General features: G+C 43.1%; 1 protein-coding gene across 1 annotated transcript; it reads left to right on the forward strand.

Annotated features, from left to right (window-relative positions):
* The first annotated feature begins 6067 nt into the window (after positions 1-6067).
* Positions 6068-101078, forward strand: SAXO1 (stabilizer of axonemal microtubules 1). The gene is made up of 4 exons (XM_036856320.1): positions 6068-6361; positions 70087-70266; positions 88981-89183; positions 99984-101078. The coding sequence occupies exons 1-4, from the start codon at positions 6315-6317 to the stop codon at positions 100985-100987; spliced, it is 1434 nt and encodes a 477-aa protein (XP_036712215.1). The 5' UTR covers positions 6068-6314; the 3' UTR covers positions 100988-101078.
* Positions 101079-118535: the final 17457 nt, after the last annotated feature.

Here is a 118535-nt window from a genome sequence, read left to right on the forward strand (position 1 = left end):
TAGGTCTCATTTGTTTATTTATTTTTTTTTACTTTCATTACTCTAGGAGGTGGATCAAAAAAGATATTGCTGTGATTTATGTCAAAGAGTGTTCTGCTTAAGTTTTCCTCTAAGAGTTTTATAGTATCCAGCCTTACATTTAAGTTTTTGATCCATTTTGAGTTTATTTTTGTGTATGGTGTTAGAGAGTGTTCTGATTTCATTCTTTTACATATAGCTGTCCAGTTTTCCCAGCACCACTTATTGAAGACACTGTCTTCTCTCCATTGTTTATTTGTGTCTCCTTTGTCATAGATTAATTGACCATAGGTGCGTGAGTTTCTTTCTGGGCTTTCTATCCTGTTCCATTGATCTATATTTCTGTTTTTGTGCCAATACCATTATGTTTTGATTTCTGTAGCTTTGTAGTATAGTCTGAAGTCAGGGCGTCTGACTCCGCCAGCTCCATTTTTCTTTCTCAGGATTGCTTGTACTTGTCTTTTCATTCTCTTAATCGTCTTTTTAAAAATTAATTAATTAATCAATTAATTTTTGGCTGCGTTGGGTCTTGCTGTGTGCAGGCTTTCTCTAGTTGCAGTGAGTGGGGGCTACTCTTCATTGCAGTGCACGGACTTCTCATTGCGGTGGCTTCTCTTGTTGTGGAGCACAAGCTCTAGGTGCACAAGCTTCAGTAGTTGTGGCATGCGGGCTCAGTAGTTTTGGCACACAGGCTTAGTTGCTCCACGGCATGTGGGATCTTCCAGGACGAGAGATCAAACTCATGTCCCCTGCAATGGCAGGCAGATTCTTTTTTTTTTTTTTAAAGGGAACGCTATTTATTTATTTATTTAATTTGGCTGTGTTGGGTCTTCGTTTCTGTGCGAGGGCTTTCTCTAGTTGCAGGAAGCGGGGGCCACTCTTCATCGTGGTGCGTGGGCCTCTCACTGTCACGGCCTCTCTTGTTGTGGAGCACAAGCTCCAGACGTGCAGGACTCAGTAGCTGTGGTGCATGGGCTTAGTTGCTCCACGGAACGTGGGATCTTCCCAGACCAGGGACTGAACCCATGTCCCCTGCATTGGCAGGCAGATTCTTAACCACTGCGCCACCAGGGAAGTCCCTTAATAGTGTCTTTTGAAGAGCAAATTATTTTTATAAAGTCCAATACGTCAGTTTTTTATTTTTATGGATCATGATTTTGGTGTATGTCTAAGATATCTTTGTCTAACAAAGGTTGCAAAGATTTACTTATATGCTTTCTTCTAGAAGTTTTACAGTTTTAGGTTTTCCATTTAAGTTTATGGTGTATTTTGAGTTAATTTTTGTATGAGGTGGTGTGAGTGTTTAAGTTCTTTTTTTAATTTCCTGTATATGGATGTCCAATTATCCCAGTGTCATTTGTTGAAAAGACCATCCTTTCCTCATTGAATTGCCATGACACATTTTTGGCATCAATCGACCACAAATGTAAGAGTTTATTTATGGATTCTCCATTCTTTTCCTTGATCTGTATGTCTATCTTTATCTAATATCATACTGTCTTGATTACTTTAGCTATAGTTTTGATACTAAGTTTTGAAATTGGGGGTTTAAGTCTTTTTTGTTGTTCTTTTTCAGAATTGTCTGGCTAGTTTAGGTCCTTTGCCTTTTGTATACATGTTTAGGATCAGCACACCAATTTCTGTAAGAAAAAGTTTGCTGGGATTTTGACAGGGATTGCACTGAATCTATAAATCAGTTAGGGGAGAATTGCCTTCTTAACAATATTGAAAATTCTGATGCATGCATATGGTATATCTCTCCATTCATTTATATCTTAATTTCTCTCAGCAATGCTTTGTAGTTTTCACTGTAAAAGTCTTGTACTTAAGGGGTAAATTTATTCCTAGGTGTTGTATTCATTTTTATGCTATTGTGAATTGCGTTGTTTTATTAATTTAACTTTTGGATTGTTTGTTGCTAGTATGTAGAAATTCAATTGACTTTGTAACTGATCTTGTCTCCTGCGACTTTGTTTAACTTTCTTGTTTTTGCTAGTTCTCTGTGTGTGTGTGTGTGTGTGTGTGTGTGTGTGTGTGTGTGTAGAGTTCTTAGGATTTTCTACATATAGGACCATGTCATCTGTAGATACAGTTTTATTTTTTCCTTCCCAATCTGGATGCCTTTAACTTTATTTATTTATTTATTTATTTATTTATTTATATTTTATGGCTGTGTTGGGTCTTCGTTTCTGTGTGAGGGCTTTCTCTAGTTGCGGCAAGTGGGGGCCACTCTTCATCGCGGTGCGCGGGCCTCTCACTATCGTGGCCTCTCTTGTTGCGGAGCACAGGCTCCAGACGCGCAGGCTCAGTAGTTGTGATGCACGGGCTTAGATTCTCCGTGGCATGTGGGATCCTCCCAGATCAGGGCTCGAACTCGTGTCCCCTGCATTGGCAGGTGGATTCCCAACCACTGCTCCACCAGGGAAGCCCAATGCCTTTAACTTTTATTTCTTTTTTTATTCCACTGGCAAGAACCTCCAGTAGGGTGTTGAATAGAAGTGGTGAGAACAGACATCTTGTTTTGTTTCTCACAGTGGCAGGGAATATTCAGTCTTACTGCTAAGCCTGATGGTAGTTGTAGCTTTTTTGTAAATGCCTTTTATCAGGTTGAGGAAGTTCCATTCTTTTCCTAATTTCCTGAGAATTTTGTAAAAAAAAAAAAAACCAAGAATGGTTACTGGATTTTGTCAAATGCCTTTTTGAGTCATTGAGAAGATCAGGTAGTTTTGTCCTTTATTCTATTGATGTGGTATATTACATTAATTGATTTTCCAGTGTTAAAACAACCTTGTATTTCTGGGATAAACTCCTCTTGGTCATGGCATATAATCCTTTATATATATTGCTGGTTCAGTTTGCTAATATTTGAAAAGGATTTTTACATTTATATTTACAAGAGATAGTGGTCTGTAGTTTTCGTGTGACAATTTTGTCTGGCTTTGGAATCAGGGTAATACTGGCCTTGTAGAATTAACTGGGAAGTGTTCCTAAATTTTCTAAAAGATCATGTGTAGGATTGGTGTTACTTGTTTCTCAAATATTTGATAGAATTCACCAGGTCCCCCTATTTATCCTTCTTGATACTTAACATAGTTCATAATGATACACTTGGGCAATATTTTGGTCACCTGCTTCTCCTCCTATATTAAGTTCCATGAGGTTCCTGTTCCTTGTCTCTGTCATTCAGCACAGTGTCTGATTCATCATAGGAGATCAATAAGTGTTTGTGGAGTGAATGGTAGATGCCCGATTTATGTGTCATGATGGGCTAGTCTTCTATTGGTGCCAATGAAGTTTAGCAATTGCAAATAATTAAAGATGGTAAAAAAGGCAGTGTTTGGTAAAGTGCTTTGTACTCAGAGGAGTAACTAGAGATATTTAACAGTGCTCTACAAAGAGTAGATTTTCTGATGGTATACAGCTGTGAGTTTGGGGTTGGATGGGTGTTAAGGCCACAGGAAATTGTATAGCTTCACTGAGTGTCAGTTTTACAAAAAGATTTTGGGGAAATATTAAAGATAGCCATATTAAGAAGTAAATATAAAATTAAGATAAAATACCATTTGCCGTGGTCCGTAAGATCTCTAGCTTTCCCATTCATTCTTTTTCCTGGGAGGAAAAGTTTGAAAAGAAAGATCAAAGTGGGCCTGAATCTCAGCTCTAGGACTCATTAGCTGTGTGATCTTGAATGAGTTTACCTCCTAGCTTCAGTATTTTTGTTTGCAATATGGGTAAGATAGATTTATGTCAGTTTTAAGAGATAGACAAGAGAACTTAAGGGAAAGTATGCAAAGGTGTTTAATGCATAGCAAGTGACAGTAAATTCTTCATAGGCAAGGATGTTTTGGAACAGGGTTAGAGAGTTGTTTATATGAGTTAGGGTAGAGTTGTCTGGAACTAACAAAACATGGGCAGTAATTGTAACAAGGAGGGGGAGGAAAGGTTGTCTTGTCCAGCACCAGCTCTACAGAAGTACCAGTGTTGATGCCATTTTATCCATACCATCTTCATCTTTCAAGATCTCCACCCTCTGTTGAGAGCAGGGACGGGGGAAGTTGGGAGTGCCATGAGTTGTTGACAAAGCTGCTATCCACAAGGGCAATTTGAATGGGGGGGGTGGTTCTCATCCAAGTCTGGGGGCATGAGTGTGACATTTTTCTTCTGGAAGATTCATAGATAATGTTTAGACAGCTGTCAAGAGAAGGCTGGTGTTCATCACTGTAGTTCCTGTGTAAGGCCCATGTGATGTTCTCTGTCAATGGCAAGGGATGGCATGCAGGCTTTTCCTCGGCTTCCAATAGCTCCCCTGTCTCCATCCTGTCCCCTCAGGTTTCCATCCTCCCCTTTAGGGCCCTGACCTCCTACTGAGAAGGCAAGGAGCAGCTTCACCCTCCCCTGTTCTTAAGAATGATCAGTAAGCTTTGCTCCCCTCTGGATCTCCCTCGTTGACTTTTCAGAGCTGAGGTCAGCAAACTTTCTCTGTAAAAAGTCATACAGTAAATATTTTAGCTTTTGTGGGCCAAGAGGCAAAATCAGGAATATTTCTACAAATTTTGTAGACACTGAAACTTGAATTTTATATGTTTCATGGGTCATGTATTATTCTTTTAATGTTTTTCAACCATTTAAAAATGTAAAAAAACATTCTTAGCTTGCTGGCCGTACAAAGACAGGTGGCCGGCTGAATTTGGCCTGTTGGCAATACTTTGCTGATTTCTATTCTAGAGCCTAACATGGAAGAAAAAAATCCAAAAAACTGAATATTCAGTGTTCTGCAGTCTAAAATGCCTCTGACTTACTGACTGACTCCTTCACAAAAACTAATGGGGGGGCTTCCCTGGTGGCGCAGTGGTTGAGAATCTGCCTGCCAATGCAGGGGACACGGGTTCGAGCCCTGGTCTGGGAAGATCCCATGTGCCGCGGAGCAGCTGGGCCCGTGAGCCACAATTACTGAGCCTGCGCGTCTGGAGCCTGTGCTCCGCTACAAGAGAGGCCGCGATAGTGAGAGGCCCGCGCACCACGGTGAAGAGTGGCCCCCGCTTGCCAAAAAAACTAGAGAAAGCCCTCACACAGAAACGAAGACCCAACACAGCCATAAATAAATAAATAAACAAATACTTAAAAGAAAACAACTAATGGGAAGACTGAGGAAGTGTGGGAAAGAAAAACAAGCATAGGACTGTCAATACTTGAAGCTCCCATGTCCCACAATGGGGAAGTCATCCTGTTTAATTCCAAACCACCCATCAGAGCAGTGTCTCCTGAGCTTGCTCTGTGATTCAAATCACCTGGCTTCTTGTTGAAACTAGGGTCCCAGATTAGAGATGTTGATGCCCGTGGTTTCTAGGTAGGATCTGTAGTGGTTCTCAGGGTCAGGTGAGCTGAAGAAACACTATAATAGGGGAAGGCTGCTTATAGAGAGGGCAAAATAATCTCCCAAACTGCGCTTCTTAAAGTGTGGCCCCTGGCCTAGCAGCATCGGAGTGGCTCAGAACTTGCTAGGCCCACTGAATCAGAAACTCGGGGGTGGGGTGTGGCAATCTGGCTTTTATCAAGCCAGGTGATTCTGACGCACACGGAAACTTGAGGACCACGGCCCCGGCACCATTACTATCACCTGGGGCAGTGATTGAGCACCCACCTGAGCAGTCAAGGCCGAGGCGCCCTGAAACTGCTTTGTTCTCAGAGTGCGAGGTCTATGTGAAGAGCTGAAGGCATCGGTTTCCACGAGGAAGATCTGGAAATGGACGCCTTTCTGTACCAAGGGGCACCCTGGATCCTAGAGATAGAAAATGCCACCCAGTGTGATGGGGGTGGGGCTTTCGGCCTTTTTGCCCAAGTGAGCAGGGCGTTTGCCGACTTGCGCACCCACGAGCTTTCCAAAGTCGTCATATTCTTCGCTTTTTCTGAGGTTTCAACAAGGCCCCATGGGGGACCTTTGTCCTGGGCCTGCCAGGCAAGCCGCTGCAAGCGTCCTGACCTCACAGGTGCACCGGTGCTCCCGGTGACGTCACAGAGGCCCAGCGGGCCTAGGGCGGGCGGAGGCGGGGGGCGGTGCGTGCAGGGGGAGGTGGCCCCGGCCCGCGTGGTCCACGCTGTGTTCTGCTCCCGTGCAAGGCCTGCTCAGGGAAGGAAACGGAAGAGCGGACTTTGCGAAAGGGTCACTTAAGTTTTCTCTGGAGTCAGTATTCAGGATATTTGGCAAGGCCCAGGAGACTCGGCGCGCCCCCTGCGAGGCGCTCGGGGTCTAGGAGGCAGCGGCGGGGGATGCTCTGCGCCGGCCTGCAGGCCTCTGCATGGGCCCGGTGAAGAGGAGGTGCATCTGCGACCTGTGCTCCTGCGGGTAAGGCGGCCGCGCCCGCGCCTAGGGCCCAGGAACCTGGCATTTCAGACTCTGAAAGCTAGGCTGAGCCCTGACCCTGGGCTTCGAGACCAGGCAGCAGCACGGTGGATGCGTCCGCTTGTCGGCCTCTTTTAGGCTGCTGCTGACTGTGTGTTAGCAGTTAACGCGCCGCGTTGAATCAGCCCCGACGAACGTGGCTGTTCTCAGGCCTTCTCCGTTTTCCTTCCCCCCAGAGCTGCACGGACGTTGACAGTGGGCACAGACCCGCAGAGTTTGTGCTCCCCTCCCTGCAGCCTGGAGAGTGTCAGACAAGGATAGAAACCCCCCTGGCCCGGTTGGGCCAAGTCTTGCATCTTTTGTTGGTCTCGTTTTGGGGAAGAGGAATCCTTTCATGTAACTGAGTTTCTCATTCAGAGAAATTCTTACTACTTAGGGGTGTAAGGTATTTCTAAAATTCATGTCCACACTGGTATAGAGTTGAACAAGAATAAGGAAAAGAATTTATTTTTGCACTGTGTTGTCCTGGACCTGCCAGGTGTCTCTCCTGGCCATTGCCTTTATGAACCATGCTTGGGTGAAGCAGGTGGTTCCAGGGAGAAATCATGGGTTGTAGTCAAAGTTCTGCCGCTGACTCCTTTCCTGTATCTCCCAATGCCTGAGGTGCTTCTTTCACCTCCTTCTTAGGACATCTAAGAATTGCTGGGCTTGAGGACAGCACAGGAGCAACAGAAAAGAGGGGCGGCTCTGGGGTCAGCGCTCGTGGGCTGTTGCTAATTGTGGGGTCTTGGGCAGGTAACTGAACTTCTCCAGCATTCTCTAAGTAGTCAATGAGATAAGGTGTGTGAGACTCCTGCTAATGGGTTGTGCTTAAAATACGTTAGCATCTTGAAAGCTGCAAAAAACGCTTGCTAACTTTGTTACATCAATATTGCAAATGTCATCAGTAGTGGGGAGAATAAAAGGGGACTCTAACAACTGGGTGAGAAATCTTACACATCTCTGGCATCAGTGGGTGGTTCTCAACCTTGGCTGCTGCCTAGAGTCACCTGGGGAGCTTTAAAGTGATGCTGGTTTCCCAGGCTGTTAAATCATCCTCTCCGAGGGTGGGCCCCACCAGCAGTCTTTTGGTGATTTCCCCATTTGCCAGGATTGGGAACCACTGAACTAGATCACATGGAAGCACGGGTCCTGCTTTTTAAGGTTTGTTAGGGGGTCCCGAGCAGTGTTTTAATCTAGGGCTAATTTTCCACACTGCTGAGGCAAAAGCTGTACAGCTCACCCTCTGCTGGGGCCCTTTCCATACCCTCCCGTCTCCTCTTGAGGTATTGAGTCATTCAGGTAGGACTGGGGCTTAATTTGCTCTCTTGTGGACATTGGGATTGAAATATCTGATCCAGTCTCCATCTTTGCCCAGTATGCATTCCAGTTAGGAAGCCAGGAATGCTCATTGAAGAGGTACAGAGGGTGTGCAGTGAGAAGTCTCCGTCCTGTCCGTGTAGTAGGGGACGTTCCTTCCGTGTTTCTCCTTCACCCCTGAACAGGGGCTATTTCCCATTGGATGCAGAGTCTGTCCATGGGTCTCTTCTTTCCTTCCTCCTCCTCCTGTACCTACCCCTCTACTCCGATTTCCGTCAGGGGTCTCTGGTTTGACTCTCACATCCCTCAGCCTCTCTTCTCTTCTTTCAGTCTCATTTCACTTCTCAAAGTGCTTGTTGGTCCATCTGGTTATCTTGTCAACCTCAAGTTCAACAACCTTCAGATAGTCACCACGTTCCCTTTCTCCAGTATCTGCCCCATTAATGGTGCCGTCTGTTGTCCATTTACCCTGGGTTTATTTATTTATTCATTTTAAAATTAACTTTGATTGGAGTATAGTTGATTTACAATGTGTGTTAGTTTCAGGTATACAGCAAAGTGAATCAGTTATACATGTATCCAGTCTTTTGAGATCCTATTCCCATATACGTCATTACAGAGTATTGAGTAGAGTTCCCTATTCTATACAGTAGGTTCTTATTAGTTATCTGTTTTATGTAGCCTGTATATGTCAATCCCAATCTCCTAATTTATCCCTCCCGTCCCCTTTCCCCCTGGTAACCATAAGTTTGTTTTCTACATCTGTGACTCTATTTCTGTTTTGTAAACAAGTTCGTTTGTACCATTTTTTTTTGTTTAGATTCCACATATAAGTGATATCATATGATATTTGTCTTTCTCTGTCTGACCTACTTCACTCAGTATGACAATCTCTAGGTCCATCCATGTTGCTGCAAACGGCATTGTTTCATTCTTTTGTATGGCTGAGTAATATTCCATTGTATGTATGTACCACATCTTCTTTATCCATTCATCTGTCTATGGTTGCTTACATTTAGGTTGCTTCCATGTCCTGGTTTTTGTAAATAGTTCTGCAGTGAACACTGGGGTGCATGTATCTTTTTGAATTATGGTTTTCTCTGGATATATGCCCAGGAGTGGGATTGCTGGATCATATGGTAGCTCTATTTTTAGTTTTTTAAGGAACCTCCATACTGTTCTCTATAGTGGTTGTACCAATTTACATTCCCACCAACAGTGTAAGAGAGTTCCCTTTTTTCCACACCTTCTGTAGCATTTACTGTTTGTAGACTTTTTGATGATGGCCATTGAGACTGGTGTGAGCTGATACCTCATTGTAGTTTTAACAATTTTGTTTTTTTTTTTGGCTGCATTGGGTCCTCTTTGCTGCGTGCAGGCTTTCTCTAGTTGTGGCGAGTGGAGGCTACTCTTTGTTGCGGTGCACAGGCTTCTCATTGCGGTGGCTTCTTTTGTTGCGGAGCACGGGCTCTAGGCACGTGGGCTTCAGTAGTTGCAGCACGTGGGCTCAGTAGTTGTGGCACGTGGGCCCTAGAGCATGAAGGCTTCAGCAGTTGTGGCTTGCGGGCTCTAGAGCACAGACACAGTAGTTGTGGTGCATGGGCTTAGTTGCTCCGCGGCACATGGGGTCTTTCCGAACCAGGGATTGAACCCTTGTCCCTTGCATTGGTAGGTGGATTCTTAACCACTGTGCCACCAGGGAAGTCCCCCGTATTGTAGTTTTGATTTGCATTTCTCTAATAATTACTAATGTTGAGCATCTTTTCATGTGCTTTATGGCCATCTGTATGTTTTCTTTGGAGAAATGCCTGTCTAGATCTTTTGCCAGTTGTTTTCAGCAGGTTGTTTTTTTGATGTTGAACTGCATGAGGTGTTTGTAAATTTTGGAGATTAATCCCTTGTCAGGATTAGTTTGCAAATATTTTTTCTCATTCTGTGGGTTGTGTTTTTGTTTTGTTTATGGTTTCCTTTGCTGTGCAAACCTTTTGAGTTTAATTAGGTCCCATTTGTTTATTTTTGTTTTTATTTTCATTACTCTAGGAGGTGGATCCAAAAAGATGTTGCCACGATTTATGTCACAGTGTGTTCTGCCTATGTTTTCCTCTAAGAGTTTTATGGTTTCTGGTCTTACATTTAGGTCTTTAATTCATTTTGAGTTTATTTTTGTATATCATGTTAGAGACTGTTCTAATTTCATTCTTTTACATGTAGCTGTCCAGTTTTCCCAGCACCACTTACTGAAGAGACTCTTTCTCCATTGTATATTCTTACCTCCTTTGTCATAGAGTTGGTTACCATAGGTACGTGAGTTTATCTATGGGCTTTCTATCCTGTTCCATTGATCTATATTTCTGTTTTTGTGCCAGTACCATACTCTCTTGATTACTGTAGCTTTGTAGTATAGTCTGAAGTCAGGAAGCCTGATTCTTCCAGGTCCATTTTTCTTTCTCAAGTTTGCTTTGGCTATTTGGAGCCTTTTGTGTTTCCATATAAATTGCAAACTTTTTAATTCTAATTCTGTGAAAAATGCTATTGGTAATTTGATAGGGATTGCATTGAATCTGTCAATTACTTTCTGTAGTATAGTCATTTTGACAGTATTGATTCTTCCAATCCAAGAACATGGTCTGTCTCTCTGTTTGTCATCTTCAATTTCTTTCATCAGTATCTTATAGTTTTCTGAGTACAGGTCTTTGCCTCCTTAGGTAGGTTTATTCCTAGCTATTTTATTCTTTTTGATGTGATGATAAATGGGGTTATTTGTGTAATTTCTCTTTCTGATCTTTCATTGTTAGTGTATAGGAATGCAAGAGAGTTCTGTGTATTAATTTTGTATCCTGCAGTTTTACCAGATTCATTGATGAGCTCTAGTAGTTTTCTGGTAGCATCTTCAGTATTTTCTATGTATAGTATCATGTCATCTGCAAACAGTGACAGTTTTACTTCTTATTTTCCAATTTGAATTCCTTTTATTTCCTTTTCTTCTCTGTTTGTTATGGCTAGGACTTCCAAAACTATGTTGAATAAAAGTGGCTAGGGTGGACATCCTTGTCTTTTTACCCTGGGTTTAAAAATTTGAATCATCTCTTATCCTCCACCATCCCCAGTATTCATATCATCTCCAAAGTCTCAAACCATCCTCCTTTGCAATCTATATGGGTTCCTTCCTTTTCATTCTCATTTTTCTCCCCTTGGGTCTCTAATTTTTATGTTTGGAAACTGGTCCTAGTGTATCTTTCTAGTTCTCTCCATGACCCCCTTACATAAGACCACTCATACTGGATTGGGCTTCCTGGCATCCCCTAAGCATACCTTGTGACCCCCCCCCGTCTCTATTCCCCTACCCTTACTTCCCCTTTTCTAAAATGCTTGTGTCCCCTCCTCCTGTTGCATGATCTTTTAAGGCCCTGCATCTGTTGCATGTCTCATTAATCGAGCCCCGTAGCTCCCCATTGGAGAGGGACCCCATTTTCTGTTAATGGTTCTAGTTATCTGTCTGCATGCTTTCTCCCCTCCTTGTGTACTCTTGGAAAGCAGAGCCCATGTTTTCTGTTTGTGTGTGTGCCATATAATACTAACAAACTGTTCTCCATAGAGCAGTCAAAACATACCCTTTTGAATAAATAGATGGGTTTTGTTTGTCAAGGTGTTATACCGGAATGGATTAGGGAGGCAGGGTTTACAGCTGTGCTGTCCCATAGGTTAGCCACTAGCAACATGTGGCAACTTCATCTGAATTGTTTGAAATTCAATAAAATGTACTCAGTCATGTGTGTAGCCACATTCCAAACGCTCAATAGCTATGCATGTGCAGTGACTACTCTATTACTCAGTGCAAATAGGGAGCATTTCCATCACTGCAGAGTTACACTGGACAAACCTGACCTAGAGTCTCATTATTTGGAAGGCTTCCTCCTCACCCCCAATTAAATCTGCTCAGAAGTGGGTTGGGAAGGAATGAGAGGAATTATATAGGTGTTCTCTAAGCTTTAGAAGTCGAAGATTTTTTACTTTGCCAGCCTGAGATTATGGGAAAAAGTGATGAGAAATCTGGAGGAAAAGCATGTGTGAAGATGAACACTGCTGGTCAGAGGAGAGAGTCTTTCAGTGGGAGAGGGGAGCCTGGGGTTCTGAGTGAGTCATTTGATCTCCCAGGGCTTCAGTTCCTCCAAGTTTTTAAAATCAGGAGACTTGTGGAGGCTCTTGGGACTGCCAGGGAGGGAAGGAAGCCCACATCTCTTTCTTCCTCTTCCACTGCATTTTCCTCCTAAGGCTTTGTTTGAGCAAATAGTTCTTTAATGTCCTTTCAACTTTAATTTTTTTTTTAAATTTATTTATTTATTTATTTATTTTTGGCCGCATTGGGTCTTTGTTGCTGCGCACAGGCTTTCTTTAGTTGCGGCGAGCGGGGGCTACTCTTCGTTGTGGTGCGCGGGCTTCTTGTTGCGGTGGCTTCTCTTGTTACTGAGCACGGGCTCGAGGCACGCAGGCTCAGTAGTTGGGGCTCGCGGGCTCTAGAGCGCAGGCTCAGTAGTTGTGGTGCACAGGCTTAGTTGCTCCGTGGCATGTGGGATCTTCCCAGACCAGGCTTGAACCCGTGTCCCCTGCATTAGCAGGCGGATTATTAACCACTGCGCCACCAGGGAAGTCCTCAACTTTAATTTTTGAAGACTCCGTTCTTGTTACTGAGGAGGCTCAGGATGCACACGGAGAGCTGGATAGGCAGGCTTCCTTTGTGGGAGCAGCTGTCAGAGGCTCGAGGAATGGGCAGTGCTCTTGGAGCCAGTTCTTTCTTTTGGCCACAAGATGGCAGCCTTCTCCCAACCAACTCTCACTGCCAGATCAGCCTAAAGGGAAAGCAACACCTCGTTCTGGGTTTTTCTTCAGCTTAATTTTTTATAGATTTACCTTAAGTTTTATAGAATGAGCAATTAGAGTTTAGGGCCCAGCAGAGCTCAGGAAGTGGTATACCTTGAGAGTAGATCACAGATGACAAAGTGAAGGTGTTGCAAATATCTAAATCTGGAGATTCCAACCCCTCATAAAACTTTTTAATGAGCTTTGCAGGTTTTAAAAAACCAGACGCATTTTCCTGAATTAAGCTCAAGGCTTTCCATCCACAGCAGCACTCCACTTGACAATCAAGATCTGGCGATCGGTATTATTACCATAAAGTGTTATAATCTCTTTTCAGTGCAATCAATGCCAAGTAAGCAAAAATATTCATGAGTTGTAGAGATACAGTAATGGAACAGTTTAAAAATTGTTTCTAACCATCCTACCACTTAATCATCTTGACACAACAGAGCTACATTGGGGGATTTGAGTGTTTGATTGTAGTCACCCTACTTTTGTATATGAGAAAATAAGATCATCTGAATGTCCCCAGTACTTCCTGTTACTGAAAAAAAATGCCACCTTTCACAGTTTTCATTATTATACTACCTTACATTTCTGAAGTGTTTTGAAAATTTTAAAAGCACTTTCTTATACATTATTATCTTTCGGGATTGGCAGGGGGTGGTCCCTCAACATGGGGAGTATTGCTTAGCTTGGAAATTTGATTCCTTGATCTTAGCCTTCATTTTCCCTGGGGATGGTTTCTGTTTACTGAGCTGTTCTTGTCCCAGATTACTAAATTTGCAACTGGGGGTGGGGAGGAGGAGGGTTCTGGGGAGGGCTGTAGATAAAATAAATTGCTAATTAGCTTTTTTTAAAAATACATTTATTTATTTATTTATTTATTTATTTATTTATTTATTTGTCTGTGTCGGGTCTTTGTTGCTGTGCACAGGCTTTCTCTAGTTGCGGCGAGTGTTGCGGTGCGCAGGCTTCTCATTGCGGCGGCCCCTCCCGTTGCGGAGCACGGGCTCCAGGCATGCAGGCCTCAGTAGCTGAGGCGCGCGGGCTTCAGTAGTTGTGGTGCACGGGCTCAGTTGCTCCGGGGCATGGGGGATCCTCCCGGACCAGGGCTCAAACCCGTGTCCCCTGCATTGGCAGGCGGATTCTCAACCACCAAGCCACCAGGGAAGTCCCGCTAATTAGCTTTTTAAATCTGAAAGGAATCTTAGCAGTCTCTAGCTCTTATTTTACAGATAAGGAATTTGAAGCATTGAGGTTAATTTTAATATACAAGAACACATTTTGTTAAGCTTTAGGCACAATTAGGTCAACAATTAAATTTTTTTCATCTTTTACTGTGTATCAGACTCTGCTAGATGTTACAGTTCAGTCTATGATCTGTTTTCAAGTCACAATGGGTAATTTTTGAACGTAGATGATAACGGAAAGGCTCCTGTCCATTTGAGAAATATTACCTGATGTAAAAAAAGAGGTGTAATTCTAAAAGCCTTTTAGTAAAGTAATATAAATAGCAAATCTCTCTCCTGAGATTAAGATGTAGTAACAGTACTTTTTCTGAAATTCTTGTAAAAAAAAATTGTGGTTAATCAAGGGATTGATACAGCTTACTTTTATATCTGATTATTTTATGGCTTGCAGTGCACTGTTTTAAAGACTTTGTGCAATCTTGCAGGAAATTCCAGGACTGGGTAATGTATCATGAAATATTTATGTAGCATTGGTAGTATGTGCAGCATTTCATAAAAAAGGTAGTCCCATAGAGGACTTGCAAATTGTTGAAAAGGATGTGGATTTGGCCTTTTCACAGACCTTGGGGAGGAAGGTGATCTCAGGGGCAGCCATGTATCTGCAACTTAAATCAGTTATGTTAACCAGGGAGGAACTTGTTATTTTAATTTTGGAAAATATTTTCTTCACATCGATGGAAATTTCCTTAACCTTAGATTTTATTTTCTTAGAGTCTCTGTTATAAATTAAGAGGAAGGAAAAAAAATCGAGGAGTTGGTTTGATATTACATGTTTCAAGAAGAATTCTTGTTTTTAATTTAAATAAAATTGACTTCATAAATTCTGATTAAGAAAAAAAGACAAAGAACAGCTTTTAATAGATGCTTGCTGGTGACTTTTTATCTTTAACAGAATCCAGATAGAGAAGCCAAGACAAAAAAAACAATCTTTCACTTTAACACTGAATTATTTTTATTGTAGAACTTATGCACTTGAATGTTATATGCTCATCAAAAATGATGGTATTTTTGTGATATCAGAATTAATATTTGTTTGTATATACCCTTAATCTTATAAAATGAATATAAGTCAGTATATATAATTAGTCAAATTTCAGATATTAGGAAATTGCAGAGTACAACTTAGTAGTAATTCAAATTACAGTCGTTAAAATGACCTACTCAGTCTTAGAGTTTCTAAGTGGATGAGTTTAGAGAACCCCACTCCAATTCCGTCCTGCCCTGGGTAGTTTTAAACACCCTTCCCTCCGTCGATATTAAAATATCTTAGACTGGCCTTCAGGTGATAAAGTTCATTTGAGGAGATGACATGTCCCATGGGGGGAAATCATAGCTAAGCTGCAAATGAACGAGATGAATAAAATAAGTGACGTAGGATTTCAGGGGTGGGACAGATCACTCTGGGAGGGGGTACCGTGCAAGCTATAGGAAGGGGAAATGATATGCTTGGGGTGGTCAGGAAAGTAAGCTCCAGAGTCAGGCTGCCCGGTTTCGAATCCTGGCTCTGCCGCTTTGTAACTGTGCAAGCTTGTGCAAGTTGAAAACAGGGGTAATAACCATACCTTAACAGGCGGGGCAAGCTCTGAAGGAAAATGTTATGTTGCTGAGGGCTTGTCTGCACCAGCTGCAGGGGCCTGGTGGACAGAGACATGGAGACATCACACCCACGTTGAGGGCTCGGGCCTGAAGCGGGGGATCATACCAGAAGCTCCACGGAGGCAGGTTGCACGGGGGCCCGTCCGTGCCTCAGAATGTGAGCTCACACAGCAAAGAGAGCCACTGACGGGTTGGAGCAGGCGAATCACAGATAAAACACTCCTCCCCAAAAGAAGTACTTAAGAAGCAGCATTTCTTTCTCTCTCTCTCTCTCTCTCTCTCTCTCTCTACCCCCCCCTTCTCTTTTTTTCTGTTAAAATAGATGTCCAGTGTCTGAATCAGACTGACGTTAAGCCTGTTATTCAGTTAGATCTCCTGAATGGATTTGTAGTTCGTTAATATTTTTTTTAAAAATGTATAATCTCCACTCTCTTCTTGGCATTTAAAAAAATTCAACAGATAATTTATTGATGAATTTACTATGAGAGCCAGCTGAGTATAGGAGTTAGCACAGATCGTGAAGCCAGACCACCTGGGTTCAAATCCCAGCCTTTCCACTCGCCAGCTGTGTCTCGTTGACCCACCTTACAGCACAGTCTCCTGTGTGCCGCAGGGTCCTCATCTGTAAAATGCAGATGACAGCAGAGCCTACTTCATAGGGTTGTTGTGAGGCTTATGTCCTTATTAAGCCAACAGAACAATGCCTGGCGTCCATCGGAAGGCATAGATAAGTGTTACTATTTAAATATAAATAAGATGCCGGTCTGTGTTCTAGGTCATGAGGTTCTGGGAGGTGTGAACAAGATCTCTGCTCTCGTGAAGAGCTTGCACTCTAGGGGAGAGTGTTAATTTTGTTTATTCACTGGTAGGTAGTGAAAAATGCTCTGCAGAGAATGAAAGCAGAGCGATGTGCTGAAGTGCTTGGGGGCCTCGATTAAATGTGGAGGATAGGGATGGTCTGCAAAGATTGAATCTGCTCTTGACACAGCTGGGAGGCCCTCTGCCCTTGTAGGGCCGTCTGCCCTTGAGTCCAGCAATGATTATACTTCTCAAGTTCCGACTGACATTAACAAACATTAAGGTTGAGTTTCTGTTCAGTTTAGAGCTTTCCAAGTCTTAGATACAATGACCCAGGGATTAAAGGCATCCTCACTGCATAGCATACTCTACCATTCTGTTCTGGAGTTTTCTTTACGGGCTCGTTCAGAATAACTTTGAAGTATCTGTGATTGTTTCTGTAAAAGGAAACGGCAGTGTTTCTAAACAGCTGTCAAGTTAACCACTTAGCCAAATATATCCATGTATCTTAGATATCCAGGATATCCAAAAGCCCCTCGTTCTTATGTTAACAAATTGAGTTGTAAGGTAAGGAACAAGTTAAATTTCTGCCCGTGCTGGTCGGTTACTTAGTTTGGAAACGTTACCATTTACATGATTATTTTAAAAAATCAAAACTTTTCCTCTTAAACGACCCATTTTCTCTTTCAAGTATATCTCAACTCTGTTCTCCAAATAAAGTCTACATAAATCTGTGAACAAGAGCTCAAGATGAAAAGCAAAGAATTGACTGAATCCCTTGTTTTGTATCCTGCTTCAAATGGGAGGGCAGTGGGTAGTGTTAAGGAAAGAATTTGGGACAGTGAGTCAGAATGTCTGCATTCTAGTCCTGGTTTTAATTAATGATAAGGTTTGTGAACTTGTTCAGGTCCTTTAACATCTCTGGGCTTCTAAAAATCAGTGATCATCAGTTTTGTTTTTTGATAATAGTATTGTTAAAAAACAAATAGTATTTTTAAAAAAAATAAATTTATTTATTTAATTTTATTTTTGACTGTTTTGGGTCTTCGTTGCTGTGCACAGGCTTCCTCTAGTTGTGGTGAGCGGGGGCTACTCTTCGTTGTGGTGCATGGGCTTATCATTGCGGTGGCTTCTCTTGTTGCGGAGCACGGGCTCTAGCTGCACAGGCTTCAGTAGTTGTGGATCGTGGGCTCTAGAGTGCAGCCTCAGTAGTTGTGGCGCACGGGCTTAGTTGCTCCGCGGCATGTGGGATCTTCCCGGACCAGGGCTCGAACCCATGTCCTCTGCATTGGCAGGTGGATTCTTAACCACTGCGCCACCAGGGAAGCCTAGTGTTTGTTTTTTAATAATAGGGGTATCTCATTGTGGCTTTGATTTGCATTTGCTTGATGATTTGTGATGCTGAACATTTTTTTCCATATATCTATGTCTATTCAAGTCCTAGGCCCATTTTGAAATCAAGTTATTCTTTTTGCTATTGAGTTATATGAGTTCCTTAGGTATTTTGGAAGTTACCCCTTATTGGATATATATTTTCTCCCATTCTGTAGGTTGCCTTTTCACCCTGTTGGTGGGAACGCAAAGTGCAGCCATTATGGAAACCAGTATGGTGGGTTCCTCAAAAAAGCAAGAATAGAGCTACCATCTGATCCAGCAATCCCAGTTCTGGGTAAAGAATTGGTACCAGGATGTTAAAGAGATCTTAGCACTCTCATGTTTGTTGCAGCACTATTCACAATAGCCAAGATGTGGAAGCAACCTAAATGTCCACTGATGCATGAATGGATAAAGAAGATATTGTATATATATACACAATATAATATTCTTTAGTTTAAAAAAACCAAGGAAATGCTGTAATATGTGATAGCATGGATGAACCTCAAGGATGTTATGCTAAGTAAAATAAGCTAGTTACAGAAAGACAAATGTGATTCTACTCATCCTGTTGTCTAAAAGAGTCAAATTCATAGAATTAAAGAGTGGAATGGTGGTTGCCAGGGATGAGGGGAGGGGGAAATGGGGAGTTTCTAGTCAACACATATAGTTTCAGTTGTATAAGATGAATAAGTTTTAGAGATCTGTACAGCATTGTACCTGTAGTCACCAGTACTGTACTGTGCACTGAAAATTTAGAGGATAGATCTCATGTTAAGTGCTCTTATCACAATAAAACTAAAATAAAAAATTAATGATCTTCAGACAGTGAGGTAGCCCCTATTTTTTAAAAATATGTATTTATTTGGTTGCACTGGGTCTTAGTTGCGGCAGGCGGGCTCCTTAGTTGCAGCAGACAGGTTCCTTAGTTGCAGCATGGGAACTCTTAGTTGCGGCATGCATGTGGGATCTAGTTCCCTGACCAGGGATCGAACCTGGGCCCCCTGCATTGGGAGAGCGGAGTCTTACCCACTGTGCCACCAGGGAAGTACCAATGCAGTAACCCCTATTGTCCATAACAGCTTTTTTTTTTTCTAGGCCCAGAGAATTTCTATCTCAGGGTTCTGAAGGTGTCTGCAGAGGTCTCCTGGGGCTTCTGTTGGTGATCTTGGAGAAGTGAGGGAAAAGTGGAGATGTGTCACAGAGCTGAAGATGGACAGATGTTCTCTTGAGTTTGCCAAAAATTACTCAGTAGCTGCTGAGAATGAATGTCTTTCTCAGGCCTCATTGTGGCCTAGTGTGATCTTGGGGGCATGTCTTATCTGGCTTCCTCTCAGCACTCTGCACCTCGGCCATGTGTGGCTGCCCAGCCCTCGCTTTACACTGCTTACCATTTCAGGTAACCAAAGAGACTGACTAGAATTCAGTGTACCGTTTCCACATTTCAAGGGGAAGAGGGCCTGGTTGGATCAGCCTGTGCCCTGGTTCCTCTGGCATCCGGGGTCCTTCCTCTTGGTCCAGTCAGCTGAGCTGTGGGAGTTACATGATAAAAACTGGGCAGTTGGGGGAGGGGGCTGTTTTGTATAAGAGGGAATGGGTAGGAAGAAGAATGATGAGGAGAAATGAATGGCGTCTTGAAGACTCTTGCCGAGATATCCTTGAAGATGAAATTGGTGAAAGATGGATTGGATGATAGTATAATGAGGTGGATTCCTAGCTCATTGAACAAGCAGACCCATTAGAGTGTTGACTGATGGCTTTTTGCCTACTTGGAACAATTTCACTAGTACCATGCCATAGGACTCCATCGTTAGCTCTGTCAGTTCAACATTTTTATCAAAACTTGGACGAAGACATAGAAGTCATCCTTATCAAATGTAATGAAAACACAAAATGAGAAGAAGATAGCAAGTGATAGACGACAGAGTCAAGATTCAAACTTATCTTGACAGGCTGGAATGCAGGGCCTGAAACCAAGCTGAGACTTAACAAGAGTAAACATGAAGTTCTGCATTTGGGATGAAAAATCAGTTCTACATATTCATAATGGGAGAGGTTTGTCTTGGCCATAGTTTGTGAAAAGGTCTTGGGGGTTTTACTTAACCACAAGTTTCATATGATCTTGATGGTATGATGTGACTGATAAGAAACATTAACTTCGTTTCATGCTAAATGACAATAGGGTTTCCAAGTCAGCAGATGTAATTACTTCGTTGGACTTGGGCTTGATCAGATCACAACTGAAGGATGCTTTTCCATTTGGGCACTGTATTTTTTAAAGAATACCAGCAAGTGATCACAAAGGCCAGGTTATGGGGAGTGCATTCTGGAAGTGAGAGAACTTGAACTTGACAAGGTCAGTAGACGGATAGACAGTTAACTAGGCTATATTCTGCAGAGGAGGGCCTGTACTTGTTCTGGGTTGTTCAGAGGGTAGAACTAAGACCACTGAGTGGTCACTTCAGGAAAGCTTATCCGAGGTGAATACGAAGAAAGAAGAATTTTGTAGCAGTTAGAACCGCAGGGACTTGAAGGGGACTGCCTTTCGCCCTTGAGCTGGGCAGGTGCCTGTTGGGATGCTGTGGAAAGGATTCCTGCTTGGACAGGAGCTTTGACGAAAGGATCTCTAGGGTCCCTTTCAGCACTGAAAACCCAGATTTCTGGAAGGGGAGCATAGCATTTATTTTAATATGATGATTGAACTTGAAAGACTACTGTAGAGGAAAGAACTATGGGTACATGTGATACGAAGAATAAGCTGAGATCCATATGTGCCTGAAAAACCAAGGAAGTTAAGAGGGTTATTAAGACGTTCATATTTAATGCATAAAGCACATGTGCAGACTTGAGCCTCCTGTCTCCATCCACTGCTCCTGTTGAACCTGCCTCATTACTTGGTGCCCTTTCTTTTCTGAGAGCCCTTTGATAACCTTTGGTTAATGTATAAAGGAGCTTCATTTTTTTGCTTCCATAACTTTCCCTGATTATGTCTACATGTAGAAGTTCATATTTAGGAGGCTTTTGTGGGCTAGCCTGGGACTCTAGCCATCACATGAAGCAATACTTTAGTGGGAAATGTATTTCAAGTCCAACAAGCAGTGTAGGGACTTTTGAAACGTGTTCCGTTGCAATGCTGGAGTGACCCATGCTTCTTTCGCCTTGTGACGATTCACTGCACACCACCTTGGGGCCTTTTCTAAGCTGGGCTGTGGGCTTGAAAGCCCCTCCTTGCTGCCAATGATGGCGGTTCCTGAAATTCTAACACTTCCATGAATCAAGCCTTCCTGTTTCTCTTCTACTGCTCTATTTAGAAATGGATTTTATCAAGGTGCTTTCTTCCCCAAAAGGAGTTTGGGGAATCTTAAATAACGTCACATAATACAGTACCATAGGAAAGAAAAACATGGTGACTAGGTCCAGATCTTCCATCCCCATAGCGCACTTGGGTGCCTTCTCTGAGTCATTATCGTGTGTGGATTTAGGGTCTCTGTTTTGCTGTCCTTAGCTTCTCAAGCTTCTAAGTCCCTGCATAAGGTGTAGGAACTTGGTGTGGCTATCTTTTAACGATGGTGCTGGTACTAACGAGAGCTTTTAGGATGGTTATAGTATTCAGAATTCTTGGTTGAAGCAACACTGGCTGGTTTAAGCAGATTTAAACAAATGAAAAGCTGTAGTGCAATGCACAGAATGATTGAGAAGGGTGGAGAGCCGAGGATGGCAGATGGGAAGATATAGAAGAGACCAGGAGACCAGAGCCACAGCCCAAGTCATTCTCCAGAGACCATCTGGTGAGGATCCTGCTGATGTAGCTACTGCCCCTGGACGTAGCCCTGGCCCTGCCGATGTCACTCCCCTGGAGCAAATTCTTCACTCTCACCCCACTTTTTATTTATTTATTTTTGCATCACTTGTCCTATATTCAAATTTCCAGGTGGGAGTTTCTGATTTGCTGTGCTTCGGTCATGTGCTCAGGCCTCACTGTGGACTTGGGTGTTGGGAGGGGTGTTTTACGTTTTGGTTTCTGGAGGTGGGCACCGCCTCTCACAAGATGAACATGGTTGGGAGTTCCTTAAAGGAAGGGTTTCGGATGTTAGGCAGTTAAAAAAAGAAATTGCTGAAAATTAATTTGTTTACACTTCTGTACCAACTTAGGAAAATAAAATTAGATCAGGGTTTCTCAGCTGTGGCACATTTTGGTATTTTTGATGTGGAGGTCTGTCCCGTGCATGGTAGGATGTTTAGCAGGATTCCTGGCCTCTGGCCACTAGATGTCGGTGGCAGCCACCCAGGTGTGACAATAAAAAATGCTTTCAGATATTTCCACATGTTCCCTGGGGGGTAAAATCGGCCTGGTTGAGAATCACTGGGCTAGAGGCACTCTCAAACCACGGATTATGATTTGATAGCCTTGCAATGATGGCTGTATCACAGGAATGGATCTTATACTATTGTCCTTGGAGAGAGACAAAGCTTTCCCCACCTGGTGCCCTTCCCCTGCATGCAAATGTCTGAAATTTCAGTGTTCTTCAACTTAAGTGTACTTAAGAATCCGCTGGAGAGCTCTTTGAAAGACGTGAATTCCTGGGCCCTGCCTCCATATAGTTTGATTCTGTGGCCCTGAGGGTCCAGGAATCTGCAAGTTTTGACAATGAACCCTCGTGATTCTGATGCAGGTGGGCTACAGACCACACGTTAAGAAACACATAGCTCCTTCATGGAGTATTGGCCTCAAAAACAAAAGGCATGTGTTTCTTTAAGGAGAAGAGACACGGTTTTGAGGCTTTCAGATCTTTTCAGTTGTTGATTAAAAAGAAACAAGGTAAAGATGTAGTCTGTTCTTACAGGAGTTTTTGGCAAGGGTTGTTTGGAAGCAGCTTTGACATGTGATGCGGGCACTCATCGCCCTCCATCACCATCAGTGAGAAGTGTCTTCTGTTTGGAGCTCTGACTTGCCTCTCAATCCCCCTTGGGAAAGGACCTTTCACTTCAACCGCCACCGCCCCCCGTAAGTATTAGTCAAACCTCGCAGGGAGGTTTTTAATGCTTTCCAGTTCTCCCTGGCCTGTCTAGTGGTCTCGTTCACGGACGCCGTAACCTCCGCAGGAGCAGAGTCAGCACCGCTGGCTTCATTCTGCCTGTGGAGCCTCCACGGTGGGAGGTCCCGCATTCTAACTGTGGGTGGAGGAGACATCTGGTAATACCTGCGACAGAGCTGTGGCCCTCCTGAGCCTCTGCGCTCTTCTCTCAGGAAGCCTTAAATCTCAGCAAGAAGATTCCACCCACAGACACAGCATCTTGCAGTTTTCTACCATGTTTGGGGGGACAGGGTGCTTACTTGAGCTCCTTGGTTCTCTTTTCACTTCTGCTCTGGCTGGGACTAGACACAATGCTATTTCCGACAACAGTTTTTCTAAAACTCAGATCACGTGGCTTTGGTTCAAAGCCTTTGGTAGTTGCCCGTTGATCAAAGAACCAACTCTCCATCATTCAAGACCCTACCCTGCTTTTCCAGCTATTCCCTACCATGCACCCTGTGTCCCAGGCTCCCCAAGCTGTGCTGACACCCTGTATACTAACTATACTCGGAATGCTAACTATTCTAACACCCTGTTTTCCAGGCTCATCAGACTGTTCTACAGGCTAGTGTGCAATACCCAGTTCACAAATGGGGAGCTTGCCAAATATTTTTCCTCCAAAAAAGAATTGGTTGCTAAAATGTGATATTTCCCAATTTTTAAGAAGTCTGGACTTTGTTTCTTTTGAAAAAGTAAAAGATGTGACAGTTACCATTGCCCACATTCCTAAGTGGTGACCGTCTTGCTCTTGCCCCAAGCAGGGGCTTGTTCTCTCCATAGTGTCCTTGGATACAGGGAAGGGGAAGAGCCCTGAAACTTTACCTTCCCATATCCCACAAGAGGGCAATATAATCTCTCAAAAAGTAAAAGTTGCAGAAGCTGCTAGCCTGGCCCTATCACCGTAGTGAAGTTATTTGGGCGCCCACCTGCGTTTTGCATGCTGAATGGGCTTGCAGCAGGCTGTGTGCTCTTCACACTTTCACGAACTCCTTTCCCCTCCTGATCTTAATCAGTTAATCTGAAAGCCAGTTTGAGCTAAGCGTGTGCAAGCAGGGCCTCCAGTTAGCTTCGGGAGCTGCCTCTCAGCCTAGGTGGAGGTCGTGGAGGTCTGATGGAGGCTGATGAGGCAGGATTGTTTCTGGGAAAATGCCTGATGCGTGGAGACAGCCTAACATTTTTCAGCAATGCTTCTCACTGGCACAGAATCTTGCTTGTCAGCACCCCAAGAGCTGAGCCGTCACCCCTGGGCGTGCCTTAACACTAACCAGGCCAATAGAGACTGGTGTGTTAACCAAAATGTCTATTTCTCAATTTAGAATGAGACGTATCTGCCGAGGGGGCCTAGAAACTCACTTTTGCTGGCCAGAGTGTACTTTGCTTTTAGAAAAATTAACAGTAGAAGCCAAAATATAGTTGCCAGGTTGCTTGTCTGAGTTCTGAGCAAGGGGAGTGCTCTGATTTGCTCATTTGGAGGCCCCATTGTGGTGTTCTGACGCCCCCGCCTGTAGTGAGGGGCTGGCTGCGTGGAGCATCTCTGCCAGGCTTCCCTGTGGGAGCAGTGCTATGGGGGCCTTCCCACGTTTGCCTCTGACTCAGTCTGCGCCCTGCCCCTATGGTCTGTGCCAGATGTACAAGTCAATAGATAACGCCATAAATTATTAAATTACATTCGCATGTGCCATTTTTTACTTTAGGTCCTGTTTACATCTTAGCTATTACAGATGATTTTTTTCTTTTCTTTGGCCGTGCCCTGCACCATGTGGGATCTTAGTTCCCCGACCAGGGATTGAACCTGCGACCCCGGCAGTGGAAGCACGGAGTCTTAACCACTGGACCACCAGGGACGTCCCGTATTACAAATGATTTTATGAATTTAGGCCTAAGTATTTTGGGCGGTGTTAGGGTTGAGGCCCCTTAACACCTTTGAGTGTACCTGAAGGTATCGCAAAGGTTTAAGAAAATAAAACTAGCTCTTAACCGCATATGGTGACTTAAGTACAGCTAAGTGAAAACAAAGGTTCCAAATCTTACTTTCTCTTCTCTTTGCTTGCCTTTGGTTAAAGCAACAAAGTGGCTCATCTTTGCCTCATTGTTTCCTCTCATTTCTTTTTTTATCCATCCTAAATGCTGGTAATATTTGCAATGGTTTAATAAGAATGTGGAAGTTTGGAAAAGTGGGGGAAGAGAAAGAGCATATATGGAATATTTGGGTCTTGGGTTTTTAAAAAACTGGCTGTTAAACTTGTAAATTTTTTTCTGTGTCAGTTTGGGTTGAATAAATAGCCACATGACATTAGGTAAAGTTAATACTGATTAAAGATACATAACATACTAGCCTATGAATCCTATTTTTGCCTTCATTTTCCACTGATTTGCCTTCAGTCAGAAAGGCTGTTGACCCAGCCTCGGGTCTTAACAGTCTAAGACTTAGTTCTGGACAGGTGAGGGGTGTGAGTGCTGACTGGGAAACATTTCTGGTTATTTTCACTCCTGTGCTCAGTTTAGTTGAGGGGGAATCTCCATAGGCTCCAGGGTATGTCTCCTTGGGTCCGTTTGTTGCTAAAATCACCCATGGTCCTTGGGTTCTCAATGCAAACGGAGGAAGAGACACGTGTGTGTTGATGCTGTGACTGTGCCCATCCCTGCCTCCCTTATCAGAGAGGGGGCCATGGCTTGGATGCCTCCTTGGGTAGTTCTAGAGGATTTGCAGAAATAAGACTGTTAAAAAATGAGTTATTTGCTACTGAAGTCCAGTCGGCATGTATTTAAATGCCTTTTTTTTAAAATATTTTATTTATTTATTTATGTATTTATGGCTGTGTTGGGTCTTCGTTTCTGTGCGAGGGCTTTCTCCAGTTGCGGCAAGTGGGGGCCATTCTTCATCGCAGTGCGCGGGCCTCTCACTATCGCGGCCTCTCTTGTTGCGGAGCACAGGCTCCAGACGCGCAGGCTCAGTAATTGTGGCTCGCGGGCCCAGTCGCTCCGTGGCATGTGGGATCTTCCCAGACCAGGGCTCGAACCCGTGTCCCCTGCATTGGCAGGCAGACTCTCAACCACTGCGCCACCAGGGAAGCCCTTAAATGCCTTTTGATGCGCTGACCTTTGCTTGAGTTTCATGGCACTATGTAGATAAGTAGAAGACTTAATTCCTATTTCTGTAGAGTTTAAAATTTATGCAATTTCGTCATGTACATAAAGCAATGAGAGAGCAATGCAGGACGGCATAGTGTAGTGACTAGGGTAGGGATTCTGGAGTTAGACAGACTTGCATTTATTTATTTATTTATTATAAATAAATAAATAAATAAATTTATGTTTGGTTGTGTTCGGTCTTCGTTGCTGCACGCGGGCTTTCTCTAGTTGCGGCGAGCAGGGGCTACTCTTTGTTGCAGTGGGTCCTCTTGTTGCGCAGCATGGGCTCTAGGTGCGAGGCTTCAGTAGTTGCAGCACTTGGGCTCGATAGTTGTGGCTCAGGGGCTTAGTTGCTCTGCAGCATGTGGGATCTTCCGGGACCAGGGCTCGAACCCGTGTTCCCTGCCTTGGCAGGCGGATTCTTAACCACTGCGCCACCAGGGAAGCCCCCTGCATTTATTTTTAACCTTTCTGTGTCTTAGTTCCTTGATACGGTAAAAATTATATGAGATAATGTATGTAGAGCATTTAGCCTAGAGCCTGGCATGTGGTTAAAAGTTCAATATTTGGTAGATAATCATAGTAATTGGGTCGAATAAAATGTTTCTTTATGCCCTTTTATTGAGAAGGGCAGGGTTTGCCATGTTTACTGCTCAGGTAAATCACTTTGAAAGAAAATTTCCTAAAATACTATCATATACCATTTCTATTTCTTTAATAAACTTTTTTTCTGATGACAGAAATATGGACCCATTGATCCTCTCTTAAAAAGTGCCTTGTTTGAAGTCAGTGTGCCTGCCTGTAATTGTTTTTTTTTTTTTTAATCCCTGTTTTTTAATAAGCTGCTTCTGTTCTGGAGAATCAGCTAACCAAACAGTGTATACAACGGAGTCAAGTAAAGGGCCTGCAGGAGGCCTCATAAGATCTCCCTGCTCTGGGAGATCTTCAGTGTTGGGGGGTACTCCAATCGCTTCCACCTTCTTGGCCGTGCTCTGAAAGATTGGGGTTTCTAGAAGTGTGGAATGTGGCTACATGGAGTGTTTGTATAGTAGGACCAGAAGTGTAAAGAAACAGTGAGTAGCCCCTGCATCATCTTTATTTCGCATCCGAGGTGAGCATGATGGAAAGCCTGGTTCATAAGCAGGCAGGAGATGGGGGTTCCGGCCCTCACACTGTCAGGGTTGCCTCTGCACGGAATGCGGCTTTCAACGCCCAACGAGGTCTTCAGAGCTGCTGAGGCACTTTAGACCCTCCTGGGGAGAGTAAGGTGCAGAATGAGTGGAAATGAACTTACTACGTCTCAACTTCATATAAGATTGTTTTTTTTAGGTTAATAATGTTTATTCGTAAACCAACACCCCCCCAACCCCCAAAAACTTTAATGGACTTTGCTTCTTGAAAGAGTGAACATTCTCTTTTGAAGGTGATGGAAATTGCATGAGTAAAGGAAAATCTGACTGGCTTTGGTAATGAAAGAGTGTAAGAAAGTCAGGATTTCTCACAGCTGTTTTAGTAGGCAGAGTGCTTGCACTTGGGGAATAACACCACAAGAAATCTTGATTTTCCCTGATACTTGTTCCATTTTGTTCTGTGTACTCCTCTCCTCACAGATTTAAATACCAAATTGCTTCTCTTACTTCACAGTTTCCACCTGGGGTCTCAGGAGTTTGCAGAGAGCCAAAAAAGCATCTGCTGTTTCCCCCACGTCTTAGAACTGGGGGCTTCTTTGTGAACTGTTTATGTCATCATCGCTATATCTCTGGGTATTCCTAGTTGAGTTTTCAGTTTCAGCTGAAGCTGGAATCTCAGAAGTGGTGGGTCTCCTCTCCCCCTGCTTAAAAACCAACATCTTCTTGGGGAGTTTTCTGCTGTGATGGTTTGGGGTGACTTAATTTTTGAAAATCCCTTTTGACCTTTCTCATCTCTGCTGGGATTTTTATTTCTTTTCTTTTTTTTTAAATTTGGAAGATTTTTAAAAATAAAGATTATTTTTTCCTCTGCAGATACAGAAAATAGCTTTAGTGTAATCTTGTCAGCATCAGTCTTTTATTCTCTGAACACAGAGAGGAAAAGGACGGGCCATAAAGATAAGATTCAGTTCTGTCTGCCGGAGCTGTGTGGCACTGATTAAAATGAAGCATCTTTGTTTATTTGAAGGTAAAATATGGAGTTTTGTTTGGAAATAAGTTTGCATGTATGAAATTTGGCCATTTTGACCAAACTGATCCATCAATTAGCTGGATGATGAATTGCTTTTGATTTGGGGATTAATGAATTTTGGGTCTTGTCATCATCGTTCACCTAGCTGAGGGGCTAAGTTGCATGCGTGCTCAAAAGTGCTTCCAGAGAGCTGGCCTGCCCTTGAAAAGGTCCCCGCAGTGGCTAGGGCACAATTCCCTCTCCGCAACTCCCCTTTTTAAACCATTATTGGAAAGATTTTTTTATTTTTACAGTTTTTTCCCTAGCTTTATTGAAGTATAATTGACAAATAAAACTGAGATATTTAAAATATACATCGTGATGGTTTGATATACATTGTGAAAGGATTCCTCCCATCTAGTTAATTAACGTATCCATCACCTCACATATTTATCTTTTCTTTTTTGTAAGAACATTAAGTTCCACTCTTAGCAAATTTCAATTATACAATATAGTGTTATCAACTATAGTCATAATGTTATACATGAGCTCCTCAGACCTTATTCATCTTACAGCTGGAAGTTTGTAAGTTTGTACCTTTTACCAACCTCTCCCTATTTTTTCTACCTCCCGTCCCCGGCAACCACTTTTCTACTCTGTTTCTATGAGTTTGACGTTTGACTTCGTTGTTCTACATATAAATGTTATCACGTACTATTTATCTTTCTCTGCCTGGCTTACTTCCCTGAATATAGTGCCTTCAGGGTCCATCCACGTTGTCACAAATGGCAGGGTTTCCTTCTTTCTCATGGCTGAGTAATATTCTACTGTGTATAGATACCACATTTTCTCTGTCCACTCATCGTTTGATGGACACTTAGGTTGTTTCGATGCCTTGGATATTGTGAATGGTGCTGCGGTGAATGTGGGCGTGCAGATATCTCTGGTATCCTGTTTTCATTTCCTTTGGATGTATAACCAGAAGTGAAATTGCTGGATCATATGGTAGGTCTATTTTGAACTTTTTGAGGAACTTCCATGCAGTATTCCATAGCGACTGCACCAATTTACATTCCGTGCCCCCCAACTCCATTTGTCCCATTCTTCACCCTGTGACACCACAGGTGGGCTGAGTGCCATCACAGTAGCAGCAGCTTGCCAGGGGGTTAGAGGTCGGACGTGAGACCTGGGAAAATGTCTTACAGGTCCCTGTGGTCCTTCTATCACATCCCCTTCCTAGCTGTCTGCTGCCCCATCCTTCAGGAGTTCAGTGTCCTGTGGCTGTGCAAAGACCCCCAGTGAGACCCAGGGCTGCCTGCACCCACTGTGTCCCAGGCTCTACCATTATTTCTCCTTTCTTTCCTGACTTTGAAATGCCCTTTTGTTATTTGCAACTTGCATTTTACTTGTTTGGTGACTGACTTATGGTTATATTTCCATAAGGACAGTGGCACATAGTAGCCTCTCAATGAGTATTTGCATGAATAAATGAATAATTAGTCTATTGATGGAAAGCAATCTGACTAAACTAATCCGTCTTAAAATACAAATGATTGCCCCAAATCTTTCATCATTATTATTTCAAGCATTCTAGGGAATTTAGGCTTGAGTTTGCAGCATTTGTACTATTAATTTATTTTTCAGAAATTTAAGATTTAAGAAAAAAAATTTTAAAGGAAATGAAGGTTCATGACTAAAAAATTTAAATAGTCCCCCAGTTCCCTTTACCTAAGGCACCACTGTTTTTGGTTTCTTATGTATCTTTTCTGAGAGTTTCTATAAATATACAAGCATAAGTACAAATTGCAGCCTACTTTTTAAATAATATGAGACGTAATATGCCCATTTGTTATGCTCTGTTAATGTAAGGCCCTGACCAAATGGGTCACCTGACTCCTTCCTCTCAGCCATTCCCAAATAGGCCATATATTTGTCCTTAAAATTCATCTCATTCAGAATTGTGTTTTAGGGTTAACTTTACCTTTATTTCTTTTTTTTTTAAATGTATTTTTTATTCATTTCATTGTTTTTCACCTTACTGTTAATTGACTTAAAAACATTTTTTAATTAATTAATTATTTTATTTATGTTTGGCTGTGTTGGGTCTTTGTTGCTGCACACGGGCTTTCTCTAGTTGCGGCAAGCCGGGGCTACTCTTTGCTGTGGTGCACGGGTTTCTCATTGCAGTGGCTTCTCTTGTTGCGGAGCACGGGCTCTAGGCGTACGGGCTTCAGTAGTTGTGGCGTGTAGGCTCAGTAGTTGTGGCACACGGGCTTAGTTGCTCTGCAGCATGTGGGATCTTCCTGGACCAGAGCTTGAACCCATGTGCCCTGCATTGGCAGGCAGATTCTTAACCACTGCGTCACCAGGGAAGTCCGTACCTTTATTTCTTTATACCACTGTAGTATTTAGGACAAGGTTTGACCACATGTGTTAGAAAATGTGAAATGACAGTGGCTTACACAAGATAAAAGCTTGTTTTTCTTTCCCCTAAGAGAAGTCCAGGGCTAATAGGGCAGCTCACAAGGTCAGGGACCCGGGATCTTTCTGTCTTCATGACTTGCCCTCTCTAGTGCTTTGCCTCATAATCTAATATGGCTGTTTAACCTCCAGCCATTACATCCATATTCTAGGCAGCAGGAAAGGGTAGTCTCCCTTAACCCCCAAATCGTGTACACTTCACAGAAGTGTCATATAAGCCTTTCTAGCTGGCGCAGCTAAAAATTGGGGATTCTGTTACCACAGAAGAAGGGGAATATAGATAATGGGGTAGGTAGCTACTAGCATTTTCTGCCACAATCACTCAACTCTTCAAATATAGTGGTGACCATCCCACCCGACCCCCCCGGATTTCTTATTCACCATGGTCTTTAAAATAACTTTGTGCTTCTTTCAGAAATTTTGATTTGATCTGTGAAAGTAAAGGTCAGTTCAATCTGAAATGGCCATGTCAGATCTATTAAAAAAAAAAATGACCAAGTGCTGCATTAGCTCAGTGGAAAATTCAGTGTGGTTTTACATTGCAGTTTGGCCTTTTTCGAGTTGATTGTTTACATCAGGTATTGGCGAAGTTTTCCTGTAAAGGACCAGATAGTAAATATTTGGGGCCTTGCAGGCCATGTCCTCTGTGTTGCAGCTACTCAATTCTGCCTTTGTAGTATGAAAGCAGCTGTGCACAGTACATAGACGAATGAGCATGGCTGTGTTCCAGTGAAACTTTATTATCACACTGAAATTTAAATCACATATATTTTTCATGTGTCATGAAATATTTGTCTTAATTTTTTCAGCTATTTTAAAATGTAAAAATCATTCTTAGCTTACATGCTGTACAAGAACAGGTGGTAAGCCAAATTTGGCCCCAGAGCTATAGTTTGCTGATTCCTAATTTAGATGATGATTGTTAGAAATAAGCTCTAAGAAAAGAAAGTAATGTTTTGCTGTTCTAAATAGAAGTTGGTCAACTAGGGTGAGATTTAGGAATGGGGCAGAGGAAAGGAGAATCTAAAAATATTTAGAAGAATTGATGTAGTTTTGAGGCCACATATTCTAAAATGCTTAAAAATAGATCACCAGATTAGGAAAATAACCATATTTTAAAGAAATGCGTTGTCTTCATTTGTTAGTATGATAAAATATAACAGAATTTACCATTTTAACCAATTTCTAAATGTGCAATTCAATGACATTAAGTACATTCAAACATTACCACTATCTATTTCTAGAAATTTTTCATCATCCCAAACAGAAACTCTGTACCTGTTAAATAATAACTCCCCATTATCCCATCTCCTTAGCCCTTCATAACTTCTATTGTATTTTCTGTCTCTGAGAATTTGCCTATTCTAGGTTCCATATAAGTGGAATCATACACTATTTGTCCTTTTTTATCTGGCTTATTTCACTTAGCATAATGTCCTCAAGGTTCATCCATGTTGTAGCATGTATCACAATTTCATTCCTTTTTAAGGCTGAATAATATTCTATTTTATGTATATGCCACGTTTTGTTTATCCATCTGTTGATGGATAAAGTGGTTGTTTCCACTTCTTGGCTATTGTGAATAATGCTGCTATGAACATTACTGTGCAAGTATTGTTTTGAGTTCCTGCTTTCAATTCTTTAGTGTATATGCCTGGAAGTGGAATTGCTAGATCAAATGGTAATTCTATGTTTACCTTTTTAAGGAACCTCCATAATATTTTCCACAGAGGCTGCATTCTTTTTACATTCCCATTAGTAATGCACAAAGGTTCCAATTTGTCCACATCCTCACCAATATTTGTTATTAAAATTTTTTTTATAATAACCATCTTAATGCATGTGAAGCAGTATCTCATTGTGGTTTAGATTTGCATTTCCTAATGACTGATGATACTGAGCATCTTTTCATGTGCTTATTGACCATTTGTATAAATCCTTTGCAAGACACCTGTTCAAGTCCTTTGCTGATTTTTTAATTGTGTTTTTCTTTGTTGTTGTTGCAGTTGAGTTGTAGGAGTTCTTTTATATATTTTGGATTTTAATACCTTATCCGATTTTTGATTTGCAAATATTTTCTCTCATTCTGTGGGTTGTCTCTTCACTCTCTTGATAGTATATTTTGATGACAAAAGTTTCTAATTTTGATAAAGTCTAATTTATCTGTTTTTGTTGCTTGTGTTTTTGTGTCATAGCCAAGAAAGCATTACTGAATCCAGTGTCACAAATCTTTCCCTTTGTGTTTTCTTCTGAGAGTTTTATAGTTTTTATTTTTACAGTTAGGCCTTTATTCCCTTTTGAGTTAAGTTTTATATATGATGTAAGGTAAGTGTCCAACTCCATTCTTTTGCATGTGGATGTCCAGTTTTCTCAGCGCCATTTGTTGAAGATTCTATCAATAGTCCTGACACCCTCTGAAAATCATTTGGCTATATATGCGATGGTCTACTTTTGAGTGCTCTGTTCTATTCTGTTGGTCTATATATGTGTTCTTATTGCCAGTACCACACTCTTTTGATTACTGTTGTAGTTTTGTAGAAAGTTTAAAAATCAGGAAGTATGAGTCTTCCCATTTTATTCTTCTTTTTCAAGATTATTTTGGCTGTTTGGAGTCCCTTGAGATTACATATGATTTTCAGCATGAGTTTTTCTATTTCGGCAAAAAATGCCAGGGATTTTGATAGGGATTGCATTGAATCTGCAGATTACTTTTGGTAGTATTTCCATCTTAATAATATTAAAATCTTCCAGTCAATGAACATGGAAATGGAAATGTCTTTCCATTTATTTGTGTTGTCTTTGATTTCTTTCAGACAGTTTAGTTTTTAGTGTACAAGTCTTTCACCACCTTTGTTAATTAAATTTATTCCTAAGTATTTTACTCATTTTGGTGCTATTATAAATGGGAATGGTTTCTTAATTTCCTCTTTGGATTGTCCATTGTTAGTGTACAGAAATTCAACTGATTTTTGTGTTTTTATTTTATCTTTTTACCCTGCAACTGTGCTGAATTTACTAGATCTAACAGTAAAAACAATTTTTTTTAGTGTTTTTACATATGAGATTATATCATCTGTGAACAGAAATAATTTTACTTCTTTTCAAATTTGGGTACCTTTTATTTCTTTTTCTTGACTAATTCTCTGGCTAGGACTTCTAATACTATATTGAATAGAAGTGGTGAAAGTAGACATCCTTGTCTTTTTCCTGATCTTAGGGCAAAAGCTTTCAGTCTTTCACCATTGAGTATCATGTTAGCTCTGTGTTTTTAATATATGGCCTTTATCATGTTGTGGAAGTTTCCTTCTGTTCCTAGTTTTTGTTTTTGTTTTTAAATCAAGAAAGGATGTTGAATTTTGTGAAAAGCCTTTTCTGTAGACATGCATATTAAAGTATACAAGGGTAATTTCTGAGCTTTACTTTAAAATACTTCAGCAAAGAAAAAAGGGGGTTTGAAGTGTGGCAAAATCTGGATAATTGTGGAGAATGGATGATGCTTTGGAAATTTATTAAATGATTATTTCTACTTTTGAGTATGTTTGGAAATTAAACTTTTATTAGGGTACTTATTTTATTGTTTTACATTATTGAATGCCTTTATTTATTAAAATTTCTATTTTAAATTCATTATTGTTTTGACTACTTTTACTTTCTCCTCGTTTTAGGGTTTACTGTGTTCTTTTGCAACATCCAGCTATATTATGCTTTTGCCTTTTCCCAAGATAGAATAAGTATCTGTTTATATTTTTTCTGTTTGTTAAGAGTCTCACTCTTGCTTAAAGTGCTCTTCCTGCCTTTAGAAGTTGGTAAAGTTGATTCTTGTGATCTCTTGGGTATTATGAGTGTGCAGTTTCTAAACCTGAATGACTTGAGGGAGCTTTGAAAAAAGTGTAGATTCTGTAGGACAGATTCATCAGGCCTGGAGTGGGACTTAGTCCCCAGAAATGGTTGCGATGCAGCCAGGTTTGGGAATCATTAAATATGAACAAGACTTCAGAAAGGGCATGGGGGCAACATCCCTTTGTGTTCCCTCCTTCCAGCCTAGAGACTATCTTGCTTTAATGGGAAGAGAGCAGGACTTGGAATCAGAAGTTCCAGTCCAGGCCATAGACCTAGATGACTTTGGCTGAACAGGTAACTTCACTCTCAGAAAAATTAGGAGTCTGAACCATACCAGTGGTGAGCTCCCTGAATGAGTTATTTCATGATGAAACTTTGGCTGATGCCAGCTTCAGCCTGAGAGAGAGATGTTGACCACTAAAAATGAGGGGATTAATGTGGAATAATTCCATGTACCGAAGAAGATGTTTGTGTATTAGGTTGATGAAAGTTTAGACAAATAGCTCAAAAGAAAAACTACAGATTATCAAAGGATTTTTTTTTTGGGTGGGGGGTTGGGGAGAGAAGCTTACTTTATTCATTTATTTTTATACTTACTTATTCATTTAAATCAGTGTAAGTGGTAGAAACATGGCATTCTATAGTTACTTTCTACATTTCAAAAAGAAAAACTCGATCTCTTCTTGGATGGTCTAGTGGAACCACAACCTTGACATATTTAATACATCATAATTAAGCATTATACAAAGAGCTTTTCTTTTGAAGCCTTTAAGAATGTTCAGATATGCCTTGTTAGCTTATTCAAGCCAAATTGGGAGGTCAAAAAGATGCTGGCAGCCTGTCAGATCCTGAGGCCCCCAGGCACTGAGATTAGCCCCAGATCACATCTGAGGGTTAGTGTGCAACTGCTAACAGATTCGTCTTCTAAAGATCCAGGATTCAGCGGGGAAGGGATCTGAGAGGCTTTTGGTGCAGCCCTTCCTTTTACAGATGACAGAACTGAGACCTCCAAAGAGACAGCTTTGCCAGAGCCCCCTCATGCTGAGCCCAGCGTTATCCATTTACTTGGTCTCTGTTAGGATGGCAGCACCTTCAGAACATAGAACATACTTCCCTGCCGGAAGCCACATCTTTCAGTGGTGACACCCAGAGGTGGCCCCTGTAGTCTTTTGCTTGTTTTGGAGAGATGCAGCGTGACTGCTTTTGTTGTTACAGCACTGGGTGGTCTGCTGGTGAGCACGTAGTATAAATAACAACTAATAAATAATTTTACAGCAGAGGTCCTAAATCTTTCCAGATAGTGCACTGGTGTGTGGCTGTCAAACGCCAGACAGATCCTAAGAAAACAGTAAGTTTAACCCATCTGTCTTTTATGTACATGGCACATTATTGTCATAAAATTTTCCTAAGGTTCTAATGGCTTAAAGGAAAAAATGTACACGTAAAAACACACGTACACAAACACACCCACATATGCATAGCTACCCTAGCTCGCTACATGATCACTTCTGTTTCTAGAAATCACCAATTTTATACCTTTCTGAATTTTTTTCTACTTTGGCTACAGGAAATGATTTTATTTCATACTGCAGTGGATTTGAGCAGACTTGGTATTTTTGAAATAAAATCCTTCTGATTTTGCATGCTGAACCATACTTTTGCTTTTGTTTTTAGTGTCAGAAATGATACGAAGATGAATTGGCTTTACTCATTTTGTAGTTTTGTAGCTCTTGAGAGCCAGCTCTGAGTCCTGTGCTGTGTAAGACCTTTGGGTTTCCAGATGAGTTGGAGGTTAGGATTCTCACCTTATTCCCCTCCCTGAAATCTCCAGGCTTCAGCTTCTTCACCTGTAAATTGCGGAGAATACCCATTGCCTAGAGTTATTGTAAGGATTGAGGGTGGTAGCTTCCACGAGAGCCCCGCATCATAGGCCCTCCATCTAAAGCTCTCAACAGGTATTGGCTTTCTTTGCCTTCTAGTTGTGTGTCTTACACCTTCTCATGTTGACACCTGCCCATAGCAAAGCTTGCCCTCTCCTGAAGCTATCCCCAGTTGGAATGAAGTTGTGCTGCTCTGTATTTCCATAGTGCGCTGTACCTTCCGCCCCTCGCATGTGGTCTTGGGCGTGATGTCTTTCACTGTGGTGATTATGGAGGAGCTCTCTGTGTATCCTCCCCCCACCCCCCAGCTGAGCCACTGAATGAAGGCTGTCTGAGGACAGACGCTGAGACTGAACAAGCCCTGCATTTCCTACAGGACGTTAATGCATACTGCCCACACAGCAGGTGTGATCTCGGATAAGCTCTCAGTGGATTTGTGGGGTGGTTTTTGAAACAAATCAGTAGAATAGTACACGCTCAAGAGGTGGTCCCTGTCTTCCTCACCCTTGCTGCCTCCTGCTCCCCTTATCTCTCTCCAGCCCTCTCGCTTGGAAGGCTCTACTCTGTCCCCTGAGTGGGCTTGGCCTCCTCAAGGAGCTCAGACTTATAGATGAGTGGTTAATCAGAGCCAGCCTGACTACTTAATAGCTGTGTGTTATTGGTAGAATTGCGTCCCCCCCCCAAAGATGTCAGAGTCCTAACCCCCAGTACCTCAGAATGTGACCTTCTTTGGAAATCAGGTCTTTGCAGAGGTAATCAAGGTCACGTGAGGTCATTAGGGTGGGCCCTAATCCAATATGACTGGTGTCCTTATTAAAAGGGGAAATTTGGACAGAGGCAGACACATACAGAGGGAAGATGATGTGAAGGCACAGAGAGAACATCTAGAAGCCAAGGAATGCTTGAGGCTGCCTGAAACTAGGAGAGAGGTGTGGAACAAACAGATTCTGCCTCGAAGCCCTCAGAAGGAACCTACCCTGCCACCACCTTGATTTTGGATTTCTAACCTCTAGAACTGTGGGACAATGCATTTCTGCTGTTTAAGCCACCCAGTGTGTGGTACTTTGTTTTGGAGGAAACGAATATATTATGTGAAGCAGTCAAATTTATTAAAATTTTCAGCCTTATTTCCTTATCTGTAGAATGGGATGGTGTGACAAATCACACCTATCTCATAGGGTTCTTCTGAGGATTAAATAGTGCCTCGCATTTTGAAAAGACCTTTATTGATGGTGTCCCTTTATTGTTATTGCATAGATTCCCAGACTTCCTCAGCCCTGGGCCACTTTTGCATTTTTCAGTCCCTTGTTTGCATTTCTTCAGAAGCTGTTGAGCCAGGTCTGGTTTCTGTGGCCATAGATCTAGAAACCTTAATGTAAAGCAAATCATATTTTCCTATGGAAATCTAGTTGAATTAGGGGTTTTATTTCCAGACAATGTGCTCAGTGACAAACAGGTAATCTGCAAAACCATCCCATCCTAATAGGTTAGTATGTGTTAATGGGCTGAGGACCCTCTCTGGTAACCATTTTAAGAGGGAGTCTTTGTTAGGTTATACAATAACCTTTAAGTACCTATTGATTTCCTTACTTTTGAATGCCTGTCATTGTAGGTTATAGGAAGTAGATTATTTGGTGATAGAAGAAAAATTAAAATCTATGAATTAAAATCCTTCTCAGAGTTTGGGAGGTGGTTGGCATCTGGAATCAGATGTGAGCTTCAGTCTGACACTTGTACATGTGTGGCCTTGGGCCAGTTACTTTCTGAGCATCTGCTTTCTCTATAAAACAAAGGTGATGCTCCCAGCCCAAGTGGCTGTTTTAAGGTTTAAGGAAGATAACATAGGTAAAGAAACACCTCTTCTATGTGGTACATCCTACTCACAAACAAAAAAGTTCCTCTCCTCCCCTCTTCCCCATTCCTCAACTGTCAGTGGCTCAGGTGCTGGTCGCTTCAGGCTTGATGTGGAGGTTGCTTTGGGATAGGTTAAGAGTTTATTGTGCCCCTTAAATTATACTCCGGAGAAAGCTACCCACCACCTACATGCTGAGAACCTTTGAGTGACATAACTCAGATTCAAAACTTTATTTCAGCATAGTACGAAGTGAATTTGATATTCTTCTTATGGTTCTTTTGGTGATATAACTTTTGAGTTGTTTATTTAAAAAAAAAGACTGAAAGGACTAAACATTTGAAGAATGAGGTATCATGAGACAGGGGTGTGTGTGTGCATGATGGCTAAAAAAGTAAATTTTCCTATAGCTAGTATTCTTTAATTATGAATTGGTCATCTCTAGAAATTAAATGTATATTTTTGAAGTTCTCTAAGATAAATCTGCACTAATAACTATGGCTATTTGAGCACTTGGGGTTCAGATAACATCAATAACCTAAAAATCTCTAAGTTCTTTATAAACATCAGTGCAGACTGTACTAATATCCATATAAAACAGGACTTCTGTTTAAGCTTAATTGAATTAGTCTTTTGGTATTGGATGAAGAGTCTCCTCTCTAGTTTCACCTAAGAAGCAGTGGGGTAGGGAAAGAAAGAGGCATAGAATGTTAGGTTCTGGCATCGTTTTGTTTTATTAATTTTCTAGTCTCAAAGCCATTCTCAGATGATTCCGTTAAAAGGAGGTGGGATATTTGCCATTTTCCAGGAAAGTAATGATAGATGATGGGAGAGAGAGATTATTCATGCCTTATTATAATCAATATAACTTCCTTGTATAACTGCTTTTTGTGCACTTAAAGTCAAATGATCTCACTTCCTTTTAAAAATAAAAAACTTATAAATTCCATAGGGGAAAATTAAAAACAGAGGAAATTTCCAAAGGTTTTAATATCCTCTTTTTCTAATTATTTTCACAAACTGTGTTCAGGTAGAACCCTGATTTATGTAGCTATATAATCTGGAAACCAGTATAAAATGAATCATCATAAAGCAAATCATATTTTCCCACAGGAGTCTAGATTGATTGATAGATTGATTTTTGGCACGTGCTTCAGTAGTTGTGGCTCTAGAGCGCAGGCTCAGTAGTTGTGGCGCACGGGCTTAGTTGCTCTGCGGCACGTGGGATCTTCCTGGACCACGTATCTGAACCTGTGTCCCCTGCACTGGCAGGCAGATTCTTAACCACTGTGCCACCAGGGAAGTCCCTGAATCTAGCTTTAATTAGGGGTTTTGTTCCTGACAAAGTGCTCAGCATGGTATAAATCATATATATTGCCACTAATATGTTATAAAAATAAAGATATTCTTAACCACTGTGCCACCAGGGAAGTCCCTGAATCTAGCTTTAATTAGGGGTTTTATTCCTGACAAAGTGCTCAGCATGGTATAAATCATATATATTGCCACTAATATGTTATAAAAATAAAGATACAATGATAATACATCGTGTAATAATTTAAATAATATTATACTCCTAGTTACATACGATGGGCATGCATGTAGTATATACACAGATTATCCAAAGGCCCAAGTGCTTTATAAAACATACATTCAGCATATAAAATACACACCTCTGCCATGATTTCATGTATATGAAAGAACTTAACTATAGAGTGTTATACAGATGTAAGCTGAAATTTTATTAGCGTTGTGCATATAGCCTAACGTAATACACGTGCAATAAGACATTCCTAAATGTCTAGTTAGGAATATTTTTGTTCTCCTGAGGATTTGGAAGGACATTTGGGGGTTTGGGTGACTCATGAACTAGGTTATATAGAGAAGTTTGAACGGATGCTTTTCTTCTTTTGTAACTATTTCTTATGCTTACATGCTTTGTTTCAAATGTTCTTTTTACATGTGTTTTGTAGCCTCATTATCACCTTTAGAGAAGATACCATTAGCCCGATTTTGAAGAAGAGGGCAGTGATGATCAGAGATGAGGGGCACTTTCAGAGTCACTCTGTCACTAGGAAGCTGTAAATCCCACACTAAAACCTGTTCTTCCTGATTCCTCATTCTGTGCCCTTTCAGATACACCATGAGGACCTGACATTTTTCCCTGGGATAAGCAGATGGCATCAAGATTATTTCAGGCATCCTAGAGCAGTGTTCAAACTTGGGGTCACTCTCAAAGGGAACTGTTAGCGTCTGCAAGCGTGCAGTCCTCAGAGAAGACTTCAGCTGTGAGGGTTCAGAGAGTAAGAGACTCTTGAGTCCTTGCTCTCCCTCCTCCCTTCCCCTTCCTTCCCCATAGCATTACTGAATACAGGTGGTCACGGCAGGCTGGGCAGGCGGACAGCCTGAGGAGAGTGCATGGAAGGGGGACGCAGGGCCCCATGTCTTGACCTTAGTGTATTAGTCAAGTAATACTAGTCAGTGCTGCAGAAACAAGCCCTGTCATCTCATTAGTTATGACAAAGGTTTATCAAAGTCAGAGGCTCTTTTTTGTGCAGTGACCAAAGGATCAGGGCTGCTGCCATCCTGCAGCTCAGCCATCTTGGAGTTCCTTGTTTCCAGGTTTGAGGAAGAGGGAGAGGAAGCACGTGGCTGCCCCTGGATTAAGGGGTGTGGTGTGTGGTCTCAAGCTCGCCTGCTCTTCTCTGTGCTGAGACGATTGCTTCTACAACAATTGAATCGTGATGCTGTCTTCAGTAACATCCTGGTCAATCACCTGAGCTGATTGTACCTGACACTCATGTTGGTGGCTTGTTTTAATAAACATTTAAGGAGTGCTATGTGCAAGGCACTGGGTTGGAAAGCCGACTCAAAGCAGCAGTTCATTCCAAAGAATCACTTGAACTGTGTCATCCAGAAATCATAACTTTTCCACCAGAGCCACTGTTACCCATATGAAGCCTTTGTGCAAATTAGAAACAGGCACCCCCTTCCTCAATGTGTTTTACTTCCACCTGTCAGAAAATTGTCATGCTGAGTTTCAAAGCAATACCTTTCACTAGTGTCTGCTGAAAAACTGTCTAAATTTATAACTTGATAATGTCTCCAAAGTGAACGGTGTCCTCTTAGATGTCACCCTGTCATCCTTGTGCAGTACATAACCTGTACAACTGTGTATAGCAGCCTTTGTTCCCCTTGCCTCCTACTGTTGAATCTTTTTGAAATTCTACAGATATTTCCAGATAAAAATCTTGAAAATCTTTGTAAACCTGGTGGGATATTATTTTTTGGAAGAAGATGATTTCAGTTCTGTTAGGCCACAGGAAGGCAAAGTCTCTTTGCCATCTTCTGAGACATATATCATCCATCTTTAGTCTGATTTGTTTGAAAACTATATTTAACTTCCTCAATTGTTGGTTTCTTTGTTCTTTGACCACTTGCTGCATTTTTTTTTAAACATCTTTATTGAAGTATAATTGCTTTACAATGGTGTGTTAGTTTCTGCTTTATAACAAAGTGAATCAGTTATACATATACATATGTTCCCATATCTCTTCCCTCTTGCATCTCCCTCCCTCCCACCCTCCCCATCCCACCCCTCTAGGTGGTCACAAAGCACCGAGCTGATCTCCCTGTGCTATGCGGCTGCTTCCCACTAGCTATCTATTTTACATTTGGTAGTGTATATATGTCCATGACACTCTCTCACCCTGTCACATCTCACCCCTCCCCCTCCCCAGATCCTCAAGTCCATTCTCTAGTAGGTCTGTGTCTTTATTCCCGTCTTGCCACTAGGTTCTTCATGACCTTTTTTTTTTCCCCTTAGATTCCATATATATGTGTTAGCATACTGTATTTGTTTTTCTCTTTCTGACTTACTTCACTCTGTATGACAGACTCTAACTCCATCCACCTCATTACAAATACCTCCATTTCATTTCTTTTTATGGCTGAGTAATATTCCATTGTATATATGTGCCACATCTTCTTTATCCATTCATCTATTAATGGACACTTAGGCTGCTTCCATGTCCTGGCTATTGTAAATAGAGCTGCAATGAACATTCTGGTACATGACTCTTTTTGAATTACGGTTTTCTCAGGGTATATGCCCAGTAGTGGGATTGCTGGGTCGTATGGTAGTTCTATTTTTAGTTTTTTACCACTTGCTGCATTTTGAAAATATGGAGTCACCCTGGTACAGTAGTCTCTTTTTATTAAAAAAACCTTTTACTCAAATAACTTAGGATTTTAATGAAATATCCAGAGTGGTAAAAGTCTTGCCGGGGGGCTTAAAATTATTGACATCATTAGGAAAATAAATTTTTTGTTGCCGGCATTTGAAATAGACCAACCCAGCAGGCAATGCTATTATTTGTTAAATGAACAGATGAGTGGATACATTGTGAAGGACATTTAGCCTTAACTGTAAACCAATTGCTTTTGTAAAAAAAACCAAAAAACCCCCACAAAACCTGTTTTATGACTGTATGTTATCACAGAAGGACCCAAACCTAGAAAAGCCCATTACTACTTCTCTGAGTTAAGGACCCTTGCTAAAAATGCAGGAGCAATCATGTGTGAAGAAAGGATAGTATGTTTAAAAAAATTCCAAGACTGCTCTAATTGCACTTTGATTAGTCTCTCTAGGGAGTAATTCTTAGTCCTTTGTAGGAAACTGCACGCAAGTCCGACCATTTGGTTTTGTGAAAATAAACTTCGTTTAATTTATTGACACGTTATATGTACCTGCCAAATTTTCTCATGCTTTTTCCCTGACATGTGTCTTGCCTGATGGAGTCACTGTAAGGCAGTCCATGTATTTTTAAAGAAATTATGTTTTGCTAAGGAATGTATCAAAACTGTTAAACCATGTTGCATCTTGTTCTCATTAGTCTTTGGAATGCAGCTGCCGGAACAGAAGGGGCAGGGGAGACAGAGACGGAGAGGTGGCCCCGAATACCCTCACCTCTTCTGGCAGGAGACCTCTGGGCTCCATTCTGAGCTGCAGGGGCCCGCCTCTTCCTTGGGCAGCCGTGCCAGGAGGTGCAGTCGGGGAGCCCCATAACCTAAGCCCAAGGCTGCTCTGTTTAGCTAACAAACCAAATTAACAAAATGGACCTCACCTCTCCTTGCAGTCCAGCTCCCGTTGTCCCACTGTATGTACAACACTGTATGTAATTAAACTTCCAACATTCGGGTTTCCACTGAAAATACTCGCTAGAGCGAGGCCTGCGTTGCTTCTTTAACAGCAGAGAACGCTGAAGAGTGTTCCAAGTCCTGACGATTCTACTTCCTAACCTTTCTGCTCTCCACTGCTGAGACCCCTGCCTGCTTCAGGATCCCATGAATTGTGTTTGAACTGGTGCAGGAGCTTCCGAATAGGCCTCCCTGGGCTCTCCAATCCACCCTTTACGTTGTAACCAGAGACAGATCTTTGAAAGACACGTGACCTTCCCTTCCCTGCTCGGGACTCATTCGGGGTCCCTGTCACCTCCAGCGTATAATGGAAACTTCTCTGAATGTTGTTCAGCTTCTCTGCATGCCCTTCAAGGTGTGGCCTCTGCTGCCTTGTCCAGCCTAATCTCCTGACCTTTCTCACCTGTCATTCTACGCTCCAGGAATGTAGGACTGATGGTGACTTTGGAAATTTACCTTGCTCTCTCTCACTTCGTACCTTTGCTCTTTCTTCCTTGGATGTCCTCCCTGCGAATGGTCGATCTGGCCAACTCTCCTTAGCCCCATACCACCTCATTTTGGAAGCCCTCCCTGATTTCCTCTCCTGATTGAGGCACTCAGCATTCTGCGCTCCCTTTGAGCTTTATGTAAACACAGCCATCAAAGCAGTTACCTAGGAGCGTAAATACTTGCTGGACTTGGAGCTCCTTGAGGTCAAGGATCATAGCTTTTAATTCATATCTCCATAAAGTCTCACAAACTGGCTATATAGAAGTTCCATGAATGAATCAAGGAGAGATTACCAAGGTCAGTCTTCAAACACCATTCTTTTCAAAGGCGGGTATCTCTAAATCTGGCAAGTTAACCTAGAATGGAATGGCTTTGGTGAAAAAGCTCAGGTATCTTGGTGAAAAATCAGCTGAACTGCCTTTTCATGTCTCTGCTTGTTGCTTTCTCTCCTATGTTATGTTACATACAAAGTCACCTGAAGGAAGGCACTGCTCAGGGTCACCCCCCACTGCGATGGTGACGCTTCTGAAGTCTGCCGATGACTCGGGGTGGTGCAGGACATGTCAGTTCATCACGCTGCATTTTGTAGTGAAATGTTTTCTTGGTTTCACTCGACAGGGCTTATATTTTCTCCAGATTTGGGGACAGCTGTATCTTCACTGCTTGGGCATCTTAGTATTGTGGCCTGTGGCCAGTTTTGGCTGAGTGGCTTGGTGAGGGCTCTGCCGCTCATCCTGCAGGCCGCCCTCAGGAATGCAGCCCTGCCTAGCCACGGTGGGGACACGGGGTAACGTGTGAGAGGTCTGAGGGCCTCTGCTGGGATAGGGTTTTCCTTCTCCCGGGTGACAAGGTCCAGCTCACCCAGCTTCCGGGAGCTGAATGCCTCGGAACTTCAAGAGTGTGGCAAAATGCAGAGCTGTGCAGAGCTGCATTTAGGATCCTGTTTCTGGAACTTACTGCAGGACTTTGGAGAAGTTGCGGAGCCCTTCTGTTTGGTTTTTTATACTTATAAAATAGGGCCCAGGCTCCTTGTGGGTTGCTGTGAGATGAAATGTGATGCACATCAGGAGCGCAAAAGTTATTACTCCCAATTGTGAATATCTGTTCTTTCAGTGCATTTGAGAAGTCTGCGGAGGTGCGGAGAGGGAGAGTGAGTTGGTTTTGCACGCCGGACCAGTGAGATGGCTGTGATGACTCGTATCACACCGGTGCAGGGAGGGTTCCCCGCGGCGTGAGGAGCTTCCATCTGCGCCCTTCTCCAGGGCGTCTGCTCGGGGGCCCCTCTGGAAAGGGTGGAGGGGGCACATTGCCTGAGTTCTCGTTCTGGCTTTGCCCCCCAACCACCTGTATGACCTCTGGTGAGTCACTCGCCCTCCATTTGCCTCAGTTTCCAGACTCCTTTGGAAATTGGTGAGGACCAGCCTCGCTCACCTCCCAAGGTGTTTGTTGACATAAAAGCAAATGATGTAGATGCGCAAGTGTTGTTATGAGAACACCACGGGGTATCTTATGACTGAGAGTAGGGGTGAGTGGGGGGCGGCCTTGTCCTCTCTCTCTCCCTTCCTTCCATGAGCAAGCTATTTAATCATCATAGCCACAAAGAAATAAACTAGGAGCACAGGGGAGAAGCATTTCTGTTAAAGTGATTGCTCATCGATGTGGTCATATCCGTTTCCAGAGGTTCTGAGGAGAGACTTTGAAGTTGGTTTAACACTTGACACCTGTTCTGCTGTCAGGTGCTGGACTAGGGGCTGGTCAGATCTGAGTTTCACAAGTCCATGAGTCAATGTATTCCTCAGCTCTTAGATAACGCTCTACAGGGTAACCACATTTTAAAGGTGAAAATCTCTTGACTATGTTAAAAATGCAGGTGGAAAAGACTGGAAGGTAAAGTACCAAAATGTTGACTGATGGTTCATACTTGAGTTTTTCTTTTTTTCTTTCTACCCTTCTTCTGTACTTTGCAACCTTTCAAGAACAAGTTTTGTTGTTTGGAATCCAAAAAATATATGCACCTCCTCACGCAAATTGAATGTAATGCTATTTCAGATTGGAAAAATAGGGATTTTGTAAGTTTGTGATCTACCAGTATACTGAAGAGGCCTAGTGTATCTGGAAAGTTCCCAAAGGCAAGCTGGGCCCACCCAGGTGGAGACTTCCCTTGAGCTCAGCACAGGGCCCCCCTCCGTCCTCTCCCGCAGCTGCTCGGAGCCGGGCCAGTGGCCACAAGGCTCCCCTGCAGGCCAGGCCTTCCTTACGGAGCGGGGAGTTTGGTGAGCATCACATACGAGTTTCGGTGCGTCTGGAGGATTAATGAGCTGCTGAAACTCGCCTTCTTCATCTCCTGAAGCTTCCTTTTGAACGGCAGATTCCAAACACAACCTACCACAGCCATGTTCCACCTCCCACTGTACTTCTGATTTGTTTGCTTAAACACACGCTCCCAAGCAGCGCCTCTGTTTCTACGATTGCTTCTGAGAGTTTAAGCCAAAAGGTGCCAGAAAACAGCTTTATGAAAGAGCTCGGCAACCTCAGAGCATGAAAATGACTCCAGAATGACCCCGTTTCCAGGTCTCCCTGTCAATTAAACTTTAAAATTAGTCTAAATTGTTAATCCTAACGTGTAAAAATGCTTGAATCAATCAGAATCAATCAATTTAAAAACCTGAAATCCTTCCCTTTCTCCAGCAAAACTCCCTTTCTAACCACCCCATTTCAGACTGTTGCTCTGGTGGAGAATTTCCTTGCATCCCCCTGACACAGCCGTTTCTTAACTCCTTACTTTCTCGCTTCCACATTCTAGTTTAGGCCTCATCATCTCACCACCAGATGACTGTAATTGGTCCCCCTGCTTCTGGACTCTTCTCCCTCTGTACACTTCCACCAGATCAATCCTGCTGGAAAATTGAGCTGATTGGGTCACTCCCAATCCAAAACCTTCACTGAGCTCCCATTGCCCTCACTGAGCGGAGCAGGTCAGTGAGCCCTTCCCAGTGCAATTCCCAGCCTCACGGCCACCTCCAGGCCACGCACTCCCGGCAGAGAGTGGTTGTGGACCATCATGTCAAGGGCCTTGTGCCTTCTCCCTGAGCCTTTGCTCAGACACCGCCCTTCACCTTTGTCCACTCATCCCTCACAGGCCAGAGCCTGCTCGTTCTCAGCTTGGGTGCTGTCTCCTCATGAATTCTATATTTATTACATACCGTCCTCCCTACCCCCTGTCCCCACCCCCGCCCCCATGAAAATCAATTTGTCTTTATTTCCTTCCTCTGAGGTCCATTAGCATGCTAGGAAATTGTTCTTCTCTTGCTTTAGCAATGCATGAAACAATCTGGGGATTCGTCTGCTCAGCTGATTGGAAGGTCCATGGAGGGGCCAAGGCTCCCTCACTCTTTTGGGTTTCTCCATACTCTCTAGCTGAGTGCCTTGAACCTCCTCTGTTTGTTGAATGTAACTGAATAATGGGATTCAAAAATGACTTTTAATGAGGCATCTAGAATAGATTTAAGAAATACACTAGTTGTTTCTTACCTTTACTCGTGAAGAGTGGAAAACATTCTATGCTATCCCATTTTAGTATTGATAGAGTGCTGTGAAATGATAGTTTTGCAGCTACTTAAGATGTTGAGGCCTGGACATCTTTGCTGCTTTCCAACTTGAGTAAACTTTCTCTAAAAAACAGAATAATTTTGGTTCCATGAGAAAATGGGGGCATGCAGGGATAGAGATGTGTTAGGGTTTTGGCGTTGGCCCAACATGGGGTCAGATCTTGGCTCTTGAGAAGTTATTGAAGCTTTCTGATAGGACTTCAGGTTCTCCATTGGCAAAATGTTGATAATATCTGCCTAAGCTGTTGTGAGGATTGCAGGATGATGGATGGAAGGATCTAGGACAGTGCCTGGCACACAGGCATGCCCAAAGTGCAATAATGGGTTATTATTTTCCTAGCCATTACACACGGTTCAGTTGGAAATTGGGGCATCTGTTAAGTGCAGCTGCAGACTGCAAACCAACTTTACATATTTCGAAAGCTCACCTTGCACAATGACTTTTATTAAAATGTGAGATTGTTCATAAAGCAGAGGATTACTTGACAGCTGACTCTGAAAATGGGGCTCGGGCTCACGCAGAAGGGCCAGGTGTGCTGCTATGCCGTGCTGGGCATTTCTCCCTCAGCAGGTGAGCTTTTCAGGCCAGAACAAGCAGATGTGTGGTTTTCTGAGATGAGAAGGCAGGATGGGGTCCTGTTTGCTCTTTTGTATCGTGTGGCTGTGAAGGGCAACAGTGTGAAAGGCTGGGCCCTGGAACTGTGCTAATGGAGCTCTCACATGTGCGTGGCTTAAAAACAGAACTGTAAAAAATTCATCACTCTGATTGCATCTCCATGGGGGAAAAGACTAAGAAAGGACCAGAGAAGAGGATGGGGTCAATTAGATAACTGGTAGTTGAGTACTTATCATGTACTAGGCACTGCTTTTGGGTGCTGGGGGCAGTGAGGGGAGTGGTGGTGCAGAATATAAAGATGGTAAGATATAGTCCCACCTGAGTCTGGACTTTTTTTTTTTTTTTTTTTATAGCATATAGTTGAGTTTTTTCCTTTTTTTTTTTTAAATTTATTTATTTATTTTTGGCTGTGTTGGGTCTTCGTTTCTGTGTGAGGGCTTTCTCTAGTTGCGGCGAGCGGGGGCCACTCTTCATCGCGGTGCGCGGGCCTCTCACTGTCGCGGCCTCTCCTGTTGCGGAGCACAGGCTCCAGACGCGCAGGCTCAGTAGTTGTGGCTCACGGGCTTAGTTGCTCCGCGGCATGTGGGATCTTCCCAGACCAGGGCTCAAACCCGTGTCCCCTGCATTGGCAGGCAGACTCTCAACCACTGCGCCACCAGGGAAGCCCTGAGTCTGGGCTTTTTAAAAAAAATATATATATATATTTTTGAGTCCTGGACTCTTGAAAATACGGTAAAAGTTTTGGACTTTCTCCAAGGAAAATGTGTACATACACATACCATTTTACATACAATTCCAGGGGGCTCATGGATCCCTTGAAGTTCATTTAAGGATTCTAAGTTAAGAACCCTTTATTTAGTAATTACAATCTAGTGAAAAACATGAACACGGACGTTGGATTCAGAAACACCTGGTTCGAGTTTGGTTCCACCCCCTTGCCAGCTATGTGTCTCGCTGATTGAATGATCTTGGATAACTTAACCTCTCTAAGCCTCAGACATCTCATGTAGGTGAGAATAACAGCAGCATCTTATGGGGTTGTAGTGAAGATGAAATAATAAACAAAACGATTAGCACAGGGCCTGGCATGTGGCAAATGCTCGGTAAATGTTCACACATAATTATTACTAGTGAGCCTGTTATAAGGGAGCCATGAAAGTACAGCAGGAGATTAATTCCTATTAGCATCTGGGAGGAGAAAATGAACCACAGTTTTCAGTGGAGGTCCTTGTTATATGAAACAATGTGAAGAACAACATGGTGGGGTTTTTTTTTTTTCTGTATCAACAACACATTTATGGTAACTGTCTTCTGCCCATTGGTAAAAAAGGGCTACCACGACAGCATTCCATAGGGCTGTTTCTGTGGTTATGTGCTCCACGAAGATGACCTCATTGGAGGGAATAAATCTCGCAATGACTGCTAAACACTAACAGTGTTATAGTCCATCAGCAATAATGAAGAAAAAGAAGGATAAATGATAACAGTTATGAGCTGCTGAGGGGTTACCATGAGCCAGACATTGTGCTAAGTGCCTCACATTTGTGCGGGTTGCGGTGTCCTTTCTGATGAAGCTTGATCACTTAGAAGAGCAGAAGTCAAACATAAAGCACTTTCACTGGGTGTAGCTGGAAGTCAGCAGGCTGTGTGTGTGTGTGTGTGTGTGTGCGCGCGTGCACGTGCACACACGCATGCAGGCTAGCAAAAACAGACCTTCTTTTTATCAGCCTTCACTCATTTGACTGCTTTCTGAGCCACGAGTTCAAACATTTTGGAATGTGCCTGTTGAACACGAAGGTTTATCACGCAGAGTGTAAGATTACAACCACAAGATTCAGAAAGATTCTGAGCTTGGGGGAGAGTTACAATTAACCTCATAAAGAGCGCAGATGAAAGCCGTTCCCATAGTTACAATCAAAGACACTTTAGGCCACTCTTTCCCCAGAGGAAAAGTTGCTTTTTACGGCATGTTTTAAAGTTTTATTTCAAAAACAGTCAGCATCTTTAAGCAGAATGTAGTATGCTCCCCAGGCTTTCCCTTGCAATGTGTTTCCAGTTTTCTCAATCGTATTACCAAGTTTCTGGATGTGACATGAGTTGCTACCCTCACCAGATTCGCACTCAGGAGGATTTAGCCTGACGTTCTTGTGCTCATAGCAAGCACGCTCTCCCAAACCTCCTTGCTCTTTTCATTCTGAGAGGAGAGTTCAGAGGCAGCATTATTATGTGTGAAGAGATTATCTTTATCCTCTCACTTTCCAGTCAAGGAAACCGAGGCCCAGAGAAGAGATGAAACCCAGTTCTACCCAGTACTCTTGACTACACCCAGCACTCCACTGCTCCTAAAACTCAAGAAACCAGTTTCTCACCCACATCCTGGGTTGGAATGCTTCCTCATTGTGTCCTAGGTCTCTGTGCACACAGGGGTTTATCTATGTGTGTCCATTTTAATTTAAGGGCTTAAACTTATTTACAAAACAGATAAAGAGTCACAGATGTCAGAAACAAACTTATGGTTACCAAGGGGGAAACAGGGGGGGAGGGATAAATTGGGAGATTGGGATTGACATATGCACACTACTATATATAAAGTAAATAACTAATAAGGACCTACTGTATAGCACAGGGAACTCTACTCAGTACTCTGTAATGACCTATATGGAAAAGAATCTAAAAAAGAGTGGATATATGTACATGTATAACTGATTGACTTTGCTGTACAGCAGAAACTAACACAACATTGTAAATCAACCACACTCCAATAAAAATTAATTAAAAAAAGAAACAAAAAAATATGTGCTTAAATATCATGTCTTTTCCCAAGATGTAGAAACTGCGACTAGTTGCCTTTCAATAATATCCTTTAATTGAGCACCTCAGTGTTGCCGGGAATGACTAATAGTCTGACAGCACCTGATACCTGATAGGTGTTACAGTACTGCTGTGGTCAGTTTGCAACTATGTTTGCATGGAATTTCAAGGTTAGTGAAACTTACATCTCTCTTGGTCTGCCTGCTTCACTCCTAGTGTAGTCTGTTTTCCTGGGTCTCACTGTCCCCTGAGCACAGCCTTCAGCTTGCCTTGGATTTTATTGTTTGAAGAGCACTTTATATGCTTTCTCCACCATAATATGCCTTCTGACAATGACTAGATGAAAGCTTGGAGTTTGACCGAATCCTGACTTTGTTTGGATGTGCACCTTTCCTTTATACATCGCACAGGACTGTTGTAGTGGCCTTCTCACCTGTCACCATGCCTGCAGTCTGTTTCTTTTTTATTTATTTATTTATTTTGGCTGTGCCATGCAGCATGTAGGATCTTAGTTCCCTGACCAGGGATCGAACCTGCGCCCCTGGCATTGGAAGGCAGATTCTTTACCACTGGACTGCCAGGGAAGTTCCCTGCAGTCTGTTTCTTGACCAATCTTTGCTGCTGTGCTGGTTGTGCTCTATTAAGAACAGAGCCAATGTTACCAGCCACCTGTTAAAAACCCTGTAAGTTTCCCCGTTGTCTAGAGCAGGGGCGGCAAACGATTTTATTTCGGATGTCAATTCCAGTTATTTGGTAGTGGCTGTCTGAAGTGTGGGCTGCCTGAAGTGTCATAAAGTGCCATGATTTGTAATGTCTGACGTGTAGGGAGAGGCGCTGATAGCAGATGTGCCGTGTCCTCCCTAGCCAAGAGGGCAAAGTGTCAACTTTTTAAAAAAATTTTATTTATTTAATTTATTTATTTTTGGCTGTGTTGGGTCTTCGTTGCTGCATGCGGACTTTCTCTAGTTGCAGGGAAAGGGGACTACTCTTCGTTGCGGTGCGTGGGCTTCTCATTGCCGTGGCTTCTCTTGTTGCAGAGCATGGGCTCTAGGCGCACAGGCTTCAGTAGTTGTGGCGTGTGGGCTCTAGAGCGCAGGCTCAGTGGTTGTGGTGCACGGGCTTAGTTGCTCCGCGGCATGTGGGATCTTCCTGGACTAGGGCTCGAACCCGTGTCCCCTGCATTGGCAGATGGATTCTTAACCACGGCGCCACCAGGCAAGCCCCAAAGTGTCAACTTCTAAACATGGCATGTCAGACTCTTCCTGATCTGGTTTCTGCCCACCTATCACTTACCCCTCCCCAGCTGGCTTCCTCCCTCTGTGCACTGCTTCCCCAACACCCCGGCTGCCACGCTGACATGGCTTTGTATCTGCCGAACTTCTGCCTGAAGTCCCTTGCCTCTTGCCTCCCCTTGCTTCTCCATTGCCTTCTCACCCTTCAACATCAATTAAGTATAACTGCCTTTGAACCCTCCTCACCCTTTTGCCACAGAGCCAGACCCCACAAAATCACTTTGTTCTTTTTTTAGTTACTCATTGCATTTTGCATATACATAATATTGTTAACACATTATAGTACAATCATTTAATCATATATCTGCTCTTCTACTAGGTGGTTGGTAGGAAAATCAATGTTGATCGGTTCCTTCAGTGTCCTAAATACACTGGGAAGAGCTGCCCATCCGAAAAGCCCAGTGCAGTAGAATGAAGGTAGGGTTTTGAAGCTGACTTCCTGGCTTGAGCCCTGCTTTTTTACTAAGGAGACGACATGTCATTTCTCTGAGTCTTAGGCTCTTCATGTTGTAAATTGGGAATCATAATACTATGCCAGGTTGTTGAGTGGTTTAGAAATAGGATTTCTAAAATGTGAGCATACAATAGTAAGTCTTCAGTAAATGGTGACTATTATTGGTTATCTACTTTAATCTCAATTTTGTGAGGCACAGTAGGAATTAATTTTAAATGCTGTAACTGAACCTCAAATTATTTCCTTAGGGTCATAGATCAAATAAATTACTGAGTTAGAATTTAAACTCAGGTCCTAGTGGCATCAGGGCCTCTTTCTTATATCATGCGTTCTTATAAAAAATGGCAATGGTCTCAAACATACAAAAAAATGTAAAAACAGTATAAGAATTCTGTATCTCCTCCACCTCACTCAGATTTTCCAGTTTTTAATATTTCACCTCCATTTCCGGTCACCCTCTTTCTCTCTGCACATGCACGTGGCCACACATGACACACATCTTTTTTCTGAGATGCTCATCACCACTAATGTCGCCCCAAACAAGGACCTCTCCTCCTGCATTATCGTTGTAGAAGCATCCCAATCAGGAGATCAGCATCGATACAACAATACTCACTGTACAGTCTGTAGACCCCATTCAGACTTATCCGAGCATTCCAACAATGTCCCCTTTTCCTTTCTGGTCCAGGATCCTATCTAGGAACATGCATTCTATTTAGTTATCTTACCACATCAGTATCCTTTAACCTGGAAACATTCCTCCGTCTTTTCCCTGTGTCTCATGCCCTTGAAAGACCTTTCATTCTGTAGGACAACCTTTCACTTTGGTCTGTCCAGTGTTTCCTCATAATTAGACTCAGGCCGTGCACTAAGATATTCCTGGTGTATCACGTCAAGAGACACATGATGATGACCTGTCTTATCACTGGTGATGTTAACCTTGATCATCTGGTCATGATGAGGTCTGCCAGGTGTCTCCACTGTACAGCTGCCATTTTCCCTTTGTATTTAATTACTATGGTATACAGTACTGTACTAATATCCTGTTCCTCATCAAAATATCACCCGTCAACCTTAGCATCCATGGTCGACTCCCACCTGCATGCACCACCACCATGGTTGCTGAATAGAAATAATCTATTTCCCCCATTTCTGCATTTATTACTTGGCTTTCTACTGTAAGAAAGAGGGTTCCCTTCTCCTCCATTTATATATGTATGTTCAGTATGGATTCATGGTTGGTTTAACCAATGGGTTATAACCTGTTAACTATCATTTTAATCCTCAAATTGTTCCTGATTTGTTTTCTTCAAGCTGGCTCTGTCCTCTTGACAGATGCCCATCATTTATTAAGCATTTCCTTATATTCTGACACGGATGTCCCAGGATCATCTTGTATTTTCTCTGCTCCCACTCTGAAATCAACTTTTCTTCAAGTTGTTCTGATTCATTTTAGTGGAGGGTGATATTTAGAAACCAAAATTTGATTGCTCACTGTGCTCATTGCTTCTGTATGCACACACACAGTTGTGCATATAAATATGTATATATACACACACACAAATACAGGAAAAATAAATATTTTATCTATTTTTTACTTAAAAACCCATCACTTTACACCAATACTTCTAATTCCAATCCAGCACCTCAGAGGTCTTTCCAGCCTTCTTTCCATGTTCAGAAATCCCTTCTCAGAGTGAGAAACCTGACTCCTTTTATTCTCACTATATTTACTTATTTGTTCAGTGTAACTAATCTTCCTGACTGTCTGGCTGCCTCTTACTGCCTGCTTTCTTGCCCCTTGGGGATGCTGCCACCAATGTCTTCATAAGGCATAAGGGCTTCTTCTTTTGCCTCCCCACATTTCTGAATGCTGAGCACCAATGTTAAGAAGTGGAGATAAGAAGTAATGGATATGTGCTTTTAGGCAGGGAATATGTGCTTTCTCTTTTCCCCACCCAACATGGTACATGATATAATAGGAACTTTATGAATGCTGTATGAACGAATGAATAAATGGATCAATGAACAAATAGAAGAGTAAACAAACTTGTACTACTATTGTGCATTGTTTATCTTGTGAATGTTATGTTGGGATTATCAGAGGATGAGAATAGAATAGGTAAGACCAAAGCATCTTCTCTATCCAGGAAGATTTTTGTCTCTTTTCACCCTTGTAAGCAGCTTTGGAAGGCTACAGGGGAAAGGGGCAGATATGGGAATACCTGCTCAAGCAGCCAGAGAAGCTAAATGAAACTCGGGAGTCAGTTGACAGATGAGGCCACTAGCTTGTCTTTGTATCCAGCACAGCTCCAGGGGACCCTTTAACCAGGAGGTATAATGATATAATGATGGGAACAAGTGCAAGACACAGTCTGAGCTTTGGCTGCTTCATTTTGTTTGAGATTCGTGTGTGTGTGTGTGTGTGTGTGTGTGTGTGTTAGAGCTAATACAAGGCAACACTCCAGAGTAAATAGTTCTTGTCCCCCTATGTGATTTCTGAAATTCTATTTGGCTTGCAGTATTTCATGACATTTTTGTCCAACTCCATTGGGATGTGCAACTTTACGGCAACTATGTTGACAATTGCTAGACAGTTGCTAGTGTAAAGGTGCTAGTGCTTTAGAATCCTCTCTAATAGTGTGCTACTGGAAATAAATGTGCATATTAGTTTTGTGAATACTTAAAACCCATTACCATTCCATTAGAGTTTTCACCAGTGCTTACATGGTACCTGCATGTACCACATGACAATACATAAAAATGCCTTATTTTGTTAGAATCACTTTGACAACAGATTCTGTTGGGTGACCACTCAAAGTATCCCCATCTGTCTCGCCTGTTGCCCACTGTGGTGACCAAAGAAACCTGATCCTTGACTTTGCAGCTCCCCTTGCTGCTGGGTGTGGCTTATGACCTGATTCCAGTTACTGAAAAGGTTTATGGGAAGTAGCTTTCACTTTTCCTTTGTCTGGTTGCAGAAGGTTAGGTTCCTGAGTACCTGAGGCCGCTGACACTGTGTTCTCTCAATGGGCTTTCTCTCCCTGAGTGTTGTCTAGGTTGGGGATGGTCCCTGCCGTCAATCCTGAAGGACTCAAGGTTTAGAGCAGTGTGGGCACCAAGAGGAGAGAAAGAGCTAGGGGAAGAGCAAAGGGGTGAGGATGAGGAAAGGGATGGAGTCTGACGGAAGCCTGGGGGAGGCCCACCCTTGGCACCTCAGGCTTCTTAGAGGTTCAGAGATGGACACCCAGGTCCACTCCCTCGTTCATGCCCTTGTGTGCCTTTTGCATTGAGCTGGTCCTCTAACTGCCCTTTGCAGCCCTGGGCTCTGTGCAGCCTGACTCACAACCTGAGGACTTGGGTCTTTTGTAAGCCTTTTGGTCTAAGGGCAGGTTGTTGTAAAGATGGAGATAATACAGATAAAGAGTTAAGGGCTATGCCTTGTACACAGTCAGTGCTCAATAAATGTTGAGTATTCATATTGTTACCTTTGAAGGTGTACAAATCTACCGGTGTACGGATTTTCTACCTTTATGAAAAGCCAAAGGCCCCATGGAGAACAGTTTTCATCCAGGTTAATGGAAACGTATGGTGTTTATTTCCTCAGTGGTTTGAGAAGAGAAAGAGGAGGTCACTTCGCAAAGATGATAGTAAGCCAAGAATTTTATTTTTGTGAATCTAATTTTTTTGGTAAAGGACTGTCTTCTACCAGAAATCAAGAACGGAATGAATACCCATCGTGTGTGTATATCTGCCTGTTCTCTCCTAACCTCCTCTTTCCCTAGGACTTTGCCAGCATCTGGGAGGTCCAGTAAGAAATGCTCTTTAAATCCGCTGCATTCTTCCAGAAGCCCAAGGGGTTTAACAAGTTCTGATTTTAGCTAAAACATATAAACCTAAAAAGGAAAAAGTACAATTTCTGTAACTCGGTTTTATTTTATTTTTTTAAATTTTATTAAATTTATTTATTTATTTATTTATAGCTGTGTTGGGTCTTCGTTTCTGTGCGAGGGCTTTCTCCAGTTGCGGTGAGCGGGGGCCACTCTTCATCGCGGTGTGCAGGCCTCTCACTGTCGCGGTCTCTCTTGTTGCGGAGCACAGGCTCCAGATGTGCAGGCTCAGCAGTTGTGGCTCACGGGCCTAGTTGCTCCGCGGCATGTGGGATCTTCCCAGACCAGGGCTCGAACCCGTGTCCCCTGCATTGGCAGGCAGATTCCTAACCACTGCGCCACCAGGGAAGCCCTGTAACTCGGTTTTTTATGCCAGAAATCTTTGTGTGTTTGTCAGGTAACAAAGTAAAACTTGAATCTTTTGTTATTGGTTATTGGGCAGTTGATATAAAGCAGGATATTTGTTCAGAGATAAGAGTGGGTTGCCTTTAACATTTTATAAGGTCATGTTTTATTGAAGGAGTGCGTTTTACACTATCAGTATAAAGTTAATATCAGTAAACTTGAATTTCCAGAGTGAAGAGTATATTGAAAAAGTACAGTTGGAAAGAGGTAATTTAAAAAATTTCCCTTTAAGCTAAACATCTGAGGAGAAGTAGAGAAAAATCATTAATGAAGTCAGAGATCACTTGGATATGATGAATTATGAACACACAGCACAGTGAAGTAATTTCATTCCAGCTGCTCATCTGTGGTCATAATTAAACTGGAAATTCAGCCTCCTGCTTTTTTTTGAGGGGGGGTGATCTTGTAACAGGGACTTCAGTCCCTAAGAATCAAATGCTTGTTTAAAAATATTTCTGGTACTCAAAGGAATAAATTTAGCTCAATAAGGCTACTTTTCTAAAATCATTCCACTCATTGTTTAAATTATTTTTCTTTCACTTTAATGACATTATAGGAGGTTTGGCTCAAATTTTGAGAAGCTCCTTAGAGGCAGAGGACAAAAAAATGTAGATTAGCATTGGTAAATCTTTTTTGATGGAGGATATAACAGTAGTTGAAATTTTGGTATCAGTTGAAATTCCAGAGGTTTCTAGAATTGAAGCAAGCAGCAGTGGGGCACGGGGAATACTCAGTTTATGATGGTAAAGTCAGTAGCTTATGAGCAAGCAGTGGAGAAAATCCTCACAGTTGAAATTAGGCATTGGCTACTAGATTCAGATCTGTTCTGTCTGCGTGTCTTGCTTGGCCACTTGCTGCTGTGAAGGACAAAAGTACTCTTTTCTGTGGTTGCTTAGGTGGGAAATGATATTGGGTAGGAGGGCTGGGGCTGGGGAGAGGTGATGGGAACCATTTCCTCCTCATTACCCACAGCATGAGACAGGTCCACATTTAGAGAAGGAAAGGTTCCCAGAAATCTTCACACAACAAGACCTTGGCATTGAAAACCTAGCATGGAGGCTAAGATACCTCAGCACCAAGTTTTGGAGCCCAAGGCAATGGAATATCAATAAATACAGTGAAGTTCCTGGTAATTCCACAGTAATTCACAAGGCCCTTGACAGCTCCCAGGCCTGTTGGTAACTCCGTATAGGACACATAAAGCATGCTCGTACCCTAGAGACGGGACGCTGGGCTGCTTTTCTGAAGGGGATGGAGCACAGCTGTGCCTGGAGACCTGCTCTTTGGACCTTTGGCCCCGTGCAAGTTGTTGCCAGTTCACCTGCTGAAACTCAAAGCAGGAATCCTGGGCTGCATTTCATGTGTGCGTGGATGGGTTCGGGGAGGGCATGCACCTCAGCTGATGGCCAGTGTTTTATTTACAGATTCACCAGAACTTCCAGTTCTTTCCCCCAACTTGAAGCTAAGAGAAGAGGACGAGTTTTGTGTGAACTGCTGCTTGGGGGTAATTTGACCTCATAGATGACAGCTCAGGGTAATCCTAGCCAGCCCCTGATCCTTCCAAAGGGGCTATGAAAACAGCACTTGGTTGTTGTTTATGCAAAATGAGGGAAGGGGCGTGTTTGGAGGGAGAAATTTTGCAACAGATTAATGCATGTCGAGCAGCTGATGTCAGCTGGCTGGTGGAGATTAACATGGTGTACAGCGCCCCTGTTGTCTTTTTACCTTAATTAATTAGATGAGACATTTAATATGTTGAAACATCAAGCCGAACATCTGGGGTTTTATGGGTAGTGGCGTTTATCCAGCTGTTTACTCTCCCCGCTTTCCGAGGAAGATCCATGCTCATTGGGTCCTGTTCACTCTTAAATTTAGTCAGTTCAGAGGCCACAGGATCCCTAACTCCAAGCGTTTTGATCGTGGTTAGAGAAGTGTCTCGTCTTCTGAGTGATCAACTTGAATTTTCCTCCGAAAGGAATTTGATATGATGAAAAGAGCATCTCAAGGAGTTAGCAAAATTGGCCCTGGCCCAGGTTTTACCACTGATTGTTCTGTGAGATTGAGCGCATCTTGAATGCCCCCTTAGCCTTGTTTCCTTATCTGGGATATTGTGGGGAGGCGAATAATTTCTGCCCTGCTTAGCTCTTAGGATGGCAGGAAGAAGGAGACCATATGGAAAAGCTCTGTGAACTGTGCACGTTTTACAAATTGTTCACCCAGCCACCCAAAACTATTTTAGGAAGCATGTAGGTGTTCCAGGCATTGTGCTTAGCTGGTTATATAATAGTGAACAAGATACCCTCCCACTCCCCATACCAAGGAGCCCAGTCTGGGCAACAAACAAGCATTCTGTAACACTGTGGGGTAAGTGCTGTGATAAGAATAATTACAGTGTGCTCGGCATCAACGCAATCTTGGGTTAGGGGTGAGGTGGTGGGTCAAAGACAGTTATTATTTAAAAATAAGGATTAAAGAGGCTTTGGTTTTTTTTTTTTTCTTTTTTTGGCAATGCCTGGAAGAGAGCCTTGGGAAGATTTGCTGAGCACAGCTGTTGGGTTTCATCTGAAATGCACGGGGTACTCACTCAATTTCTTGAGAAGAGAGTGAAACTCCGGTTAAGTATGTGAGCTTGCTGCTTTTTGGCTGGAGGACCCTAAAAGGCCACATGGGAACAAGCCCGGTGCAGCTGACACAGACTTCAGAGTGTGAGAAGGAAAGCTTCCTTTGGTTGCTGGCTCTGCACTTATCATCAGCTTAAATCAAGATCCTGTTTTGTCCCAGGTGGTTGGATTAAAGCCGTGTTGGCCTCGGGGAAACTCTTGCTGAAGCAGATACATGCTTGTTTCATGTAGGCCCTGCCTCTTAGGGATTTGTTTTAATATTTCTTTAATCAAAAAAATTTAAATCTGCAAAAATGAGAATAGTGATGAACCCCTGTCAATAATTATCTTCCAGCATCAATAATTATCAAGATTTTGTCACATTTGATTCATCCATCAATTCCAGGCGTCATGTCATTTCACCCCTACGTACTTCACCGTGCTTCTCTAAACGTGTGGACACTATATTATGTAATCACAATGCCATGATCACATCTACAGAGGATTTTTAGAAACTTGTTCTTGCTCTTTTTCCTCTCCAACATTTTATTATGAAAAATTTTGAGCAGACTTCCCTGGTGGTGCAGTGGTTAAGAGTCCGCCTGCCAATGCAGGGGACACAGGTTCAAGCCCTGGTCCGGGAAGATCCCACATGCTGCCAAGCAACTAAGCCCGTGCACCACAACTACTGAGCCTGCACTCTAGAGCCTGTGAGCCAGAGCTACTGAGCCTGTGTGCCACAACTACTGAAGCCCGCGTGCCTAGAGCTTGTGCTCCTCAACAAGAGAAGCCACTGCAGTGAGAAGCCTGTGCACTGCAATGAAGAGTAGCCCCCACTCGCCGCAACTAGAGAAAGCCCACGTGCAGCAAAGAAGACCCAACACAGCCAAAAAAAAATAAAAAATAAAAAATTTTTTGAGCATATGACAAAGTTGAGAATTTTGAAAGTGCACGGCTGTATATCCACTGCCTAGATGCTATCATCCGCATCGACACACCTCTCCATCTAGTCCTCCCATTATCCCTCCATCCATCTGTCAGTCCGTCTCGTTTATGTATTTCAAAGTAAATCACATAGATCAGTAAACTTCTCCCCTAAATAGTTCAGCATTCGTGTCATTAACAGTTTAGTATTGGTTTCCTTTTTCGTTTGAGATAAATTTACAATGACATGCACAGATCTTGAGGTGTTGGCTGAATTTTGACAAATTCATGTGCCTGTGTAACTCCAATCCCTATCAAGATGTAGAACCATACCTGCGCCCCAGAAAGTTCCTGCATACTCCTTCCCAATCATTCTCTTATCTCTCTCTCCTTGTGGTAACCACTGAGCTGATTTTTTTTCTATTATAGGTTAGTTCATACTGTTCCAGAATTTCATATAAATGGAATCATAAAGTATGCACTCTTGATTCTGTTCACTCAACAAAAGTGTTCGTGGGATTCATCCATGCTGTTATGTGTCTGCTGCTTTGTGGCTGCAAGTAGTTTGCTTCTTTTTATTGCTGATTAGTATTCCATTGAATGATGATACCACGATTTATCTATCCTCCCATTGATGGATGCCTGGGCTGTTTCTATTTTTTGGGTATATGAATTAGCTTCTTTGGATATTCTTGTCCAACTCCTTTTTGTGAATGTATGGCTTTTATTTCTTTGGATAAATTCCTAGGAATTGAATTGCTGGGCTGGGAGGTAGGCCAGCATGTAGGAACTGCCATAGCTTTTGCCAAATTGGTTTGGACCATTTTACATCCCTACCAACAGTGAATGACAATGCTGGTACTCTACTTAGCCAACAGTAGGTTTTGTTAGTCTTTTTAATTTTAGCTGTTCTGGTATGTGTGTAGTGGTATCTCATTGTGGTTTAAACTTGTCTCTCCCTGATGACTCATGATGTTAAGCACTTTTGTATATGTTTATTGTCCATTTATATCTTTTGTGTCTGTTCAGATTTTTGCTTGTTACTTTTGTGTCTTTATTGTTGAGTTATAGATGATTTTATATATCCTGGATAACAGTCCTTTGCTAGATATCTGTTTTGCAAATATTTCCAAATGTGTGGCTTGCTTATTTTCTTAAATGTATCTTTGATGAGCAGAAGCTTTTGACTTTGTCTAACTTAACCAATTTCTTCTTTTATGGTTATTATTTTCTGTGACCTAAGAAATCTTTGCCTTCTACTCTTACAAAGGTATTTGCCTGTGTTTTCCCCTAAAAACTTTGTAATTCTAGCTTGCACGTTAGGGTTTGTTGTGATCCAGCTCAAATTATGTATGTGTGTGATTTGAGATTGGGTCAAGGATTTGTTTTTTTAAAACCAATTTCTAAGCTATGTTTACCTAGGAAGCGCCATGCCACAAGGGTAAACAAATATGAATCTAGCCACTGGGTTTTCTTTTTAAACAGTTTGTTAGGTGTGCTGCTTGCTCAGGCCACAATGGACACGACTTAGCTGCATATGGTACTTGCCCCTGTTCTTCTTGCCTGCTTTCAGCAATCGAGTATCAATGCCCACCGTGTGCCAGGCACGAAGGCAGTGGTACCCAAGACCTGCCTGCCAGGACGTCAGACTGAGCAGGGGGCTGCCAGCATGCGGTGTGAGAATGGGGGGATGAGCAGAGTGGCCGTGATCTGGGAAGTCCTCCTGGCAGGAGGGATTTTTGAGCTGAAATCTGAAGGCAGTGAAAGGGGTCAGGTAGGACTAGGGGTCTGGGTAGAGTGTTGTCAGGGCTGGTGGGGAGGAGACATGCCAAGTTGGAACAGCCCAGGTGGCACCTGCCTTCCCCCAGAGCGTTGGTTGTCTAAGAAGTGGAAAGAGAAGGTGCCTTGGTGACTGGCATGGTCCTTTCTGTGTGTCTCTCCAAGACTCAGTGGGGCCATTGCCAAAATGCCTGCCCTGTGTCTCCTCAGGATGCCTTGACCAGTTGCACCTTCTTGAAGAGGTTTCCTCAATTCATCTATTTTTTTTCACTGAAGAAACTCTTCTTCCTTTTGACTGCCAAGGAGGAAGGGACAGGGAGAGCCCCTGGGGTGCTCTTCTGTGGCTCTGGACATACTGTCTGCTGCTCTCTCCAGGCTCTTGGCTTTTCAAAGGACCATTGGCTCTCACTGACTGCCCTCCTGCCCACTCAGCCTGATGGCTACACGCCCCAGCAGAGCTCCTCTCATTGGTGCCTGCCATCCCACAAGGCCCTCTGCCTCACAGTCTGCTGAACCAGAGTATCTTCCCTCAGAGCTTCTGAGCATTGCTGCACAAGGTCCTAGTTGGGCCCCTCTCCCTTGGCATCACTACTCCTTGGAAGCGAGTCTGCACTCTTTTCTAGCTGCCCCTTCAACACACTCCCTAGAGTGCCCTGTGCATGCCTTGAACCTCTTCATTTCATCCGCTTTCTTTCTCTCGATGCCTTTGTGTCCTGGGTCAAGGCCACCAGACTGGTGCTGCTCAGATTCCCATCTCTCCTCTCAAATTGTCTCTTGAACCCCGCCCGCCTTCCCCCCCTTAATCATATCTCCTCTGTAGTCCAGGCTCTGGCTCCAGCAATTGTTTTTGCTCATCAAAGAATCCCTGTCTGCTACTCTGTTCCTCTACCTACAAAGATGATCTGATTTCACGTCTTTTACCCAATACCGCATGATGATAATCACATAGTTCACAGTTCTTGTGTATGTCCTGGGTAATTTCTTGAACTCCTGTTGGACTTTTCTTGTTGGTTTTGTCACCAGATTTTTCAGCATGGTCTCTCTCCCCTCCTTCACTTCCTCAGCGGCATCCGTTCCTTGGATCCAGCACAGCCACTCTGCTGAAGCTGCTTTCTAGTCACCATGTGATATTTTTCTGAGGCATTCAACTGTTGAACACTTAAAATCTTTTCTTTGATCTGTCACCGAATTTTCTTCTTTTTGTCAGTGTTTTCCTCCTGAGACTTCTTTATCCTGCTTCCTAAATGTGGTGTTCTTCAAGATTTTGGCCTTGTTTTTATTCCTTTTTTCTCATCTTGGCAACTTTATATTCTTATGGCTTTGTTGTTTCTAGATGTCTTCCAAACGTGTGATTCCTGTAAGTCACCACTTAGGACATTTCCACCAGAATTCCCTCCCTCCCTTTCCTTGCCTTTTGTTGATAGGTTCATTCATATATTTATCACCCATCCCCACTTCCCACCCCAGCACCCTTGACAGACATGGCTAATCAATCAAGACGGTCATCCTCACTAAACTTGGCTGTGACCTATGAATTTTTCAGTGTGGCTCCCAGGCAGCCACTGCTAGTTGGTACATCAGTTGCATCTATCTGTCATATTTGTACCAGATGGCCCTGCTTTCTGTTACCCAGAATCTGGTCCCCTGAAGGATTAGTCACCACCAAAGGTTCAGTTTATAATCCCTGCCCAATTTCCTAGCACCATGGGCAGGGTATAAGCTGGAGTTATTCAGAGTTCTCACAATTCAACGTTTCTTTAAAGATCTAGGTAGGAGATGTAGGTAGGGGGAATGTGAGTCGTCTTGTCTTAAGATTGGTATGAAATATATCTATGTATGTTCAACAATGGTCTTATTTTGCAGTTCATAAAAGCATTCTCACTTATCCCTTTGCCTCTGGGTATATTCTAAATAGGAGAGAACAAAGTTTAGTAAACATTTTAGAAGTTTATAAGCTACTGCAGGTAGATACACATGCACGTTGGGAAAAACACCGGCTTTGTCCATCCTCAGAGGCTAATTGGGTTGGCTTTGTGAACTGTTCAGGGAGAAGACCGTTCCAGAGATGTTGGTCCTCCTCTGAGAGGACCCTGCCTCTAGGATCTCAGAGTTCTTGTTATTCCAGATACCCTGAAATCATTCTAAACCATCGGCATAGAATGATGACTTTTTGACTTGAGGTTTGGTGATGGTTGGCACCTTCGCCTCTTCTAGACCAAGAATGCATTTTCCGCTCTAAGTGTTTTCCTCCCTCGCATGGCAGCTGTGACAGGTCACAGGCTCCCAACTACCGGACAAAAGGAAAACTGGGCTGCAAATCCTTGAAGAGTCTGCACTTGGAGTTTTAAGTCAGGTTGTAAATGGAAGTCAGTTATGTGGGAGGTGGTGTGGGACCCGGGGTGGACGCTGCCGCTGACCAGCTGTGTGACCTTGGCCAGAAGCTTGGCGTCCCTCCATCTCAGTGCCCACACCTGCCTGACGAAGCTGAAGGGTTGGCTGATCTTGAGGGTCCTTTGAGACCCGGCGTTCCATGTTCTTTGTTTTCCTGGTTGTTACTGTTATGACTTTGTCTAATGAGACTGTCTTGTTTAGACAGTAAAGAAAGTTCTGTGGAATGATCAGCGTTTTGAAAAGCAATTGGAATTGCATCTATTTGTTGGTTTATATTAGAATGGTTTTGGGGTCCTCGGAAAAGAGGAGCACATCCTGTCCTGGAAGGCTGAGTGTAGCTAGGGGGACGGGGAATGGGTAGGTCTAAGAACTGCCTATTAATTGACTGCCCTTAGGCTTATCAGAGCAGCCAGGAAACAGAGGTGTTTGGTACAGGCTGGCATCCCATTAAGCCACACAGTGTATGGCTGTGATTAAGAGCACAGGCTTTGGAACCAGGCAGAAGGCCTGGGGTTCTAGTCCTGACTTCATTACCATCTGGCTCTGTCACCTTGAGTGAGATCACATCTCTTAAATCTCAGTCTTGATGTTTGTAAGATGAGGAAAATAAGAGTGCTTCCATCATAGTGTTGCTGTAAGGATTAGATGGGATGAGATACAGAACTCCTAGCCCATGTGGTGTACAGTAGTTGCTCAATAAACATAGCCTCTTAATCAGAGTGCTTGCCTTAGACTGGGCTAGGCGTTTTCCCTCTGGTATCTGAGGAAAAAGTCACACGATCACACTAAATGGTAGAAGTTGTTAGCCACAAATTACAGAGGAGGAAATCGAAGTTCAGAAGAGTTAAATAATGTCCTCCACATTACACAAGCAGTCAGTGACAGAGCTAGGATTGGAAACCTCCATCTCCCTGCCTCCAGAGTCTCCTTCTGCCATGCCCTCTGCCCCCTGGAGCGGAGAGCCCTCCTCACTGCCCACAGCAGGCTGGGCTCAGCGGGGGATTCTAAAAGACCATGGGAGAGGCAAGACGAGTCACCCATATCCACCAAAAGCTGTTCTGCTTACAAACAGGTTGGCTTCTAAAGAACTACTGAAAGTTCATTTGTTTGAAAAGTCCAAAGTTATATTCTAGTAGCTACTGTTCATGCTGCCTCTTGGGGGCAGGAAGAATTACCATGCTTTCCCCCTGATGAACAGCTTTGTTTGCAACCATGAAAATTCTTAACCTGAAAATTTATAAGTAGAGGACCATGCAAGCCAGAGCAGAAGGTAAAGGGTCCTGAAAGAGGCAGGGACACTACACCATGCACAGTCAGAGGAGAGAGAGTCACGGCCAGTAGCAGGGCACAGTGGGATCATCAGTAGCTTCCTGTGGTGGTGGTGATGGCGGTGATGGTGGTGGTGGAAGCAGCATTCAAGATGGGCCTTGAAGGAAGGGAAACATGTTGGAAAAGTGGAGGTGGCAGGAAAGAGAGCAGCTACAGGGTGCATTCCAGGTGCATAAAACTGAAGCTCAGCTCTGTGGAGTGAGGAGATAATGAAAAAAATCCTCCAACTAATTTTTCGTGTCTTTTAATGCCTTTGATTGTATCACATGAAGGCAGGTCAGAGAGTCTAAGAGGCAAATACTCTATTTGTCAACAAAAATATTTCTAAGCATCTTTGTCTTTCCTCCATCTGTAGGGGAGCTTCCAGCACCAGGGTGCTTGCAGTTCTTTTGTCTGTACCTGCACTTCCCAGTAGGGAAGCCACCGCCACATATGGCTGTTGAGCACTTGAAACGTGGTCGTCCTGACATGTGCTGTCAATGTGAGACACGCACTGGAATTTGAAGACATAGTAAGAAAATAAAATATCTCAATTTTTGGTATTGATTACATGTTGAAATGGTATTTTGGATAGATTGGATTAAAGGTAAAATATTAAAATTAAGTCCACCTGCTTTTTACCTTTTTAATGTGGCTGCTAGAAAATTTAAAATGACATGTGTGGTTCTCATTCATGGCTTGCCTTCTGTTTCTATTGGATGGTGCTATTCTGGAGGGACTTGTTATCTACTTAAAGTTCTATCATCCATTCTAGGGTCATCTGAGTCCTAGAGGGCTTTGAGCTGGGTGCACCTCAGGAAACATACTTGGTCATTCAGATGTGATGGAGACCTAGGTTCTCTCTATGGCTAGGTTACATACATGGTTCTCTGAGCTTATACTTCATCTGTGTAGTGGGGACATTAGATCAGATATTTTCCATGGCCCCTTTCAATTAAAAAATTCTATGATTCTAGCTTGGTGACAACTATTAACTTTTTCTGGGTTCCATTGAAAGGTCTCTACTGCTCCCTTTACCAAATGTCAGAAAAAGCCGGGATTATTTCCTCTTACTTGTGGTCCTTTAGTAATTCTTGGAGTGGAAAGACTTCAGAGTTCTGATAGATTAAGGAAACCTTCTTACTCTCCTTCTCTTCTCTGTCTGTTGGCCCATCTTGGCTTGTTTCAGTGTGCTCCTGAGCAAGGTGGCCCACCAGCTCCTTTAAAATGATACAAGCATCAGAGAGCTGGGAGAATAGGTCTCTCCTTTCTTTGGTTCATGACTGTTAAGACTGCTTTTGAATACCCCATGCATGGTGATCCCATAAACTTTATTTAGACACTGTCTAGGTCCATAAAAACTGAGAATCTGATCTGTATTTTCCCTTTTGGCTCTACTAATGTTAGAACAAATCAGTCATGTCTTTGTAAATATCTTTCTTTCATCAGTTCATCCTCTTATACACTATCCATCTGCTATTAAATAAAATATATCAGGTATTGGGCTAGTTTCCAGAACACAGAAGTTGAAGACTTGGTCTTTATGCTTGAGGAACTCCTGGATAAAGGGGTTCCGCCTTTAAACTTCACCAACAAGGTGAATACACCGTGCTTCCTGTCTTGAGAGGGACATTCAAGCTGGGGTGGGCACAGGTGAGGAAAGAGGGTGGCACCATGAGTATACTAGGCAATGAAAAGTTGACTTTCGGTTGAGTGTTTTTGATGTTTCAAAGTGAGACAAGGTCTTAGTTAACTACCAACGTGTCAAATAAATAAAATCTGCCCTATAAATATATATTAGATGTAATTCCATTTAATGGAACATCAATGTCTGGATGCAAGTGTGTTGCTATACTGAAATCCCCTCTTATAATACCAGTTGCAATGTAGTTTCTTGCCATTTAATTTATTTTTCTTTTGGAATGAGCCTTTACAATATGTTACATTTTTAAAAAGTAACAATGTAGAAAGGGGGTTATATAAAAACAAAGTTTTACTGGTTTAAAAAACAAGGGCACTAGAGAGGGAAAATACTGTTAGGCCTGTGGAGTTCACTTTATTGCAAGTGCCTGAATCTAAGTTACCCTTAATAAAGTCTTGATTTCTCTCTCAGAGTATGGGTGAATAAAATATATCTGCAGAGGTATTTTTGGGTCGCCAGCATTTCTTGGCTTTTGATTTGAGGTTTGTAGGAATCCTCAAATGATAGGGTACTAATTGGCCCAAATTGAAATCTCAGATAATTGGACTGATTCCGAGCATAGAAATGGTAATAACGTCTAACATATACTGTGGGAAATGTGTTTCTTAGTAAACAAAAGAAAGCACTCATTTGTGTACCTATGCTTAGGAGATACTTCATTAAATATATATAAAATATAACTATGGATCTTTGCACATTAAATGCCAACAACGTACATTTTAAAAAAAGGAAAAGGAAACTTTTCAGGGTATTTGACACTGAAATTCAGATATTCGTATCATAAGGACTGCATTTTATGGAAGATTTTCTTGTAAATTAGGAAAATAGAAAACATTCACCATGAACCAGTAGTACTTTTATAATAGCAAAAGTGAAAAGTAAATATAACAAATTTGTACCATCTTAAGTTACCCTTAATAAAATCTTGATTTTTTTCTCTCAGAGTGTGGCTGAATAAAATATATCTGCAGAGGTATTTTTGAGTAACCAGCATTTCTTGGCTTTTGATTTGAGGTTTGTAGGAATCCTAATCTGATACACAAATCTACACGTGAAATGAAAATAGGGATAAACTTGTTCATGTGCAGCTCTATCCATACAAACCATGCAGGTGTTGACCATTTTCCCCCGGGGGGTTGGGTGGCAGGGCGGTGGCTGGAGGTTGAAGAGAGGCACACAGTAATAACAGTGGTGGCAGCAATGTTTATGTAGAGGGTTGAACTTATTAACAATGGGAGCAGCACGCTAATTGTTGCCTAGAAACCAGCTTTTGATTGGAGCAGTGATGAGTTCTCTGTATGTCTGTTTCTTTTTCTCTTTTCTCTGATGTGCTGCACCAGAATACTGTGTATCTTAGTTTCTGTAATCAGAATCAGTTTAGTGTAAAACATTTTTAAAAATTCTATGCCATTTCTGGATATAACTAAGTTGGAGATCGCTAACATGGAGTTTTGTTGATGTGCTGGTGTCTGATGATTAGAGGTACCCTAGCTGGTTTACAAGGATTGTATGTGGGCATTTAAATAATTGATATACTACTTTGTTTTGGACAGCTCAAATAGCTGCCCTTTATTCACCTGTAAGTAGAATAATCAGGTCATTTATTACCATGCATGTCAAATGGAAAAACTCACTATAAATTATAACTTCAAATTATTATCTATCATCTACCTGCATAATGAGGCATAAAGTTTATTTAATCATTCATTCATATGTTCAGTATTCGTTTAATAAATGTTTATTGAATGCCTACTCTGTGCCAGGCAGGATATGAGAGGTACTAGGGCTGTAGCAGTGAACAAGATAGAAAAAGGTTCTGAGCTTGATAGATGAGACACATAATAAACTCAGCCACAAATGTGCCAGTTACAGATAAGAGTAAGTGATGGGAAAGGCATCCACGTGATGAGAGAAACTCTGTTTGAGAGGTGAGGGCGTGGAGGGGTGTATTTTAGGTAAAGATGATTAGTGGAAGCCTAAGGAGGCAACAATTGAAGTGAGACCTGAAAGAATAAAGGAGCCAGACTTTCAATGTAGAAATGGTTTCACATAGTCAGTGGTGTTTAGTATACTCAGAACTGAGGTGGTTCTGCTACGTGTGATGCCACTTGTGTGCGAGGGTGATATTGTGAACTGACCCAGGAACTAATGAGGGAAGACAGTAGCCTGGCCCTAGAGCACAGCCTTGGAGCCCCCATTAGGGCAGCTGTTAAGCCCTTAATTGCTGGGTGATTGGGAGGGAGGGTCTCAGGGGAGGGACTAGGTTGGCAGTCAGATGCCTTGGGGGCCACAGCCATTCACCTCTTACGGTATGGAAGCATTTCAGCGTTTAAACAAGCAGCATGGCACGTGTGATGGCTGGTCATCAGCCATGCTTGCGCGTCATTTTATGGTTCAAGGAATTTTGACAACTGACCAATTGCAGTTACAGATCATTTAAGAAATTCTGGCCGCTTCACATAGTTCAGTAGAGAAAAGGAAGGGTTAAACTGCTGTTTTCAATGCCGGCAGTCATGATTTTATACTCTGGGTCAGATTTTGAGGAGGTAGCAAACTGAATGTATTCTTCCCAAGAAGGTAACCAACCTAACGTTCCTTTTTTTTTTTTCTTTTTCTTAAATTAGGCGGCATCACTGTCCACACCTCCCTACCAAGATTTATGATAAAACAGAGAAACCATGTCTTTTCTCCGAATATACCGGGAACTACCCTCTCTATCACTCTTACCTGCCCAGAGAGTCCTTCAAGCCCAAGCTGGAGTACCAGAAAGGGTGCACGCCAATGGAAGGCCTGACCACATCGAGGTGAGGGCAATAGTGTGAACGTATAAATGCACACCACTAATGGAGTAATGTACAGCATTAACCTAACGTTCAGATTGCATTGACGTGCACTATCAATACATGCTATTAATGCCTGAATGTTAATTTCCTGTATCTCTGAAAGAAGATCCTGCATTTATTAGCCTGTTTAGTTTTCCCTAACCCCCTCTTAAGGAGAAAGGATTCTTGCTTGGGGCTGGGGCAGGGGAAGGGGGAGCTGTGGAGTGGGAATTGTAAATTGATCTACATCAAAAGGGTGGGAGGTTAAGTTAAGTATGAAAGGAAAATAATAACTAGAAAGAGGGTGGCTCCTGCAGAAAAAGGAGCTTTGGGCTTCTGCACAGAATCTCCAGGTCAGCTTGGGTGGTGGTAGTGATGTTGGTCGTGGTGAAAGAGAACTTGAGCTTTTTTGAAATTATGCTATAGAGTTTGAGTTGGGGTCCCCTTGAACGTTCCTCAGGAATATGAACAAAGACTATTTCCTTTTACATTACCCTTGACTTAGCAACTCTGATTCTTGAGCTCCAGCTCTGTGTGGAGACTGAACCCCGTGGCTCAGCGTGTCAGGCCTGCCAGAGGTATCTGTACTGAGGGGATGGGGACACATGATCAGTCTCAGGGTTGTTCCACATGTTGCAGGGCTCTAACAGAATCTGCTGTTGACAGCTCAGTTAGTGATCTCCAGGTGATGACCTGTGACTGGTGACCCAGAGGAGTAGAAACATCTTTGAGTCAGTTGGGCAGTGTTTCAGGTTGTAGAGCTTAGTCCCCACATGAGACCTGAGAGCTGGGCGCCGTCTCTGCCTCCCAAGTTCCTCATCCCTACAGGGCAGGATTGCTGTGCGGTGGAGGTGAAATTGTTCTACCACGATGCCCGCACATTACAGGTTTGCAAGACCTGGTAAAATTTCTTCCTATTGCTTCCCCCTTTGCCTCGCAATTTTGTGCTTTTCTGTGAAGGTCCCAGGTGACCCTGGCTAAGCAGAACACCAGTTCATTCAGTTTCCCCCAGGATAGGCCTGGAAGTGTCCTCTGTTGAGAATGTGGGTTGGAGGCATGAAGTATTCCTCCTAAAAGCTGCTGTCTTCTAGATCCAAAGGAAGAAGTCCATGTCTGGGTTATGGGGCAGAAAAGACCCACAATGTGGGGAATGAAGCCCAGGGATTCCTCGGCTTTGTGGGAACCCCTGGACAGGGGCAGCTTGAGAATGAGAGGGAGTCGAGGGTCTTATCTGACTCTTGACTTGAATCAGGTCACCTTTATGCTGAGTAGTTATATTAAATGATTTGAGGTCAGCACAAGGTTTCTGGGTCCTGATTCATGAAAAAAAATGTAATCTATGCAACCTGTTTTTCAACCTGTGACTTACTAAACAATATAAACCTTAAAGTTTGGGCTTCATTTCCCCAGGAAAACAGCGTTCTTTGTTTCTATGAGTCTAAAGACCACAACAAGAGAAGTGGATCATTCTGGAGCATTGCTTTCCGTTTTAAGAAACCACAGTCAATGCTCATGAAAGGAACTAGGCTTATGTATAAGAGACACGTAATTGGTAGGAAAGGGATAAGAGCAGTGTTGAGGAATGGATTACAAACATCACGTTCAGTTTCTAGATGCTGGTCTTCACTTCTCTTTGTACCCAATTTGCAGGAAGTCAAGAGTGCCTTGTGGGATACAGAGTACAGGCCAGCTTCAGATATTGCCCTGGAAATATTTGGTTACTTGGAGGGTTGGATGTTGAGGGATGCTTTCTGCTTGTTGCCCACAAGCTCAGGAGAATGAGGACAAATCCTTTCTCTGGAGCAGGCGTCCTGTCCCATCCCCTAGCTCTGAGGCCCCCAGTGGAGCCCCACACGCCCGCCCTCTTCCCGCTGGTGCTTTGCAAAACAAAAACTTGCCCTTTGACCTGTCCTAAATTATCCTTGCCTTGTGTCACTTACAACAATAAACATATCACCCAGAAAGTCTCTCTGTCCCTGCCAAGGCCAGAATAACAAAATCATTCATGTTAAGATATGGCCAGAGTGGAAGAATGAAGATACTGAAAGAATTTCCAAAACAACTTATTAATGATTGTAAGAGCCTTAAAAAGAAAAAGTGGCAGGATCATGGTTACCCATGGGAAGAAAAAAGAACAGAAATGCTTCTCTCCTCTCCTTTATTTCCTTCCCCAGAAAGAGGACTAAAGGGGAGATGAGCAGAAGACATCTCTTCTCTCCCCCGTCCCTCAATCTCATCATTTCTCAGCTCCGTGCCTACCCTGCTGGGCACGTTTTCATAGGCTGAAAAAAAAAACCTATGCCCCTATCAGGATGCCTCCTTTTTTTTTTTGAGCTTCAGTGGGCTTTTATTGACATAAATGAACAAAAATCAAGATTTTACTAGCCATCTTTTCTGAACTTTATAAACTCAGCAGAGACTCTGGCCCATATCTGAATACATACAGTAAAACTGTTCCCCATTGGGAAATGCAGAGATGCTGTCATCTAGGTTCTCTGCCAGAGGATGCTGGGGAAAGGATGGGTCAGCCTTGTGTCTGCACACCTCTGTGTCTGTGCAGATTGTCATCCTCTGCCCTTAGAACTCTGATTATTAGAATGTCCGACCCGCTTACCTATCTAAAGGCTGACCTGGCTTAGTTTCTGAGATTGGACGCGGGGCTGCCACCTGCTGCATGAAAAAGTCACGTGGCCCGTGGCTTGGCTAGGTTTGGCGATTAAGCTCAGACACAAAAAACACCTGGTTTCTGGAAAGGTTATCATCCCAGCATGAGGCATGATTACAGCTGCACACAACTCTTACTGACTGTAAATCTTAGGGATTTACAGCAGGTGCCATGAGGTGAATGCTTGTGCTTTTCAGCCCTTCTTAACGTTGAACTGTTTCTTGCAGCCCTTAGTAATTCTCTCACAGAGGATCTGCGTTTGGTTCAGGTAGACCTGAGATCAATTTATGAATAAGAGGTTTGCACTTCAAGCCTCATTTCCCCTTAGGCATGTCACCATGTAAAACAGTTGGGCCCCATTTTGGGACATTATTTTGTTAGCTAAGTGAGATCCCTAAAGATGGGCAAAGTGGACAGCCTCTGAAAAAAGAGGTGAGTCTTCAAGATGGTGTTAGACCTTTCTTCTTAAAGGGAGGGGGCCGAGGGTAGGGTGAAATGGAGGTGCAGAGGGGGAGGATGGAATCGGGTTCACACTTGATGGGCTTGGCGCAGGGAAGAGGGCAGAAGGTTGGTGGCACAGATTCCTTCATGTATTGACAAGACTCCTTGGTAAACAGGAGTGTAAGGGGGAAGAGCTAAAAGTGAAAGGGCTTTTAGAAAAGCCAGGAAAGAAGCAAGACGGTAGTAGGCTTGAGTCTTTTCCTACCTATTGAATATTACACATTTCCTGTTCAAATACATATTTCTCCACTCACAGCTATCCCAGTGGGGATATACTTCCTCACCTCTATAGATTGGACCTGAGAGTTAAGACATGCAGTAAAAGGTCTCAGCACTAGACTTGCTTGGGTAGTTTAAGAGCCTTTGATGTGCATCTTTGATTAATCTGGGGGGCATTTTGGCCGTTCTTTCTTTAAGTATTTTTTCTGTACCCAAGGCTCTGTTCATTTCTTTCCCTCAATCTTTTTCTCTCTCTATCCTTCATATTGGAGAGCTTCTATTCATCCATTTTCAAGTTCACTGAGTCTTTCTTTCTTCCTCTATTTCCATTCTGCTATTAAGCCCATCCAGTGAGTGTTTTACTTTAGATGTTGTGTTTTTCAGTTTTAGAATTTACATGTGGTTCTTTTTATATATAGTTTCTCTTTCTCTTCTGTGTTTCCCTGCCTTTTAATTCATTGTGACCTTATTTTCCATTTTGCAACTAAGCATAGTTAAAATAGCTGCTGTATAATCCTTGCCTGCTAGTTGCAACATCTGGGTCGGCTTGGCGTTGGTCTTCATGATTATCTTTTTTTTCCCTTGAGAATGGGTCACATTTTCCCTGTGTATGTCAAGAAATTTGGATTGATCCTGTAGATTGCTTTTTTTTTTGGATTGTGTTTTTAAATTTTTTTAACATCTTTATTGGAGTATAATTGCTTTACAATGTTGTGTTAGTTGCTGCTGTATAACAAAGTGAATCAGCTATATGTATACATATATCCCCATATCCCCTCCCTCTTGCGCCTCCCTCCCACCATCCCTATCCCACCCCTCTAGGTGGTCACAAAGCACCAAGCTGATCTCCCTGTGCTATGTAGCTGCTTCACACTAGCTATTTGACATTTAGTAGTGTATATATGTCCATGCCACTCTTTCATTTCGTCCCAGCTTACCCTTCCCCCTCCCCATGTCCTCAAGTCCATTCTCTACGTCTGCGTCTTTATTCCTGTCCTTCCCCTAGGTTCATTAGAACCATTTTTTTTTTAGATTCCATATATGTATGTTAGCATATAGTGTTTGTTTTTCTCTTTCTGACTTACTTCACTCTGTATGACAGACTCTAGGTCCATCCACCTCACTACAAATAACTCAGTTTCATTTCTTTTTATGGCTGAGTAATATAACATTGTATATTTGTGCCACCTCTTCTTTATGCATTCATCTATTAATGGACACTTAGGTTGCTTCCATGTCCTGGCTATTGTAATTAGTGCTGCGATAAACATTGTGGTACGTGTCTCTTTCTGAATTATGATTTTCTGTGGCTATATGCCCAGTATTGGGATTGCTGGGTCATATGGTAGTTCTAATTTTAGTTTTTTAAGGAACCTCCATACTGTTCTCCATAGTGGCTGTATCATTTACATTCCCACCAACAGTGCAAGAGGGTTCCCTTTTCTCCACACCCTCTCCAGCATTTATTGTTTGTAGATTTTTTGATGATCACCATTCTGACTGGTGTGAGGTGATACATCATTGTGGTTTTGGTTTGCATTTCTCTAATGATTAGTGATGTTGAGTATCCTTTCATGTGTTTGTTGGCAATCTCTATATCTTCTTTGGAGAAATGTCTATTTAGATCTGCCCATTTTTGGACTGGGTTGTTTGTTTTTTTGATATTGAGCTGCATGAGCTGCTTGTGTATTTTGGAGATTAATCCTTTGTCAGTTGATTTGTTTGCAAATATTTTCTCCCATTCTGAGGGTTGCCTTTTCATCTTGTTGATGGTTTCCTTTGCTGTGCAAAAGCTTTTAAGTTTCATTAGATCCCATTTGTTTATTTTTGCTTCTATTTCCATTTCTCTAGGTGGTGGGTCAAAAAGGATCTTGCTGTGATTTATGTCATAGAGTGTTCTGCCTATGTTTTCCTCTAAGAGTTTGATAGTGTCTGGCCTTACATTTAGGTCTTTAATCCATTTTGAGTTTATTTTTGTGTATGGTGTTAGGAATTGTTCTAATTTCATTCTTTTACATGTAGCTATCCAGTTTTCCCAGCACCACTTATTGAAGAGGCTGTCTTTTCTCCATTGTATGTTCTTGCCTCCTTTATCAAAGATAAGGTGACCATATGTGCATGGGTTTATCTCTGGGCTTTCTATCCTGTTCCATTGATCTATATTTCTGTTTTATGTGCCAGTACCATACAGTTCTGATGACTGTAACTTTGTAGTATAGTCTAAAGCCAGGGAGCCTGATTCCTCCAGCTCTGTTTCTCTTTCTCAAGATTGCTTTGGCTATTCAGGGTCTTTTGTGTTTCCATACAAATTGTGAAGTTTTTTGTTCTAGTTCTGTGAAAAATGCTATTGGTAGTTTGATAGGGATTACATTGAATCTGACAATTACTTTGGGTAGTAGAGTCATTTTCACAATGTTGATTCTTCCAATCCAAGAACATGGTATATCTCTCCATCTGTTTGTATTGTCTTTAATTTCTTTCATCAGGGTCTTATAGTTTTCTGCATACAGGTCTTTTGTCTCCCTAGGTAGGTTTATTCCTAGGTATTTTATTCTTTTTGTTACAATGGTGAATGGGAGTGTTTCCTTAATTTCACATTCAGATTTTTCGTCGTTAGTGTATAGGAATGCAAGAGATTTCTGTGCATTAATTTTGTATCCTGCTACTTTACCAGATTCATTGATTAGCTCTAGTAGTTTTCTGGTAGCATCTTTAGGATTCTCTAGGTATAGTATCATGTCATCTGCAAACAGTGACAGTTTTACATCTTCTTTTCCAACTTGAATTCCTTTTATTTCTTTTTCTTCTCTGATTGCCATGGCTAAAACTTCCAAAACTATGTTGAATAATAGTGGTGAGAGTGGGCAACCTTGTCTTGTTCCTGATCTCAGAGGAAATGGTTTCAGTTTTTCACTATTGAGAACGATGTTAGCTGTGGGTTTGTCATATATGGCCTTTATTATGTTGAGGTAGGTTCCCTCTATTCCTAATTTCTGGAGAGTTTTTATCATAAATGGGTATTGAATTTTGTCAAAAGCTTTTTCTGCATCTATTGAGATGATCATATGGTTTTTCTCCTTCAATTTGTTAATATGGTGTATCACATTGATTGATTTGCTTATATTGAAGAATCCTTGCATTCCTGGGATAAACCCTACTTGATCATGGTGTATGATTCTTTTAATGTTCTGTGGGATTCTGTTTGCTAGTATTTTGTTGAGGATTTTTGCATCTATGTTCATCAGTGATACTGGCATGTAGTTTTCTTTCTTTGTGACATCTTTGTCTGGTTTTAGTATCAGGGTGATGGTGGCCTCGTAGAATGAGTTGGGGAGTGTTCCTCCCTCTGCAATATTTTGGAAGAGTTTGAGAAGGATAGGTGTTAGCTCTTCTCTAAATGTTTGATAGAATTCTCCTGTGAAGCCATCTGGGCCTGGGCTTTTGTTTGTTGGAAGATTTTTAATCACAGTTTCAATTTCAGTGCTTGTGATTGGTCTGTTTATATTTTCTATTTCTTCCTGGTTCAGTCTTGGAAGGTTGTGCTTTTCTAAGAATTTGTCCATTTCTTCCAGGTTGTCAATTTTACTGGCATAGAGTTGCTTGTAGTAATCTCTCATGATCCTTTGTATTTCTGCAGTGTCAGTTGTTACTTCTCATTTTTCATTTCTAATTCTATTGATTTGAGTCTTCTCCCTTTTTTTCCTGGTGAGTCTGGCTAATGGTTTATCAATTTTGTTTATCTTCTCAAAGAACCAGCTTTTAGTTTTATTGATCTTTGCTATTTTTTCCTTCATTTTTTTCCCATTTATTTCTGATCTGATCTTTATGATTTCTTTCCTTCTGCTAACTTTGGGGTTTTTTTTTTGTGCTTCTTTCTCTAATTGCTTTAGGTGTAAGGTTAGGTTGTTTATTTGAGATGTTTCTTGTTTCTTGAGGTAGGATTGTATTGCTATAAACTTCCCTCTTAGAACTGCTTTTGCTGCATCCCATAGGTTTTTCTAGGTATGTTTTGATTTCCTCTTTGATTTTTTTCAGTGATCTCTTGGTTATTTAGTAGCATATTGTTTAGCCTCCATGTGTTTGTAGTTTTTACAGTTTTTTCCTGTAACTGATATCTAGTCTCATAATTTTGTGGTCAGAAAAGATACTTGATACAATTTCAATTTTCTTAAATTTACTGAGGTTTGATTTGTGACCCAAGATATGATCTATCCTGGAGAATGTTCCATGAGCACTTGAGAAGAAAGTGTATTCTGTTGTTTTTAGATGGAATGTCCTATAAATATCAGTTAAGTTCATCTTGTCTAATGTGTCATTTAAAGCTTGTGTTTCCTTATTTATTTTCATTTTGGATGATCTGTCCATTGGTGAAAGTGGGTTGTTAAAGTTCCCTACTATGATTGTGTTACTGTCGATTTCTCCTCTTATAGCTGTTAGCATTTGCCTTATGTATTGAGATGCTCCTATGTTGGGTGCACAAATATTTACAATTGTTATATCTTCTTCTTATATTGAGCCCTTGATCATTATGTAGTGTCCTTCTTTGTCTCTTCTTATAGTCTCTGTTTTAAAGTCTATTTTGTCTGATATGAGAACTGCTACTCCAGGTTTCTTCTGATTTCCATTTGCATGGAATATCTTTTTCCAGCTCCTCACTTTCAGTCTGTATTTGTCCCTTGGTCTGAAGTGGGTCTCTTGTAGACAGCATATATATGGGTCTTGTTTTTGTATCTATTCAGTGAGCCTGTGTCTTTTGGTTGGAGCATTTAATCCATTTACATTTAAAGTAATTATCGATATGTATGTTCCTGTTACCATTTTCTTAATTGTTTTGGGTTTGTTTTTATAGGTCTTTTCCTTCTCTTGTGTTTCCTGCCTAGAGAAGTTCCTTTAGCATTTGTTGTAAAGCTGGTTTGGTGGTGCTGAATTCTCTTAACTTTTGCTTGTCTGTAAAGGTTTTAATTTCTCTGTCAAATCTGAGTGAGATCCTTGCTGGGTAGAGTAATCTTGGTTGTAGGTTTTTTCCCTTTCATCACATTAAGTATGTCCTGCCTCTCCCTCTGGCTTGCAGAATTTCTGCTGAACGATCAGCTGTTAACCTTATAGGGATTCCCTTGTATGTTATTTGTTGCTTTTCCCCTGCTGCTTTTAATATTTTTTCTTTCTATTTAATTTTTTTTTTTTATAAATTAATTTTATTATTTATTTTTGGCTTCATTGGGTCTTCGTTGCTGCGCGTGGCTTTCTCTAGTTGCGTTTAGCGGGGCCTACTCTTTGTTGCGGTGCGCGGGCTTCTCTTGTTGAGGTGGCTTCTCTTGTTGCGGAGCATGGGCTCTAGGCATGCGGGCTTCAGTAGTTGTGGCTCGCAGGCTCTAGAGCGCAGGCTCAGTAGTTGTGGCACACGGGCTTAGTTGCTCCGTGGCATGTGGGATCTTCCTGGACCAGGGCTTGAACCTGTGTCCCCTGCATTGGTAGGTGGATTCTTAACCACTGCGCCACCAGGGAAGTCCTCTATTTAATTTTTGATAGTTTTGTAATATATGTCTTGGCATGTTTCTCCTTGGATTTATCCTGTATGGGATTCTCTGTGTTTACTGGACTTGATTGACTATTTCCTTTCCCATGTTAGGGAAGTTTTCAAGTATAATCTCTTCAAATGTTTTCTCAGACCCTTTCTTTTTCTCTTCTTCTTCTGGGACCCCTATAATTTGAATGTTAGTGCATTTAATGTTGTCCCAGAAGTCTCTGAGACTGTCCTCAATTCTTTTCATTCTTTTCTCTTTTTTCTGCTCTGTGGCAGTTATTTCCACTGTTTTATCTTCCAGGTCACTTATCTGTTCTTCTGCCTCAGTTATTCTGCTACTGATTCCTTCTAGAGAATCTTTAATTTCATTTATTGTGTTGTGCATCATTTGTTTGTTTGCTCTTTCGTTCTTCTAGGTCCTTGTTAAACATTTCTTGTATTTTCTCCATTTCCAAGATTTGGATCATCTTTACTATCATTATTCTGAGTTCTTTTTCAGATAGACTGCCTATTTCCTTTTCATTTGTTTGGTCTGGTAGGTGTTTACCTTGCTCCTTCATCTGCTGCATATTTCTCTGTCTTCTCATTTTGTTTAACTTACTGTGTTTGGGGTCTCCTTTTCTCAGGCTGCAGGTTCGTAGTTCCTGTTGTTTTTGGTGGCTGTCCCCTGTGGGTGAGGTTGGTTCAGTGGCTTGTGTAGGCTTCCTGGTGGGGGGGGACTGGTGCCTATGTCCTGGTGAGTGGGGCTGGATCTTGTGTTTCTGGTGTGCAGGACCACATCCTGTGGTGTGTTTTGGGGTGTCTGTGGACTTAGTATGATTTTAGGCCGCCTCTGTGCTAATGGGTGAGGTTGTGTTCCTGTCTTGCTAGTTGTTTGGCATGGGGCATCCAGCACTGGAGCTTGCTGACCGCTGGGTGGAGCTGGGTCTTAGTGTTGAGACGGAGATCTGTGGGAGAACTCTCGCCAATTGATATTACGTGGGGCTGGGAGGTCTCTGGTGGTCCAATGTCCTGGACTCTGCTCTCCCATGTTGAAGGTTCAGTCCTGACACCCGGCTGGAAAACTGAGACCCTTTCAGCCACACAGCTTAGAAGAAAAGGAAGAAAAAAAAGTAAGAAAAAAAAATTAAAGAAATAATAATAAAATTTTAAAAAAGGAAAAAAAATAAAAAGAAGAGAGCAACCAAACCAATAAACAAATCCACCAATGATAACAAGCACTAAAAACTAAACTAAGATAAACATAAAAGTCAGAAACAAATCAGTCACAGATAGCAAACCCCAAGTGTACAGTTGCTACCAAAGTCCACCGCCTCAATTTTGGGACAATTCGTTGTCTATTAAGGTATTCCACAGATGCAGGGTACATCAAGTTGATTGTGGGGATTTAATCCACTGCTCCTGAGGCTGCTGGGAGAGATTTCCCTTTCTCTTCTTTGTTTGCACAGCTCCTGGGGTTCAGCTTTTGTTTTGGCCCCGCCTCTGCGTGTAGGTCGCCCTCAGGCATCTGTCCCCCGCCCAGACAGGAGAGGGTTAAAGCAGCAGCTGATTAGGGCTCTCTTGCTTTCTCGGGGGGGGAGGGAGGGAGGGGTCTGGAACGAAGAGTGAGACTGCGGCAGCAGAGGCTGGCGTGACATTGCAACAACCTGAGGCGCACTGTGTGTTCTCCTGGGGAAGTTGTCCCTGGATCTCAGGACCCTGGCAGTGGCGTGTTGCACAGCAGCAGCAGCGTTAGCGTTTCATGCCCGTCTCTGGGGTCTGAGCTGATAGCCATGGCTCACGACCATCTCTGGAGCTCACTTAGGTGGTGCTCTGCCTTCTGTGGGCACATGGGGAAGGAATCCCCTCTCCTCACGCACTGCGAAACAGGCAGGTCCAGACTTTTTCCCGGACTCGCTCCCGGCTAGCTGTGGCGCACTAGCCCCCTTCAGACATGACTTCACACAGCTAACCCCAGTCCTCTCCCTGGGATCTGACCTCCAAAGCCCGAGCCTCAGTTCCTAGCCCCTGCCCACCCCAGTGGGTGAGCACACAAGCCTCTCGGGCTGGTGAGTGCTGGTCTGCACCGATGATCCTCTGTGCGGGAATCTCTCCGCTTTGCCCTCCGCACCCCTGTTGCTGCGCTCTCCTCCGTGGCTCTGAAGCTTCCCCCCGCCACCCGCAGTCTCCGCCAGTGAAGGGGCTTCCTAGTGTGTGGAAACTTCCTCCTTTGCAGCTCCCTCCCACTGGTGCAGGTCCTGTCCCTATTCTTTTGTCTCTGTTTTTTCTTTTTTCTTTTGCCCTACCCAGGTATTGGGGAGTTTCTTGCCTTTTGGGAGGTCTGAGGTCTTCTGCCAGTGTTCAGTAGGTGTTCTGTAGGAGTTGTTTCACACATAGATGTATTTTTGATGTATTTGTGGGGAGGAAGGTGATCTCCATGTGTTAGTCCTCCGCCGTCTTGAAGGTCCCCCCAGATTGTGTTTTTGTCATTAAGTCTTGCATGGCAGTTGCTACATATTGGCTACTCTGTTCCACAGGTCTTCTTATTCTGGGGTACCAGAGTCAAAGAGAAGCTCCTTTTGGGGACATGCTACTCTTGTGGCAGAAGGCAAACAGCAGAACCTTTTTCTTCTTTTCCTTTGTGCATCATCTAGTTTCACTTGCTCATAGGGTGCCAAATGCAGAGGCCTCTCACCCGACCCTTCAGAGTCCCTCCTGCCCTGTGCATTGTTATTGTTATGTTGTGGAGACTCTGGATTAAAAAAATTTTTTTTTATTGGAGTATAGTTGGTTTACACTGTTGTGTTAGTTTCTGCTGTACAGCAAAGTGAATCAGTTATACATATACATATATCCACTGTTTTTTCGATTCTTTTACCATAGAGGGCGTTACAGAGTATTGAATAGAGTTCCCTGTGCTATAAAGTAGGTCCTTATTAGTTATCTGTTTTATATATGGTAGTGTGTATATGTCAACTCCAGTCTCCTAATTTATCCCTCCCCCCGTTCCCCCTTGGTAACCATAAGATTGTTTTCTATGTCTGTGACTCTATTTCTGTTTTATAAATAAGTTCATTTGTACCATTTTTTTTTAAGATTCCACATATAAGCACTATCATATGATATTTGTCTTTCTCTGTCTGACTTTCTTCACTATAACAATTTCCTAAGTCCATCCATGTTGCTGCAGATGGCATTAATTCATTTTTATGGCTGAGTAATATTGCATTGTATATATGTACCACATCTTCTTCATCCATGCCTCTGTTGTTGGACACTTAGGTTGCTTCCATGTCGTGGCTATTGTAAATAGTGCTGCAATGAACATTGGAGTGCATGTAGAGTCTGGATTTTTTTTACATTCCTCTGTAGAGTGTGTTTTTTAAAGCAGATTGTAAGTTGATTGGACTCAAAATGGAAACTTGGTGTTTTGGGTGCAATTCTAATCTCAGTTCAGTTCTTTATCTTTAGCACAATTGTTTGAAGTCTGTCCCACGCAAGTGAGGTCAGCCAGAGATTTGGGCCCAATTTATAAACAGAATTTGAGCCGTCCTGTCTCTGGTCTCCCCTTTTCAGGATTCCTTCCTCACTTTCCAGCATCTGTGGTTGCCTCAAACTTCATCCTCTGGTTCTTCAGTCAAGAAGGATGGAAGGTTGTCTATTCACATTTTAGCTGCCTTGCCTGGCACAGATTGAGCCTGCCTTCAGACTGGAAGCACTGAAAAAAAAAAAAAAAAAGGAAGCTTAACACGGAGACTCACCCAGTACCATTCGCTTCTTCCCCCTGTTGGTTCTGCTCCAGAATTTGCCTATCTCTGTTGCTCTTTAGTGCTCACAGCTAGTTGTTTTCATATTTTGTCCAGAGTTTGTATGAAGCAATGACAGATTTTATCCTCAGCTTTAGTGGGGTTTGAGGAGATGAGAGAGTAGAGGAGTAGACAGGTACAGTCATCCCTCCATATCTATGGGTTCCACATCTGTGCATTGAAAATATTTTTAAAAATTCCGGAAAGTTCCCTGAGGCTAAAGTTGAATTTTCCATGCGCTAGCAGCTATTTACATAACATTTACATTGCGCTGGGTATTGTAAGTAATCTAGAGATGATTTAAAGTAAACAACAGGATGTGCACAGGGTATATGCAAATACTACACCATTTTATGTAAGGGACTTGAGTATCCAGAGATTTTGGTATCTATGGGGGGTCCTGGAAGCAATCCTCCACGGATACTGGATACTGAGGGATGTCCGTACTGGAGGTGTATTCTTGGAATCCGGTCTGTCACAGAGAAGATTAGGAGGGCTCAGTGTGTCCTTACCAGGTTAAGAGGCACGAATCAAGCCCTGTGAATCAGCCTAGGGATCTTTCTCAGTGTACTGGAATGGCCTGCCCAACCTGCCTGCAATGACATAATGGTTTCCTTAGAGGGTTCGTGTACCCTGGGAGTTTCAGAATTACATGTGGAAGTAGTGAAATGAAATTAATGGAAAGACAAGGAGCAAAACCCCATAGAAGAGATTAAGGGGACAGATGACAAGGAGTAGTATCAAAGAAGTCAAGGGAGAGAGTATTACAAAAATGAGTGAGAGGATGGATGCCATGAAGATGTGCATAATGATAAAAACCTGGGGACCAGTGACTGGATTTGGAAATAAGGTGATACTTTGGAGGCCTTGGCTGAAGCAAGGAGTGAGTAGAATGAGATTTGATAGATGGTGCATGAGTAGGGGGTAAGGAAGGCCAGCCTGTATCTGTAGACAGCCCTTTCTAGGGGAGAGAAGTGGAAGGGAGAGAACTGGAGGAGAGTGAACTCCAGTGAGAGTTGTTGTTGTTTATTGTTTTCCTTTAAAAGTGGGAAAGACTGCAGCATGTTTAAATACTGATAGAGGGAATTCCCATGCTTTTACTGCCAAGGGCCTTGGTTCATTCCCTGGTCGGGGAACTAAGATCCCACAAGCTGCGTGGCTTGGCCAAAATAACAAAAAAACCCCCCAAAAACTGACAGAAAGCAGCCAGTAGGAGGAAAAGGTGAAACCACTGACAGGTTCCACAATAGGGGTCCTTGAGAAAGAGGGAGGAGATTTAGGGCAGGGGTGAAGGGAGTGGCTTTGGGCCAAGAGGAGGAACTCTTTTTTTTTTTTTAGTTGATGTATAGTTGATGTACAATATTATATAGGTTACAGGTGTACAATATAGTGATTCACAATTTTTAAAGATTATACTCCATTTATAGTTATTATAAAGTATTGGCTATATTCCCTGTATTGTACAATGTATACTTGTAGCTTAAAAAAATTTTTTTTTATTAATTTTTATTGGAGTATAGTTGCTTTACAATGTTGTGTGAGTTTCTACTGTATATCCTTGTAGCTTTTTATGCATAATATTGATAGTTTATACCTCTTAATCCCCTACCGGTATATTGCCCCTCTCTCTTTCCCTCTCCCCACTGGTAACTGATGATTTGTTCTCTATATCTGTGAGTCTGCTTCTTTTCAGTTGTATTCACTAGTTTGTTGTATTTTTTAGATTCCACTTCCACATGTAAGTGATATCATACAGTATTTGTCTTTCTCTGTCTTATTTCACTTAGAATAATAGCCTCCAAATCCATCCATGTTGTTGAAAATGGCAAAATTTTATTCTGTTTTATGTCTGGGTAGTATTCCATTGTATATATATATGTACAACACATCTTCTTTATCCATTCATTTGTTAATGGACACTTAGGTTGCTTCCATACCTTGGCAATTGTAAATACTGCTGCTATGAACATTGATGTGCATGTATCTTTTCGAATTCGTGTTTTTATTTCTTTCAAATATATACCCAGGAGTGGAATTGCTGGGTCATATGGTAGTTCTATTTTTAGTTTTTTGAGAAACCTACATACTGTTTTCTACAGTGGCTGTGCCAATTTACATTCCCACCAACAGTGTACAAGGGTTCCCTTTTTTCCACATCCTCTCCGACATTTGTTACTTGTGTTCTGTTTGATGATAGTCATTCTGACAGGTGTGACGTGATATCTCATTGTAGTTTGGATTTGCATTTCCCTGATCATTAGCAGTTTTGAGCATCTCTTTGTGTGCCTGTTGGCCATCTGCATGTCTTATTTGGAAAAATGTCTATTCAGGTCTTCTGCCCATTTTTTAATCAGGCTTTTTGGGTTTTTTTTTGATGTTATATGAGCTGTTTATATATGTTGGATATTAACCCCCTTACTGCTCATATCATTTGAAAATATTTTCTCCCATTTCATAGGTTATCTTTTTGTTTTGTCGGTGGTTTCCTTTGCTGTGTAAAAGCTTTTAAGTTTAATTAGGTCCCGTGTGTTTATTTTTGTTTTTATTTCCTTTGCTTTAGGAGACAGATCCAAAAAAAATATTGCTACGATTTTTATCAAAGAGTATTCTGCCTATGTTTCCTTCTAAGAGTTTTATGGTTTCTGGTCTTATATTTAGGTCTTTAATCCATTTTGAGTTTATTTTTGTATATGGTGTTAGAGAATGTTCTAACTTCATTCTTTTACATGTAGCTGTCCAGTTTTCCCAGCACCACTTATTGAAGAGACTGTCTTTTCTTTTTTGTATATCCTGGCCTCCTTTGTTGTAGATTAATTGATCGTAAGTTCATGGGTTAATTTCCAGGCAGGAGCTCTTCTTAAAATGGATTCCATTTAATATGATGAACTATCTGGGCATACTCACAAATTCTGAAGTTTGCGTAGATAAACGTTAAAAATAGATTAAAAAGAAAGTATTGCGTATCCTCTTTATCATGATGAAAATATCCTTTTCCCTCTTCCAGGCTCATGACCCTAGTTAGCTGTTACGTTACAGTTTCTTTCCTTTTGCCAGACTCTTGTCAAATGCCTTTCTTTAATTTTGCCTAATGATGGGAAGTCAAATTGTTATGGCTTCCCAGCAGGTTCTCTTTAACCTTTACTTAACTCAGAGTTTAACTCGGGGCTTTCCATACTAGATAACTTTTATGGCTATGCACCTAAAAGAAACTTAACATCTTTGACCAAATTTTTTTTTGGTTCATAGTCAGAATGGGCACAGGGACTAGGAAATGTACCACAGGAAGAGAAGGGAGTGTTCTTAAACAAAAAAAAAGCTACTAAATTTGAGCAATTTCTGGGAAGGATAAAATATTTTTCTATTACGTGAGCTTAAAGGCTGTAAGATTATGTGAGGTTGGGGACCTGCAGTTATGTTGTGGTTAATGATAGGTTTCAGTGAATGTTCTGAACATAAAAACATAATGAGAAAACACATAAATTCTGATTAAATTCACCCTTAAGCCACAGTAAATAATTTTGGGTGGAAGAGAAATGAATTAAACTTTAAACTTCTTTCCTCTCTTCAGAGGTAGATCACTAGCTCAGTAAATTCAACCCATAAATGTACTTTCATTACAATAACTTAAATTTTTTGTTGGAGAAGGAGATTCAGTTAACAATTTCATTCCCTGAATGTGGTAAGTAAGGATTTTGCTGCATCACATTTTGCTTTTAAGAAACCAGCTTCAGGAAAGTCCATGAATTGGTGAGTTTGGTTGTGGGCATTTATCTGTTCTTTTCTTGTAGCAGCAGGAAATGGGGGCATTAAGTACATTTTAGTTGCCAGAGAGCTTGGCAGGCCTTGTAGGAAGGTTCTTGCAGTATCTCTCGGGGGAAGTTGGTTCCCTCAGTAGAAGTAACAGCAGAAGAGAACGTTGTGGCCTGTGTGCAGGGTTCCAGGGTGCGACAGGGCCATGACAGGAAAGCGCTCCTGGCTGCTCTGGGCTTCGGAGGGCTCCACGGGGCAGCTTGGGCATTCAGCTTTGTTTCTCAGTGCCTGCCCCTGGTATCCCCTGGTACCTCCTTTGTTGGAAGCAAAGAGGGCTGAACCCTTGGGTAGCCGTCAGTGAAGACAAGTTTGTACGGAGCTGTGTGGTCTCAGGCTGCTTCCAACCCCACTCCGCCCCTTTGGGGAGTGAGGAGAGCCACCTGCCCCCAGGAGCCCTTCCCTGAGAACAGAGACTTTCTGACAAAAGCCACTTTGCAGTTAACTGGTTTTCAGCCAGGGTTTTCTGGGCATTTCCATTTCTCTCTGAAGCCTAGGGCCTGACGCTTCTAGTTCCCTGCTGCAGTTGGTTGAGCACTGAACAGACGCCAGCGTGAGGTACTTGCACACTAAGAAGGGTAGGAGCGTGGAGTCGGTTCTTGGGTTCTTGTTTAGCCCATTCCCCCCATCAACCCCGACTTACAGTCAGCTTCCGGCCACCTCAGGTGACTCGGCTTCCTCTTGCTCTTTGCCAACATGGGGCCCCCGAGAAGGCAGCCCAGGCTGCAGGTCCGGTAACTGCTGCTGAGATGTATTTTTAAACCTACCCAGAGGGTATTACAGGGAGTTCAACCGAAGCATCTCCTATTTCCCCCTTTGAGCCCTAGAGAGACTAATTCTCCGGCTTCCTAACTCCCTCCTCCCATCCCAGCAAGCATTTTCAGGCCCCGGTTTGGGTTTATCGACAACCATGTGTATAATTCATGCAAGACAGGTTACAGTGGAGCGTGTCACCTCTGCTAGTCAAGCATGGCTCGGTAATGCTGCTCCGCATTTTGGCCAGGAAGTAGGTTTTATTGGTGTTCGGGCCTGATGTCTTCCTGTCCGGAAGCCTTCCCCTTCCCTTGGTGAGGTTGTTTTGGCAAGCACCATCAGGGAACACCTACCTTCCTCTTGTCCAGTTGGATAAATGGGTTTCAGGCAAAAACCGGCCATTGTGTAAAGCAGAAGTTCTCGGAGGATGGGGGGAATGTTAGCTGAAGAGAGTTTGCCCTGGGCAGTGGGAGGCGGAGACAGCCCCGGTAGGCAGTGGGTGCCCAGGCTGAGCCCTGGTGCTGCAGGGTGCTTCGTGGTGGTGGTGCAGTAGCATCTTGGCCTTTTTAGAACTGTGGGATGCTTTGGGAAGAGAGCGCTTCCTAAACTCTTTAGTAAAGGGTGTCATGCTTTTCCTATGCCATTGTTTTCATATATCCTGAAATAACGGGGGTGCTGATGCCAGAGAGCTGAGAAGTGAAAGGTTCATTGCCTCCATTTATTGGCCTTTTCTACTGGGTTTTCTGTGAGATCGAATAGAGGCAGGAGATAAATCTTAGCAGGAGCTCTTGGGAGCACAGAGAAGGAGGTGGTGGGACCTGAAAAATAGAAGTTAGCTCCACAGTGAACAGGTTGGGGGAGGGAGTTGGAGAGAGCAGGCACAGGGGAGACCTTCCCAGGGGTCCAGGGTGGCTGAGGTGGAATGTGCGTGGGGAGTGGGAGAGAGAGGGGGCAGCTGTGGCTGGGGAGGAGGCCGAGGCAGGTCCAGGAAGGCTTGCATACTATGCTGGAAAGTTGGGTTTTAACTGGAAGATTTTTAAGCTGAGGAGTGAAAGGATGCGATTTTGGTTTTAGAGAGTTGATTTTGACCTCACTATGAGGATAGAAGTAGGATTGGTGGGAACGATGCAGGAAGCCCGGGGGATGGGTTATCACATGACCCACATGAGAAATGGTCAGGGTCTGAACTGAGGGGGAGAGACACACCGGTGAGCTGGTGAGGCGGGCACACCTGGTGAACGACTGGACCGTGAAGGCGTCTGACTTGAGAGAGGAGTGAATGGTGGTATCTCTCTCGAAAGTGGGAAACAGGAAGAAGAGCGGTTAAGGGATAGAGGAGAGGATGACTTCTCAGCAAGCATTTGTAGAACTGGGTTGAATGGAAACCATGAGCCTTATTCCAAGGCAAGGGCCCCCAAGGTGTGTGCTTATTTTCCTTACAGGAGAGATTTTGGGCCTCACAAGGTGTTACCGGTGAAGATCCACCAGCCCGATCCGTTTGTCCCAAGTGGAGAGAATATGGATCTGCTCACGTCGTATAAACAAGATTACAACCTGTACCCTGTCAGTCGAGTGGACCCCATCAAACCTCGGGACAGTAAATATCCATGCGGGGACAAGATGGAGTGTCTGCCTACTTATAAAGGTGGGAGAGTGCTTGAGGGGCAGGTTGGGGGAAGGATGGGCTGAGCCTGAGTCCTGGCCGGGAAATGGGTTTTATACACACACCCCCTCAGTGCAGAGGTCGGGCAGAGTATTTTTTTTTTAGACATCTTTATTGGAGTATAATTGCTTTACAATGTTGTGTTAGTTTCTGCTGTATAACAAAGTGAATCAGCTATATGTATACATATATCCCCATATCCCCTCCCTCTTGCATCTCCCTCCCACCCTCCCTATCCCACCCCTCTAGGTGGTCACAAAGCACCGAGCTGATCTCCCTGTGCTATGCGGCTGCTTCCCACTAGCTATCTATTTTACATTTGGTAGTGTATATATGTCCATGCCACTCTCTCACTTCATCCCAGCTTACCCTTCCCCCTCCCCGTGTCCTCAAGTCCATTCTCTATGTCTGCATCTTTATTCCTGTCCTGCCCCTAGGTTCTTCAGAACCGTCTTTTTTTTTTAGATTCCATATACGTATGTTAGCATATGGTGTTTGTTTTTCTCTTTCTGACTGACTTCACTCTGTATGACAGACTCTAGGTCCATCCACCTCACTACAAATAACTCAATTTTGTTTCTATTTATGGCTGAGTAATATTCCATTGTATATATGTGCCACATCTTCTTTATGCATTCATCTGTCGATGGACACTTAGGTTGCTTCCATGTCCTGGCTATTGTAAATAGTGCTGGGCAGAGTACTTTTTGTGGCCAAATCTGGCCTGCAGCCTGTTTCTGTACAGCTAGGGAGCTAAGAATGCTTTTTAAATTTTTGAATGCTTAAAAAAAAATGAGAAAAAGACTATTACTTTAGAACATGTGGATAGTAAGTGAAATTCAAAGTTCGGTATCATGACTATGTTTTGCTGGAACACAGCCACACCCATTTGGTTTCTCTGTTATCTATGGCTACGTTTGTGCTACAGCAGCAAAGCTGAGGAGCTGAGACAGAGACCATATGGCATGCGAGGTCTAACACATTTAATATCTGGCCGCTTACAGAAAATATCTGCCAACCCCTGCCTCAGCTTGCCGTTCCCATCCTATATGAGGGAAGCATTTCAAGTTTAAGCTTAGTTGGGTTCCACCACTGACTGATAGATTGGTTCATTAAAAAAATTATGAAAAAGTAACATACAGAAAAAATGTACAAATACATAATGATACAGACCAGTGAATTTTAAGTAAATACACGTGGAAACAGGAGGCAGATCAAGACATATGGCATTGATACTCCCTTCCAGTTACCATTTCCACCCAGGATAGAACCATTATGCTGACTTTTAACTTCATAAATTAGTTTTGCCAGTTTTGAACTTCATTTTAATGGGACGATTGCATTCTTCATTGAGCACCTCCTGCATTCCAGGCATGGTATTGGGAACTGTGCAGGAAGCGTAATGACCTGCCCTTGACTTCATGGTCTAGTAGGAGAGAGAGGGTTTGGAGTGGCGGGTGTGGTAGCGCAGGCAGCGTGTCGCTCACTCCGTGGAGCACGAGCTGCAGGGCCGAGACCTTGGGGATGGAGGCCTGCTTTGTGACCATTATCTTTGCTGCTTACGATGCACGTGGCTGCCTTAAAAGTATGTGCTAAACTGTTCCTGTCACATGTCTGTGGGTGTCTATGTGATTGTGATGATAATGGCTTTTACTTAGCCATGCCAAACACTTAGCCAAGGGGAGGTGGGGAGGCTTGAGGGGGTGTAGGAATCTTCCTGAAGCCCTTCCAGGAGCTCTAAATCTATTATTCTTGAAGATTCTGCATGTGGCTGAGCTCTGCTTTTTCTTTCTTTGTGTGTGTGTGTGTGTGTGTGTGTGTGTGTGTGTGTGTGCGCGTCCTTTTACTTTCTTACCTTCAGAGTCGTCCTCTTCCATGCTTCTGTAGCCGCCTTCTGCCAAGCCACATTCTGGATATTGTCATACCCCTACATGGCTCCACCTTCGCGCCCTCCACCGTCGGGTCCTTCTGGCTTGCTCCCCTATTTACGCCCACCTTGGCAGTCCTTGGCCTCACTGGGATCTCCAGCCCACTGATGCCTCAACCTTCCTTCTCAGCGTCAGCCCCACCTGTGCCTGTCATCATACAGCCTATTCCACGTTATATCACTGCAGCCTGTCTCTTACTCCCTCTCTTCTGTCCTGCGGTTGCTTCCTCCTAGCAGCAACCGAACCCTGTCTTCTCCATGTCTACACCTGGACATGGGCCTGAGCACCGCTCCGACCTTGTCAGCTCATCTCCATTATCCACAGAATGGAAGCAGAGAGGGCTTTTGCAGATGGCAGTCTCGCATGACCTCTGCCTAAAACTCCTTAAGTAATTATTATGGCTGTTAGGATAAAATCCCACACCTTTACCAACTCCTCTGCTTCCTTGCAGATTTGGTTCCTTCTCCCTGAGCCCCTCTGCTCCGGCCACAGGAACTTCTTTCAGTTCCTTTGCTCCATTTCTTTTCTGTCTCAGGGCATTTTGCACTGCTCTTCCCTCTTTAGAGAGCTGTCCTCCTGTCTCCGGTCCAGCATCATCCTTCAGCGAGTGGCGGAAGGGTCACACCTTGAGAGGGAGTCCCAGACCTTCCCCCATGCCAGACCAAACACACCCTGTTAGGTGCTCTAAGAGTGTCTTGTACTCCCTTGTTTTGTAGTTCATTTTGTAATTTTGTTTAACATTTGTCTCCTTGGCTAGACTGCAAGCTCCTGGAGGGCAGGGATCTTTTTCTTTGCCCGTTACCCTCAACAAAGCAGGCACCATAGCAGATGTTTTACTAAGGGGTCAGCACAACCAGGCGTGTGGTGGGGTGGCACTCAGGCCTCTCTGCAGGGCTCGTTTGTCTCCCTTTTCATCCAGTGTTTACAGGAGGGCCAAAAATGGACACTGGGCAGCAGGAAAAAACAAAGCTGGAGTGAGCACTTACCTTCACCAGGGGAGGGGGCAGGGACTTGGTAGGGCTCATCCAACTACATCCTCTACTTCCTACATCCTCCCTATGGGCTGCCTGGATTTACAAATCTTGGAATAGTTAGAGATTCTTCAGAACAACTGCCTGCTCAGCTCAGTTTTCCTTCCCCGCCTTGCCCTACGTGCAAGGAGAGGTCTAGGGGTGAGAAATGCTCCTTGCTTTCCTTAGGGGTTGGCAAGGATGGAGTAGCCTAGTGGTGTTATTTTAAGGAAAGTCCCCCCACTTCCTCCCACAGAATACTCACCCCTCAAAATCAACACACAGAAAAAAAAAACAACAATCTAATACTTAAGTTTTAATCTCTCCTACCTCCAGCTCTCCCATATTCCTCCCCTTCTCCAAACAGTTACGTCTCAAATTGCCCTCTGCAAACCAGAGAACAATATTCCGCTGCTAAAACTGAATCATGGCTGACTTTTCCCTACTGAGAAAGTTAAGATTGAGAAAACCCTATTTTCTTCTCTTTTATTTTTCTTAAACTTCTGGCACCTGTTAACTGCTATCTACTTACACATATTTAATGAATGTATACCAGTGAAGTAGCAACAGTACTCTTCTGAACCAGGCATGCTTAGACCCTTTGGTTTTTTTTTTTTAATTTATTTTTGTCTGCGTTGGGTCTTGGTTGCCGTGTGCGGGCTTTCTCTAGTTGCGGCGAGCGGGGGCTACTCTTCGCTGGGGTGCACGGGATTCTCATTGCGGTGGTTTCTCTTGTGGCGGAGCACAGGCTCTAGGTGCGCGGGCTTCAGTAGTTGCAGCATGTGGGCTCAGTAGTTGCGGCATGCAGGCTCAGTAGTTGTGGTGCATGGGCTTAGTTGCTCTGCAGCATGTGGGATCTTCCTGGCCCAGGGATTGAACTCATGTCCCCTTCATTGGCAGGCAGATTCTTTTTTTTCTTTTTAAAAAAATTTTTGGCTGTGTTGGGTCTTTGTTGCTGCACATGGGCTTTCTCTAGTTGCGGTGAGTGCGGGCTACTCTTCGTTGCAGTGTGTGGGCTTCTCATTGTGGTGGCTTCTCTTGTCGTGGAGCACGGGCTATAGGCGTGTGGGCTTCAGTAGTTGTGGTGCATGGGCTCCAGTAGTTGTGGCTTGCTGGCTCTAGAGCACAGGCTCAGTAGTTGTGGCACACAGGCTTAGTTGCTCCATGGCATGTGGGATCTTCCCTGACCAGGGATCAAACCCGTGTCCCCTGCATTGGCAGGCAGATTCTTAACCACGGTACCACCAGGGAAGTCCCGACCCTTTGGTTTTATTCTGGCTACATACGTACTTGAGGGTGGATTTCATAGTTCTCCTCTGAAATTCAGGTTTAAAAAGAAACAAATCAGTTTGTAGTCAAAGAAAACATATTTGTCATTAGAATTCACCTATAGGTGTCAGTTTGCGACCTATGTGTCTTACTAGTTTTTTGAATAATACTTGCCATATCATATAATCTCAGTGGTTTATTTTTTCCATTACTCCTCTATGATATAGTGGCCTCCAAAACTTGGTCTTGAATGCCAAACATGTACTCACAGTTTTTAGCACCGGAGATGCAGCAACAAAGATGTGTTTAGTGAGGGAATAAATGAACGAATTGTTTTGGATCACTGTTTACAAGGGCTCCAGTTGACACCGTTTGGCATTAGATTTGCACAAATCCCCACCAGGTCTGTTACTCTGTGGGTGCAGGCCAAGAGCAGGAGTGAAGGTTAGAGAAGACCCATGACATTTACTCTGCCCTTTGGTTGGTCCTGCACAACCTCATGCATCTTCGAGGGTCCACATCCTTGCCTTATCTCTTGGTTTATCACTCATTTGATGACTTGTTTCTCTTGTGGAAAAAAGAAATCAAAGACCAAGGTCATTAAATATATGTATTTCAATGGGTGCATCTATATTATGTCTATATGCTCTGCTTACTATGGTTCCATAGGAAAAATATTCAAAGTTTTCTCTTACTACTCTTATGGCCAGCGCCTTCCCTGGGCTCCAGAAAACCACCTGTAATATATGCTCCAGTAGCATTTGGTTGTAATTTTGACATTTTCAAAACACTGTGCAATCGGAAAGATTGAGAGTGTAATTAGTTGATACTCAGCTTTAGGTTTAGCTAAGTTTTTTTTTTTTTTTTTAAAGGCACATTATTGAATGGAATCTCTTTTAAAGAGGTTCTTGCCAATTATGCACATGACACTCTGGCCCTGAAGGGCTTTTACTGGTGGCTTTTCAGGCGTGTGAATCGTTTGTCATGTGCAATTCTGAGGTTTTCAGGGTCCTGTGGAGGGTTTTTGTAATATATGCTGGGTGGAGGAAGTTAGGAGGTTAGATAATAATGTGGTTTCAACTGTATTGTTGGGTATCAGAAATCACATGAGGCAACTTTCAGTTTAGGAACCTGTTTTCTTAACACTTCATCCATCACAGAGGAGGGCCAGAAAACCCTGTCCTACCCACCGCCATGCACCTTGAGGCAGTGTGTAGGCATCTACAGGTAGATGCCCCCATTTCAGAGAGGCTTAAAGTCTGAGGGGGAAACATGTGGTTTATATTCAGCGAGATGGTTCCCTCTAAGGCCCCCTAATGCTTTCAAGATGCTGATAGAGCCATTAATGGCTCTTGGAGAAAGATTAGGTTTTCAATTAAAATGAAGCCAATTTAAAATAAATAGTTGGTAGTATTACTAGCCTAAAATAAGCTTAAGAGTGTGCCTGGGGGGTGGGTATGTCAGGCCTTACAGAGTGGTAGAGTGAGGAGCTTGACAAATTCTCTTCCCCAAAAAGCAACAAAATAGTAAAAAACCAACCATTTTAGGACTCTGGAAATCAACCAAAGGCATACAACAAATTGAGAACCATTTATTCAAGAAAAACTACTAAACTTTGTTATGAACAGTGGGGGTGTGTGGTGTTTTATCCTGGGGCTGCTTCCATCACCCCTCCCCCAAGTTCCATCTGTGTGGTAGTTCTGCCTGGGCAGGCTGGGCTGCGAAAACCAGACGCTCTGCTGCCAATGGGGGCTGATTGGAGTAAAGTACATACCCAGGCATTCCAATAAAAACAATAGTGATATTAATGGCAAAACAACCAGGGAAGACAACTTATGCAGTTAGTCTGAGGTTGCAGTACTACTTGAAGCAAGCAACAGTCCAGTAGAACAGTCAGAAATTTACCAAAGAGATCCAGAGAATGAGACAGACACAGAGTAGGCCTTGATAAGCTCATACATATTCCTGGTGGTCTGGAAGACTGTGCATATGGGCAAGGCAGTGTGCAGGCTCAAGAGATCAGAGAAAGGGTCTAGTTATTTACTCATCTTTCCTGGCTGAATATGATGCCTGGTGCATGTGCAGAGGAGACAAGAGACAGCCCAGCAGAAAATAAAAGCCGGGGAAGACTTGTTAACTGCCTGATCTTTGACTATATTCTCCAACCCACACACAGATCCATTAGCAAATGGTGAAAGCCTTAGTGGCTTAAGGTGATTAAGTGTAACTTCTGGTTAATCATAGGCTGATTGCTAAACTATTCTGATAGAGGGTGGCTCTTAGGAACCTAGGCTTAAAAATAAAATCAATTAAAAAGAAAAAACTCAGCAATAACATCAGTGGCTGCACATTGCAGGGGAGATAAGACTCTGTAGAATTACTGAGACAGGTCACTAAACAAACAGCAAAAACTATTCCCAGTGGAAGATCAGAATCCAGGGTTGCTGCAGCATATTGTCCAAAGTGTTGAGTTTTTAACAAAAAATGATGAGGCATAAAAAGAAACAAGGAAGTGTGATCCAGGAAAAAAGCAGTTAATAGAAACTATCTCTGAAGAGGCCCAGATGTTAGACCTAGCAGACAGATATTTCAAAGTAGCTATTATAAATATGTTCAAAGAACAACAGGAAACCATGCTTAAAGAAATAAAGGGAAATATAACAACAATTTCCAATCAAATAGAGAATACTATAAAGGGAAATCCTAAAAATAATTGAATGAAAACTCTGCAATTGGAAGGACAATAATCAAAATAAAAAAATTCATTAGAGGTGCTTAATAGCAGATTTGAGCTGACAGAAGAAAGAATCCATGAAAATGGAGGTCTCAGTAGAGATTATCCAATCTGAAGAATGAGAAAAAATTGAGAAAAATGAACTCGGAGACTTGTGAGATACCATTAAGTGTACCAACAGACAGATAATGGGAGGCCCAGAAGAAGAAGGGGCAGAAAAATATTTAATTGTCAAAACTGTTAAATTTGATGGAAAATATTAATCTGCACATCCAAGAAGCACAATCCAAAGAGAATAAATGCAAGGAGATCCACCCCTATTCACATAACAGTCAAACTGTTGAAAGCCAAAGATTTGGAAAAAAGCAAAAGAGAAACAACTTATAACATACAAGGAAATGGCAACAATAACTAACTAACTTCTCATCAGAAACAGTGGTGTGACATACTCAAAGTACTGAAAGGAAAAAAAAAAAAACCTGTCAACCAAGAATTCTATAACTATTAAAGATTATGCTTCACAAATGATGGGAAACTAGGTGAGAAAGTGGCATAGACATACAGACACCACCAAATGTAAAATAACTAGCTAGTGGGAAGCAGCTGCATAGCACAGGGAGATCAGCTCAGTGCTTTGTGACCACCTAGAGGGGTGGGATAGGGATTGTGGGAGGGAGATGCAAGGGGTGGGGATATGAGGATATATGTATACATATAGCTGATTCACTTTGTTATACAGCAGAAACTAACACAACACTGTAAAGCAATTATAATCCAATGAAGATGTTAAAAAAAAAAATGATGGGAAAATATATTCCCAGATAAACAAAGACTGGGTGAATTTGTAGCTCACTGACTTGCCTTACAAGAAATAATAAAGGAAGTCCTTCCGGCTAAAAGAAAATAATACTGAATGTTAACACAAATCCATGCAAAGAATAAAGAGCACTGATAAAACTGCTTATATAGGTAAATATATACTTTTCTCTAAATTAAAAGACAATTACAGAACCAATAATTATAAAACTGTGGGGTTTATTCCAGGAGTGCAAGATTGGTTTAACATCAGCAAATCAATTAATGTAATATACTATATTAATACGGTAAAAGACAAACATACATGATTGAAAGCCACAGATAAAGCATTTGACAAGATCTGATACCCATAAAAGCTCTCAAGAAACTAGGAATAGAAGGAAACTTCCTCAGCCTGAAAGTGCTTCCACAAAAACCCCTGTAGCTAACATCATACTTAATGTGGAAAGACTGAATGCTTTCCCCCTAAGATTGGGAACATGGCTAGGATAGCAGTTCTCACCTCTTTTATTCAACGTTGTAGTGGAGGTTCTAGCCAGTGCAGTAATGCAAGAAAAACAAATAAATAAATGCATCTAGATTAGAAAGGAAGAAGTAAATCTGTCTTTATTCTCAGTTAAGATAATCCTAAAGAATCCACAAAAACCCTACTAGAATGAATTCATCAATGTGTCAGTGTTGAAGAGCAATATATAAAAATTAGCATTGAAAAAATATATATTAGCATTGAAAATCTGAAAACAAAATTAAGAAGACAGTTTTCATAATAACCTCAAAATGAATAAAATGTTTGTAATAAATTAAAAAAAATAAATGTAAGACTTGTACACGGAAAAGTACAAAATAGTGCTGAGAGAAATAATATGGAAACAGGTAGCGAGAGTCCATGTTCATAGACTGGAAGATTCAATACAGTTAAGATACAGTTCCACCCAAATTTATTTATAGATTTAATGCTATTCCTATCAAAATTCCAGCAGGCTTGTTGTTGTTGTTGTTGCAGAAATTGGCAAAGTGATCCTAAATGTTATATGTGAAAATCAAACCAAAAGAGCTGAAAATTTGTCTTTTTGACAAATGGTGCTGACATATTAGATATCCACATGCAGAAAAGTGAGCTTAGACCTTACTTCACGCCATACTAAAAAATTAAAAAGTGTTAGAGACCTAAATGTAAAAGCTAAACTTTTAAATCTTTTAGGCTAAGACATAGGGAAAAAACTGAACTTTATTAAAATTCAAAACCTCTGTGTGCTTCAAGAGATACCAGCAAGAAAATGAAACGATAAGTGATAGACCGGGAAAAAATATTTACAAATCACATATCTGCTATTGGACTTGTATCTAGAATATGCAAATAACTCTTATAACTCAAAAATAAGACAAACAACTGTTTTAAAAAATGGGCAAAAGATTTGAGTAGATATTTTACCAAAAAAGACACATGAATGGCTAATAAGCACATATAGAGATACTCAACATTTTTAGTCATCAGGGAAATGTAAATTAAAATACGACGAGATACCACTAAACACCCACTACAGAATGTCTATAATTAAAAAACAAACCATAATAACAAGTGTTGGAGATGTGGAGAAATGAGAAGCTTCATACGTTGCTGGTAGGAATGTAAAGTGGCACACCCACTTTGGAAGAGTTTGCAGTATCCTGAAAAGTTAACATAGATTTAACATATAACCTATCGATTCTGCTTCTTGGTATCTATGTAAGAGAAATGAAAAGATATATCCACACAAATACTTGTCTATCAATGTTCATAGCAGAAATTTTCATAATAGCCAAAAGGTGAAAACAACTCAAATGCCCATCAACTGATAAATGGATAAACAAAATTTGGTATATCCATATACTCTAGTACTATTCAACAATAAAAAGGAGTGAACTGATATATGCTATGACAGGGATAAACCTCCATTACTTGCTTAGTGAATGAAGCCAATGCAAAACATTACCTATTGTGCAATTCTATTTATAGGAAATGTCCAGAAAAAGGCACATTTATAGAGACCAAGAACTGATTAATGGTTGCCCAGGGATGGGAATGAAGATTGCAGATGGGATTGATTGATACTTTTTGGGTTGATGGAAATGTTTTACAAATAGATTTTTAAAATTTATTTTTTTATTGAAGTATAGTTGATTTACAATGTTGTGTTAATTTCTGCTGTACAGCAAGGTGACTCAGTATAACTAGATTTTGATTATAGATAGTTGCACAACTCTAGAAGTTATTGAATTGTGTATGAAGGATGGTACATTTTATGTTACACAAATTATACCTCAATAAAGCTGTTTAAAGAAAGTGTGCCTGTGGACTCCACTGGTGTTGGCTATATACCTCAAAGACTCCTGGGAAGCTGCTTTTGTTTTCTTTGTAAAAACCTCTTGTAGGCAAGAGGTAAATTCTCTTGTAGGCAAGAGAATTCCCTGTGGATTCAGAGTTGGCTAGCCAACACAATGCCCTTATTCCCTTGGAGTGCCATATTTGATTTGTGTGGATTATAGGGACTTAATGGCTGTCACTCCACAGATGACCAGGGAGGCCTGGTAGGTCTGGCTGGTGGCCCAGCAGTGGTGGGTTGTGAATCCCCTGTCTCACTGCCCTGCATGCACCTTCCCAGTCACTCTTTGCTGATTCACAGAGGCCACCTTCCCCTTAGAGGAGTGGAACTGTTCTTGGATCAGGGTAAACCAACGGTTGGACTTCTCTGTTGGAATCGATTCCCTGGATCCTCCCATGGCCGTGGACCCTCTAAAATCCCTGCATGCAGCATTGTGGGTATGATGAGACTCCTATAAATTTGTCTCTTCTGCACAGTAGCCCTCAAATACCACAAAGTTGGAACACCAAGGCCTTGGTTGAGGTGGTAGCAGGGATCTACTCTGTTCTTTGTCTCAGGGAACATCTCACTGGAGATTGGCTTGTGGCTTTGGGGCTTCTTGGAATACATGCAGGTTGAGTGACTGGATTTATGAGTGATTACCACTTCTGCTTTATTTTCAGCTGATTATTTACCCTGGAACCAACCAAGACGAGAACTGCTTCGTCTGCCACGCAACTACCGGCCGGCGTCCACCAAGTTTGATAGCCGAACCACACACCAGGATGACTACTCCATGAAGGGCCTGGTGAACACCATGAGCTGTAAGCCTCCGGCCGCACTCAAGCTCTGTAACATCCCCCTGGAGGATCTGACAAACTACAAGATGAGCTACATGGCCCACCCCATGGAGAAACGCTATGTGTATGAGCCGGAGAAGTTCAGACCCTGTGAAATCCCCATTGAAAGCCTTACCACTCACAATGAGTCATACCGGGGCCTGATGGGAGAGCCAGCCAAGAGCTTGAAACCTCCAGCCAGGCCTAGTGCCCTAGACACGCCATTCTCTAACACCACCGAATTTCGAGATAAGTACCAAGCTTGGCCAACGCCCCAGATGTTCTCCAAAGCTCCCGCCACCTTTGTTGCTCCTGAAGAAAAGATGGACCTTCTGACGACAGTGCGGGCCCACTACACGTACCCTAAGGGTGCCCCAGCTCAGTCCTACCGACCGGTGCTCTCGGTCAAGAAGGGTGGCCGTTTTGAAAGCTCCACCACGACCAAAGAGGACTATAAGCAGTGGGCCAGCATGCAGACCGAGCCAGTCAAGCCCATCCCCCAGCTCAACCTTCCCACCGAGCCCTTGGACTGCCTGACCACCACACGAGCCCACTATGTGCCCTGCCCTCCCATCACTACCAAAAGCTGTAAGCCCCCCTGGTCTGGCCCCCGAGGAGATATCCCTGTGGAGGGCCACACCACATATACCATCAGCTTTACTCCTAAGGCAATGAGCAGGTGCCTGGCTTCATACCCTGAGCCTCCCGGCTACATCTTTGAGGAAACAGATGCTTTGGGGCACAGAATATACAGGCCAGTTTCCCAGACAGGCTCTCGGCGGAGCAGCCGTCTTTCTGTAGGTGATTCAGAAAATCCTAACCAGCAGGAGTTGGCAGTGTCAGCTTGATTTTTAAAGATTGTAATTTAGAAATTGCACACTACTTTTAAAAGCAGATGATTGAGTTATTCGTTGGACAAAAAAAAAAAAAAAAAAAAAAAAAAAATCCCCAAAAAAAAAAAAAAAAAAAATTCACCATCGTTTCCAGCACACTTGAATAAAATGAGAATCACTTGACTCAAGGAAAATGACATTTAATCACTGGCTAATTAGTCCCCTTAACCCTCCTTCTGCTGTCTCCCCGTCTTGGGTCCTTTACCGTGTGCTCATGGAATCAAAGCTGGTCTCTGAGGGTTTTTTTCCCATCCAGATGTATTTTATTAATTTAATCATTGTATTAATTGACATTATGATTAACCCTTGCCAAGTATGAAGTGCCGAAGAATATAAACTTTATTTTGGGGGGATTGAATCTGCAGGTCTGTGTGTTCACCCCACACGCTGTCTACACAGAGAGCAGGCTGTGTTCTTTGCGACCTTCGGGGAGATTTCAGCCTGACTCTCTCATTGCCTCCGCATCCTGGTGGGAGTGCCTTGGGCCTGATCTGGAGTCTCCTTTTGGGTTCTCTCTGCCCAGGGCTGCTGCACAGGGCATCTTTCTACCTCTTCACATCATGACATATGAGCACGAGCAGTGTTGTCTGCCAGTCGGCAGCTGGCCCTTGAGCTGTGAGCTCTTCTAAATGCTCAGAACCTGGAAAAAATGGCCTCAGCTTGGGCTGGTTCCTGGACCTGCTTGTCCTGAAATGACAGTTGTGACTGACCTCTCACAAGGCTTGACACAGTGGTGAGCTGGATCCTGTCCTGGAGAAAGGGCTGGAGGTTCCTCTTTGGGGCCTAAGGTTTGATCCTAAGGCTAAGTAGTTTGGAGATTTTTGTTTTTTTTTAATTCAGAAGAGTCAAGGAGGGACTTTGTTCAAGAGGGCCCAGGCCTGGATCAGATGGATTCAAGGTCTGGGTGAGCCTCATACAGAGGGATGCAGATTGACACCTGGGATACCGGCCTCTCTTTTGAGTCTGTGGAACCCTAAAATATACTCCATGGTCTCAGAGAACTGGGGAACAGTGTGGAGGGGAGAGGGGAAATTTCAGCTCAGTGCCTGTTCATGGGCAAGAAACCTATGTCTCTTATCCAAGTCTGTCTTTCCATGGCTCTCACCTACCTGGCCCAGACATTCAGGTCCCCACCCCTTTTCTCCTCACGAGGTTTGCTTCACTGGGTTGGGATCTATATTATTTAATCCTCTTGGTTATATCAGGTCTGGATGCCTGCCCTTATGGGGTAAAGAAGCTCAGAGAGATTATGCAGCTTGCTGAAAGCCACAGAGCTTGGAGCACCAAGGCCAGGATTGGAACCCAGGTCTTCCGTTTCAAGATCCAGGGCTCTTCAACCAACACCAGGCACCCCCCATCTGCAGTGGCTCAGATCTCATGGCTCCACAAACCACGTCAAACTGCACTGTCTCTGTTTGAACTCCTTTCTGGAGTCCATTAAGCTAAAGGAGACCACTTAGGAGAGTAGGTTTTATTATTTTTGTTTCATTTTCACAAATCAAATATTGGCACTTGATTTGAAAAATCAAATGGTGCTAAAATGCTTATAAAAATGTAGCAATCTCTTAAGTAGCTGCCCCTTGGCCTCTACTATGACTTCCCCAGAGAACAATTGTAAATTATTGGATCTGTTTCTGCTAATATTTTCCTTCAAATTCCTAAATAATATACATATACTGCTTTCTGTTGATTCATCAATTTTATTTTTTTAACTAAAAAAAAGTTTAAAAAATATTTTCTCACTATTTTTATTTATTTTTTTTGGCTGCATTGGGTCTTCATTGCTGTGCGTGGGCTTTCTCTAGTTGTGAGTGGGCTTCTCATTGGGTGGCGTCTCTTTTTGTGGAGCATGGGGTCTAGGGCGCAGGCTTCAGTAGTTGTGGCTCACGGGCTCAGTAGTTGTGGCTCGCGGGCTCTAGAGTGCAGGCTCAGTAGTTGTGGCGCACGGGCTTAGTTGCTCCGTGGCATGTGGGATCTTCCCAGACCAGGGATTGAACCCGTGTCTCCTGCATTGGCAGGCGGATTCTTAACCACTGCACCATGAGGGAAGTCCCTGACTCATCAATTTTAGACATTGTCTGTTTTGGTAGATTAGGAATATTAATTCTTTTACATCCCTTCCTTCTCTCCCCCGTCTTCTTAGTATAGTTACATGATAGTGTGTGGTTATATCAAAACTAATAAGCTCTTCTAATGTTTCTGATGAGTAGGAAGGGAAGAAGCTGAAGAAGGATGTGCAGACCTGGCGGATTCAGGAGCACTGAGTCCCCTTGGGGTGAGAAATTTCCTCTGAGCCCTTCCTTTGGGACATTTGGGGTCACCTCCATGGTGACCCCAGGCTAGATGAGCCACCCAGGGCATCCCTGCCTTGCCTGTCTCTTTAGGACTTAAGGAGTTGGCTATCCCTCTACTACCTGTCCTCCTTCTTATGAAAGTGGTTAATGCAAGTAAAAAAAATTCATAAAACACATAAAGAAGGACACAAGTGGCTGTTATGGGTCCTAGTGGAACACCATGACTAAGAATGTGCAAGGAGAGTCCAGCAGACCTGGGCTTGCATCTTGGCCCTTGTCACCCACTAGCTATGGGACCCTGATCCAATTCTTTAAAATGTGGATAATAGCAATACTGGTCTCATGGTTTTGTTGTTTGGATTGAATGATTGAGTATGTATCAGTCACTTAGGCCTGGCTCACCTTTAATTTATTAAACATAGGTGAGGATGAGGACCGTGGTGGTGAAGACGGTGGTGGTGATGGCTGAATTCCGCCTGGCTGAATTTACCTGTGATTTTATTGGTCAGTGTTTACAAGTGTGCAGGTAAGGATAACTGCTCATGTTTTAAATTTTGTATATTTTATAAAGTTAAAGTGCCTCCTTTTTTTCATATAGTTAAATTTACTTTTTAGTTGTTCCGAGGCAGGGTTGCTAACGGTGCTCCCTGGAAATGTCGTTTTAGGAAGTTACTTGGGCCACGAGAAGGGAAAGAGAAGGTGAGCTGAGCAGATGGGGCCTTGATTCCCCTCCCCTGCTTTGCCATGGCAGCTTCTTGTAATCAGTTCTGTGTATTGGGCTCCCATATAAGAGTTTGTGGGAGAAAGATTCTTTAACAGCTGTGAAAACACATGCACATGCGTGCACACACTGCTCTAATACCCCATAGCATCCTATTCAGCAAACTCCAATGATGGAAGACTTCAAACATGTTGCCTTCTCTTGAAATACACACACATTTATAATTTATTTCATGAATTTTTCATTTGTGGGAATGATGTGGGAGCTTAATCACCTACCAAAGCACAGGGTTTTCAAGGCTTTCAGCATGTTATAAAAGAAAAATTATTAGAGACCAAAAATCGAACACGAAGAAAAGTTATGGCCAAGCAGGAACCTGCTCCAGTGCAGAATCCAATATGCTCTGAGGATGGGGCTCTGGAGAAGAAAACAGGTGGAGCTTTTAAAGCCCAAAGATGGCAAACTCTATCCTGCTTAAGGAAGGCGGGGCCTCAGAGTGAGGCTGATTGGCTAGAGATAGTGGGATTAGTTGGTGTGGAGACCCTGGGTGGGGTGGATGTGGTCTGCTGGTTTAGCATATGGTGCCCGGGGGCATCTGCTGGGATGTCCCACTCCTGACGATGGTGTCTTCCTGCCTGTGCTTTGTACGGGGCAGCCCTGTGTCAAAAGGCTAGGTGGCCAAGGAACCCCTTATCCCCTGGTTCACCTTACAGTGGGGCCACCTGTGTGGATAAAGACCCTGGCACATCACTTGTATTTTTTGAAGATCAGGAACCGTCTTTCGATTTGGCCTCCCAATTATGATATAAATACAGCACCAAGGATAGCTTGAAGGATCTCTGTTTTACTGCTTGTTGCATTTTCACAGGGGTCAAAGTCTTTGAAGATGTGCCCCTGTTTTGGCTTGGCTTTGAGATCTTATGCCAGGCAGTGCCTAGAGGCTGGGGAAGGTGGGGCCCATTGTCAGTGATTCTTTCAACAATCCCCATTTTTATTTATTTATTTATTTATTTATATTTTTTATTTTCATATTTATAACATTTGCTTTACTGAAATGTTGATTCAGTCTGGCTGAGAATTTGTGTTTTAGATGTGATGCATAATTAGTTATTTAAAAAAAAATTTTTTTTTAAACATCTTTATTGGAGTATAATTGCTTTACCAATGGTGTGTTAGTTTCTGCTTTATAACAAAGTGAATCAGTTATACATATACATATGTCCCCATATCTCTTCCCTCTTGCATCTCCCTCCCTCCCACCCTCCCTATCCCACCCCTCTAGGTGGTCACAAAGCACTGAGCTGATGTCCCTGTGCTATGCAGCTGCTTCCCACTAGCTATCTATTTTACATTTGGTAGTGTATATATGTCCATGCCACTGTCTCACTTTGTCCCAGCTTACCCTTCCCCCTCCCCTTGTCCTCAAGTCCATTCTCTAGTAGGTCTGCATCTTTATTCCCATCTTGCCCCTAGGTTCTTCTGATCATTTTTTTTTTTTTGGATTCCATATATATGTGTTAGCATACGGTATTTGTTTTTCTTTTTCTGACTTACTTCACTCTGTGTGACAGACTCTAGGTCCATCCACCTCACTACAAGTAACTCAGTTTCGTTCCTTTTTATGGCTGAGTAATATTCCCTTGTATATATGTGCCACATCTTCTTTATCCATTCATCTGTCGATGGACACTTAGGTTGCTTCCATGTCCTGGCTATTGAATCCCCATTTCTAGCACCGTTTGTCCCTCTGCTTTCAATAGTACCTGCTGTTTCAAATCCTGAGCCCCTACTGGGTTCTGCCTGGCAGACCTGCTCCCTATTAGCCCTAGCATGACTGCGGCATTTTTTTTTAAATCAATTAATTAATTAATTAATTTTTAGCTGTGTTGGGTCTTCGTTTCTGTGTGAGGGCTTTCTCTAGTTGCGGCGAGTGGGGGCCACTCTTCATTGTGGTGCGCGGGCCTCTCACTATTGCGGCCTCTCTTGTTGCAGAGCACAAGCTCCAGACGTGCAGGCTCAGTAGTTGTGGCTCACAGGCCTAGTTGCTCCGCAGCTTGTGGGATCTTCCCAGACCAGGGCTCGAACCTCTGTCCCCTGCATTGGCAGGCAGATTCTCAACCACTGAGCCACCAGGGAAGCCCCATCTGCAGCATTTTTATTCTGGGCTTTGCTCTACGCTCATTCTGCCATCTACCTCCCATCTTTTTCCATTTTCTTGAAAACCTTGTTCACTGATGACCCTCCTCCCATCTTCTTCCCTGTGGTATTTCATGATTTCATTATTGCTTTATTAGAGTTGAATGGTATATGTGAGGGAGAGGGAAGGCACTTGCCTGGGCAGAGGGCCCGTTGAAGGTGGTGCCGCACTAATGGAATTTTGTGGGGTCTTCTCCGCTGGAAAGCACACCTGCAGGGTGACTTTTACCGCTGATGGGACCGAAAGGCAAACCTGGGCAGTCCGTGTAGAGTAAGTGCCAGGCCAACCAGTGTATGCAGTGATGAGAGCCCTGGATCTTGGGCCACTACCCTCTGAGCTCCAGGCCATTCCCCAAGGCTGTGCTGACGGCATCAGACAGTGCTCCCCCACTCCGTCCTCGGCCCCAGTCACCCTCCTCCCTACCCCTTTCAGACATCACCAGCGATTTCATGGAGGAGGGTCTGGGGGCTCAGAGAGAGCCCTCCACTAAGCGGAAATCACAGCCCAGTTCTGACACCAGGAGCGGCTGTCCCGGCCAGGGCCTTGCGGGGGGTGGTGGGGGAGCAAGCACTCCCTGCTCTGTGTCCAGATGCCTTTTCGTTATAGTCACACGGCCCTGAAAGTGTTTGCAGTAATGTACACGGTTAGAGCAGCTGTCCTCCCCATCCCGCTCCATTACTTCTGCCACTAATGCAGGAGTGAAGCAAACTGCTCCAAGGCAATGGGATCGGCACAACAGAACCTTCCCGGAGGGGTGCACCTTTGTGGGATCTGGTCATTTAGGGCATGAAGATGAACTGAGCAATCCATTTCCTCCAAAAGTGCTCTTCAGCTGTGCAGTTGTCAAGAGGAAGTGGTCAGGGCAGGTGAGGGGTGTGTATAGGTCCTAACTGCGGATTAAATGGCCCCCTGGCTCCTCAGGCCTGCCCAGCCATCACCCAGGCCCGCATCTGGTCCTCAGGCCTTGAAGTGAGGTGGAGGACAGAGGCCCTTCTGAGCATAAACACCAGGGGTGGGGACAGACAGGGGTGTTTACTTTGGCCGGGCAGGCTCAGAGTTTCCACATGGCTGGCTGAGCAGGTGCTTGGTTCCTCCCCACATTGGGGGTGCACTGGGGGAGCCTTTCAGAACATGTGCTCTGGATTCTGGAAAAGGCATCAGGGCAATGCTAAGCTGGGCTTCTCTTTAAGCCATACCTCTGGGTCACAAGGTTGGATGCCGACATGAGACGTACTGATGGCTTTTCCTTGTCAAGCCTCGAAGTGTGGCAGCAAACCCAGCTTGATGCTAACTGAAATGATTCAGGAACTTTCCATTCCTGTGGCTGAATCTAAAACACTGATTTTCGTGGGCTTTTACTGCCCAAGACCAGCCAGGCCGCCTGCACACCTGTGACCTGCCTGCCTCATCAGGACCAAGGCTGTTCTTTCAACGACAAGGGGGAAGCTTGGTTTCTTCCCTGATGTCCCCGATACCCCATCCATTTCATGTTATAGGACCGTAAAACAGGGGAGCCCACAAATACTCCTTAAACAGGCAAGCAGCTACTTGAGAGTTATAGACAGACAAAATACCTGAAAAATGACTGAAATTTGACATCTATGCCAGTGAATGACTTATAAACTAAGAAATGGAATTTTTTTGGACTATAGGCTCTCCTGGAACTAAAAAAAAACAACAAAACTTTTATTTTGAAGTTTCTAAGCAGGGCGCAATGCTTACTATTGACTTGGAGGGGCTCTTTCCTTGGCTAAGCATTGTAACATCTCTTACATTTGGAGGTCAGTTATTTGGAAACTTCAGCTGTCCAAAACTGAGGCAAGAACCTGGAAATAAGCAGCTTTTAAACTGCCAAAAGTCATTGACATGCAATTCATGTATGGAAACTCAGGTACTTTATGCAGCGCTCACTCTCAGCATATTGGCCCCTGTCCTCCACTTTTTTTTTTTTTTAACACACAAAGTTCCCAAAGAGCTTCTCTTACCTGGTTTACTAGCCCAGAGAAGAGTCAGAGACTCTGCTGCTAGAAGTAGACACATTTAGAACAGAAAGCAGTGACAGCTAATAGCTTGGCAGTGGGACTATAGGCCAAAAAAAAAAAAAAAAACCAATTAAAAAAAATGCAGAACTCAAAAGTGTGGCAAGACATTACATGAAATTTCTAAAAATCTTAAAAAAAAAAAAAAAGTGTGGCAGCTCATGAATTATCCCAATATAACACACACACACACACACACACACACACGTATGTGCATACATATTAAGTCTGGAAAATATACCATAGTTTGTGCTTATGACCCCAATTTAGTAAAAAGAATAAAAAATTATACACACACATTTTTAGTCTGGACAAATGCATCAGTAGTGTTGGATAAATGAATTCCTGTTTATCTCATTTATCCAGAATAATAAGGGAATGGGGATTTGGAGTATTTTAACTTGAGGTTAACCTACAGGTAATATGTATCAGCCCAAGGTTTTTTCTTTGGAATACCAGCCCTGTGATATGGTTATCAAAAGTGTTCATTGGACATATACGTTTGGGAAAGGCTGCATATTAGAGCCTCCTGTTGGAGATGCATGATGCGTATTAATCCTTTGAAAGCTCTGTGAAACACTATAGTAAAGGCACCTTGTTTAACTTTGTATAACCCAGGCTGTGACTCAGCATTCTTGTAAGTGCTCAAATTACAAGTGCTCAAATCAAAAAGGGAATTTGTTGGTTCAGGCAGTTGAACAGTCTAGGGCTTTATCTGTGGGCTTTAGGCATAGCTGGATCCAGGGGCTTGAATGCTGTGATGGGGGCTTGGTCTTCGTCTTTTGGCTTTCTTTTCTTCTGCATTGCCCTCTTAGGCAGGCTCTTTCCATGTGGTAGTTTCCAGCAATTCTAACCTTACAGTATCCTTTTAGCTAAAGGGTTTCTTTCCAGTGGTTCCAGTAAAAATCCCTGAATTGAGTCTGTCTTGCCTGGCTGTGTCTCGTGCTGGTCCCTGAACTGATGGCCATGGCCAGGGAGATGGAAAATACTCATTGTCCAGGCCAGAATCGGGGTCCACCCCTGGACTGAGCAGTGTGTATGTGTGGGGTCAATCCCATGCGAACTACACGAGCTGTAGGAGGGCTGGGAGTGAGGGGGATGCCCCAAAGAAAACTGGGATATGGTTTCCAGGGAAGGGAGGGATAAATGCCGAGCAGGCAGAAACAGTAGTTTCCAACTCCGACAACAGAGTGCTTTTATTGTGCAAAACCTATTGGAACACACATGGAGAAACACTGCCAAGAGCTCGTCATAGATTTTTTGTTTTTAAACATCTTTTTTGGAGTATAATTGCTTTACAATGGTGTGTTAGTTTCTGCTTTATAACAGAGTGAATCAGCTATACATATACATATATCCCCATATCTCCTCCCTCTTGCATCTCCCTCTCATCATACATTTTTCTCAAAGAAGTTTAGAATGCAATAAAACACATACGCATGCAAACATGTGGTTGGACCTTTCTTTCTTTCTTTCTTTCTTATTTATGGCTGTGTTGGGTCTTCGTTTCTGTGCGAGGGTTTTCTCCAGTTGCGGCAAGTGGGGGCCACTCTTCATCGCGGTGCGCGGGCCTCTCACTATCGCGACCTCTCTTGTTGCGGAGCACAGGCTCCAGACGCGCAGGCTCAGTAGTTGTGGCTCACGGGCCCAGTTGCTCCGCGGCATGTGGGATCTTCCCAGACCAGGGCTCGAACCCGTGTCCCCTGCATTGGCAGGCAGATTCTCAACCACTGCGCCACCAGGGAAGCCCGGTTGGACCTTTCTTTGATGATGCAGAAACACAGTGGATCCTGCCGTGCCTCAGGGTCAACTCTGAGTGCTGAAACATCCTGCTCACCGTCCATTGAGATTGTTTGGCTTCTTGATAAATGGGAAGTTATGGCACAGCCGGAGCGCAGGGCACAGGGAGCCTGGGAAAGTTCATGCACGGGACAGTGGACACAAGCACATATCTCCTGTGTCGTACTCTATCGAGTTCCCACAGCACCAGCACAAGCCACCTCAATTTATACACACACAAACCTCTCTGTGTTTGTTATTCTCCTGTCTAGGCGGGGAGTTGAGGCTCAGAGAGGTTAAGCAACTTGGCGAATTACTCACAGGCTTGCTCAGGGCATTGGATGAAAAGATGTATGTAAAACAAACCTTGTGAACAGTGAAGAGACGTTTTTGAATGATGCCATGGATTTGGAGGAAGGGGAGCGCCACTAGAGAGAGGCAGGAGGCTCTTGAAGTTGAGAGAAAAGAATGGAATTTGGAATGCTTTTAAAAAGCTCTGTGGTTTGCAGGTGTGTGGCTTCAGAAATAATAAGGTTGAAAGAACTTTGGGAACGGTAATTGTATGTGTGAGTGATTCGCCACTGTACCTAGTACTGAGTTAGCATTCAGACCTAGTCACTAATTGCTTCTGGACACACAGACACAGACACAGACACACAGACACACACACACAAATAGATACAAAAATGTTGATTAAGTTGCAATAGGGCTTCTTTCCATGATGCTCACTTACTTACAAGTGGAATATATAATGAGGAATGATTACATTTAGAGATGAAGGTTACTTGCAGAGAGTTTTACATTTTAAGCTTTTGGTCTAAAATAGTTAATCACTTTAGAAAAAGATCCCTTGGGATTTTCCAAGGAAAAAGTTATTTTCATCTTGTGATTTGGTAACATATGGTCACATCTGCTGTGTATGTTTTATTATAAGCTCTCAAAGGAAGGCTGTGTCCCTGAGATCTGAAGATTGCTGTATCTCCTACCTCTGCTTGCCCGGCTGCCCCAGGGGTCTGTCTGACTTGAGGCTATCATGGTGTCTCTGCAGCCCTTTTCCCAGACTCCTGGGTCAGCCATAGTTCTCGCCATGCCCTTGCCCTGTGGGCACCTCCAGGGGACCCATCCAGATGGCCCTTAGGTGTTCTCCAGCCTCTCCATGGGCTTTCGTTTCCTTTACTCCATCCAGTGAATTCCCTGTCTGATGGGTGGTTTCTCAGAACTCTTCCCTTCTCCCTCCACACATCCCATCATATGTGCCTCCACCCCCTAGATACGCCTCCCTGTCCCCCACAGTCCCACAGCTGCTGTCTCAGCTCCGTCACCAGGAGGGACAGCATGCCCCGTCTGTCACAGCGCTGACCACCCTCCCTCCTCCTCCTCCCCCTCCCAGCCATCTGTACACACATACATACATAGATTTGTTCATTCCTTCAGAAAATATTTATTAGGTGCTTCGGGCTATATCAGTAAACAGAGCAGATGCAGATCCTACCCTTCGTGGGGCTTACAGTCTAGTGGGGGAGAGAGACGCTCAATAATAAATAAGTGTACTGTGCAATTCACTAATATATGACTGTATCTAATAGTGTGTAATATATAATAGAAATGCAGTAATACACACATGATAAATAAAAAGCATCATGTGTATTGCAAGTTAGAAGGTGGTAAGAGCCATGGGAAAAGGAAAACGTGATCGGGATAAAGAGGGCCCGGGAGCTCTGGGAGGTACAGGGTGTCTTGAATGGAACGGTCAGGGTGGACCTCACTGAGAAGGGGGGACTTGAGAGTCTCAAAGGCAGAGATGAGGATGTCGGGGGGCAGCTAGAGCAGAGGCCCTGAGGTGGGCGTATTTTGGTCTAGGTGTGTCCAGGGAGCAGTCAGGAGGCCAGTGAGGGCTGTAGAGACCATTGCCAGGAATTTGGCTTTTACTCTAAGGGGAGCCAACTGAGAAGTGCCCAGATCAGGTTTCTATTACAGCTGTCGCTGTGGTCACCCCGACGGCTGCTGTGAGGGGCGGCAATGGGCAAGGGTAGAAGCAGGGCTTGGTAGGAGGCTTATTACATAGAGAATGATGCAGGTGCACACCTGGCTGGTAGAAATGGGGGCAATGAGTAGACTACACTGTGCTGCTGATTGGAGGTGGAGTGAGATTAACAGGGAGTCAGCGTGACCCCAGAGCCTTTGGGCTGAGTGCCTGGAAGGATGGAGTTGCCGTCCACTGAGGTCACGGAGGGCTGGGATAGGGCATCTGAATGCAGGACCGCCATTCAAACGGGAAGCGAGGTGCAGTGAGGCCTTTGAAGAGGCTCTGCAGCCAGACGGGCCTGGCACTTCCACTTACCGCTGTGGTCCCAGTGTGGTCCCTGGTAAGGGGTGACTGGAATATCCTAGAATTTCCAGACGTGTTTCCTCTTTCTGCCTCTCCTTTCTCCACTACAACTTTTAGGGAGAAAGGGGTCTTTCCTGAAGTACAGAAGGAAAGATCTTCTGAGTTACCAGGCACCGGGATGGGTCAGGTAACTGTAATTGTGTTGGGTGCTTTGAGGGAGGGGGAGGGCAGGGGGGTCAGCTTGAAGGGTGATGATGGCCTCCTTGAGATTGTAAGTATGATGCTGAGGTGGCACTCCCCTCACCTCTCCCCCTTCCCTCCTCTGTCTCCTCTCCCCCCAGCCTCTCCAGCCACAGTTATCCAGAACTTGTCCTTTAGGATTTCTTCGTCCTTCTGTCATGTCATGCAGTATTGTCTTCCGTTGGTCATTGTCTTCTTTATTCCCACCCACCATCATCTTTTCAGCAAAACAGAAGATCGTTTTTGGGGATCCACTCTATTTACAAGAGGAGATGTGGTAAATAAATCTTACAGCCTCCATATTTGTCCCACCCTGGGTACCAAGGAAACTCCCAAGGGATGAGTAGGTGGTGGTGGGTATGGCGGCCAGTGTTCCGTGGCTCATGGGAAGGTGACAAGGGGAAGGAGGATGGACCCTGGAGCCTTCAAGGAACTGAGGCCAGTCACCCAGAGAAAGCAGCCGGCGATGCGGCTGGGCTTTTGCGGGGTGCCTCAGGACATTTTAAGGAGTCCGTTCCTTATCCTGACAACAGTAGGGAGGTGGAGAAGGCTTTAAAACAGAGGACTGGTATGACCCAAACCGTCTTTTGAGAATATTTCTTTGTGAATGAATTTAAGCCGTTTTGGCTGACCAACAATTTCCAGGTTATCTTGGTAAAATGGGAGCTCCATTAAGAGAGGCTGGAGTTCTGTGTTTCCACCTACACAGCCTCACTCCCTAAGGTGGTGTGTTTCAGTGGAAACAATCTCAGACCAAATTCTGGCACAGGCATAAATGCTCGCAGACTGGCCCCGTGCTGCCGCATAGCCTGCTCTGTGAACTTGAATAAATCCTATCGTTCCAACCCTAGGCACTCTGACAGTTACTCCGAGGTGGATGTTCTTGTGGTGAGATCAGCCAGAAACTTCTCTGGTCAGATCAAGCAAGAGTTGGGTGCGGGGAGTGGGGATACACAGGACCAAGGAGAGCTTGGACGTGGAGCTCTAGGCTGCTGGGTCTGCTGGATACTTAGAAGGTTTGTACAAGGGCAGTGGTGCTTGTGTACCCTTTCCAGTCCTCTAATATAGCTCATTTCACTGCTGTGTAATTAATGAACTTTGTGTAATTAGCAAACCCTCTGGTGCAGATTTAGATAACAATATTTGAAATGCTTGCAGTGGTCACTTTTGGAGGGTAGATTTATGAATAGGTAATTAAATGTTAGCTAGCTGCCCCCTAGGGTGTAGGGTTTTTAAAAAAATATTTATTTATTTATTTGGTTGTGCTGGGTCTTAGTTGTGGCAGGTGGGCTCCTTAGTTGCAGCTTGCTGGCTCCTTAGTTGCAGCACATGGGCTCCTTGGTTGTGGCTCTTGGGCTCCTTAGTTGTGGCATGCATGTGGGATATAGTTCCCTGACCAGGGATCGAACCCAGTCCCCCTGCATTGGGAGCGTGGGGTCTTATCCACTGCGTCACCAGGTAAGTCCCAGGGTGTAGGTTTAAGTTAATTTTACACGTATGCATCAGTTTACATTGATGTATTTGCAGGCAATATAACAGGAGTGATAGCTGCTATATGAGAAGTGGTTGGAGGAGACCGGAGTCAAGTCAGGATACCTTTGCAAAAGCCCCAGTGAGAGAGGATTAGGAATAAAAGGAGCAATCCCTGGCTTGCTGACTGTGGAAAGAACAAAATGAGGAAGAAAACAAGGCTGGAGATTCCCCCAAACTTGGAGGAGTAGGGCACATTGGCCTTTGTGGTGGGATGTGTCTGCTTTCTTGGTTGGACTCTGAGCTCTTTGGGGGCTCAAAGCAGAGACTAGGCTTTCACCCTGTGTCCTCTGGGTCCAGCCTGGGCCTGGCACAGAGTTGGTGCTTAGCTAGAGTTGGTCAAACTCTGAGGGAAAGGAAAGGTATGTGATGGGAGAAGAAATCAGGGAGAAGGAGATGAGATCAGAAGAGACAGAGGACTGCCTGGTGGCGGCGAGTAGAGTGAGGTCCACTAGGACCAGATGAAGAGGTTGGTGGTTTTCCATCCCAGCTGGGCCCAAGTTGCAAAGGCTAGACCTTCACAAGTGCAAAAGGAGTGGAGGATCTAGGTCATGGGGGTTTGCTCCCAGGTGGTTACCTTGAGTGTCTCCACTCCAGTAGGGGGGAGGTGTGCAGGTGAAGAAATCCAGCTCAGGAGTGGCTGGTCCGTGAACCTGGCACCTGCTCTGTGCCCTGGCACTGTGACTTGCTGAGCTCCAGCTATGGGACAGAGAGCTACCTGGAGGACTGGCGAACAACTTCATCACCCTTCAGCTGACCTCAGCTACGTCATTTCCTGGCCCTTTCCTTGTTATTTAAAAAATGGTGGTGGGGATTGGGGGAATAAAACCAAGCCCATGACACTCTTCATCACCACACTCCCTTCCTTGACCATTAAACCTTCCCTAGACTTGCTCACCTGGTAACTAAGTTGTTCACAGCTTGTCTACTATCCTTCGTGGGATTTGTAACGAGGTCAACCCTGGTATCACAAAGACCTGGAGGAAGGCTGTTTATGGCATCTAGGAGAGGGAGGGAGCAGGTTTCCCAGGCATGCTCTCTGGTCTGGATGCTGACTGTGTAATCTCTCAGGTCCCCCTAAGCATTCTGCCTAAGCAAACATTATTTATGTTCGGCAGGAGAACCATTCCCCACTGTCTGCTTTCTCTTCACTCACATAAAACTGCACATTTAATGTCTGTTTACACATATATAAACTATATCTTTAGGAGCAGCCTGGGAAATCCTTGGTTGAAGTTGGATTTTGCCTTTGGAAAACAGAGGTGAGTGACATCTGTATATTGTGTTATCAGAAGCGTGACACATGTGGTTGATGGAGACCAGGTGCTTCACAGAATCCATCTGAGTGAAGCTGTAAACCTCTTGTTGACAGAGAAGGTGACAGCTCAGTTCTTATGAGCAGAGGCTTGATTACCAATACCTGCCTTCCAATTTTAGGGGTGGCAACAAACAGTTGAAAACCTTGGGGTGCTGTGAGTAAGAAGCTAAGATTTGGTTGAAGATAACAATCTCTGATCAGCTCACACGCATTTGACCTGTGAAAGCATCTCCAAGTGGACAGGATAGGTGGGTGGGGGGAGGTAATAATTTTAGATTAATCTTAGAGGATTGGTAGAATTCACTGGGTATTCACTTCTTTACTATTCACTTCAAGGCTTGCATCAACACTGATATTTTCCTAATTGGCAGTCTATGACATGGGTAGATAACCTTCCCTGATTTAACTCACATTCAGTGCGTTCAGAGTCTGCATCCTGAAGTCCTTAAATCACAGTTGGTTCATCAAACAAAATGCGGGACAGAGAGAGAAAAAAACCAAGGGGGTGTCACCTTATTTTGTTTCCTAATTTATTCTCCCATGGGTTAGCTTGCTAGACAGGTCAGCTTTCATTGGGTTATTTCCCAAAAGCTCCGTCCTTCTCTCTACCCCACGATTCCGTTACTCCTTGTGGATGAATTTGCCTATTTTGGGGAGCGCTGCAGATAGACTATTGAGATCTAACTTGTCTCATTTAAGCTGAGAACCATTAATAAAATTGGGTTATTTCCTTTGGGTTTATTTGCAGGATGAGGTGAGGATAATACCATGCTGTTTATGAGAAAGCCTACCGCTTGGTAAGTGAGATATCCTTAATTTTACCTTTTACTTGTGTATTTGCTCATGAATGACTATTTCTCCATCTTTTTTTTTTTTAACTAAATCAGAGGAAATGGGATTTATGTGTACATTTGGGTATTTTGAATTGAGACTATGTTGTACTTTGGGATTATAAAATAATATCTGTCTCGGGAAGTATTTCTGGAAGTCTGTCAGTATTTTGGTGAATGTTTGAGTTTGCTACGTGGATGGATCTGTTTTCTTCCAAGATACAGAGCTTGGTTCACTAATACCTCTCTTGTTTGCGCTGTTGTCTGGTACTGAACTTTTAAGGAATGACTGATGTGTTTCTCAATCGAAAATGGAAACATAGGCGAGAGTCTCTGAAAGCTGACAATGGGAAGTAACGTGACATAGCAAACGTTCTGCCAGCCCTGCCCATCATCTCCCCATCTCTCTAAGGTAGCTTGGATGATGATAATAGCAATTAACATTCAGTGGATGTTTCAGTGACATGCCAGGCCCCCTTCTATTTCCTCGACAGGAATGAGCCAGTTCTTTACAATAGCCCTATCCCCTGAGGTATCCTCTCTTCAGAGGTGAGGAAGCTGGGACATGAGTGAGCTCTGGTGATTGTTGATCATTCTGGTCTCTATGGGCCCACAGATTTTCTGAGCTCATCTTGTCAAAGTCCTGGAAACTTCTGAGGCCAAGCAGGGCACTCTCGCATGAGGAGTTACAATCCTAGGACTGGCTCACGGTTAAGATTCCAAACTTTTACACTGTGGTTGGTGGCATCTTGGTCAGAATCTCTCTTTTTCCCCTGCTGAGCTTTGTGATTTTGGCTGGAAGATTTTCCATACATGCTGTCTGAGCCCTTCCCACCCTTTGAGCCTTCCTGGGTTTTCGCTCTGGCGTCTCTGACTCTTTCCCCCCAACCCTCCATGGGGGTCTCTGTGGAACATTGTTTGGTTGCTGGTATGTGAGTATTTATAGCGCTAGCATCGGTCTTTTCTTTAAAGCAAACCCCACAACTCCTTAGAAAATAATTAGAATTTCAAGAAGAGCTTTCTGGCATATTTTTACGCTGTTCAACAGAGTGTCACGTGCTGTGGTGAGTTGCTGGAAACAGGCTGGAGTTGGGCTTTCAGGCTGGGGTCCCCTGGAGCGTATCTCACAAAGGTCCCTGTGTGGACATCGTCTGGGTCTGGGGACACGCTGCCCTTTCACCGGAGCCTGTTTATAAAGAACTCTACAAGTATGCTTTTGTTTTCTTCTGCACTCTCTATAGTAGCTTTATTAAATGCTTTAAAAATAGGGGGAGCCCTACAATGCCATGAGAATTGATTTTAGGGGGTGAGAAAGCAACAACTCCATTAAAAGTCCCGCCATCGTCTTCTCCCAACCTCTGAGCGGTAGGAGAGAAAGGTGCCCGCACCTGGGCGGCCACACCTGCTCGGCTTGCGCACAGAGGAGCTGAGGGCTGGCATCGCGGGGAAGAGCAAGGCTCTGGCTAAGAAGCCAGACTGCTCAGGTTTGAATTCTGGCTGACCTTGGGCTTCTATGGGTCTCTGTCTACCCACATGTCAATGGAGATGATCACAGGGTGCGTGTGAGGATTGAATGTAGGAATGATCTATAGATGGGAGCCCCGACAAGGGTGCACACCCAGGATTTCAGCACGCAGCCACTGCGCGCTGTGCGTGCCCTTGGGGGCAGGAAGCCTGACCAGGGGTGAGACCCCGCCTGCTCCCGAGTCTGCACACACCCCCGGAGATGCCTGCACTCGCTCTTCTTCCTGAAGGTGCTGTGGCTCCCTTCTTCCCGCTACAGGCATACCACGCTTCATCGTGCTTTGCTCTATTGTGGATCGCAGATACTGTGTGTGCTACAAATGGAAGGTTTGTGGCAACCCCACCCTGAGCAGGTCTGTTGGCGCCAGTTTTCAAACAACATTTGCTCACTCTGTGTCTTTGTGTCACATTTTGTTAATTCTCACAATATTTCAAAATGTTCATCATTATTACATTTGTTGTGGTGATCTGTGATCAGTGATCTTTGATGTTACTACTAAGACTTGCTGAAGGCTCAGGTGATCTTTATCATTTTCTAGCAAAAAAGTATTTTTACTTAAGGTATGTACATTGTTTTTAAAGACATAATGCTATTATACACTTAATAGAGTACAGTATAGTGTAAACATAATTTTTATATGCACTGGGAAACCAAAAAATCCGTGGGAATTCCTTTATTGTGATATTTGCTTTACTGCAGTG

Source organism: Balaenoptera musculus, chromosome 6 (genome assembly GCF_009873245.2).
Source record: "Balaenoptera musculus isolate JJ_BM4_2016_0621 chromosome 6, mBalMus1.pri.v3, whole genome shotgun sequence".
NCBI classification, from domain to species: domain Eukaryota; kingdom Metazoa; phylum Chordata; class Mammalia; order Artiodactyla; family Balaenopteridae; genus Balaenoptera; species Balaenoptera musculus.

Coding starts and splice junctions, on each gene's coding strand:
- SAXO1 (XM_036856320.1), top strand. CDS start 6,315: ATGGGCCCGGTGAAGAGGAGGTGCATCTGCGACCTGTGCTCCTGCGG. Junction 70,267..88,980: donor GAAGGCCTGACCACATCGAG/GTGAGGGCAATA, acceptor TTTTCCTTACAG/GAGAGATTTTGGGCCTCACA. Junction 89,184..99,983: donor GTGTCTGCCTACTTATAAAG/GTGGGAGAGTGC, acceptor CTTTATTTTCAG/CTGATTATTTACCCTGGAAC.